This window comes from Silene latifolia, chromosome 9, assembly GCF_048544455.1.
Source record: "Silene latifolia isolate original U9 population chromosome 9, ASM4854445v1, whole genome shotgun sequence".
In the NCBI taxonomy this organism is placed as follows: Eukaryota; Viridiplantae; Streptophyta; class Magnoliopsida; order Caryophyllales; family Caryophyllaceae; genus Silene; species Silene latifolia.
This window is the reverse complement of record NC_133534.1, coordinates 6247366-6388559: the sequence shown is the minus strand read 5'-3', so window position 1 is coordinate 6388559 and position 141194 is coordinate 6247366. Positions and strand designations below refer to the sequence as shown.

The window sequence follows — 141194 nt, the reverse complement described above, 5'->3', positions numbered from 1 at the left end:
CAGTTAACTCCTGGAAAGAGGTAGGACGCGTGATTGAAAAAAAGGAGAAAAAGAAACCGGTCCGGTTTACCTCCGAACGGTGAAAATTGAAGTGTATATTACACGGTTTTTCGGGATTCGGGGATCCCGGAAAAAAATTTTCCGAAATCGCATAGAAAGTTCCCTGGGTCGATAAAGCGGCCGCAAAAAATTTGAGCACCAACGGAAGACATTTGTGGGTGCTTGGTGTGCTTGAACCAAAGATTCGCCGAAACTCGGATTATCGTGAAAAATGCGTTAAAGCTCGTTATTTGAGGCTGAAATCGAACAGGTTAACTCCTGGAAAGAGGTAGGACGCGTGATTGAAAAACAGGGAGAAAAAGAAACCGGGTCCGGTACGACCTCCGGAACGGCTGAAATTGAAGTGTATATTACACGGTTTATCAGGATTCCGAAGTCCCGGAAAAAAATTCTCCGGAAATCGCATAGAAAGTTTCTGGGGTCAGATAAAGCGGCCACGCAAAATTAGAGCACCAACGGAAGACATTTTGGGGTGCCGGTGTGCCAGAAACCAGCATTCGCCGAAACTCGGATTATCGTGAAAAATGCGTTAAAGCTCGTTATTTGAGGCTGAAATCGAACAGGTTAACTCCTGGAAAGAGGTAGGACGCGTGATTGAAAAACAGGGAGAAAAAGAAACCGGTCGGTACGACCTCGAACGGCCGAAATTGAAGTGTATATTCCACGGTTTTTCGGGATTCAGGATCCCGGAAAAAATTTTCCTAAATCGCATAGAAAGTTCCTGGGTCGATAAAGCGGCGCGCAAAATTTGAGCACCAACGGAAGACATTTGGGGGTGCCGGTGTGCCATAAACCAGCATTCGCCGAAACTCGGATTATCGTGAAAAATGCGTTAAAGCTCGTTATTTGAGGCTGAAATCGAACAGGTTAACTCCTGGAAAGAGGTAGGACGCGTGATTGAAAAACAGGGAGAAAAAGAAACCGGGTCCGGTTCGACCTCCGGAACGGCTGAAATTGAAGTGTATATTACACGGTTTTTCAGGATTCCGAAGTCCCGGAAAAAAATTCTCCGGAAATCGCATAGAAAGTTCCTGGGGTCATATAAAGCGGCCACGCAAAATTTGAGCACCAACGGAAGACATTTGGGGGTGCCGGTGTGCCAGAAACCAACATTCGCCGAAACTCGGATTATCGTGAAAAATGCGTTAAAACTCGTTATTTGAGGTTTGAAATCGAACAGTTAACTCCTGGAATGAGGTAGGAAGCGTGATTGAAAAACAGGGAGAAAAAGAAACCGGGTCCGGTTTACCTCCGAACGAATGAAATTGAAGTGTATATTACACGGTTTTTCGATTCGGGATCCGGAAAAAATTCTCCGAAATCGCATAGAAAATTCCTGGAGTCGATAAAGCGACAGCGCAAAAATTTGAGCACCAACGGAAGACATTTGGGGTGCCGGTGTGCGAAAACCAAAGATTCGCCAAACTCGGATTATCGTGAAAAATGCGTTAAAGCTCGTTATTTGAGGCTGCAATCGAACAGGTTAACTCCTGGAAAGAGGTAGGACGCGTGATTGAAAGACAGGGAGAAAAAGAAACCGGGTCCGGTACGACCTCCGGAACGGCTGAAATTGAAGTGTATATTACACGGTTTTTCGGGATTCAGGGATCCCTGAAAAAAATTTTCCGGAAATCGCATAGAAAGTTCCTTGGGTCAGATAAAGCGGCTGCGCAAAATTTAAGCACCAACGGAAGACATTTGGGGGTGCCGGTGTGCCAGAAACCAGCATTCGCCGAAACTCGGATTATCGTGAATAATGGATTAAAACTCGTTATTTGAGGCTGAAATCGAACAGGTTAACTCCTGGAAAGAGGTAGGACGCGTGATTGAAAAACAGGGAGAAAAAGAAACCGGGTCCGGTTCGACCTCCGGAACGGCTGAAATTGAAGTGTATATTACACGGTTTTTCGGGATTCAGGGATCCCGGAAAAAAATTTTCCGGAAATCGCATAGAAAGTTCCTGGGGTCAAATAAAGCGGCCGCGCAAAATTTGAGCACCAACGGAAGACATTTGGGGGTGCCGGTGTGCCAGAAACCAGCATTCGCCGAAACTCGTATTATCGTGAAAAATGCGTTAAAGCTCGTTATTTGAGGCTGAAATCGAACAGGTTAACTCCTGGAATGAGGTAGGAAGCGTGATTGAAAAACAGGGAGAAAAAGAAACCGGGTCCGGTACGACCTCCGAACTAGAGGTGATCATGGGCCGGGCCATTGTGGGCTTGGGCCGGGCCTTTCTATCCAAAACGGTCCATTTGTGTGGGCTGGGCTGGGCCGGGCCAGATGCGTGGGCTTATTTGACAAGCCCAAACCCGGCCCTTATGGGCTAATTTGGGCTTTTGGGCCTAAATGGGCTTTTCGGGCCCTAAAATTTATGACTTACATTAGAAAATAATTAGCATAATACCTTCAATTACTACTTTGAAAACATACGTAATTTATAAAATTGTACAAAATATGATGAAATGCTTATGAATTGCTCTCCAAAATAAAATAAAGACAAACACCCCCACTTTAGAATGTTTAATCATTCATTCGTGATATGATTTATGTTATATACACATTGTTTTATAAATCTAAAAAAATATACTTGAGTTTTTAAAAAGGTGTTTATAACTTAAATACTATTTTAATAGGTTTTATAAAAAAAAAAATTCATTTATTAATAAATATGGGCCGGGCCGGGCCAAAATTTGGGCCGAATGCTTGGCCCAAACCCGGCCCAAAAATATGTTGGGCCTTTTTGGGCCAAATTCATACGGGCTTTTTTGGGCCAAAACAAAAGGCCCAAGCCCTTCTAAAAAGCGGGTCGGGCCGGGTAGGGCCAATGGGCTTGGGCCATTTGATCAGCTCTACTCCGAACGAATGAAATTGAAGTGTATATTACACGGTTTTTCGGGATTCAGGGATCCCGGAAAAAAATTCTCCGGAAATCGCATAGAAAATTCCTGGAGTCAGATAAAGCGGCCGCGCAAAATTTGAGCACCAACGGAAGACATTTGGGGGTGCCGGTGTGCCAGAAACCAGCATTCGCCGAAACTCGGATTATCGTGAAAAATGCGTTAAAACTCGTTATTTGAGGCTGAAATCGAACAGGTTAACTCCTGGAATGAGGTAGGAAGCGTGATTGAAAAACAGGGAGAAAAAGAAACCGGTCCGTACGACCTCCGAACGAATGAAATTGAAGTGTATATTACAAGGTTTTTCGGGATTCGGGATCCCGGAAAAAATTCTCCGAAATCGCATAGAAAATTCCTGGAGTTAGATAAAGCGGCCGCGCAAAATTTGAGCACCAACGGAAGACATTTGGGGGTGCCGGTGAAACTCGGATTATCGTGAAAAATGCGTTAAAGCTCGTTATTTGAGGCTGAAATCGAACAGGTTAACTCCTGGAAAGAGGTAGGACGCGTGATTGAAAAACAGGGAGAAAAAGAAACCGGGTCCGGTACGACCTCCGAACGAATGAAATTGAAGTGTATATTACACGGTTTTTCGGGATTCAGGGATCCCGGAAAAAAATTCTCCGGAAATCGCATAGAAAATTCCTGGAGTCAGATAAAGCGGCCGCGCAAAATTTGAGCACCAACGGAAGACATTTGGGGGTGCCGGTGTGCGAAAACCAAAGATTCGCCGAAACTAGGATTATCGTGAAAAATGCGTTAAACCTCGTTATTTGAGGTCAAATCGAAATCAAAGTTAACTCCTGGAATGAGGTAGGACGCGTGATTGAAAAATAGGAGAAAAAACCGGTCCGGTACGACTTCTCGAACGGCTGAAATTGAAGTGTATAATACACGGTTTTTTCGGGTTCAAGGTCCCGAACAAAATTTTTCGGAAAACGATAGAAATTTCCTGGGTCGATAAAGCGGCCACGCAAAGTTAGAGCACCAACGGAAGACATTTGGGGTGCCGGTGTGCGAAAACCAAAGATTCGCCGAAACTCTCGGATTATCGTGAAAAATGCGTTAAAGCTCGTTATTTGAGGTCAAATCGAACAAAGTTAACTCCTTGAATGAGATAGGAAGCGTGATTGAAAAACAAGGAGAAAAAGAAACCAGTCCCAGACGACCTCCCGAACTACTAAATCAAAGTGTATAATACACGGTTTTGGGATTCCGGTCCCGAACAAAATTCTCCGGAAATCGCATAGAAAGTTCCCGAGTCCGATAAAGCGGCCACGCAAAATTTGAGCACCAACGGAAGACATTTGGGGGTGCGGTGTGCGAAAACCAAGATTCGCGAAACTCGGATTATCGTGAAAAATACGTTAAAGCTCGTTATTTGAGGCTGAAATCGAACAGGTTAACTCCTGGAATGAGGTAGGAAGCGTGATTGAAAAACATTTAGAAAAAGAAATCGGGTCCGATCCGACCTCCCGAACGGCTGAAATTGAAGTGTATAATACACGGTGTTTGGATTCCGGTCCTGGAACAAAATTCTCCTGAAATCGCGGTCCCGAACAAAATTCTCCGAAATCGCATAGAAAGTTTCTGGGTCGATAAAGCGCCACGCAAAATTAGAGCACCAACGGAAGACATTTGGGGGTGCTTAGGTGTGCCGAAAACCAAAGATTCGCCGAAACTCGGATTATCGTGAAAAATGCGTTAAAGCTCGTTATTTGAGGCTGAAATCGAACAGGTTAACTCCTGGAAAGAGGTAGGACGCGTGATTGAAAAACAGGGAGAAAAAGAAACCGGGTCCGTTACGACCTCCGGAACGGCTGAAATTGAAGTGTATATTACACGGTTTTTCGGGATTCAGGGATCCCGGAAAAAATTTTTCCGGAAATCGCATAGAAAGTTCCTGGGGTCAGATAAAGCGGCCGCGCAAAATTTGAGCACCAACGGAAGACATTTGGGGGTGCCGGTGTGCCAGAAAGCAGCATTCGACGAAACTCGGATTATCGTGAAAAATGCGTTAAAGCTCGTTATTTGAGGTTGAAATCGAACAGGTTAACTCCTGGAAAGAGGTAGGACGCGTGATTGAAAAAACAGGAGAAAAAGAAACCGGTCCTAGTCGACCTCGGAACGGGCTGAAATTGAAGTGTATATTACACGGTTTTTCAGATTCAAGTCCCGAAAAAATTCTCCGGAAATCGCATAGAAAGTTTCTGGGGTCAGATAAAGCGCCACGCAAAATTTGAGCACCAACGGAAGACATTTGGGGTGCTTGGTGTGCGAAACCAAGATTCGCCGAAACTCGGATTATCGTGAAAAGTGCGTTAAAACTCGTTATTTGAGGCTGAAATCGAACAGGTTAACTCCTGGAATGAGGTAGGAAGCGTGATTGAAAAACATTTAGAAAAAGAAACCGGGTCCGCTACGACCTCCCGAACGGCTGAAATTGAATTGTATAATACACGGTGTTTCGGGATTCCGGGGTCCCGATACAAAATTCTCCGGAAATCGCATAGAAAGTTCCTGGGGTCAGATAAAGCGGCCACGCAAAATTTGAGCACCAACGGAAGACATTTGGGGTGCCGGTGTGCCAGAAACCAGTATTCGCCGAAACTCGGATTATCGTGAAAAATGCGTTAAAGCTCGTTATTTGAGGTCAAATCGAACAGGTTAACTCCTGAAATGAGGTAGGACGCGTGATTGAAAAACAGGGAGAAAAAGAAACCGGGTCCGTTACGACCTCCGGAACGGCTGAAATTGAAGTGTATAATACACGGATTTTCGGGATTCCGGGGTCCCGGAACAAAATTTTCCGGAAATCGCATAGAAAGTTCCTGGGGTTAGATAAAGCGGCCACGCAAAATTAGAGCACCAACGGAAGACATTTGGGGGTGCCGGTGTGCCAGAAACCAGCATTCGCCGAAACTCGGATTATCGTGAAAAATGCGTTAAAGCTCGTTATTTGAGGCTGAAATCGAACAGGTTAACTCCTGGAAAGAGGTAGGACGCGTGATTGAAAAACAGGGAGAAAAAGAAACCGGGTCCGGTACGACCTCCGGAACGGCTGAAATTGAAGTGATATTACACGGATTTTCGGGATTCCGGGGTCCCGGAAAAAAATTCTCCGGAAATCGCATAGAAAGTTCCTAAGGTCAGATAAAGCGGCCACGCAAAATTAGTGCACCAACGGAAGACATTTGGGGGTGCCGGTGTGCCGTAAACCAAAGATTCGCCGAAACTCGGATTATCGTGAAAAATGCGTTAAAGCTCGTTATTTGAGGTCAAATCGAACAGTTAACTCCTGGAATGAGGTAGGAAGCGTGATTGAAAAACAGGAGAGAAAAACCGGGTCCGCAGACGACCTCCGAACGAATGAAATTGAAGTGTATATTACACGGTTTTTTCGGGATTCGGGATCCCTAAAAAATTCTCCGGAAATCGCATAGAAAATTCCTGGAGTCAGATAAAGCGGCCGCGCAAAATTTGAGCACCAACGGAAGACATTTGGGGGTGCCGGTGTGCGAAAAACCAAAGATTCGCCGAAACTCGGATTATCGTGAAAAATGCGTTAAAGCTCGTTATTTGAGGTCAAATCGAACAGGTTAACTCCTGGAATGAGGTAGGAAGCGTGATTGAAAAACGGGGACAAAAAGAAACCGGGTCCTCGACCTCCTAACAGGCCAAATTGAAGTGTATAATACACGGTTTTTGGGATTCCGGTCCCGAACAAAATTCTCCGAAATCGCATAGAAAGTTCCTGAGTCGGATAAAGCGGCCACGCAAAATTTGAGCACCAACGGAAGACATTTGGGGGTGCCGGTGTGCGAAACCAAAGATTCGCCGAAACTCGGATTATCGTGAAAAATACGTTAAAGCTCGTTATTTGAGGCTGAAATCGAACAGGTTAACTCCTGGAATGAGGTAGGAAGCGTGATTGAAAAACATTTAGAAAAAGAAATCGGGTCCGATCCGACCTCCCGAACGGCTGAAATTGAAGTGTATAATACACGGTGTTTCGGGATTCCGGGGTCCCGGAACAAAATTCTCCGGACATCGCCGGGGTCCCGGAACAAAATTCTCCGGAAATCGCATAGAAAGTTTCTGGGGTCAGATAAAGCGGCCACGGCAAATTAGAGCACCAACGGAAGACATTTGGGGGTGCCGGTGTGCGTAAAACCAAAGATTCGCAAAACTCGGATTATCGTGAAAAATGCGTTAAAGCTCGTTATTTGAGGCTGAAATCGAACAGGTTAACTCCTGGAAAGAGGTAGGACGCGTGATTGAAAAACAGGGAGAAAAAGAAACCGGGTCCGTTACGACCTCCGGAACGGCTGAAATTGAAGTGTATATTACACGGTTTTTCGGGATTCAGGGATCCCGGAAAAAAATTTTCCGGAAATCGCATAGAAAGTTCCTGGGGTCAGATAAAGCGGCCACGCAAAATTTGAGCACCAACGGAAGACATTTGGGGGTGCCGGTGTGCCAGAAACCAGCATTCGCCGAAACTCGGATTATCGTGAAAAATGCGTTAAAGCTCGTTATTTGAGGTTGAAATCGAACAGGTTAACTCCTGGAAAGAGGTAGGACGCGTGATTGAAAAATAGGGAGAAAAAGAAACCGGTTCCGGTACGACCTCCCGAACGAATGAAATTGAAGTGTATATTACACGGTTTTTCGGGATTCAGGGATCCCGGAAAAAAATTCTCCGGAAATCTCATAGTAAGTTCCTGGGGTCAGATAAAGCGGCCGCGCAAAATTTGAGCACCAACGGAAGACATTTGGGGGTGTCGGTGTGCCAGAAACCAGCATTCGCCGAAACTCGGATTGTCGTGAAAAATGCGTTAAAGCTCGTTATTTGAGGTTGAAATCGAACAGGTTAACTCCTGGAAAGAGGTAGGACGCGTGATTGAAAAACAGGAGAAAAAGAAACCGGTCCTGGTCACGACCTCGAACTACCAAATTGAAGTGTATATTACACGGTTTTTCGGATTCCGAAGTCCCGAAAAAAATTCTCCGGAAATCGCATAGAAAGTTTCGGGGTCGATAAAGCGGCCACGCAAAATTTGAGCACCAACGGAAGACATTTGGGGGTGCTTGTGTGTGTGAAAACCGAAGATTCGCGAAACTCCTGGATTATCGTGAAAAGTGCGTTAAAACTCGTTATTTGAGGCTGAAATCGAACAGGTTAACTCCTGGAATGAGGTAGGAAGCGTGAATGAAAAACAGGGAGAAAAAGAAACCGGGTCCGGTACGACCTCCGAACGAATGAAATTGAAGTGTATATTACACGGTTTTTCGGATTCGTGGATCCCTTAAAAAAAATTCTCCGGAAATCGCATAGAAAATTCCCCGAGTCGATAAAGCGGCCACGCAAAATTTGAGCACCAACGGAAGACATTTGGGGTGCCGGTGTGCAGAAAACCAAAGATTCGCCGAAACTCGGATTATCGTGAAAATGCGTTAAAGCTCGTTATTTGAGGTCAAATCGAACAAAGTTAACTCCTGGAAAGAGGTAGGACGCGTGATTGAAAAACAGGGAGAAAAAGAAACCGGTCCGTTACGACCTCCGAACGGCTGAAATTGAAGTGTATATTACACGATTTTTCGGGATTCAGGGATCCCGGAAAAAAATTTTCCGGAAATCGCATAGAAAGTTCCTGGGGTCAGATAAAGCGGCCACACAAAATTTGAGCACCAACGGAAGACATTTGGGGGTGCCGGTGTGCAGCGAAAGCGATTCGACGAAACTCGGATTATCGTGAAAAATGCGTTAAAGCTCGTTATTTGAGGTTGAAATCGAACAGGTTAACTCCTGGAAAGAGGTAGGACGCGTGATTGAAAAACAGGGAGAAAAAGATACCGGTCCTGTTTACGACCTCCTGAACGGACCGAAATTGAAGTGTATATTACACGGTTTTTCAGATTCAAGTCCCGAACAAAATTCTCCGGAAATCGCATAAAAAGTTCCTGGGTCGATAAAGCGGCCACGCAAAATTTGAGCACCAACGGAAGACATTTGGGGGTGCTGTGCCGAAACCACCATTCGCCAAACTCCTGATTATCGTGAAAATGCGTTAAAACTCGTTATTTGAGGCTGAAATCGAACAGGTTAACTCCTGGAATGAGGTAGGAAGCGTGATTGAAAAACAGGAGAAAAAGAAACCGGTCCGTGACGACCTCCGAACGAATGAAATTGAAGTGTATATTACACGGTTTTTCGGATTCGTGATCCCTAATAAAATTCTCCGAAATCGCATAGAAAATTCCTGGAGTCGATAAAGCGGCCACGCAAAATTTGAGCACCAACGGAAGACATTTGGGGTGCCGGTGTGCTGGAACCAAAGATTCGCCGAAACTCGGATTATCGTGAAAAATGCGTTAAAGCTCGTTATTTGAGGCTGAAATCGAATAGGTTAACTCCTGGAATGAGGTAGGAAGCGTGATTGAAAAACAGGGACAAAAAGAAACCGGTCCGTACGACTTCCGAACAGGCTAAATTGAAGTGTATAATACACGGTTTTGGGATTCCGGTCCCGAACAAAATTCTCCGAAATCGCATAGAAAGTTCCCGAGTCGATAAAGCGGCCACGCAAAATTTGAGCACCAACGGAAGACATTTGGGGTGCCGGTGTGCCAGAAACCAGCATTCGCCGAAACTCGGATTATCGTGAAAAATACGTTAAAGCTCGTTATTTGAGGCTGAAATCGAACAGGTTAACTCCTGGAATGAGGTAGGAAGCGTGATTGAAAAACATTTAGAAAAAGAAATCGGGTCCGATCCGACCTCCCGAACTAGCTGAAATTGAAGTGTATAATACACGGTGTTTCGGGATTCCGGTCCCGAACAAAATTCTCCGGACATCGCCGGGGTCCCGAACAAAATTCTCCGAAATCGCATAGAAAGTTTCTGGGGTCGGAAAGCGGCCACGCCAAATTAGAGCACCAACGGAAGACATTTGGGGGTGCTTGGTGTGCCGTAAACCAAAGATTCGCCGAACTCCTGGATTATCGTGAAAAATGCGTTAAAGCTCGTTATTTGAGGCTGAAATCGAACAGGTTAACTCTTGGAAAGAGGTAGGACGCGTGATTGAAAAAAGGAGAGAAAAGAAACCGGTCCGTTACGACCTCCTGAACGGCCGAAATTGAAGTGTATATTACACGATTTTTCGGATTCGGGGATCCGGAAAAAATTTTCCGGAAATCGCATAGAAAGTTCCTGGGGTCGATAAAGCGGCCACGCAAAATTTGAGCACCAACGGAAGACATTTGGGGGTGCCGGTGTGCAGCGAAAGATTCGACGAAACTCGGATTATCGTGAAAAATGCGTTAAAGCTCGTTATTTGAGGTTGAAATCGAACAGGTTAACTCCTGGAAAGAGGTAGGACGCGTGATTGAAAAACAGGGAGAAAAAGATACCGGTCCGATACCTCGAACACCCGAAATTGAAGTGTATATTACACGGTTTTTCAGATTCAAGTCCCGAACAAAATTCTCCGGAAATCGCATAGAAAGTTCCTGGGGTCGATAAAGCGGCCACGCAAAATTTGAGCACCAACGGAAGACATTTGGGGGTGCTGTGCCGCTGAAACCACCATTCGCCAAAACTCGGATTATCGTGAAAAATGCGTTAAAACTCGTTATTTGAGGCTGAAATCGAACAGGTTAACTCCTGGAATGAGGTAGGAAGCGTGATTGAAAAACATTTAGAAAAAGAAATCGGGTCCGATCCGACCTCCCGAACGGCTGAAATTGAAGTGTATAATACACGGTGTTTCGGGATTCCGGGGTCCCGGAACAAAATTCTCCGGACATCGTCGGGGTCCCGGAACAAAATTCTCCGGAAATCGCATAGAAAGTTTCTGGGGTCAGATAAAGCGGCCACGCCAAATTAGAGCACCAACGGAAGACATTTGGGGGTGCCGGTGTGCCAGAAACCAGCATTCGCCGAAACTCGGATTATCGTGAAAATGCGTTAAAGCTCGTTATTTGAGGTCAAATCGAACAGGTTAACTCCTGGAAAGAGGTAGGACGCGTGATTGAAAAACAGGAGAAAAAGAAACCGGTCCGTTACGACCTCGGAACTACGGGCCGAAATTGAAGTGTATATTACACGTTTTTTCGGGATTCAGGATCCCGGAAAAAAATTCTCCGGAAATCGCATAGAAAGTTCCTGGGGTCGATAAAGCGGCCACGCAAAATTTGAGCACCAACGGAAGACATTTGGGGTGCCGGTGTGCGAAAACAAAGCATTCGCCGAAACTCCTGATTATCGTGAAAAATGCGTTAAAGCTCGTTATTTGAGGTTGAAATCGAACAGGTTAACTCCTGGAAAGAGGTAGGACGCGTGATTGAAAAATAGGGAGAAAAAGAAACCGGTCCTGATGACGACCTCCGAACGGCCGAAATTGAAGTGTATATTACACGGTTTTCGATTCGTGGATCCCTAAAAAAAATTCTCCGGAAATCTCATAGTAAGTTCCTGGGGTCAGATAAAGCGGCCGCTCAAAATTTGAGCACCAACGGAAGACATTTGGGGGTGTCGGTGTGCCAGAAACCAGCATTCGCCGAAACTCGGATTGTCGTGAAAAATGCGTTAAAGCTCGTTATTTGAGGCTGAAATCAAACAGGTTAACTCCTGGAATGAGGTAGGAAGCGTGATTGAAAAACATTTAGAAAAAGAAACCGGGTCCGATACGACCTCAAGAACGGCTGAAATTGAAGTGTATAATACACGGTGTTTCGGGATTCCGGGGTCCCGGAACAAAATTCTCCAGAAATCGCATAGAAAGTTCCTGGGGCCAGATAAAGCGGCCACGCAAAATTTGAGCACCAACGGAAGACATTTGGGAGTGCCGGTGTGCCAGAAACGAGTATTCGTTGAAACTCGGATTATCGTGAAAAATGCGTTAAAGCTCGTTATTTGAGGCTGAAATCGAACAGGTTAACTCCTGGAATGAGGTAGGACGCGTGATTGAAAAACAGGGAGAAAAAGAAACCGGGTCCGGTACGACCTCCGGAACGGCTGAAATTGAAGTGTATAATACACGGTTTTTCGGGATTCCGGGGCCCCGGAACAAAATTTTCCAGAAAACGCATAGAAAGTTCCTGGGGTCAGATAAAGCGGTCACGCAAAATTAGAGCACCAACGGAAGACATTTGGGGGTGCCGGTGTGCCAGAAACCAGCATTCGCCGAAACTCGGATTATCGTGAAAAATGCGTTAAAGCTCGTTATTTGAGGCTGAAATCGAACAGGTTAACTCCTGGAAAGAGGTAGGACGCGTGATTGAAAAACAGGGAGAAAAAAAAACCGGGTCCGGTACGACCTCTGGAACGGCTGAAATTGAAGTGTATATTACACGGTTTTTCGGGATTCCGGGGTTCCGGAAAAAAATTCTTCGGAAATCGCATAGAAAGTTCCTGAGGTCAGATAAAGCGGCCATGCAAAATTTGAGCACCAACGGAAGACATTTGGGGGTGCCGGTGTGCCAGAAACCAGCATTCGTCGAAACTCGGATTATCGTGAAAAATGCGTTAAAGCTCGTTATTTGAGGCTGAAATCGAACAGGTTAACTCCTGGAATGAGGTAGGACGCGTGATTGAAAAACAGGAGAAAAAAGAAACCGGTCCGATGCGACCTCCGAACTACCAAATTGAAGTGTATAATACACGGTTTTTCGGGATTCCGGGTCCCTAAATAAAATTCTCCTAAATCGCATAGAAAGTTCCCTGGGTCAGATAAAGCGGCCACGCAAAGTTTGAGCACCAAGGGAAGACATTTGGGGTGCCGGTGTGCGAAACCAAAGATTCGCCGAAACTCGGATTATCGTGAAAATGCGTTAAAGATCGTTATTTGAGGCGTAAATCGAACAGTTAACTCCTGGAAAGAGGTAAGATGCGTGATTGAAAAACAGGAGAAAAAGAAACCGGTCCGTCGACCTCCCGAACGACTGAAATTGAAGTGTATATTACACGGTTTTTCGGGATTCGGGATCCCGGAAAAAAATTCTCCTGGAAATCTCATAGTAAGTTCCTGGGGTCGATAAAGCGGCCACGCAAAATTTGAGCACCAACGGAAGACATTTGGGGTGCCGGTGTGCCGTAAACCAAAGATTCGCGAAACTCGGATTATCGTGAAAAGTGCGTTAAAACTCGTTATTTGAGGCTGAAATCGAATAGGTTAACTCCTGGAATGAGGTAGGAAGCGTGAATGAAAAAACAGGAGAAAAAGAAACCGGTCCTGACGACCTCCCGAACGAATGAAATTGAAGTGTATAATACACGGTGTTTGGGATTCGAACAAAATTCTCCGTAAATCGCATAGAAAGTTCCTGGGGTCGATAAAGCGGCCACGCAAAATTTGAGCACCAACGGAAGACATTTGGGGGTGCGGTGTGCGAAACGAGTATTCGCCAAACTCGGATTATCGTGAAAAATGCGTTAAAGCTCGTTATTTGAGGCTGAAATCGAACAAGTTAACTCCCGGAATGAGGTAGGACGCGTGATTGAAAAACAGGGAGAAAAAGAAACCGGGTCCTCGACCTCCGAACTAGTAAATTGAAGTGTATAATACACGGTTTTTCGGATTCCGGCCCCTAACAAAATTTTCCGAAAACGCATAGAAAGTTCCTGGGTCGATAAAGCGGCCACGCAAAATTAGAGCACCAACGGAAGACATTTGGGGGTGCCGTGTGCGAAAACCAAAGATTCGCCGAAACTCCTGATTATCGTGAAAATGCGTTAAAGCTCGTTATTTGAGGTCAAATCGAACAAAGTTAACTCCTGGAAAGAGGTAGGACGCGTGATTGAAAAACAGGAGAAAAAGAAACCGGTCCTAGACGACCTGAACGGGCCGAAATTGAAGTGTATATTACACTTGTTTTTCGGGATTCCGGTTCCTTAAAAATTCTTCGAAATCGCATAGAAAGTTCCCGAGGTCGATAAAGCGGTCACGCAAAATTTGAGCACCAACGGAAGACATTTGGGGTGCCGGTGTGCCGTAAAACCAAAGATTCGCCAAACTCCTGATTATCGTGAAAATGCGTTAAAGCTCGTTATTTGAGGCGAGAAATCAACAGTTAACTCCTGGAATGAGGTAGGACGCGTGATTGAAAAACAGGGAGAAAAAGAAACCGGTCCTGGACGACCTCCGGGCAACGGCCGAAATTGAAGTGTATAATACACGGTTTTTCGGGATTCCGGTCCCGAACAAAATTCTCCGAAATCACATAGAAAGTTCCTGGGGTCGATAAAGCGGCCACGCAAAATTTGAGCACCAACGGAAGACATTTGGGAGTGCTTGGTGTGACAAAACCAAAGATTCGACTAAACTCGGATTATCGTGAAAAATGCGTTAAAGCTCGTTATTTGAGGTCAAAATCGAACAAAGTTAAGTCCTGGAATGAGGTAAGAAGCGTGATTGAAAAACAGGGAGAAAAAGAAACCGGATCTAGTACGACCTCCAAAACGACCAAATTGAAGTGTATAATACACGGTTTTTCGGATTCCGGTCCCTGAACGAAATTCTCCGAAATCGCAAAGAAAGTTCCTGGGTCGATAAAGCGCCACGCAAAATTTGAGCACCAAGGGAAGACATTTGGGGGTGCCGGTGTAAAAACCAAAGATTCGCCGAAACTCAGATTATCGTGAAAATGCGTTAAAGCTCGTTATTTGAGGTCAAATCGAACAGTTAACTCCTGGAATGAGGTTGGACGCGTGATTGAAAAAATCTGGGAGAAAGAAACCGGTCCTGTACGACGAAACGGGCCGAAATTGAAGTGTATAAATACGCGGTTTTTCGGGATTCCGGGGTCTCGGAACAAAATTCTCCGGAAATCGCATAGAAAGTTCCTGTGGTCAGATAAAGCGGCCACGCAAAATTTGAGAACCAACGGAAGACATTTGGGGGTGCCGGTGTGCCGAAAACCAAGATTCGCCGAAACTCGGATTATCGTGAAAAATGCGTTAAAGCTCGTTATTTGAGGGTGAAATCGAACAGTTAACTCCCTAATGAGGTAGGACGCGTGATTGAAAAACAAAAAAGAGAAAAAGAAACCGAGTCCTGACCTCCCGAACGGCCGAAATTGAAGTGTATACACGGTTTTTGATTCCGGTCCCGAACAAAATTCTCCGGAAATCGCATAGAAAGTTCCCGTGGTCAGATAAAGCGGCCACGCAAAATTTGAGCACCAACGGAAGACATTTGGGGTGCCGGTGTCACGAAAACCAAGATTCCCGAAACTCCTGATTATCGTGAAAATGCGTTAAAGCTCGTTATTTGAGGTTGAAATCGAACAGGTTAACTCCTGGAAAGAGGTAGGACGCGTGATTGAAAAACAAGGAGAAAAAGAAACCGAGTCCTAGATTTACCTCCCGAACGGCCGAAATTGAAGTGTATACACGGTTTTTCGGGATTCCGGTCCCGAACAAAATTCTCCTGAAATCGCATAGAAAGTTCCCGTGGTCGAGATATAGCGCCACGCAAAATTTGAGCACCAACGGAAGACATTTGGGGGTGCCGGTGTAGAAAACCAAAGATTCCCAAACTCGGATTATCGTGAAAATGCGTTAAAGCTCGTTATTTGAGGTCAAATCGAACAGTTAACTCCTGGAAAGAGGTAGGACGCGTGATTGAAAAACAGGAGAAAAAGAAACCGGTCCTAGATTTACCTCCTGAACTACTGAAATTGAAGTGTATAATACACGGTTTTTCGATTCCGGTCCCTAACAAAATTTTCCGGAAATCGCATAGAAAGTTCCTGGGGTCGATAAAGCGGCCACGCAAAATTTGAGCACCAACGGAAGACATTTGGGGTACCGGTGTGCGAAACCAAAGATTCGCCGAAACTCGGATTATCGTGAAAAATGCGTTAAAGCTCGTTATTTGAGGCTCAAATCGAACAGGTTAACTCCTGGAATGAGGTAGGACGCGTGATTGAAAAACAGGAGAAAAAGAAACCGGTCCTGTACGACCTCCCGAACTACTAAATTGAAGTGTATAATACACGATTTTTCCGATTCCGGTCCCGAACAAAATTCTCCGTAAATCGCATAGAAAGTTCCTGGGGTCGATAAAGCGGCCACGCAAAATTTGAGCACCAAGGGAAGACATTTGGGGTGCCGGTGTGCTTAAACCAAAGATTCGCCGAAACTGGATTATCGTGAAAAATGCGTTAAAGCTCGTTATTTGAGGTCGAAATCGAACAGTTAACTCCTGGAATGAGGTAGGACGATGATTGAAAAACAGGAGAAAAAGAAACCGGGTCCTGACGACCTCCCGAACGGCCGAAATTTAAGTGTATAATAATACACGGTTTTTCTGGATTCCGGTCCCGAACAAAATTCTCCTGAAATCGCATAGAAAGTTCCCGTGGTCGATAAAGCGCCACGCAAAATTTGAGCACCAACGGAAGACATTTGGGGTGCCGGTGTGCGAGAAACCAAAGATTCACGAAACTCCGGATTATCGTGAAAATGCGTTAAAGCTCGTTATTTGAGGTCGAAATCGAACAAAAGTTAACTCCTGGAAAGAGGTAGGACGCGTGATTGAAAAACAGGAGAAAAAGAAACCGGTCCTGTTTACCTCCGAATGGTCGAAATTGAAGTGTATAATACACGATTTTTCGGGATTCCGGTTCCTAACAAAATTCTCCGGAAATCGCATAGGAAGTTCCTGGGTAAGATAAAGCGGCCACGCAAAATTTGAGCACCAACGGAAGACATTTGGGGTTGCTTGGTGTGCGAAACCAAAGATTCGCCGAAACTCGGATTATCGTGAAAAATGCGTTAAAACTCGTTATTTGAGGCTGAAATCGAACAGGTTAACTCCTGGAATGAGGTAGGAAGCGTGATTGAAAAACAGGGAGAAAAAGAAACCGGGTTCGGTACGACCTCCGAACGAATGAAATTGAAGTGTATATTACACGGTTTTTCGGGATTCAGGGATCCCGGAAAAAAATTCTCCGGAAATCGCATAGAAAATTACTGGGGTCAGATAAAGCGGCCACGCAAAATTTGAGCACCAACGGAAGACATTTGGGGGTGCCGGTGTGCGAGAAACCAGCATTCGCCGAAACTCGGATTATCGTGAAAAATGCGTTAAATCTCGTTATTTGAGGCCTAAATCGAACACGTTAACTCTTGGAAAGAGGTAGGAAGCGTGTTTGAAAAACATTTAGAAAAAGAAACCGGGTCCGATACGACCTCCCGAACGGCAGTGAAATTGAAGTGTATAATACACGGTGTTTGATTCTGAGTCCCGGAAAAAATTTTCCTAAATCGCATAGAAAGTTTCTGGGGTCATATAAAGCGGCCACGCAAAATTTGAGCACCAACGGAAGACATTTGGGGTGCTTGGTGTGCCGAAACCGATTCGCCGAAACTCGATTATCGTGAAAAATGCGTTAAAGCTCGTTATTTGAGGCTGAAATCGAAAAGGTTAACTCCTGGAATGAGGTAGGAAGCGTGATTGAAAAACAGGGAGAAAAAGAAACCGGTCCGACGACCTCCCGAACTACTAAATTGAAGTGTATAATACACGGTTTTTCGGGATTCCGGGGTCCCGGAACAAAATTCTCCGGAAATTGCATAGAAAGTTCATGGGGTGAGATAAAGTGGCCACGCAAAATTTGAGCACCAACGGAAGACATTTGGGGTGCCGGTGTGCGAAAACCAAAGATTCGCCGAAACTCGGATTATCGTGAAAAATGCGTTAAAGCTCGTTATTTGAGGGTGAAATCGAACAGGTTAACTCCTGAATGAGGTAGGACGCGTGATTGAAAAACAGGAGAAAAAGAAACCGAGTCCTGATTTACCTCCCGAACGGCTGAAATTGAAGTGTATAATACACGGTTTTCGGGATTCCGGAACAAAATTCTCCGGAAATCGCATAGAAAGTTCCTGTGGTCAGATAAAGCGGCCACGCAAAATTTGAGCACCAACGGAAGACATTTGGGGGTGCCGGTGTGCGAGAAACCAGCATTCCCCGAAACTCGGATTATCGTGAAAAATGCGTTAAAGCTCGTTATTTGAGGCTGAAATCGAACAGGTTAACTCCTGGAAAGAGGTAGGACGCGTGATTGAAAAACAGGAGAAAAAGAAACCGGTCCTGCATTTACCTCCTAACGGCCAAATTGAAGTGTATAATACACGGTTTTTCGGATTCGGGTCCCTGAACAAAATTTTCCGGAAATCGCATAGAAAGTTCCTGGGTCAGATAAAGCGGCCACGCAAAATTTGAGCACCAACGGAAGACATTTGGTGGTGCCGGTGTGCGAAACCAAAGATTCGCCGAAACTCCTGATTATCGTGAAAATGCGTTAAAGCTCGTTATTTGAGGTCAAATCAAACAAAGTTAACTCCTGGAATGAGGTAGGAAGCGTGATTGAAAAACATTTAGAAAAAGAAACCGGTCCGATACGACCTCAAGAACTACCGAAATTGAAGTGTATAATACACGGTGTTTCGGGATTCCGGAACAAAATTCTCCGTAAATCGCATAGAAAGTTCCTGGGGTCAGATAAAGCGGCCACGCAAAATTTGAGCACCAACGGAAGACATTTGGGGTGCCGGTGTGCGAAAACGAGTATTCGTTGAAACTCGGATTATCGTGAAAAATGCGTTAAAGCTCGTTATTTGAGGCTGAAATCAAAGTTAACTCCTGGAATGAGGTAGGACGCGTGATTGAAAAACAGGAGAAAAAGAAACCGGTCCGTACGACCTCGGGCCGAAATTGAAGTGTATAATACACGGTTTTCGGGATTCCGGGGCCCCGAACAAAATTTTCCGTAAAACGCATAGAAAGTTCCCGGGTCGAGATAAAGCGGTCACGCAAAGTTAGAGCACCAACGGAAGACATTTGGGGTGCCGGTGTGCGAAAACCAAAGATTCGCCGAAACTCGGATTATCGTGAAAATGCGTTAAAGCTCGTTATTTGAGGTCAAATCGAACAGGTTAACTCCTGGAAAGAGGTAGGACGCGTGATTGAAAAACAGGAGAAAAAGAAACCGGTCCTGTCGACCTGAACGGTAAAATTGAAGTGTATATTACACTTGTTTTTCGGATTCTGGTTCCTAAAAAAATTCTTCTAAATCGCATAGAAAGTTCCCGAGGTCGATAAAGCGGCCACGCAAAATTTGAGCACCAACGGAAGACATTTGGGGTGCCGGTGTGCGAAAACCAAAGATTCGTCGAAACTCGGATTATCGTGAAAAATGCGTTAAAGCTCGTTATTTGAGGCTGAAATCGAACAGGTTAACTCCTGGAATGAGGTAGGACGCGTGATTGAAAAACAGGGAGAAAAAGAAACCGGGTCCGGTACGACCTCCGGAACGGCTGAAATTGAAGTGTATAATACACGGTTTTTCGGGATTCCAGGGTCCCGGAATAAAATTCTCCGGAAATCGCATAGAAAGTTCCTGGGGTCAGATAAAGCGGCCACGCAAAATTTGAGCACCAAGGGAAGACATTTGGGGGTGCCGGTGTGCCAGAAACCAGGATTCGCCGAAACTCGGATTATCGTGAAAAATGCGTTAAAGATCGTTATTTGAGGCAGAAATCGAACAGGTTAACTCCTGGAAAGAGGTAAGATGCGTGATTGAAAAACAGGGAGAAAAAGAAACCGGGTCCGGTACGACCTCCCGAACGAATGAAATTGAAGTGTATATTACACGGTTTTTCGATTCGGGATCCCTAAAAATTCTCCTGAAATCTCATAGTAAGTTCCTGGGTCGATAAAGCGGCGCGCAAAATTTGAGCACCAACGGAAGACATTTGGGGTGCCGGTGTGCGAAACCAAAGATTCGCCAAACTCCTGATTATCGTGAAAAGTGCGTTAAAACTCGTTATTTGAGGCTGAAATCGAATAGGTTAACTCCTGGAATGAGGTAGGAAGCGTGAATGAAAAACAGGGAGAAAAAGAAACCGGGTCCGGTACGACCTCCCGAACGAATGAAATTGAAGTGTATAATACACGGTGTTTCGGGATTCCGGAACAAAATTCTCCAGAAATCGCATAGAAAGTTCCTGGGGTCAGATAAAGCGGCCACGCAAAATTTGAGCACCAACGGAAGACATTTGGGGGTGCCGGTGTGCCAGAAACGAGTATTCGCCGAAACTCGGATTATCGTGAAAAATGCGTTAAAGCTCGTTAATTGAGGCTGAAATCGAACAGGTTAACTCCTGGAATGAGGTAGGACGCGTGATTGAAAAACAGGGAGAAAAAGAAACCGGTCCTGATGACGACCTCCGGAACGGCCGAAATTGAAGTGTATAATACACGGTTTTTCGGGATTCCGGGCCCGAACAAAATTTTCCGAAAACGATAGAAAGTTCCTGGGGTCAGATAAAGCGGCCACGCAAAATTAGAGCACCAACGGAAGACATTTGGGGGTGCCGGTGTGCGAAAAACAAAGATTCGCCGAAACTCGGATTATCGTGAAAATGCGTTAAAGCTCGTTATTTGAGGTTGAAATCGAACAGGTTAACTCCTGGAAAGAGGTAGGACGCGTGATTGAAAAACAGGAGAAAAAGAAACCGGGTCCGTGCGACCTGAACGGGCCGAAATTGAAGTGTATATTACACGGTTTTTCGGGATTCCGGTTCGGAAAAAATTCTTCGAAATCGCATAGAAAGTTCCCGAGGTCGATATAAAGCGGTCACGCAAAATTTGAGCACCAACGGAAGACATTTGGGGTGCCGGTGTGCGTAAACCAAAGATTCGCCAAAACTTCGGATTATCGTGAAAATGCGTTAAAGCTCGTTATTTGAGGCAAATCGAACAGTTAACTCCTGGAATGAGGTAGGACGCGTGATTGAAAAACAGGGAGAAAAAGAAACCGGGTCCGGTACGACCTCCGGAACGGCTGAAATTGAAGTGTATAATACACGGTTTTTCGGGATTCCGGGGTCCCGGAACAAAATTCTCCGGAAATCACATAGAAAGTTCCTGGGGTCAGATAAAGCGGCCACGCAAAATTTGAGCACCAACGGAAGACATTTGGGAGTGCCGGTGTGACAGAAACCAGCATTCGACGAAACTCGGATTATCGTGAAAAATGCGTTAAAGCTCGTTATTTGAGGCTGAAATCGAACAGGTTAAGTCCTGGAATGAGGTAAGAAGCGTGATTGAAAAACAGGGAGAAAAAGAAACCGGATCTAGTACGACCTCCAAAACGACTGAAATTGAAGTGTATAATACACGGTTTTTCGGGATTCCGGGGTCCCGGAACGAAATTCTCCGGAAATCGCAAAGAAAGTTCCTGGGGTCAGATAAAGCGGCCACGCAAAATTTGAGCACCAAGGGAAGACATTTGGGGGTGCCGGTGTACCAGAAACCAGCATTCGCCGAAACTCGGATTATCGTGAAAAATGCGTTAAAGCTCGTTATTTGAGGCTGAAATCGAACAGGTTAACTCCTGGAATGAGGTTGGACGCGTGATTGAAAAACTGGGAGAAAAAGAAACCGGGTCCGGTACGACCTCCGGAACGGCTGAAATTGAAGTGTATAAATACGCGGTTTTTCGGGATTCCGGGGTCTCGGAACAAAATTCTCCGGAAATCGCATAGAAAGTTCCTGGGGTCAGATAAAGCGGCCACGCAAAATTTGAGAACCAACGGAAGACATTTGGGGGTGCAGTGTGCGAAACCAAGATTCGCCAAAACTCGGATTATCGTGAAAATGCGTTAAAGCTCGTTATTTGAGGGTGAAATCGAACAGTTAACTCCCGGAATGAGGTAGGACGCGTGATTGAAAAACAGGAGAAAAAGAAACCGAGTCCTAGACGACCTCCCGAACTACCAAATTGAAGTGTATACACGGTTTTCGGATTCCGGTCCCTGAACAAAATTCTCCGGAAATCGCATAGAAAGTTCCTGGGGTCGATAAAGCGGCCACGCAAAATTTGAGCACCAACGGAAGACATTTGGGGGTGCTGTGTGTCGAAAAACCAAAGATTCCCCGAAACTGGATTATCGTGAAAAATGCGTTAAAGCTCGTTATTTGAGGCTGAAATCGAACAGGTTAACTCCTGGAAAGAGGTAGGACGCGTGATTGAAAAACAAGGAGAAAAAGAAACCGAGTCCGGTACGACCTCCCGAACGGCTGAAATTGAAGTGTATAATACACGGTTTTCGGGATTCCGGAACAAAATTCTCCGGAAATCGCATAGAAAGTTCCTGTGGTCAGATATAGCGGCCACGCAAAATTTGAGCACCAACGGAAGACATTTGGGGTGCCGGTGTGCGAGAAACCATTCCCGAAACTCGGATTATCGTGAAAATGCGTTAAAGCTCGTTATTTGAGGTTGAAATCGAACAGGTTAACTCCTGGAAAGAGGTAGGACGCGTGATTGAAAAACAGGAGAAAAAAGAAACCGGGTCCTAGACGACCTCCGAACGGCTGAAATTGAAGTGTATAATACACGGTTTTCGGGATTCGGTCCCGAACAAAATTTTCCGGAAATCGCATAGAAAGTTCCTGGGTCAGATAAAGCGGCCACGCAAAATTTGAGCACCAACGGAAGACATTTGGGGTACCGGTGTGCCGAAACCAAAGATTCGCCGAAACTCGGATTATCGTGAAAAATGCGTTAAAGCTCGTTATTTGAGGCTGAAATCGAACAAGTTAACTCCTGGAATGAGGTAGGACGCGTGATTGAAAAACAGGGAGAAAAAGAAACCGGTCCTGCGACCTCCCGAACTACCGAAATTGAAGTGTATAATACACGATTTTTCTGGGATTCCGGTCCCGGAACAAAATTCTCCGGAAATCGCATAGAAAGTTCCTGGGGTCAAATAAAGCGGCCACGCAAAATTTGAGCACCAAGGGAAGACATTTGGGGGTGCCGGTGTGCGAAAACCAAGATTCGCCAAACTCGGATTATCGTGAAAAATGCGTTAAAGCTCGTTATTTGAGGCTGAAATCGAACAGGTTAACTCCTGGAATGAGGTAGGACGCATGATTGAAAAACAGGGAGAAAAAGAAACCGGGTCCGGTACGACCTCCCGAACGGCTGAAATTTAAGTGTATAATAATACACGGTTTTTCGGGATTCCGGGGTCCCGGAACAAAATTCTCCGGAAATCGCATAGAAAGTTCCTGTGGTCAGATAAAGCGGCCACGCAAAATTTGAGCACCAACGGAAGACATTTGGGGGTGCCGGTGTGCGAGAAACCAGCATTCGCCGAAACTCGGATTATCGTGAAAAATGCGTTAAAGCTCGTTATTTGAGGCTGAAATCGAACAGGTTAACTCCTGGAAAGAGGTAGGACGCGTGATTGAAAAACAGGGAGAAAAAGAAACCGGGTCCGGTACGACCTCCGGAATGGCTGAAATTGAAGTGTATAATACACGATTTTTCGGGATTCCGGGGTTCCGGAACAAAATTCTCCGGAAATCGCATAGGAAGTTCCTGGGGTAAGATAAAGCGGCCACGCAAAATTTGAGCACCAACGGAAGACATTTGGGGTTGCCGGTGTGCCAGAAACCAGCATTCGCCGAAACTCGGATTATCGTGAAAAATGCGTTAAAACTCGTTATTTGAGGCTGAAATCGAACAGGTTAACTCCTGGAATGAGGTAGGAAGCGTGATTGAAAAACAGGGAGAAAAAGAAACCGGGTTCGGTACGACCTCCGAACGAATGGAATTGAAGTGTATATTACACGGTTTTTCGGGATTCAGGGATCCCGGAAAAAAATTCTCCGGAAATCGCATAGAAAATTACTGGGGTCAGATAAAGCGGCCACGCAAAATTTGAGCACCAACGGAAGACATTTGGGGGTGCCGGTGTGCGAGAAACCAGCATTCGCCGAAACTCGGATTATCGTGAAAAATGCGTTAAATCTCGTTATTTGAGGCCTAAATCGAACACGTTAACTCTTGGAAAGAGGTAGGAAGCGTGATTGAAAAACATTTAGAAAAAGAAACCGGGTCCGATACGACCTCCCGAACGGCTGAAATTGAAGTGTATAATACACGGTGTTTCAGGATTCCGGAGTCCCGGAAAAAAATTTTCCGGAAATCGCATAGAAAGTTTCTGGGGTCATATAAAGCGGCCACGCAAAATTTGAGCACCAACGGAAGACATTTGGGGGTGCCAAAGCGAAAACCAAAGATTCGCCGAAACTCGGATTATCGTGAAAAATGCGTTAAAGCTCGTTATTTGAGGCTGAAATCGAACAGGTTAACTCCTGGAATGAGGTAGGAAGCGTGATTGAAAAACAGGGAGAAAAAGAAACCGGGTCCGGTACGACCTCCCGAACGGCTGAAATTGAAGTGTATAATACACGGTTTTTCGGGATTCCGGGGTCCCGGAACAAAATTCTCCGGAAATTGCATAGAAAGTTCATGGGGTGAGATAAAGCGGCCACGCAAAATTTGAGCACCAACGGAAGACATTTGGGGGTGCCGGTGTGCCAGAAACCAGCATTCGCCGAAACTCGGATTATCGTGAAAAATGCGTTAAAGCTCGTTATTTGAGGGTGAAATCGAACAGGTTAACTCCCGGAATGAGGTAGGACGCGTGATTGAAAAACAGGGAGAAAAAGAAACCGAGTCCGGTACGACCTCCCGAACGGCTGAAATTGAAGTGTATACACGGTTTTTCGGGATTCCGGGGTCCCGGAACAAAATTCTCCGGAAATCGCATAGAAAGTTCCTGTGGTCAGATAAAGCGGCCACGCAAAATTTGAGCACCAACGGAAGACATTTGGGGGTGCCGGTGTGCGAGAAACCAAAGATTCCCAAAACTCGGATTATCGTGAAAAATGCGTTAAAGCTCGTTATTTGAGGTCGAATCGAACAGGTTAACTCCTGGAAAGAGGTAGGACGCGTGATTGAAAAACAGGAGAAAAAGAAACCGGTCCGGTTTACCTCGAACTACTAAAATTGAAGTGTATAATACACGGTTTTTCGGGATTCCGGGGTCCCGGAACAAAATTTTCCGGAATTCGCATAGAAAGTTCCTGGGGTCAGATAAAGCGGCCACGCAAAATTTGAGCACCAACGGAAGACATTTGGTGGTGCCGGTGTGCCAGAAACCAGCATTCGCCAAAACTCGGATTATCGTGAAAAATGCGTTAAAGCTCGTTATTTGAGGCTGAAATCGAACAGGTTAACTCCTGGAATGAGGTAGGACGCGTGATTGAAAAACAAGGAGAAAAAGAAACCGGTTCCGGTACGACCTCCCGAACGGCTGAAATTGAAGTGTATAATACACGGTTTTCTGGGATTCCGGGGTTCCGGAACAAAATTCTCCGGAAATCGCATAGAAAGTTCCTGGGGTCAGATAAAGCGGCCACGCAAAATTTGAGCACCAACGGAAGACATTTGGGGGTGCCGGTGTGGCAGAAACCAACATTCGCCGAAACTCGGATTATCGTGAAAAATGCGTTAAAGCTTGTTATTTGAGGCTGAAATCGAACAGGTTAACTCCTGAAATGAGGTAGGACGCGTGATTGAAAAACAGGGAGGAATCAAACCGGGTCCGGTACGACCTCCCGAACGGCTGAAATTTGTAATGTATACACGATTTTTCGGGATTCCGGAAAAATATTCTCCGGAAATCGCATAGAAAGTTCCTGGGGTCAAATAAAGCGGCCACGCTAAATTTGAGCACCAACGGAAGACATTTGGGGGTGCCGGTGTGCCAGAAACCTGCATTCGCCGAAACTTAGATTATCGTGAAAAATGCGTTAAAGCTCGTTATTTGGGGCTGAAATCGAACAGGTTAACTCTTGGAATGAGGTAGGACGCGTGATTGAAAAACAGGGAGAAAAAGAAACCGGGTCCGGTACGACCTCCGGAACGGCTGAAATTGAAGTGTATAATACACGGTTTTTCGGGATTCCGGGGTCCCGTAACAAAATTCTCCGGAAATCGCATAGAAATTTCCTGGGGTCAGATAAAGCGGCCACGCAAAATTTGAGCACCAACGGAAGACATTTGGGGGTGCCGGTGTGCCAGAAACCAGCATTCGCCGAAACTCGGATTATCGTGAAAAATGCGTTAAAGCTCGTTATTAGAAGCTGAAATCGAACAGGTCAACTCCTGGAATGAGGTAGGACGTGTGATTGAAAAACAGGGAGAAAAAGAAACCGGGTACGGTACAACCTACCGAACGGCTGAAATTGAAGTGTATAATACACGGTTTTTCATTATTCCGGGGTCCCGAAAAAAAATTCTCCGGAAATCGCATAGAAAGTTTCTGGGGTCAGATAAAGCGGCCACGCAAAATTTGAGCACCAACGGAAGATATTTTGGGGTGCCGGTGTGCAGCGAAACCAAAGATTCGCTAAACTCGGATTATCGTGAAAAATGCGTTAAAGCTCGTTATTTGGGGCAAATCGAACAGTTAACTCCTGGAATGAGGTAGGACGCGTGATTGAAAAACAGGAGAAAAAGAAACCGGTCCGCACGACCTCCGAACAGGCCAAATTGTAGTGTTATAATACACGGTTTTTCGGGATTTCGGGGTCCCGGAACAAAATTTTCCGGAATTCGCATAGAAAGTTTTTGGGGTAAGATAAAGCGGCCACGCAAAATTTGAGCACCAACGGAAGACATTTGGGGGTGTCGGTGTGCCAGAAACCAGCATTCGCCGAAACTCGGATTTTCGTGAAAAATGCGTTAAAGCTCGTTATTTGAGGTCGAAATCGAACGGGTTAACTCCTGGAATGAGGTAGGAAGCGTGATTGAAAAACAGGAGAAAAAAGAAACCGGGTCCTGACGACCTCCCGAACGGTACCGAAATTGAAGTGTATAATACACGGTTTTGGATTCGGGGTCCCTAACAAAATTCTCCTGGAAATCGCATAGAAAGTTCCTTGGGTCAGATAAAGCGGCCACGCAAAATTGGAGCACCAACGGAAGACATTTGGGGGTGTCGGTGTGCCGAGAAACCAAAGATTCGCCGAAACTCGATTATCGTGAAAAATGCGTTAAAGCTCGTTATTTGAGGCTGAAATCGAACAAGTTAACTCCTGGAATGAGGTAGGACGCGTGATTGAAAAACAGGGAGGAAAAGAAACCGGTCCTGTTTACCTCCCGAACGTCCCGAAATTTGTAATGTATACACGGTTTTTGATTCCTAAAAAATTCTCCGGAAATCGCATAAAAGTTTAAGGGTCAAATAAAGCGGCCACGCTAAATTTGAGCACCAACGGAAGACATTTGGGGGTGCTGGTGTGCGAAACCAAAGATTCGCCAAACTCGATTATCGTGAAAAATGCGTTAAAGCTCGTTATTTGGGGCTGAAATCGAACAGGTTAACTCCTGGAAAGAGGTAGGACGCGTGATTGAAAAACAGGGAGAAAAAGAATCCGGTCCGTGCGACCTCGGAACGGCCGAAATTGAAGTGTATAATACACGGTTTTCGGGATTCCAGGGTCCCGGAACAAAATTCTCCGGAAATCGCATAGAAATTTCCTGGGGTCTGATAAAGCGGCCACGCAAAATTTGAGCACCAACGGAAGACATTTGGGGTGCCGGTGTGCGAAACCAAACCGGATTCGCCGAAACTCGGATTATCGTGAAAATGCGTTAAAGCTCGTTATTAGAAGTCGAAATCGAACAAAGTTAACTCCTGAAATGAGGTAAGACGCGTGATTGAAAAACAGAGAGAAAAGAAACCGGGTCCCAGACGACCTCCCGAACGGTTTGAAATGGAAGTATATAATAATACACGGTTTTTCGGTATTCCGGTCCCGAAAAAAATTCTCCTAAGTCGCATAGAAAGTTCCTGGGTCAGATAAAGCGGCCACGCAAAATTTGAGCACCAACGGAAGATATTTTGGGGTGCCGGTGTGCCGGAAACCAAAGATTCGCGAAACTCGGATTATCGTGAAAATGCGTTAAAGCTCGTTATTTGAGGCTGAAATCGAACAGGTTAACTCCTGGAATGAGGTAGGATGCGTGATTGAAAAACGGGAGAAAAAAGAAACCGGTCCTCGATCGACCTCGAACAATTTGAAATTGAAGTGTATATATAATACACGCTTTTCGAATTCGGTCCCGGAAAAAATTCTCCGAAATCGCATAGAAAGTTCCTGGGTCAGATAAAGCGGCCACGCAAAATTTGAGCACCAACGGAAGTCATTTGGGGTGCCGGTGTGCCAAAGATTCGTCGAAACTCGGATTATCGTAAAAAATGCGTTAAAGCTCGTTATTTGAGGATGAAATCGAACAGGTTAACTCCTGGAATGAGGTAAGACTCGTGATTGAAAAACAGGAAAAAAGAAACCAGGTTCGTGCGACCTCCCGAACGCAATAAATTGAAGTGTATAATACACGGTTTTTAGGATTCCTGTCCCGAACAAAATTCTCCGGAAATCGCATAGAAAGTTCATGGGGTCAGATAAAGCGGCCACGCAAAATTTGAGCACCAACGGAAGACATTTGGGGTGCCGGTGTGCGAAACCAAGATTCGCCGAAACTCGGATTCTCGTGAAAAATGCGTTAAAGCTCGTTATTAGAAGTCAAATCGAACAGTTAACTCCTAGAATGAGGTAGGACGCGTGATTGAAAAACAGGAGAAAAAGAAACCGGGTCCTGTTTACCTCCCGAACGGGTGAAATTGAAGTGTATAATACACGGTTTTGGGATTCCGGTCCCTGAACAAAATTCTCCGGAAATTGCATAGAAAGTTCATGGGGTCAGATAAAGCGGCCACGCAAAATTTGAGCACCAACGGAAGACATTTGGGGGTGCCGGTGTGCCAGAAACCAGCATTCGCCGAAACTCGGATTATCGTGAAAAATGCGTTAAAGTTCGTTATTAGAAGGTGAAATCGAACAGGTTAACTCCTGGAATGAGGTAGGACGCGTGATTGAAAAACAGAGAGAAAAAGAAACCGGGTCTAGTACGACCTCCCGAACGGCTGAAATTGAAGTGTATAATACACGGTTTTTCGGTATTCAGGGGTCCCGAAAAAAAATTCTCCGGAAATCGCATAGAAAGTTCCTGGGGTCAGATAAAGCGGCCACGCAAAATTTGAGCACCAACGGAAGATATTTTGGGGTGTGCCAGAAACCAGCATTCGCCGAAACTCGGATTATCGTGAAAAATGCGTTAAAGCTCGTTATTAGAAGGTGAAATCGAACAGGTTAACTCCTGGAATGAGGTAGGACGCGTGATTGAAAAACAGAGAGAAAAAGAAACCGGTCCTAAAATTTACCTCCCGAACTACCAAATTGAAGTGTATAATACACGGTTTTTCGGGATTCCGGGGTCCCGAACAAAATTCTCCGGAAATCGCATAGAAAGTTCCTGGGGTCGATAAAGCGGCCACGCAAAATTTGAGCACCAACGGAAGATATTTTGGGGTGCCTGTGCGAAAACCGATTCGCCGAAACTCGGATTATCGTGAAAAATGCGTTAAAGCTCGTTATTTGAGGTTGAAATCGAACAGGTTAACTCCTGGAATGAGGTACGACGCGTGATTGAAAAACGGGAGAAAAAGAAATCGGTGCGTACGACCTCCGGAACAGCTTAAATTGAAGTGTATAATACACGGTTTTTCGGGATTCCGGGGTCCCGGAACAAAATTCTCCGGAAATCGCATAGAAAGTTCCTGGGGTCAGATAAAACGGCCACGCAAAATTTGAGCACCAACGGAAGACATTTGGGGTGCGGTGTGCGAAAACCAAAGATTCGCCGAAACTCGGATTATCGTGAAAAATGCGTTAAAGCTCGTTATTAGAAGGTGAAATCGAACAGGTTAACTCCTGGAATGAGGTAGGACGCGTGATTGAAAAACAGAGAGAAAAAGAAACCGGGTCCTGATGACGACCTCCCGAACGGTACGAAATTGAAGTGTATAATACACGGTTTTTCGGTATTCCGGTCCCGAAAAAAAATTCTCCGGAAATCGCATAGAAAGTTCCTGGGGTCAGATAAAGCGGCCACGCAAAATTTGAGCACCAACGGAAGATATTTTGGGGTGCCGGGGTGTGCGAAACCAAGATTCGCCGAAACTCGGATTATCGTGAAAAATGCGTTAAAGCTCGTTATTTGAGGCTCAAATCGAACAGGTTAACTCCTGGAATGAGGTAGGACGCGTGATTGAAAAACTGGGCGAAAAAGAAACCGGTCCGATCGACCTCGGAACACTTGAAATTGAAGTGTATAATACACGGTTTTTCGGGATTCCGGGGTCCCGGAACAAAATTCTCCGGAAATCGCATAGAAAGTTCCTGGGGTCAGATAAAACGGTCACGCAAAATTTGAGCACCAACGGAAGACATTTGGGGGTGCCGGTGTGCCGAAACCAAACGTTCGCGAAACTCGGATTATCGTGAAAATGCGTTAAAACTCGTTATTTGAGGTGAAATCGAACAGTTAACTCCTGGAATGAGGTAGGACGATGATTGAAAAACAGGGAGAAAAAGAAACCGGTCCGTCATTTACGACCTCCCGAACAATTGAAATTGAAGTGTATAATAATACACTGCGTTTTCGATTTTGGGTCCCGAACAAAATTTTCCGGAAATCGCATAGAAAGTTCCTATGGTCAGATAAAGCGGCCACGCAAAATTTGAGCACCAACGGAAGACATTTGGGGGTGCCGGTGTGCCGAAACCAGCATTCGCCGAAACTTAGATTATTGTGAAAAATGCGTTAAAGCTCGTTATTTGAGGCTGAAATCGAACAAGTTAACTCCTGGAATGAGGTAGGACGCGTGATTGAAAAACAGGGAGGAAAAGAAACCGGGTCCGGTACGACCTCCCGAACGTCTGAAATTTGTAATGTATACACGGTTTTTCGGGATTCCGGAAAAAAATTCTCCGGAAATCGCATAAAAAGTTCCTGGGGTCAAATAAAGCGGCCACGCTAAATTTGAGCACCAACGGAAGACATTTGGGGGTGCCGGTGTGCCAGAAACCAGCATTCGCCGAAACTCAGATTATCGTGAAAAATGCGTTAAAGCTCGTTATTTGGGGCTGAAATCGAACAGGTTAACTCCTGGAAAGAGGTAGGACGCGTAATTGAAAAACAGGGAGAAAAAGAAACCGGTCCTAGTGCGACCTCGAACTACAGTGAAATTGAAGTGTATAATACACGGTTTTTCGGGATTCCGGAACAAAATTCTCCGGAAATCGCATAGAAATTTCCTTGGGTCAGATAAAGCGGCCACGCAAAATTTGAGCACCAACAGAAGACATTTGGGGGTGCCGGTGTCCCAGAAACCAGCATTCGCCGAAACTCGGATTATCGTGAAAAATGCGTTAAATCTCGTTATTAGAAGGTGAAATCGAACAGGTTAACTCCTGGAATGAGGTAGGACGCGTGATTGAAAAACAGAGAGAAAAAGAAACCGGTCCTGTCACGACCTCCCGAACTAATTTGAAATTGAAGTGTATAATACACGGTTTTTCGGTATTCCGGGGTCCCGGAACAAAATTCTCCGGAAATCGCATAGAAAGTTCCTGGGGTCAGATAAAGCGGCCACGCAAAATTTGAGCACCAACGGAAGATATTTTGGGGTGCCGGTGTGCCAGAAACCAGCATTCGCCGAAACTCGGATTATCGTGAAAAATGCGTTAAAGCTCGTTATTTGAGGCTGAAATCGAACAGGTTAACTCCTGGAATGAGGTACGACGCGTGATTGAAAAACTGGGAGAAAAAAGAAATCGGGTCTGGTACGACCTCCGGAACAGCTTAAATTGAAGTGTATAATACACGGTTTTTCGGGATTCCGGGGTCCCGGAACAAAATTCTCCGGAAATCGCATAGAAAGTTCCTGGGGTCAGATAAAACGGCCACGCAAAATTTGAGCACCAACGGAAGACATTTGGGGGTGCCGGTGTGCCGAAACCAGCATTCGCCGAAACTCGGATTATCGTGAAAAATGCGTTAAAGCTCGTTATTAGAAGGTGAAATCGAACAGGTTAACTCCTGGAATGAGGTAGGACGCGTGATTGAAAAACAGAGAGAAAAAGAAACCGGGTCCGGTACGACCTCCCGAACGGCTGAAATTGAAGTGTATAATACACGGTTTTTCGATTAAAGTCCCAAAAAAAATTCTCCGGAAATCGCATAGAAAGTTCCTGGGGTCAGATAAAGCGGCCACGCAAAATTTGAGCACCAACGGAAGATATTTTGGGGTGCCGGTGTGCGAAAAACCGGATTCGCGAAACTCGGATTATCGTGAAAAATGTGTTAAAGCTCGTTATTTGAGGTGAAATCGAACAGGTTAACTCCTGGAATGAGGTAGGACGCGTGATTGAAAAAGCTGGCGAAAAAGAAACCGGTCCGATCGACTCCGAACAGGCTGAAATTGAAGTGTATAATACACGGTTTTTCGGGATTCCGGGGTCCCGGAACAAAATTCTCCGGAAATCGCATAGAAAGTTCCTGGGTCGATAAAACGGTCACGCAAAATTTGAGCACCAACGGAAGACATTTGGGGTGCGGTGTGCGAAAACCATTCATTCGCCGAAACTCGGATTATCGTGAAAAATGCGTTAAAACTCGTTATTTGAGGCTGAAATCGAACAGGTTAACTCCTGGAATGAGGTAGGACGCATGATTGAAAAACAGGGAGAAAAAGAAACCGGGTCCGGTACGACCTCCCGAACGGCTGAAATTGAAGTGTATAATAATACACTGTTTTTCGGGATTTCGGGGTCCCGGAACAAAATTTTCCGGAAATCGCATAGAAAGTTCCTATGGTCAGATAAAGCGGCCACGCAAAATTTGAGCACCAACGGAAGACATTTGGGGGTGCTTGGTGTGTCAAACCAAAGATTCGCGAAACTTAGATTATTGTGAAAAATGCGTTAAAGCTCGTTATTTGAGGCTGAAATCGAACAAGTTAACTCCTGGAATGAGGTAGGACGCGTGATTGAAAAACAGGGAGGAAAAGAAACCGGGTCCGGTACGACCTCCCGAACGTCTGAAATTTGTAATGTATACACGGTTTTTCGGGATTCCGGAAAAAAATTCTCCGGAAATCGCATAAAAAGTTCCTGGGGTCAAATAAAGCGGCCACGCTAAATTTGAGCACCAACGGAAGACATTTGGGGTGCTTGGTGTGCGAAACCAAAGATTCGCCGAAACTCAGATTATCGTGAAAAATGCGTTAAAGCTCGTTATTTGGGGCTGAAATCGAACAGGTTAACTCCTGGAAAGAGGTAGGACGCGTAATTGAAAAACAGGGAGAAAAAGAAACCGGGTCCGGTACGACCTCCGGAACGGCTGAAATTGAAGTGTATAATACACGGTTTTTCGGGATTCCGGAACAAAATTCTCCGGAAATCGCATAGAAATTTCCTTGGGTCAGATAAAGCGGCCACGCAAAATTTGAGCACCAACAGAAGACATTTGGGGGTGCTTGTCCCGAAACCAAAGATTCGCCAAACTCGGATTATCGTGAAAAATGCGTTAAATCTCGTTATTAGAAGCTGAAATCGAACAGGTTAACTCCTGGAATGAGGTAGGACGCGTGATTGAAAAACAGAGAGAAAAAGAAACCGGGTCCGGTACGACCTCCCGAACGGCTGAAATTGAAGTGTATAATAATACACGGTTTTTCGCTATTCCGGGGTCCAGAAAAAAAATTCTCCGGAAGTCGCATAGAAAGTTCATGGGGTCAGATAAAGCGGCCACGCAAAATTTGAGCACCAACGGAAGATATTTTGGGGTGCTTTGTGTGCGAAACCAAAGATTCGCGAAACTTCGGATTATCGTGAAAAATGCGTTAAAGCTCGTTATTTGAGGTTGAAATCGAACAGGTTAACTCCTGGAATGAGGTAGGATGCGTGATTGAAAAACTGGGAAAAAAGAAACCGGTGCAGTACGACCTCGAACAGGCCGAAATTGAAGTGTATATAATACACGATTTTTCGGATTCCGGTCCCGGAAAAAATTCTCCGGAAATCGCATAGAAAGTTCCTGGGGTCGATAAAGCGGCCACACAAAATTTGAGCACCAACGGAAGACATTTGGGGGTGCTTGCAGTGTGCTGAAACCAGCATTCGTCGAAACTCGGATTATCGTGAAAAATGCGTTAAAGCTCGTTATTTGAGGCTGAAATCGAACTGGTTAACTCCTGGAATGAGGTAGGACGCGTGATTGAAAAACAGGGAGAAAAAGAAACCGGGTCCTAGTTTACCTCCCCGAACAGTTTGAAAATTGTAGTGTATAATAAACGGTTTTTCGGGATTCCGGGTTCACGGAACAAAGATCTCCGGAAATCGCATAGAAAGTTCATGGGGTCAGATAAAGCGGCCACGCAAAATTTGAGCACTAACGGAAGACATTTGGGGGTGCCGGTGTGCCAGAAACCAGCATTCGCCGAAACTCGAATTATCGTGAAAAATGCGTTAAAGCTCGTTATTAGAAGCTGAAATCGAACAGGTTAACTCCTGGAATGAGGTAGGACGCGTGATTGAAAAACAGGGAGAAAAAGAAACCGGGTCCGGTACGACCTCCCGAACGGCTGAAATTGAAGTGTATAATACACGGTTTTTCGGGATTCCGGGGTCCCGTAACAAAATTCTCCGGAAATCGCATAGAAAGTTCATGGGGTCAGATAAAGCGGCCACGCAAAATTTGAGCACCAACGGAAGACATTTGGGGGTGCGGTGTGCGAGCGTAAACCAAAGATTCGCGAAACTCGGAATATCGTGAAAAATGCGTTAAAGCTCGTTATTAGAAGGTAAAATCGAACAGGTTAACTCCTGGAATGAGGTAGGACGCGTGATTGAAAAACAGAGAGAAAAAGAAACCGGGTCCGGTACGACCTCCCGAACGGCTGAAATTGAAGTGTATAATACACGGTTTTTCGGTATTCCGGGGTCCCGAAAAAAAATTCTCCGGAAATCGCATAGAAAGTTCCTGGGGTCAGATAAAGCGGCCACGCAAAATTTGAGCACCAACGGAAGATATTTTGGGGTGCCGGTGTGCCAGAAACCAGCATTCGCCGAAACTCGGATTATCGTGAAAAATGCGTTAAAGCTCGTTATTTGAGGCTGAAATCGAACAGGTTAACTCTTGGAATGAGGTAGGACGCGTGATTGAAAAACTGGGAGAAAAAAGAAACCGGTCCGCACGACCTCCGAACGGCAAATTGGTTGAAGTGATACACGGTTTTTCGAATCCGTGGTCCCTTTAAAAAAATTCTCCGGAAATAGCATAGAAAGTTCCCTGGGGTCGATAAAGCGGCCACACAAAATTTGAGCACCAACGGAAGACATTTGGGGGTGCCGGTGTGCGAAAAACCGAAGATTCGTCGAAACTCGGATTATCGTGAAAAATGCGTTAAAGCTCGTTATTTGAGGCTGAAATCGAACAGGTTAACTCCTGGAATGAGGTGGGACGCGTGATTGAAAAACAGGAGAAAAAGAAACCGGTCCTCAGTCGACCTCCCGAACAGTGAAATTGAAGTGTATATATAATACACGGTTTTTCTGATTCCGGGGTCCCTAACAAAATTCTCCTAAATCGCATAGAAAGTTCCTGGGGTCAGATAAAACGGTCACGCAAAATTTGAGCACCAACGGAAGACATTTGGGGTGCGGTGTGCCGAAACCAAAGATTCGCCGAAACTCGGATTATCGTGAAAAATGCGTTAAAGCTCGTTATTTGAGTCTGAAATCGAACAGGTTAACTCCTGGAATGAGGTAGGAAGCGTGATTGAAAAACAGGAGAAAAAGAAACCGGTCCCAGACGACCTCCCGAACGGCTGAAATTGAAGTGTATAATACACGGTTTTTCGGGATTCCGGTCCCGGAACAAAATTCTCCGGACATCGCACGAAAGTTCCCGGGGTCCAATAAAGCGGCCACGCAAAATTTGAGCACCAACGGAAGACATTTGGGGTGCCAATGTGCCAAAACCAAAGATTCGCCGAAACTCGGATTATCGTGAAAAATGTGTTAAAGCTCGTTATTTGAGGTGAAATCGAACAGGTTAACTCCTGGAATGAGGTAGGACGCATGATTGAAAAACAGGAGAAAAAGAAACCGGTCCTGACGACCTCCCGAACGGTCAAATTGAAGTGTATAATAATACACTGCTTTTTTTTGATTTCGGGTCCCGAACAAAATTTTCCTAAATCGCATAAAAAGTTCTTGTGGTCGATAAAGCGGCCACGCAAAATTTGAGCACCAACGGAAGACATTTGGGGGTGCCGGTGTGCGAAACCAAAGATTCGCCGAAACTCGGATTATCGTGAAAAATGTTTTAAAGCTCGTTATTTGAGGTCAAATCGAACAGGTTAACTCCTGGAAAGAGGTAGGACGCGTGATTGAAAAACAGGAGAAAAAGAAACCGGGTCCGTGCGACCTCGGAGCAATTGAAATTGTAGTGTATAATACACGGTTTTTCGGGATTCCGGAACAAAATTCTCCGGAAATCGCATAGAAATTTCCTTGGGTCGAGATAAAGCGGCCACGCAAAATTTGAGCACCAACGGAAGACATTTGGGGGTGCCGGTGTGCGAAACCAAGATTCGCGAAACTCGGATTATCGTGAAAAATGCGTTAAAGCTCGTTATTTGAGGCTGAAATCGAACAGGTTAACTCCTGGAATGAGGTAGGAAGCGTGATTGAAAAACAGGGAAAAAGAAACCGGGTCCGCATCGACCTCCCGAACGGTGAAATTGAAGTGTATATAATACACGGTTTTTCGGGATTCCGGGGTCCCGGAAAAAAATTCTCCGGAAATCGCATAGAAAGTTCCTGGGGTCAGATAAAGCGGTCACGCAAAATTAGAGCACCAACGGAAGACATTTGGGGTTGCGGTGTGCGAAAAACCGGATTCGCCGAAACCCAGGATTATCGTGAAAAATGCGGTAAAGCTCGTTATTTGGGGCTGAAATCGAGCAGGTTAACTCCTGGAATGAGGTAGGACGCGTGATTGAAAAACAGGAGAAAAAGAAACCGGTCGATTTACGACCTCGGGGAACGGCCGAAATTGAAGTGTATAATACACGGTTTCCGGGATTCGGTCCCTAAAAAAATTCTCCGAAATCGCATAGAAAGTTCCTGGGGTCAGATAAATCGGCCACGCAAAATTTGAGCACCAACGGAAGACATTTGGGGGTGCGGTGTGCGAAAAGATTCGTCGAAACTCGGATTATCGTGAAAAATGCGTTAAAGCTCGTTATTTGATTGAGGCTGAAATCGAACAGGTTAACTCCTGGAATGAGGTAGGACACGTGATTGAAAAACAGGGAGAAAAAGAAACCGGGTCCGGTACGACCTCCCGAACGGCTGAAATTGAAGTGTATACACTTCAAGTTGAGCCGTTCGGGAGGTCGTACCAGACCCAGTTTCTTTTTCTCCCTGTATTTCAATCACGCGTCCGTGGTCATTTCAGGAGTTAACCTATTCGATTCAGCCTCAAATAACGAGCATTAAAAGAGCATTAATACATTTTTCACGATTATCCGAGGTTCGACGAATGCTGGTTTATGGCATACCGACATCCCAAAATGCCTTCTGTTGCTACTCGAATTTTGCGTGGCCGCTTTATCTGGCCCAAGGAACTTTCTATGTGATTTCCGGAGAATTTTGTTCCGGGACTCTGGAATCCCGAAAAACCGTGTATTATACCCTTTAATTTGAGCCGTTCGGGAGGTAGTACCGGACCCAGTTTTTTTTTCTCCCTGTTTTTCAATCACACGTTCGAGGCCATTTCATGAGTTAACCTATTCGATTCAGCCTCAAATAACGAGCATTAATACATTTTTCACGATTATCCGAGGTTCGACGAATGCTGGTTTATGGCATACCGGTACCCCCAAATGTCTTCCGTTGCTACTCAAATTTTGCGCGGCCGCTTTATCTGACCCGAGGAACTTTCTACGTGATTTCCGGAGAATTTTGTTCCGGGACCCTGGAATCCCGAAAAACGGTGTATATACTCTAGCTTGACTCCAACTTCACAAATTTCTACACGGTTACATATCGCCGGAAAACAATCAGCAGATTAGTGTCTCTGGCTCTCTGCCCTTCATCTTATTTTGTGGAACTTATATTGTACCTTGCATATAGAAGTCTAGCTGCAAGATAGTTAAGGATTAAGAATCAAGCTCCTTGTATCACGTTAAGAAGTTTTACAACTCCTATAAAACCGTTTCACACTTATAGCATCAGCTAGACCCAGCATGATTTGGGGTCGCCTAACTTGAATCAATCATTTGAATTTGTTAGAACGAGAAACTAGATTTTCTAAGGTACACTTCTAAATTTTGAAACTTACTACTCCGTTGTTGGAATGGTTTTATAATACAGTATCATCATCATCATACGACAGTTTACAAAAAACAAAATCATGAGTCGGGACTAAGTGAGCTCTAGTTAGCTTCTAAATTACGCTCACACAGTTACACAGGATAATTTCATGCAGTTACACTGCTAATAACTGGGCAGTATCATACAGAAATGACAGGGCATCAAAAATATATCTGCGGCCCAAGAACACCAGGTAAGTGCTTCTGTATGATTTTAGTACGACGCAAGAACTAGGAGATGCCCTAATGAAAATCAAACCAGTTACTAAGTGGTTAGCGGACAACCGATAAACTGTACAAGAAGTAGTGATGTCGATCATGATTCTTCCTTTGCAAAATAACTTTGTGGCAAGGAGAAGTCCTCTTCACGATGAGGGAATTCTGCATCTTCATCGTCCCCTTTCTGAAATATAGGATTAAACACAGAAATTTTACAAAAAAAAATTCTAACACTTAAAAGATACAAGTTCTGAAAAGAAATGTTGCCACCAGTCATTTTTTGTGACATCGCCTCATTTACTTATTAATGTATGTAATCCAACCCTTGTTAGTCGTACAACAACGACAATATTACCCCAGTAATGTGTTTGCAAAAGCTCCCGCATCACCTCGCATAGAGGGGGAGGGGGTTTGATACACACAATCTTACCTATATTATGATCATATTATTAGTCATAATGACAGTTGCGTCTGATATTCCATCATAATCCGGAATCCAAAAATATTCAATCTTGAAATTGTGGCAAAAATCTCTTTCTACTCGTAATTATTTAAGGAAGTCAATCTCATAAGATGCTAACTCAAGAAAAAGGCAAAATGAACCATCTTCTTTCCAACTTAGGTCCTAACTAATAGTAACCATAGATGCAAAAAAAAAAACATTGTCTAAAGTAGGTTGCTTACCAGCATCTCCAAATTATAAAAACGGTCTAACAAGCGCAACACCTCTTCAGAAGAGAACTGCCTGTCAAGGCTGTCATAAGAAAGATACGAGAGCAAATAGATCAACTCATCAACATCTGAAGTTAGTTCAACAACTTATAGTGAATTCATAGCATCATAACAAAGAGACAATGTGTACCTTCTTCGCAGAAATTCCATCACACCAAAAAGGACAAAGTGGCGATGTATGCCTGTAACACAAATACTATAATTAGTAGAAGTTTAATGTGACACAGATAGAGCATATACAATAGGTAACAAATTTGACTGATGAGCAAACTCATTTGTTATTGCTATCATTTACGTTTGAGTAAGCCATGCATCCACATGGGGTAAAAAGGGTCAAACATACCCCACCCACAAGGCCACAACTTTCCTATGTCCTTCGTAATAGCAAGTACGACCAAGTTTTTTCGAATTGAAACTTCAAGGAAATCAAGTGATTCCCTATGGGAAGGGAACAAAAGGAGGGCAGAAGAGCTGTACCCCGGTACACATCCATGTTGTGGGATTGTGACAGGGAATTTGACCACTAAATGACGCATATGCAATTGTAAGCATCACTACGACATTGTGGCCTCATTGTTTAGTTAATAATATACGGAGCATGCAAGTATGCAACTTTAGAAGTCATTTATGTTTTAATTTCAAGTGACAACCATGTATCTCATAAGAGAGACGGACATAAAGCGAAATAAGTAACCAAATTATACACACTTCTTATATTGTGACCTATAAATTTCTCCACGTAATTCCCCCCAAAATACACACGCTGTGTTTTCAGCACAAAGGAAGAAAATTACAAACTCCCTAAACTTCACTGTCGGCGAAAACCATTGCACAATGGGATAGTGTATTTCTTGTAATAAATCTGGCAAGAGTTTTGCTCGTGTGAGCAATCTGAGATAACACGATACATCAAACTTGTTTATGACCTCCACTTATGCTATACAGAGTAGTTTAGTAACCCAATTAACTCCGGGGAGCTGTTACTCATAACCCAACAACAACAATATTACCCCCACTGCCTCTATGAGTGAATGGTTCCTGCAATTGTGAGGCAAGGGGTAAGGCCGGGGGTTCGGACGTATGAAGCTTTACCCTTGTGTTAGAAACACAAAGAGGCTGCTTTTGAATGACCCAAGACGAAACTTGCGCCGAGAACTGCATCAACTACTGCTACTTCACAATAGAAAGAAGTGCCACCATTTCGGTGAGTCATTTTACTTTATTCCATCATAATTCATGCCATCAAAATGATTCTTAGTTTGTAAGAATCTTCAGCGTTATGACCTAAGATTAACTTGAGGCAGCAATATGATCATTCAGTTCAGCGTCACTTTTTTCCATTCAACTCCTATGGCAATTGTATAATAGCAATACTTTTTGTTGGGTGACTGATTGATGACTAGTAAAGAATGCTCAGTTGCTTGTGAAACGCACGATGAACAAATGAACAAGGTGATTGACAGTGCAAACTCCAACAACAGAGCATTATACCGATGTAAAAGCAGCAAACCAGGTAGCTTTTAAACTACGTCAAGGGCAAACTTTCAAATAACTGAAATCGAATTTGATAAGCATAGCAGAATTTCAGAAAAAAGTATGCCCTAATGAGGTTAAACTGTTAAATTAATAACCTTTCTTACACAAACAAATTATCATGACACAAACCCTGTGTTACCTCGACTCTTCGACACGGTGTTGTGCCTGACATGTGTAAGAGTGTCGGATAAGGCTAATTTGCGCGAATTTTCAATTTTTAGGTCTAAAGTGAAGTGCTGAAGTCGGATTAATAAAGCTGACAAACCAGCATCACAAATACTACCTGATCACTTAAACTTACTACATTCAGACAATCACAACAAAATCATAAAAATAACTTGTCCATAAGAACAACTACTACTCCTTCCGTCTCATTCATTTGTTTACACTTGTTATTGTCAACCACGAGTATTTTAATCAAACATAAACAAATGATCGACCCAACAATGGAAGCAATAAAGAACCAAACTTTATACATAAATCAAGATGAAAAATGAAAAACATGCCTTTTAATTTACCAGGAGGGTAAGTTTCAAGTGCCTCTAAAAATCTAAGCTCCAACTCTGCTTGTGATTGTTCCTAATCACACAAAATCCCATTCAAAAATCACATGTTGTTATTATTATCATAATAAAACAAAACCCATAATCAAACACACATTCTTGTTTACAACGGGTCAAATAAGATAGATAAGATAAAAGCGGAAATGCCTAGTGACTAGTGAGGTGTTATCTGACCCGTTTTAATCCTAAGACGGATATATAAGAGACCAACTAATAAAAAATGTCTGAAAATGCAAATCAACAGAATAAAAAGATGGGAATAGACCTTAGAAAGAGAAGAAGAAGATGAAGGAGGAGCTTTGCAAGGAGAATGGACTGACATTACATCTTGTTCTTCTTCTTTACCATCACCTCCACCCATTTTTTTTTTGGTTTAATTTTAATAAGATAAAATGCAGGAATTACTAATTTGAATTAATTTGAATTGGGTTTGTAGTTTGATTTTGATTTGATCATGTTCTAATTTTGTAGGGTTTATGGTTTTGATCCAAATTGGGTATGAAAAAATAGTAGGCAGGTGTTCGTAGAATTGGGCTTTTGATTATTTAGACTTTTCCACATGGGAGTTTCAAACCATCTTGAACGGTCGGATACGTTAGACAGGATAAAATTGACCTGGTTCGAATGACTCGATATGAATAATTCGAGTTGTACTTGATCCGACACTTAAATTGAGGATCAGAGGCTCAGAGCCTGAAGTGTATCGTGAATTGATCCGAAACAATACGATCAGAATCAAAAGTTTATTGTTGTAAATTGACCATTATCCCTAGACCTAACAAACGGGTCAATTGGGTTGGGGTTGGGCTAGGTCAATTTTTGGTCGGATCATTTCGGGTTTTTAAACTTCAGGTCAGGTCATTTCAGGTTCAGATCATTTTCGGTCAGCTACTATCAAGTTGTTTGTGGATAATAATCAGTTTACAACAATAAACATTCGGATCGGGTTATTTTGGGTTCGGGTCAACGGGTTCAGGTCAAGTTCAGATGTTGGGTCGGATTATTTGGGCCGGTCAATTTTGTTTGGTCTAATTTTCCCTGAAGAACTTGGTAGTAATGGAGCGGAAATGATGTGAATCCGACCAGTAAGTCTTGCTTAAAACGAGTATATCCGTTTTAAGAATATATTAAATAACACCCTACTTGCGTAGATCCCACAAAATATTAATCTATTTAAGATTAAGACGGATATACCCGTCTTTAAATTTGTAGAATCCGAAATTATGCGAATCAGTTGCATGTCAATTCAGTTTAACGATCAACGATATATTTTGGTGACATGCATCCTGTTGCATGCGTATTGTATCATGCCGTCTCATTTCCAATTAATCTTTATAATAATCCAACAAAGGTGTAATGACTCAAAAATGACGAGGTTATATAACGACTTGTCACTTACTTTTAAAGGAATTAGATTATGCAGACCGTCTTGCCTCAGGATTGACATTTTATAAGCTAATTTGAGTTGAATTTGAATGAGAACAACTTAATTTATAAAATTTGGATTAAACTGAAATGAATTTAATTGAGTTGAATTTGAATGAGAAATCTATGACCCAGTTTAGCACGACACATGATTGACACGACCCAGCATGACAAGACATGCCATGGACCGTGCATGAGCTGTTGTTTGAGAAAAAAAGAATGTGCCTAGCCCAGATACGACACGACAGATTGCTTGGGCACGTCTAAGCACGATACGACATTGCATGCCATGGGCCGTGTCTAGGCCGCCATTTCCATTTCACTCGCACGACACGAAGCCCACCTTCCCATGATGGGCCATTCCATTTTCTTCTCCTAGCACGGTGGCCATTATGAGATATGACCCCGTCACGGCCCAATTCTATCTCCAAACTAAATTATAGGAGTTGAACTGACTTAAAAAATAAAAATGAACTAACCTATATTAAGGAGTCTAGATAAACACCATGTTCTTTTGAACCGAAGCTTTTTGAAGCGGATTTATAAAATACGGAGTATAAACTAAAGTGAATTAGACTGAACTGAATTAAATTTAAGTAAACACCAAATATCTTCAATTAGAAAATTTTGTTAAACATAATGAAGTGTGACAATCAACATTAACAAAAACAATAAGTCTCCTGAAACACCGTCTCTCACTAACATTAATGAAAGACCGTCTTTCTTAAAAATTTGTGTAACACAAATGTTTCCATGGTATTCCAAAATTATTAGAAGAACTTAAGGGGCGGGGCCTTTTTTTTTTTTAGGTAAGAAAACTACTATTTTACAGTACCCCTTAAATATTTGTATTAGTCATATGGATAACATCACAAAAATATTCAATTAAAAAATCATAAAGGTCAAACTCAGACATACACTATACATAATAAATCGGGGAAATGACAAATAAACCCCAAACGTTTGCCACTATGTGCAAATTTGCCCCATAACATTTTATACGTGCAAATTAACCCCATTAGTTATATATGGTGCAATTCGCCCCAATTAGAGATTTCCGAATAAATTTCTCGCCGGAAAATATCGACGCGTTACCGGAAAGATGACTAGGATAGATTAAATTAAATAATAAATTTTTTTAAAAAAAACATGATTTTAAATATTAACAGATTTCAATTTATTGCTTCCTATCTTCTTCATCGCCATTGTTAATTTTTAGTTCTTATTTATTGCTTCTTATCTTCTTTCGCCTTTAGATTATAAATTAATCCTATTATTTTTATTTCTTACGTCTGTCTATTGCTTCCTATCTTCTTCATCGTCATTGTTAATTTTCGAGCTCAAACCGTGTAAAAATGGCGGTATATAAGTGTACTGTGCATAAACTCAATTTTCCCCAAATTTCAATTTTTTTTTTCAATTTTTGTGATAGTTGCTAAACTTTAATTACAAAAATGATGGATGATATATGAGAGGCTACAACAAAAACAAAATTGTGATGAAAAAAATAAAAAAAAAATGGATCGGATGGAAGGAGCTTAAAATATATGAGTGGGAGAGAAGAGAGAGGAAGTAACGAGTGATAAAAGTGACGGTGATAATTCTTTTTTTTTTTTTTTTTTTTTTTAATTTATTAATATTTATTTATTCTATCCTAGACGTCTTTCCGGTGTCATGTCAATATTTTTCGGCGAGAAATTTACTCGGATATCTCTAATTGGGGCAAATTGCACATCGGGTATAACTAATGGGGTTAATTTACACGTATAAAATGTTACGGGGCTAATTTACACGTAGTGGCAAATGTTTGGGGCTTATTTGCCACTTTCCCGCATAATAAATTACTCCCTCCATTCAACTCCACTTTACAAGTTTCTCTTTTGCGCACTATTCACAAACGGACATTCAACTTTAATTTTCTCTCGATTCATAAGTGAAAATATATTCATGTGGGATCTTATTTGATTCGTATTTAAGAGTACATTAAAAATATCTAACTTTTATAATTTTTGCAAACACGCAGCTAACGATATTTATCGTGTAAAAGCTGCGTTGGCAAACGTGATAAATGAAACTTGTAAAGTGGAGTTGAATGGAGGGAGTAAATAAAATCTTCCTACAAAAACTAATAAATACTCCTAAATAAAATCCCCCCTATTATTCCACTAAATTATTGAGATTCTACCATTCAACTATTCTAGTGCTCATCATATGCTAATAATTCATAAAATTGTGTACTTAACATAATTAATACTTTCCCAAAAAATTCCAATTTTTGCTTTTCTTGTATAACTCACAAAACTAGCTTCTTTTTAGCATTTCATCACTTTATTACGTCATAAATTCCTTTTAAGACGACAATATTCGTCTTAAACTTAAAGAGTCATATGATAGTAGCTTATATAGTTATATGATCACAAATTCATTGAAAGTATAGTACATCTTTGAAGAATAATGGCAGCATCAGTAGCTAAAACAGTTAGGCTTTCAACAGAATGTACATATGGAATATCAACTATGTGCTTAGCAAAACCCAATAATTCCCATAATTTGATCAACCTAAAACAAAGATTACGGTTTTCGCCTTTACGAGACGATTTTCCTGCTCAATTTAACCCAATATTGAAGAGAAAGCAACAAAGCATTTACCCTGTTGAATTTCCTGTTCCATTGACTGGTTTAGCTGCATATACTGATGATCATCAGTCTGAAATTAATGATGGGTTGGAAAATTTTGACTAATTCTTTGTGCATTAATTAATAGCTCAAGTTTAAAATAATGGGTTGTACTAAAAATCTTATTTTTGTTGCAGATATGTTGTTCCATCTAAGAGCTTTTCGGAGAGGTTTCCGGCTTTGGTCACCGGGTTCTTCTTCTTCATGTGGTTGGTAACTTGATGTTCTTGGTTATGTTTTTATGTTTTGCGTTAATTTAAGAAATTACATTTATTTATTCCCTAAAAATGCTCTTTAATCATCCTGTCATGCCTGTCAATTGTGTTTATGACCCGTCAAATCTTTGATCATCCGCGAAGATTATGCTATCAGTGAGACGATCATATGTGAGACCTGATAGATGAACCAACCGTGTGCTGAAATTCCACTTCGTGAGTTATTGAGGCTGCCAGGATTCGAACCTGTGACCTTTGTTCACGCTAGCTCTGATACTATGATAGATGAATCAACTCAACCAAAACCTAAGGGTGATGGTTGAGGCCCAACTATTGTAATTATACCTATTAAGACCGTCTCATATGAATATTTGTGTTATGCTATGATCAAATTTACTGTCTTGACCTCATGAACTTTTTACTTTTATATGATGTTCTTTCAAACAGGTATTTTCTGAATGTCATCTTCAATATACTGAATAAGAAGGTTTACAATTACTTCCCATATCCATAGTAAGTTCTTACCGTTTTCAAAAACATTTCTTCGAAAAAATCCTGTATATCAAGAAAATGCTTCAAAAATTTCCTCATGGCATGTTGTTCTGTGTAGCTTTGTCTCAGTTATACATCTTCTTGTTGGGGTTGTGTACTGTCTTGGAAGTTGGGCTTTCGGTCTGCCCAAACGCGCAGTAAGTATCTCAAATACTGTGTGATTCTTCTCTTTGTCTTTGATTCGAGGGATTTAGCAAAATGACTTACTAGACACATGCTGCCGGCCTTTTGCGCTGCTTATTGTGAAGCATCTGTCAGTTTCTGCAATTTTCATTATCTGAATCACCTTGAAACAAACCCTCAAAATCACAGGCGCAAGACTGCGTAAGTCTGACCTCACTACCCGTTTTTTCTTGAAACCAGCCGATTAATAAAGAGATGTTGCTGCTGCTTAGTCCAGTCGCTTTCTGCCATGCTCTAGGCCATGTCATGTCGAATGTCTCTTTTGCAGCAGTTGCTGTATCTTTTACTCACACCATTAAAGGTAAAATTTATAATCCAAAGTTATGATCAATGTCTTAAAATCACTCATTCTCAGTTTGTATGACTAATTTGCGAAATTGTGATCGATTTTTCAAACAGCCTTGGAGCCATTCTTCAGTGCTGCTGCCTCGCAGTTTGTTCTCGGCCACAACATTCCCTTACCACTATGGCTGTCATTAGCCCCTGTTGTTATCGGTAATAACTTTACTGTCTCGTCTTTTCATTGCTTATATTCTGATGTTTTCTAAAGCCGCAGTACTTTAAAAAAATGATTGAATTGCATAGGTGTATCAATGGCTTCTCTGACGGAACTGTCATTCAACTGGCTTGGTTTTACAAGTGCAATGATTTCAAATATTGCATTTACTTACAGAAGCATCTATTCAAAGAAGGCTATGGTATGCTGTAACACAGTAAATTTCGTTATAGTTAAAAGCTTGTTGTTAAACCTTCCTGGTTTATCCGGCTAAATGTTAAAAACAGACATTTAATACAACTTTATATGTTAAATGACAGACAGGAATGGATAGCACAAATGTATACGCTTACATATCGATTATTGCCCTGCTAGTTTGCCTCCCTCCTGCAATACTGGTAAGTCTGCAGACCTTAATCCGACAGTCTCAAATTACCGAGTATGATTTCATGCACCTCATGGAGTTTTAAGTTGAGTATTTAAACTTTTCAGATTGAAGGACCTCAGTTAATGCAACATGGGTTTAAGGATGCAATTGCTCAAGTTGGTTTACAGAAATTTTTATCTGATCTTTTCTGGATCGGCATGTTTTACCACTTGTACAATCAGGTAATATTCGAAGTTTCAGTAATTCAACATTAACACCCTTCTCCAACCCGATATTGAAGAAAAAATAGGCTATGAAAATGGTGGAGCTAATCTGTGCCCATTGCAGGTGGCTACAAATACTCTGGAGCGAGTTGCACCCCTTACGCATGCTGTCGGAAATGTGCTGAAGCGAGTATTTGTTATTGGGTTTTCCATAGTCGTATTTGGTAATTATTTTTTCACTCACGACTAAAATAATGCCAAGTTTATTAACTGCACATAACTGCGTATGTATTTGAGTTGGTCTCGCACATGAGATTGGAGGACTGAAGTTGAAGTTTACCTGCAGGCAACAAAATATCGACTCAAACAGGAATTGGCACAGCAATTGCTATTACAGGAGTTGCAATGTATTCATTAATAAAAGCAAAGATTGAGGAGAAGAAACAGGTACAGTTTTCGGAATGATTTGCAACTGTGCAAGTATCGTACCTCTTTTTTTTCTTTACATCGGTGTAACTAATTTAGCTTGACAGTTGACACGATCATTCTGATGTTACAACTTGATCTGATTTTATACATCCTTGTATCTGCAGAAGGCCAATGCTTCAGTAACTACATCATAGAAACTGCAGAAAATGACTATCTAACTGTGTAACCGAAACTGCAATTGTGGTTCTTTAGCATTTCCCGGAATCTGCCAGTCGCCATATGCTGTTGCTGTTACATACAGCATTAATAAAGCAGCATTGTTGTTCAGAGCATCGACACAAAATAAATATTGATGTAGATATTGCACGAACAATTATTTCAGTTCAGTTCAGCTTAACTTAAACTTTATAACCATGAATAATCGCAAAGTAAATGTAATTAGAAAGGAGTTGTGCTCTAATTTTGTCGAGTCATTCAAATGACTTCATCCGAAATTTGTGATTTGAAGTTGACTCGAGTTCATAAGCAGCATATGACACGGTTTTTGATATTGATACGGATTTCCATATACACAGATACGATTTAGATAAACCGTATAGGGCCGCCCCGGCAGGCAAAATCAAATATGCCAATAACAAGTCACTAATCACTAATACGGAGTACTTGCAGAAGACGAGTTTAAAGAAAAACAATTTTATAAGAGACTTACTATCAAACTATCAATATATACTCCATACTCATTAGTCATTACTCGGTATGTCTCAGTAAAATGTTTACATATATGCTTTAGACACAAAGACAGAAAAGTAAACTATTGACCGAACGCCCAAAAAGGGAAGCGTAAACTATTGACCAGCAAAGAGATAAGTATATATATAAACCTCAATTACACTACAGTGAGTCAGTGACTGCACATTATTCCGTACATCGTCTCCTCCGATCCTTTGCAACAAAAAAGACCCAATTCCTCAAATTAACCCTAATTTCCAAACAACAAGATTCAATTCGTGTTTCTATCAAGGTAATTATCGTCTTTCTCATTCGTATTCTTCGTTTTCTTTTTTAATTTTCGTTCTCTGTTTTGTTAGTTACTTTAATTTTCAATTAAAGTTGTAAAATTGTAATTATTTATTTTAATGCTTCAATTAAACTAACAAAGCTTTCCTGTTAATTAAACTAACAAAGCTTGCCAAACTTGTTTGATTAAAATCATTCAAATATCAATTTTAAATTGTGATATTATAATGTTACTAGTATGAATTTTTAATTTAGAATATAATTTGTAATGATAGTGATAATATAAACCATAAACAATGGTACCGTCTTAAGCTTAAGACGGATAGTACCGTCTTAAATAATGGTAAACCAATGAAGTATCATCAATGGGAGTTTTTGTGAAGTTAGGTCAGGATTAATTTGATTGTTGATTTGCGCTGTAGGGAGTGACGATGATCTACACGGTAATTGACAACTTTTACCTAACTAAAGAGCAGCTTGAAAATTCTCCTTCAAGGAAAGACGGTATTGATGAAGAAACAGAAACCATGTTACGGATTTACGGGTGTGATCTTATTCAAGAGAGTGGGATTCTTTTGAGATTGTATCCTTCCTATTTACCCCGTCTTTTTCTTACTTCTCTTTAAGTTTTTTGTTTTTTGTTTTGCACTTTTGCGTATCCAATTTGTTACCTCTTAACTTAAGTTGATAGACCTCAAGCGGTAATGGCGACCGGACAAGTTTTGTTTCACAGGTTCTATTGTAAAAAGTCATTTGCCTGCTTTGATGTGAAGGTATGTTTACTTAGTTTTGTTGTATCATCAGTTTATCACAAAGTAATTGTAGTATTGTGCAGTGTTGTTAGCGTATTAATGTATCTGGTTGTTTGATTTCCAGACGGTAGCTGCTAGTTGTATTTGGCTTGCGTCTAAACTCGAGGAGAGTCCAAGGAGAGCAGAACAAGAACAAGTTATCATTGTCTTTCACCGAATGGAATGTAGAAGAGAGAACTTGTCTATTGAGCCCTTGGATGTTTCTTCTAAGGTAAAAAACCATGCCTTTTCGGGTTCTTGATAAGTGTTTTGGCTTCTGAGCTACGCCTTTCTAGTGACTGTAGTATCTGGCTTGTTAAGTTTATAACGATTTTTTTTTTTTGGCAACAGAAGTATGCAGATTTAAAGGTTGAATTAGTAAGGACAGAACGGCATCTTCTAAAAGAAATGGGGTTTATTTGCCACGTGGAGCATCCGCATAAGTTTATTTCTAACTATTTAGCCACACTTGGGACACCATCAGAGTTGAGACAGGATGCATGGAATCTAGCAAACGATAGGTTTGTACATTATTCCTTGTACTCTTGTTCATGCCTTCATGGTATTAGCTCATGTTATACTGGATCTGAAAACTGAAAGGGTCCCAAGTTCTTTGATTTAGATGATTTATAACCTGTTATATTAGGGATATTTTCAATTGAGGTTAGCCAGTGATTAGGTTTCTTAAGTCATTTCTGAGTTATCTTTTATGTGGGAGCTACGCTATTCATTTTGGTCTGTTACACACTTACACACACCTGCTACATCTTTTCATCATTCTTGCTTGGAATTTAATCTGTAACACAATGGGCAATTGTGCAACTACAGAATCTGTTTTTGTGTTTCTACTCGTTTTTGATGCTATGCTACTCGTTTCAGTAATATAATTTTTCACTTCGTGTGTGCAGTTTGCGCACTACTCTCTGTGTACGATTCAAGAGTGAGGTGGTTGCATGTGGAGTTGTCTATGCTGCTGCAAGAAGGTTTGGAGTGCCTCTCCCTGAGAATCCACCGTGGTGGAAAGTTTTTGATGCTGATAAATCCAGTATAGATGAAGTGTGCAGAGTTTTGGCTCATCTTTACAGTCGTCCCAAGGCCAAGTATCTACCTGTATGTAAACAGCACGTTTCGTCCACAGCTTCCAGTAAGACATGGGATTCACAGACTCAATCTCTACCCAAAGTAAGTATGCCCTATATCACCGTAGATTCGAATAGGTTACTTATGTTTTTCAAGATATATATGTAGAAGAAATATATAAATATATTCCAGCATGTCCCAACCATCAGTTTACATTTTCTTTCTGTACATGTTCTGTGTGGTAGGGTATGAATGTGGGACTTCCTAGAAAACTGTTTCAAAAGCGACTATAAGTTATACCATGGACAAAAGTAGTTTACATTTTCAACTGCTGTAACACTATGCTTACTATTAATGCCTTGAATCTTGAGCAAGTTGAGCTGGTACATGAAATCTTGATACATTTGTGTAATGTTTACAGGAAGGTTCGTTAAGTACACCGGCTACCAAATCTGACAGCAATGGTATAAAGATAGGTTCCGTTACAGAATCTGGTGGATCCAAGGACCTCCCTGTAAAGCAGGCGCCTGACAGGCTGAAAGGGTCTAAGAAAAGTGATGATATGTCAAAGGATACCAGAAGAGGCACAAGTGGAGAGAGGAGTAAAGACAGGGAGAAGGAGAGGGAAAAGGAAAGGGAAAGGGACAGCAACAAGGAACAAGAGAAAGGAGACCTGAGGGAGCTATTGAAGTCTCAAAATCGTGATAGAGGGAGAGAATCTGACAGGGAGCGAGAGCAAGATGATGCTGATAGTGACCGAGATAAAGTTAAGGAGAAAAGTCATCGTTCCAGGGATAGAGCCAAGGATTCAGGTAAGTTGTACAGTACTATTTACATTAGCTGAGAGATTATTTGATTAATATTGTTGCAAGTCATCTGTAATTCTCTGTGGTTCTGATTGCATATATCTATTTATGCAGGATGGCCTTTGGACAAACCCAAGCATCATTCTTCCCGAGGTATGCGCTGGATTTCTTTTTCTATTTTTCGTTCTTACCTTTCACTTGAACGAATTAAGTGATTGTGTTTTTTCCCTCTCTGATGGTGGTTCCTAATTGCAGATCGAGACCGTGGTCGAGATTACTACTATTCCTCTCGAGATAAGGATCGATACAGGCATCACTAGTGCTTGTTGTACAGAAGCTTCTTTTCTTGATCGATCTCGTACTTTGTCCATTTGGGATGTATACCATTCTGGGTAGATACAAAAGCAAGACTCAGGTCACTTTTTTTTTTTCCGTACTTTTTTTTTTTCATTTTTTCTTATAGTCAGGTCTGGCAATACCCGTACCAGTATAGTCTTGAGAATCAGTTTAATACTTTTATATATTGCATCATTGCATCCAGTTGTTACTTGTTACCTTAAATTCAGATTTAGAGCTGAAGACTACCCTTGTAAATACAAACACACACAGACAAAAAAAAAACACTTGATAGGCCATATGAGTGTAACTTGGCTTCAGGTTTTTTGGGTCAATGTGGCTTTCTAGTCTCGACTATGCTTAAGCTAGGTCCAAGCCGACTGATCTTTAGTCAAGCCATGATCGATTACTAATTTAGGAGTAGGAAATGGTTCAAGCAGCTAATTCTCCTCCTACTTGCTTACACGGTTACACCCATGAAAGGGAATAGTCAACCATGTCCATCTACACTCCACTCACTCTCTCCCTATCAGTAATGCCACCAACCCACCACCCATTCCAAGTCGGCTGTCCGCACCTGCGACTTCACCCTTCGTAGCCAATACCCAACTTGACCACAACTCGTTGAGGCACACCACGCTCCTCAATTTGAAATCTTAACCCCCACCTCCTACTGAAGACGTGTCGCTGATGCCGATGGCTGACTAGGGGGCCAATGATCACCCCTGAGCTTGTATGGTCGGTGCTCAGAATGGAACAGGTGTGATGCGATACACATTATGATACAAAAGCGGAAGCTTTAACGAACTTTCAACGAACTTAGAATCGTCACGTAGTAAGCGCGACGAGTTAACAGAATTTAACAAACTTGTTACGGATATTTAGCTTGTGATTCGGCCTTGAATACAAGCTAATGGTGCCCAACGAACAAACTACCTCGTTTGTTTGTTAGACGAAGATTTGAATTACAATCTCAAATCGGGTTTGTGATCAAAACTTGATCGGATTTTCTGGAATTTTATTAAATCGTTGAATGCCTCGAAGAGCATACAATCTAGCCTTTAAATAATAGTAATGTCTCCTTAAACACCGAGACTCCTAAACAAACTTGACGACGATTATTAAATCTAAATTTAATCCATCACACCCAACAATTAAATCTTAACAGCTAGCATTCTAACTAAAAGCTAAGATACTAATCCAGGGATTAGTTTTATTAATTTTGACTAAGCTTCCTAATTGACTTGGCCTTCCTCGAACCCGACTCAGTTCGAAACTGGGCCCCCATTAAGCAACAAACCAACTCCACTCCAACCCATATGCAACGCTGCTCCAAGATACAAGTTCATCTCAATAGGTCCCGAGTTCGAGCCCTGCTCCTGTGACGAGCCAATAACCACATCATCTATTATACTTGTATCATCCCCTCCGGCTTGCGAAGGAATTGTCCTCAATTCCGCTAACCCGTCATCATCCAAGTAAGGTGAAAGGTCGCCAACATTAAAGGTAGCGTGTACCCCGTAGCCTCCGGGCAGCTCGAGTTTATAAGCATTATCATTAATTTTCTCGATGATCTTGAATGGACCTTCGGCACGGGGCATGAGCTTGTTCTTCCGCTTCCCAGGGAATCGTTCCTTTCGTAGGTGGAGCCAAACCAAATCACCGGGACTAAACACTCGCGGCTTTCGATGCTTATTCGATCGCTCCTTATAAGCTGCATTCACCTTTTCAATTCGTTGCTTAACTTGTTCATGCAATTTCAACATAGCTTTCAACTTGGCTTCAGCATCTTTGTGAACTAACTCGTCCCTTGGCACCGGCAACAAGTCGATTGGCATAAACGGATTAACACCATACACGACCTCAAATGGGGAGTGTTTAGTAGCATAGGTTGGAGACCGATTATAAGCAAATTCTGCGTGGGCCAACTTTATATCCCAATCACGCTGAGTTTTGTTCACCAATCCTCGCAGCAGCGTTCCCAACGTACGGTTAGTCACCTCCGTCTGCCCATCTGTTTGCGGGTGATGAGAGGTACTAAATAACAGTTTCGTACCAACCTTTCTCCACAAAGTCTTCCAGAAATAGCTCAAAAATTTAACGTCTCGATCTGACACAATGGACCGTGGCACTCCATGTAAACGAACCACTTCCCGAAAGTAAAGATCCGCTACATTAGCCGCATCATCTGTTTTGTGACTGGCGATAAAATGCGCCATCTTTGAAAACCGGTCCACTACTACCATAATAGCATCCATACCTCGTTGAGTGCGAGGCAAGGCTATCACGAAATCCATCGAAACGTCCTCCCAAGGCCGGTTCGGCACGGGTAGAGGTAAATATTCGCCGGCCTTGAAACGACTCTTCGCCAGCTGGCAATTAACACATTTTCCAACCAGCTCTTGAATATTTCCAAACATTTTAGGCCAATAAAAATACTCTTGGAGTATTTCCAAGGTCTTTTGTGGACCAAAATGGCCAGCAATGCCACCGCTATGTGCCTCACGCACCAACAATTCCCGAATCGGATGTCTCGGAATGCAAAGTTTGTTACCCTTGAATAAAAATCCATCCTGCAACTGAAAGTCCCTGCAAGAACCAGTCCCACACTCCGCATAAATCTCCCCAAAATCTCCATCAGTGGCATAATATTCCTTGATTAATTCGAAACCGAGTAATTTCACTTCAAGGGTAGCTAAAACTGAGTGTCTACGTGACAAAGCATCAGCCACTATATTTTCTTTCCCTTCCTTGTACTTGGACGAGAATTGGAAGGACTGTAAAAATTCAACCCACTTGGCGTGCCGTGGGTTCAGTTTCTGCGGCCCATTAATATATTTCAAAGACTCGTGATCGGAATGTAGAACAAAATGATTAGGACGAAGATAATGGCTCCAATGGTTCAAAGCCCGAACTATTGCATAAAATTCTTTGTCGTAAGTAGAGTAATTACAACGTGCCCCACTTAACTTCTCGGAAAAATAAGCTATGGGACGCCTATTTTGAACAAGAACTGCACCAATCCCAACCCCGCTAGCGTCACACTCCACCTCGAAAGGCTGTGTAAAATCTGGTAAGGCTAGTACAGGGGCCTCACAAAGCTTCTCCTTTATCAGTTCAAAGGCCTTTTGAGCAGCCTCGTTCCATGAGAACGAACCCTTTTTCAAACATTCTGTTATCGGGCTTGTAATCGTACTGAAGTCTCGTATAAAACGACGATAAAATGAAGCTAGGCCATGAAAAGACCGGACTTCAGTAACAGTAGAAGGGACAGGCCAAGTTCGGATGGCTTCGACCTTACTCTTGTCGACAGAAACTCCGTCCTTGGATACCACGTACCCCAAAAAAATCACTTCATTAACTAAAAAGGAGCATTTCTCAGCCTTTCCATACAATTTTTGGATGCGTAATACCTCGAACACTCTCCGTAGGTGCTCCAAGTGATCAGTCAAATTTTTACTGTAAATTAATATATCGTCCAAGTAAACTACAACAAATTTACCAATAAAAGCTTTAAGTACCTCGTTCATCAGACGCATAAAGGTGCTCGGAGCGTTGGTTAAACCGAAAGGCATGACCATCCATTCGTAGAGTCCATGCTTTGTTTTGAATGCCGTCTTCCACTCGTCTCCTTCTTTCATTCTAATTTGATGGTACCCACTTCTCAAGTCTATTTTGGAAAATAACTGAGAACCATGTAACTCATCCAACATGTCGTCGAGTCTCGGAATAGGAAACCTATATTTGATAGTAATATTATTTATAGCGCGGCTATCAATACACATACGCCATGAGCCATCCTTCTTAGGTACCAACAAAACCGGAACCGCACAAGGGCTGAGACTTTCTCGCACATAACCACGCTCGAGCAATTCCTCAATTTGACGTTGAAGCTCTTTTGTCTCTTCTGGGTTACATCGATACGCAGCTTTATTGGGTAAGGGTGCCCCTGGAACAAGGTCTATTTGGTGTTCAATACCCCGTATAGGGGGTAATCCTTGAGGCAGATCCTCGGGAAACACATCCCGGAATTCTTCCAATAAACGGTCCAGCTCCAATTTACCCGATTCAGCATGTAATACCAGACACGACTCCCGCTGTTCTTTAGCTATGAGTGCGTAGATGCGCCCTCCTTCTTGAATAATCTGCTCAACTTCTTTCCCACTGATTTCTCTTCCACTGACGAGTAAAGATGGGTTAGATTTCCTATTTCGCCCGGAATAAATAGAACGCACATTGTCAGGTGACATAGGTTTAAGCACAATCCTTTTCCCGTTCTTTATTAAGGTCAGTATATTGCTCCTCCCTTGATGTAGTACGTTTCGATCAAACTGCCAAGGACGTCCCAACAATAGATGACAAGCGTCCATCGGCACTACGTCACAAAGAACCTCGTCCTCATACGGACCCATAGTGAAATTCACCCTTGCTTGCTTAGTGACCCTTACTTTATTTCCGTCGTCGAGCCAATGCAACGCGTAAGGTCTTGGGTGCGGTAGGGTGGCTAATGAAAGTTTGTCAATCAATTCGGTCGACGCAACATTCGTGCAACTACCCCCATCCACTATAACACTACACCAGCGGTTTTTAATCTGACATTTGGTATGAAACAATTGATTTCGCTGCTCCTCATCCTTTGCTTCTTCTGTCGAATGTAGCATACGTCGCAATACCAAGGTAGTATCATAAATAGGGGCATCGAAAATCAGGTCTTCACCCGACTCTTCCTCGCCCTGTGTTACGAACAGACCCTCCTCTTCGATCATCACGTCATATAATTCATCTCGGACACTAATAGCTTCCCTTAATGTCACGTTTCTCTTGTTAGGGCAGTCACTCTGAAAGTGACCGAAACCCTGACACTTGAAACAACGAATTTTAGACAAGTCCCGCTCCTTCCCCTTAGTCTCAATACGGTCTGGTATAGATGATACTGATTTGGTGTTCACGCTGGTACTAGGATCAGCTCCCCCTAGTTTCAGACCTTCTCCCTTGTTCCATACGCTCGGCCTCGGAGTAGTCGTAGAATTAGCTCGTGAATTTTTCAGTTGGGCCTCAACTTTAAGACAAAGAGTACACAACATATCGAAGGAGGCATATTGTTGTAGTTCGACTTTATCGACTATGTTACGATTTAATCCCCTGCTAAATCTTGCCATCTTTTGCTCTTCGATTTCCTCAATTTCTCCCATGAGAGTGAGTTTTTCAAATTCCGCAATATAATTGGTAACGGATAAACTACCCTGAGTTAAATCTGCTATTTTTTTATATAAGTCGATCTTATAGCTTTTGGGTACATACCTTTTACGCAACTTTCGTTTGAGGTCTTCCCAGGAATTGATTTTATTCTTGCCCTCTCTTGCACGTCGTTCCTTCAAATTTTCAAACCACAAGGATGCGTTTCTCACCAGTTTTAATATGGCGTATTTGCAGCTCTTTTCGTCAGACAATTCTTTAAACTCGAACATACGCTGTATTTTCCGTTCCCACTCCAAATAATCCTCGGGGTCCGTGCTCCCTTCAAATTCTGGAAGTTCAGTAAGCTTGAACTCGTCTACTTTCCGAATTGGTTCCCCTCGCTGTGCTTGAAATCGAGATGCCCCCGGAGGAAGGTTCCTCAAAGCCTCACGAAGGCTATTAAGGAAGTTTGGGTCGTCAAAGTTTTCCATTACTGGTTAGGATCAAGAGCCAAGCTCGATGCTGGATGATACAAAAGCGGAAGCTTTAACGAACTTTCAACGAACTTAGAATCGTCACGTAGTAAGCGCGACGAGTTAACAGAATTTAACAAACTTGTTACGGATATTTAGCTTGTGATTCGGCCTTGAATACAAGCTAATGGTGCCCAACGAACAAACTACCTCGTTTGTTTGTTAGACGAAGATTTGAATTACAATCTCAAATCGGGTTTGTGATCAAAACTTGATCGGATTTTCTGGAATTTTATTAAATCGTTGAATGCCTCGAAGAGCATACAATCTAGCCTTTAAATAATAGTAATGTCTCCTTAAACACCGAGACTCCTAAACAAACTTGACGACGATTATTAAATCTAAATTTAATCCATCACACCCAACAATTAAATCTTAACAGCTAGCATTCTAACTAAAAGCTAAGATACTAATCCAGGGATTAGTTTTATTAATTTTGACTAAGCTTCCTAATTGACTTGGCCTTCCTCGAACCCGACTCAGTTCGAAACTGGGCCCCCATTAAGCAACAAACCAACTCCACTCCAACCCATATGCAACGCTGCTCCAAGATACAAGTTCATCTCAATAGGTCCCGAGTTCGAGCCCTGCTCCTGTGACGAGCCAATAACCACATCATCTATTATACTTGTATCACATTATCTACATTTTCTCAAATTGGTGTAGGTGCAATAGGAAGGATACTGTTTTTAAGCCTTCCCCTAGTTGACACTATCACATGAATGACATCGAGCTGACTCTGAGCTAAGTAATAATTGAAGGCAATAAACAAGAAAAATTCATATGGATAAAGATGTATCCTGACCATGGGACACTAAAATTGTATCATGGCTTGTGAGCCAAGTCATAACCCGACCCCACAAACCAACAGCCAACTAACTGGCAGATCTGGTGAAACCTTAAGCCACCAAATCTTCGGCTTTTCCCTAGCTCAAGATTGCTTACATGTCACTCGGCGTGTGAGTGACGCCTGAGCAAACCGCTTTGATATATAGGCAACTGTCCTTTGCTTGAATTATATGAGCTTCTGTGGGTGGTTTGATTTCTTTTCTTTCTGGTAAGTGTATGGCCGGCTGTTATCATCGTCCAGGTAGTCTTCCACCAAAAAAGCTCTTTAGGGAACACCTGATGATAGACCTGATGAATGTGATGATAGACTACAATGGGTGTAACTGAATGGTGTGAAAAGTTTTAGAGAATTGTTGTTAGCAAAAGCGACCGCCTTACAACACTTTGTAGCTAAATAGTGTAGCTTATTTCTCAGTAAGTTTGCACCAAAATTCTAGCTAACTTCCAAATGCCCCATGCAGGTAGCTACAAATACTCTGGAGCGAGTTGCACCCCTTACACATGCTGTTGTAAATGTGCTGAAGCGAGCATTTGTCATTGGGTTCTCCATCGTCGTATTTGGTAATAATTTTTCACTTTTGACTAAGATGATGCTAACTGCTAAGTTTCTTAACTGTACACGATTTAGTCTAAAAGTGTTTCAAACTAATGAATAACTAGTGAATTAGTGTAACCACCGTTACTTAGTGGATATTAGTTTACATTGGAGTCTATCTCCCCTAAAGTTAAATACGATGATGCTTATTTATGTCACAAAACTTTTATGAAACGGTCTTACATGGAGACCAATCTCATTAGGAACACGTGTATTTGAGCTGGCCTCGCATATGAGTCTGTCTGATGCAAGACATACCGAGGTTAGTTATATGTGGTCGGATGGCGTAACTAATTCAGCTTGACATGCTCATTCTGTTGTTACATCTTGATCTGATTTCATACATCCTTGTATCTAAGTCAGAAATTACAGAAAATGATTATCTAACTGTGTAATTGAAACTGCAATTGTGGTTCTTTAGCATTTCCTGGAAACTGCCAGTCGCGATATGCTGTTACATGTGGCACTAATAAAACAGCATTGTTGTTCAGAGCATTGGCACAAAATAAATACTGATGTAAATATTGCACGGCAATAATATCAGTTCGGTTTAGCTCATCTTAAACTTTACGGAACCCTTTAATTTTGTCAGATTTCTCATGGTACCCTGTTTTTAAGAATCTGCCTATGGTATACTTGAGGTTCTATTTTTGTGCTCATGGTGCCCCCTAATGTAAGTTTTGATGATTTGACAATAAAATAGTAATTAAAAATTACGGAATTTTTCATGGTACCCCTTAATTTTGTCCGATTTTCCATGGTACCCTACTTTCCATTTTTATTTCATATTTATTAATAATTTTTAATTACTAATTCATTGACTCATCATCAAAACTTAACGTTCACTTAACGGCCGTTACATTAGGGGTATCATGGGCACAAAAATGGAATCCCAAGGGTATCATAGGCAGATTCTTAAAAGTAAGGGTACCATGGGAAATATGACAAAATTAAAGGGTACCATGAGAAATTTCCGTAAACAATACAACCATGAATAATCGCAAAGTAAATGTAATTAGAAAGGAGTTGTGTGATTAAAGTTTGTCGACTGTCGAGCCATTTAAATGATCTCATCCGATAAGCTTAATTCTATATTCGTTGGCTCGAGCTCGTAATCACTGTAGGAGCTGGGACTCTAAATATTTCGATCTGGCCCAAACTTGATTGGCATTTCATTAGGCCCTGTATTGATTTGACCGGAAACAATGTGACCAAAACCATTGACCTAGAAATTGGTTATTTGTGTATTTGGAATGACCCAAAATAACCTGAAATGATAATCTAAAGTTACACTATTAAACTCATTTTAAAATATAAGGCTATTAAATTTCACTATTAAACTCATTTTAACCCTTGATTCGAAAATAAACTGAGCCAAAAGTGACTTCCTCACTTGTAATCGAAAATGGTCAAAGAACAACACACACGACGTAGTAGACTCGAAACTCAATATTAACCCAATGTAATCCAGCCCAAATAAAAATAGTTATGTGTCTTTCTGCCTTAATTTCAGATCATTTTAATTTAGTTTTTATTTAGTTTAGTTATTCTCTTCACAGATTAAGACCACGAACTCAACTCATTTTTCACAAACTAAGCCATGTTCTTTTGGACCTAATTTTAGAGCATTTCAGTTCAGTTTAGCTCTTTTCAGCAGAAGGTCAACTCTTATTTCAATTCAGTTTCTTTCTACCGAAAAGAACAATTTATAACTCTTACTTCAGTTTATTTTAGTTCAATACAACTCATTTCAACAGAAAAGAACCGCCTAGTAATTCAACTTAAATTGATCCGACCAAGTCTGACCCAAATTACACATTTACTTGGGCTATTTGTATTGGGTTAAAAGGTAACTCATGAATCATGATCTTCTTTAGTCTTGAGTTAGTGACTCTTGACCACATTTGAAGTAGATTTATGACCGTTAAAAGGGCCGTTGACGCAAAGACAACATAGGTCAGTCGCCAGTCCAAACTCTGTTTCCCATAAACTGTGTTTTTAAAAGGTGTTATTATTGGAGTATTAGTGTAAATATACTCCGTACTACTGAACTCTATGGTGTACTGAATGTTAAGCATACGTTGAGATAATTAAGAGCAAGTCCTTTTTAAGACGGATATATCTCAAATAACATTTTATTTGTATAAATGGGAAAAACCTACTGCTATTATCGATTCATCCTGTTTTTATCTTACGTGTGATACTCGAAAGGTTTAAAATGGATAGGTCCGCCTTAATGAAAATTTTTGATAAGCCTTTGGCAAAGTTGTCTTATGTCTAGCACAAATTCTCTTCCTCTCACAAAATGTCCATGATAGGTGAGTGGGGAAGCACATGGGTGCCCCACCTTGTCCCCTCTTCCTTTTTTCTGAGAGGTCACAAGCTTGTGACGGAATTAGCCCGTCACAAGCAAGACTTGCTGTATGTCTAAAGCCATTAGACATTGGCAAGAAGCACACTTTTTCAAAACCATGTTAATTCATGCTCTAATCTCACCACAACTTTATTTAATTGTCCCTTAGAAAACAACAACAAATTTTGAAGCACTATCACAAATTATAGATTCTGAAACTGACCTCTACCATAGAAAACAACAAACATATACTTCCGAGTTTTCGTATTTCTTTGCGCTTTCCTTTTTCGGGTATCTCAGTCACTCATTTTTTTAAGTTTCCGTTTTATATATCGAAAAGTTATTTCACTTCCTCATGTACGCGTTATATTTCTTTCTCATACAAATACTCGTGTATTTTTTAAGTACATACTCTGTATATCTTTTTTTTTTTTTTTTTTTTTTTAATTTTTGTGCCAAAAATAAACGTAAAGAAATGACCGGGATAGAGGTGACGGAATTCGTACTAGTATAAAAAGGACAACATTGGGACAAATTCCCCATCATTTTAGTCTAGAAAAATTACACACCCATCACCTCATTCAACTCCATTTCTCTTTTATAGTCCCACACCAACTTTTCTTCTCTCTCAATATTATTGCCCTTCATTTCTCTCTTACCTCTCAACTTGCACTTCCTTTTCTTCATTCACTATCAACTCAAATAACCTTCACTTTAATTAATTTACAGTGTTTATTAATCTACATAATCTCATATTTCACATATTTAATCATGGCTGTTTTAGTGTTCTTAGCTCTTTTCTTGAGCTTCACTAGCTACTCAAGTAAGTATCTTAATGCCTTATATTTATTGGTAGTTATTCTTATAATGTGAGACTGGTTTTTTAATTAAAAGAACGCTTTTGAGCTAGTTGTTTACTTATTTATTAGAAAGATTTTATGTTGATAAAGACTTGTGCAGTTATGGCCTTATGGGTAATTAATAGTATTATTTTTTTCCCTATTTTTTTGTTTTTATTTTGCTTATCAAATTTTAATTAGTGGGTCTAGTTAAAAATGTGACATTTACCCAAATTTACAGAATTATTTTCAAATATTTGCACACTATTATTCTGGATTTTTACTAGTAAATGAATATAATCAGTGTCCGTCTTAAATTTAAAACGGGGCAAATCTATCTAAATGGGTACTATTTCACATGTTTTAAGCTTAAGAATGATATTGTTCGTCTTAAGAGTAATGGGTTAACTTAAAAATTTGATCTTTATTCAAATTTCTAGCGAAAGCTGAAATTTTGCTGATTGTTGAACTTGATAATGTAAATTTGGGTACAGGTGCTCAGTACTGTCTGTGTAAACCGGGTTCGCAGGCTCCGGATCCGTATAAGAAAGTGATAGATTATGCATGTGGTAATGGAGCAAATTGTGGTCCAATACAATCAAATGGACCATGTTATCAAGCTAATGATGTTCAAGCTCTATGTAGTTATGCTGCTAATAGTTATTATCAGAACAAAAAATCACAGGGTGCTACTTGTGATTTTGGTGGCGTTGCTGCTCCTGGTGGTTCCCTCCCTACTGGTAATGACACGACATTTCGACACTTCATTTTAGTCCGAAAAACTGAAAACATAATTTATTGTGAGGTTGATTAATAATTAATTTGTGTTGGGTTTGTTTGGTTTTGTAGGTTTGCCTTCTGGATGTTCATATCCAACTAGTGCAGGGTATGACATTTTCTTCTTTTTAATGATTTGATGATTAAATTTCTTATGTTGTTAGATTATTATGTACAAATGTCACAAGGGTAAGGTTGCGCATATCCGACTCCCCCTACCTCGCAATTTGCTGTTGTTGTTGAGATTGTTTGTTAGATTGCTATGTTTCCTTGGTTGGTGATGAAAAATTGGGATTTTTTCCCAGATAGTAAATCTTTGATTATGTTTTATGACTATGAAAATATGCATGATCTAATATACAGGCTTTATGTTATATTCTGTTGGATTTTCTGTCCTTCCAACAGTAAAATTCACTGTATTTTTTACTGCACTGGTTTTTATTGCATTTTTACTAGGAACAAAGTTTTTGACAGTCATATTGCCAACTGTCAAAGGGTACATACTACATTGTACTTCATCCGTCACGGTCATTTGTTTACGTTTAACTAAAATTCCCGTCACAAAGATTAATATGGTCTCATGGAGTAATAGGTGGAATTGACTTGGCGGAGGTAGTAGTAGTCTTCAAGCGATTTAGTGGTTGTATGAGTAATATACCATTACATAATGTGCACTGAACACCGGCGAAATAAACATGTGAAAATATAGTTCTGATGATTCCGTATATACTAATAAATCCCTTGAAAAAGTATTATTATTCCCACTGAACAGTGATCAAATTGGTCATCCAATGGTCCACATGTGGGAATGAATAAAATCGAATGGTCCTAAATTTACTTTATGAAATCGTCTTCTTTCCTCCGTTTTTTCCCTTTACTTTTTATTAAAAGTTATACTTAATCCAATATTAAGCTAAAGATTAGGGTGACCCAAGGGTTGAAAAGGTGAGAAGAGGTCAATTGATGACCTTCACTTGCTCAAATTGACCCATGAATTGACCTTCCATGTGGCAAATTGTAATTGGTTACAACATTAAAAACATAATTAAAAAAAAGAAAACTAAATACACAATATGCAAATAATATTTCATGTTTTTTCAAATCATGTTTGCTTTTTTTTTCTTTTTAATTATGTATGCGTTTATTTTTTTTAATTATGTATGCGGTTTTTTTAATTATGTTTGCGGTTTTTTTTTTGTCAATGAAATCGTCTTTTCAATTTTTAAATTTTAACATTGTTATTTAATAATTTTTTCCAGTAGTGTACCCCATTAAATTAATATTTAACATATTGGACTACTTTTATTTTATGAAAAATACAAAGTAAGAGAGAGGTTTTAGTGGGTTAGAGAATGTGAGAAATGATTGGAAATGATGAAAGTGAAAAATAATTGGATTAATTGACCGAGGTCGTGACCTTCTGCTTGGAAGGGTGATAATGAGTCAAGTTAATAAGGGGTGATTAGGAGTAAAAATTCTGATTGACCCGATTAGGTCGACCTTTTGCTTGGGGATGGTCTTAGATTACTTCAATTAGGCAATTAGCATATTTTGAAAAATGAAACTATTTCTTCAAATTCTCACATTCTTTTTATTTGAAGAATGTCTTTTTACAAAAGCCTTTACAAAAGCATAGGTTTGGTGAGGAATGAACCTCCCACCCTCCCCGTCAATTGTTATCAAGCAATGAGAACTATTGACTAGGATGGAGGGAGTACCTTTACCTTCTACCTGGCCTAACAATACCTAAACCCGTATAAGAAAAATATCTTTTTGCTTATATGCTATGTTGCTCGGACTTGTTTAGAAGTATCGTGCGTATCCAAGTGTCAGATTTGGCCATTAAATATTCATATTTTGGCTTAAAATAAGGTGTGAAATTGCCATACCCCTGTCCGAGTGTCGAATGTACCCGTGGGGGAATCAGAAGAGTCGGAGTAACATAACTTATGGATGCGGCCATGTGGGATGCAAAGGAGAAGGTGGATAACATTCTTAGGAAGTTAATGCATGCTTGCTTGTTTTCTAATGATGTTTTCAACAACAATCATAAATTCACTTTTACTTTTTGTTATATTTGGTCTCAAGGATTTACATGAGTTGTGTCTATCAAACATTTGGATTTTTGTGGTTAATTATATTTACTCCACAGTAAAAAAATAAAATTTAACTTAGTAAAATTACCTGACAAAATCTATTTCAAGCATCTTTCAGAAATGAATATATACTAATAGTACCAACATATTTGCAGAAGTATTTGTAAACTAGTGCTTGTTTCATTGATTGATTTTGGTTTTGTTAGTTGGCATTTGCTTGGTGAGCTGTCAAGATGCTGATGTCTCATTATTTTAAACTTTTTGTGCATTTTGCTCTGCAAAGTAACTTAGTGAGTCACCAACTAGTTTGTTGTCTGTTTCTTCAGTAGTGAGTTATTCCATCGGTTTCATTCTTGATCCCGGAAAATCGGTCGTCACAGTTTAATCTTGCTCATTTCATAATGTGGTTGGATTAACATGCCTTTACATAACAGCCGTGACTTTGTTTTTTTTATCCGTTCAGAGTAGTGAGTTTTCCATTGCGGTAGACATCGGTTTCATTCTTGATCCGGGGAAATCGGTCGTCACAGTTTAATCTTGGTCGTTTCATAATGTGGTTGGATTAACATGCAAAACCTTCACATAACAGTCGTCACTTGTTTTTTTTATCTGTTGGTTCAGCAGTGAGTTTTTCCATTGTGGTAAACATCGGTTTCATTCTTGATTCGGGAAATCGGTCGTCACAGTTTAATCTCGGCCGTTTCATACTGTGGTTGGATTAACACGCAAAACCTTTATATAACAGTCGTGACTTCGTTAATTTATCTTTTTGTTCAGTAGTGAGTTTTTCCATTGTGGTAAACATTGGTTTTATTCCTGATCCGAGGAAATCGGTTTTCACAGTTTATTTAATCTTGGTCGTTTCATAATGTGGTTGGATTAGCATCCAAAACAGTCGTAGTTTAGTTTGTTTACCTGTGTTTTTTCTTTGACGAAAGTGTTATGGCCGTATATTTGGTAATGTACGAACTACGAAGTAGTTGCTTGTGTCTTTTCTGTATTATTGTTTGGTGCATATTTTGGTGTCATGTGTCTATCTCTATCCCTTGCTGTGTAATCTTTGCTATTTATACACACTTCATCAAATGCTTCTACCAGAAAGTTGGGTGTTTAGGTGGCCATGTTTATGAACGAACTGCTACGATTTTCTTAAAACATGTTTTCGCTAACCTCGACTTTTGTGTGAACATTTTTAGCAAAAGCTTGTTACTTTGGCTGCTTGTCATAGATATTGCACTGTATTTAGGTTTGTTCTAAAGTCGGTGGCATTGGACTTGTTATTAGATTTCGACTTTAGAATTGATCCGTGACCTATTGTCGACGTGTCAATTACTGGCTATATTTTTTTATCTACAGCCCAGTGTCTACCGGACCCGGCATCTCAACTTCTTCTGGCGGTGGCGGTGGCGGTGGCGGTGTGAATGGTGTGAACACGGGTACCTACACCGGCATGGGACCAACAAGCAGCTTCACTGATCCAAATGATGCCACTTCTCTTCTACAAATATCAAGCTGCATTGTGTCGCTTTCTCTAACCTTCGTGACCATGTTATTGATCCTGCGGGCTTAGTAAAGTTGTCGTTCGTTGCAAAATAGACGAGATCAAATCAAGGATGAGATTTTGCCGGAAATTAGAATGTGATGTCGTTAGGCATATTTTAAGTGTTCGCGAGTATGGCTCCTAACTTCACTTGGGTGTTCTTTCAAGATGATGCTTCACCTTTTCCACTCGAATCCTTTTTCATTTAATGTTTAATGTATGTATATCTAAGCTTAGCTGCCTAGCCTGGAGTTTGAGGTCGCAGACTCGCAGTAGACTAGTAGTAGTACTACCGTGATGTGATGAGAAAAACACCCTTTTTATGTCGCCTTCAAATGCAATTATGGCAACTTTAGAACCTCGGCAAAATATTGTTTCTGTAATGTATCATTCCACGTGATTGGTTTGGGGTTCGAGTTCAGGTCAATTTAGGTCTGGTGGAAACTGGTCATTTCGAATTGTGATTATCAAGTCTTTGTTCCGAAATTAGTCATTTTGAATCGAGTTGCTCCTCGTGCTACTGAAAACAAGATAGTCAGAAATTTAGGGCAATTTGATCAGGTAAAAAGAATGATGTTTTTTTACAGAAATACTCCCTCCGACTCATCATGATCTTTACATTTGGTTTTGGATTGCATTTTTATGCAAGTGTTCACAATGACGGTACATAGACGAAGTGCACTCATACAGTCATACTATTGACAATGGAGCGTTTTTCTGTTGAGCAAATTTGATAATCAAGTCAGCTGCTGAACTAGGCTTCTCTACGTGAGGCAGATGCCCACAATCGGGTATTTGGCGTAATTTAGCATCTTGCAACTCCCCATGCAATTTCTGCAGCATCATTACAGTTAAGAATCAGGAAAGTAAGACAAGTCCAGCATTAATCCAAAATAGGGATGCACAGAGGTCGGATCTAGACTGAATCCCGTTTGTGATCTAAATTATAATCCGTGATCTTAACCCTAAATTGAGCCCGCTTATAGATTCAAACCATTAAGGATTTGCAGGGTCCAACGGACTCTATCCATGAAATTTTATTGTTAATCAATAGAATTATATATTTACCACTGCAAGCTTGTACTCGATAATCTGATCATCCTCGCCCCATATTATAAGCGTCTGCTGCTTCACCTGTTAAAAACACAGATCTTTGAGCAACACTGTTTGATATCCCATTAAAAACACAAGGCCCAACATAGAATGGTTTGACATGATTTCATAAGATGCACAAAGAATCACGGATCTCATCGTGGCAATGCAACTCGAAATGTCTAAGGTTTACTTTGAGGCAGTTTATATGCTTCTACAGAACATCAACAAACAAAACCCATACTAACGTGCAGAGGGATTATCGAGTGTGGCTCTATTAATGGATTAACTGAGTAATGCATGGACTTAAAGGCGAGAAAGGGCATACTGTACATACCTGTTTTATAAGGGAAACAACATTATAACCTCCGCTTGTCATGAAATTAACAGTTGCATCCTCCCACCAAGGGTACAAGCAATGCAAACGACCGATCTGTTAGACCATGTAAAAAGAGCATACTGTTTATCCAAAATAATCAACTCGGCTAGAAAAAGTGTGTGAATTGTAAAATCAGGTTACCTTCATCCAGTCTAGGCTCGTTTCAAAGGATACATTATTGAAGGCTACACGATTCACGTAGAATCGTAGGGGCACACTCTTCAACAAAGAAACCTGATCAAATACGGCAAATGACAGCAGCAAACTAACTACATTAAAGAAGAACAAATGGTAGCACAGGGTGTTTAGGACAGAAAAGAATACACTTTATGAAGACAAAGAGGAACAATTTCATACTAAAATGGAATTAGAAAAAGCGGCGTATATAGCAACGAGCACTCACACCAGCATAAGAAAAAACACGAGGCAACGTTGCCAGGTTACCAGTGCCCTCGGAATATACACTTGCATCAACCAGTATCAGTTTGCTGACCTGACAGATTTGGAGGAGGTCAAATGTATGCTCAGGGTTTTGAATGCACATATCTGTACGCTGATAAAGTCTAATTTCGAGAAGCTACTTACTGCTTCTGGATGATTAACTGCAAGGTCAATTGCAACAGCTGCACCGAGACTTGGCCCGACAAGTATCATTGGCCTTTTAATGTAGGATTTCCAGAACTATGACAGGTAAGACATATCGGCATCAAATTGTAGTATTGATAAATCTGGGATAAAGGTAGTACTTTGGCGTGTCGCAATTAACAAAGGACTAACATTTTAAGGCAAGGAAGATTGCAGTACCTGATACAAATGGTCACGCTTGGACGCTACATCACAGGCTGGACGTCTTTCTAATATGAAAGTATATCCAAAGTAGTGCAGAGACGGAAAACCATTAATTACGTAAATGGGAAGTATAGTTGAAAAATACTACTGAAGAATACAGGAGCGAGTTACATACCTAAATCAGAAAAGCCCCAACCAAGAATGTCAAAAGCCCAGCTCTCCAAGCCAGCCTCCTCAAGCAGAGGATAAGTGTATCTCCATTCTAAACAAGAACTGAAGAATAAATGCAATGAACTAAGGCGACACTAGAGGATTTGCTTTTGAAGAACCTGCAAGTTTTGTGAAAACACTGACCTATCAAATCCGTGTAGAAGAACAACTGGATCAGTGTTTCCTTGGATCAACGGCCTCACACAACTACTCATTATGGAAGTCTGTGAGAATGCGGGCTATGCAAGCATCAATGTCACATTAGTTAGTATATGAAAAACATTAAACAGACATGCATTGTGCACAAAAAGCATCCACATCTATCGATAATTGAGTCCCATCAATGATTGTCTTATTATTTGATGTTATAGAAATTTATAAATACTGCAACATGAGTATTAGTAAGCTCACACCAACAATGAACCAAATGCATGGTTTTTTAGCTATTACTACTGGTAGTACTCAGTCCATATTTCCAATGGAGCCAAAGATTCATTACTCTTTGGTTCTGGATTATGATGGAATAAAGCAAAATGGCTCACTAAAGTGGTTGCGCTTCTTTCTCTTGTGAAGTAGTGGTCCTTCGATGCAGTTCTCGACGCAATTTTCATCTTGGGTCATTCGGAAACAGCCTCTTTGTGTTGCTAACACAAGGGTAAGGCTGCGTACATCCGACCCCCCCTTACCCCGCAATTTGCGGGAGCCATTGAGGCGCTGGGGTAATGTTGTTGTTGTACTACTGGTAGTACTCATGCAATAACACCATGAATCTAGAGCACAAAGCAGTATTTAGTTATTACTACTGGTTTTCTGTAATCTAAACTACTGCAATATAAAACATCAACTGATAAACCATTAAGGCCACTTCAACCGACACTGCTAGATTTACATGATCCTCAATTCACATATGGATGCTGAAAACTATGGAACATAACTGTTTTGTTATGTAATTCACACTAGCTGTATTCACATTATAAGCATGGTGAGGTTTATATGTAAGAAAATCACCACATACAGATTAATAATGGTACATAGGGATGAATCTCATAAATCACTGCTCAGGATTTAACATCTTTAGTTGAAAGTATTCAAACGGAACCAACATACATTGAAAACTTGGTAATTAGTCAAGCATAGGACTGGTAGGAGTGAAAAACTAGCCATCATGACTGTAATTCAAACTTTTCACTTGGTAAGCACTTATCATGTTTCCACCATTCTTAATTTGTGCCCTCACTTCCATTCCATCAGTACTTTTGCAGTATTCAATGAGCTTTTTAAAACACAATAAGTTTCCCTTAGTGACGGTCACAAGCTTGTGACGTCTCACAGCCTCTTTCCCACTTGCTTTCCCACTTACTCTCCCACTTGCATCATGTGAAATGTCACAAGCTTGTGACGAAAAGTTTCCGTCACAAATGAGAATTTGTGTGCTAAAATTAAAACTCAATACGCAAATGTGCAATTTATTTGACACTTCCTCCCTCCATTGAGGCAATGGTCATCATTCCTCTCATGCATAGCAGATCCTCTGTCCCATTTTATGTTCCATCTTGTGTCCCATCACCTCTCCTATTGACACATTAGCACTTTGATATATAATATTACCATTTTTATTATTTCAAGTGTGATGTGTCAAGATCTTAAGGGAATGGGACACAAGATGAGACATAAAAGTGGGACAGATGATCTCTACTGCAATGAAATGCACTTCATCAAAGGTAAACAAATGATTGAGACAAACAAAGTATGCTTAGACAACTGTATTTTAAGCCTTTTCTATAACTTTGCTTCTACATGCAATTTTAAGCCAACCATCCAGCCTATAATCTGCTACAATTCCTCCATCACAAGCCAAGGTCACACTTCAACAACAACATCACACAATGCCTCAAAAGCTCCCACCTTTGCGAAAGTAAGCGAGTCGGATGGACACATCTTTGCCTTATCCTAGAAAAATGTAGAGAAATTGAACTCCTATCCGAATAACCCATGAAGAAAATTACGTCGAGAATTGCATCAATTGACTACTACTCATAATATAAGAACCAAAATTCACACATATTCATTACATCTAGCTTAATACCAAAATTCCCAACAATTCAATGAACAAACTGAACCCATCTTCTTACAACTACACTAATTTTACCACTTAAATCACAAAATTACTATCACAAACACAAAGAAAACATAACGTTCATTACTGCAATTGCAAAGGGGTAGGGGGTCGGATGTACGCAACCTTACAATTATGCTAGCAACACAAATAGACTATTTCCGAATGACCCAATACGAAAATTGCGTCGAATAAGATTAAACTAACCTGAACAGGCAACCTTTCAATTCTTTTAGCCAAATTTAGAGCAAAAGGGTCTTTAATATTATCAATTTCCTTAGGGAGAAATGATGGGAACCCATTTGCATAAACCCTAATATTAAATTTCCTGAATTGGGTTTTGTTAGAGGAGTTGAAGGATGAGGAAGGTGGAAGGAAGAAGGGTGATATAGCTGACATTGGTAGTAAGAATCAAGGTCAGCTGTTGTGGGATGCAACAGTTCAGTGGATAACAGAGTAACACATGTACTGATGTACATTTACCAAAGTTGCTTGGGAGGGTGGGGCATCTGAGCATCTCTTGAACAAGTTGTTTGGGGTAGATGTGATAAATGGGTCAATTCGATCGGGTTTGAGTTTTTTGGGCCTGTAAGAATTCGGGTTAGGTTATTTTGGATGGATTGCTACTAAGTTATTTGAGGATAAATTGATGTATGCAACAATAAATATTCACTTGATTGAATAGGATCGGAACAATTTGGGTTCGTGTCAGATTAGGGTCCTCAATTCAGGTGCGGTCGCGTTCGGGTCGAGTTAATTTTGTCGGGTTTACTTGGTAAGGATACTCCTTGAGAAAAAAAGAAGATAATAAAGCTCATTTCTTTTAGAATAATTTCAAGGAGCTTTTACAAGTTTTATAAAAGTATTATTTAGGCCTTTATAAGTATTTTATATTCTTATTTGGTTATTAAAAATGTTTAATTTAGTTACATTCAAAGGGCGAGGAAGTGAAAATAAAATAATGACAAAATGAGTTCCATTCAAACTCGAACTGAGCTCGAGCTTGAATTTTTTAAGCTCGACGAGCTTAGAGTCGAACCCGAGTTTGTGCTCAAAACTTCGAGCCGAGTCTGAGCTCACATTGGCTCGTTTACGGCTCTAGTCCGAGTATGTTATAATAATCAAGTAAATTAAGGATAATGGTAACTGTGTAACAATAAAAATTCGGATTTGGTCATACCGAGTCGAGTTAATTTAAGTTAGGGGCCATGACTCATGGTATTGCTTTTATCTTGAGAAGTCTACTTGTAACACTAAATAAATATAAACCTATTCTCAATTTATCATCAAAAGGGCATTTGGTCTAGTGGTATGATTCTCGCTTAGGGTGCGAGAGGTCCCGAGTTCAATTCTCGGAATGCCCCTTCTCTTTTTTTTCCCACACTTCTCACAAGATTCTGGGAATTATGCCACTGCCCGTTGATCTAACTAAATGATTAACACACCTAATTAATCTAACTAAATAATTAACACACCTAATTAAATCTCCTTAATTTATTTAGTTTTTTCTTTGAGAAATTAATTAATTTTGTTTTAATTTTACATGCGTTTGCAAATTGAATAGACTATGTTAATCATTCTTTACAATTGCTTGATGAATAAATCAGTTTTATTTTTTAAGGAATCCCACTTCCCCATAATATATTTCCACTAATTTCGTATATACTTAATTTTTCTATTTTATTTCTTAATCATACATTCATTCAATCTTCTGCATGGTAAACTGGTAAGTAAATATTCTCACTTTTTGTTTTCTAATTTCTTTTTTTTTTTTTTTGTTCTAAACCATCCGGTAATCCGAACCACATTGGGCCGACTAATCCGGATTTCGGGGCGTGTCCAAGGATTACGGTATTTCTAGTGTGGTGTATATCAATATACAATGACAAGTCGACAACATTACCCCCGTGCCTCAATGACTTACGTTGCGAGGTAAGGAAGGATTAGATGTTATGGGAAACTGTGTATTTTCTGATATGATATTGCAAATGAAATAGAGTAAACTTTCTGGGTTGTTTCCCAAATGGGCGACTTTCTATAGTTTAGATTAAGGGTTTTTTTTATTTATCTGATTCCTTACGTTTTTAATTAAAAAAATCTGTTGAGACAGAAGCGGTAGTGGATACGTATTATAGGTACATTACCTCTTTATGTTTCGCCTTTGTTTATGTTAGTTTCTAGTGCGCAAGACCGTCTTTTGGGAGACTAACTAGTCATGTTACAGCTGCATTATGAGGTGAATTTTGGAAGGTACAAGTGAAATTAAGATGTATTTGTTAGAGAGCAAAGAAGGAGCTATAGGATGCATGCTGGTTTCCTTATTCTTCTTGGGAACATGGCCTGCTTTTATTACCTACTTAGAAATGTGTGGCCGGCTTCCGCAACATACTTACCTCGATTACACTATCACTAATTTCTTGACTGCTGTTTTAATTGCTCTTACATTCGGCCAGATTGGCCGTGCCAAACCTGACATGCCCAATTTCGTCACCCAACTATCTCAGGTACCCGAAACTCATCATAGAACTTGTCCCTTGATAGTTGTCCTTTTGGATGTTTAATGCATTTTGGGTCGGGTCATTTCATTTCAGGTTCAGGTTCAGGTTTAGGTTCAGGTCTGATAAGGGTGTATTATTATTGGGTAATGTCATATACATGATGGGTCGGATTATTTTGCCCCCAGTAGTTAAGGATCGGGTCATTACAGGTCATGTTTTTATTCTTGTCATTTCATTTCATTTTTCTAATCTGTCATGTCTGGGTTGGAGTAATTTCGGATCAATTTTGGGTGTCACCGTGTCAGGTTGGTTTTTTGGTGCCTAATTCGGAATGACAATGTATTAACATATTCAAGGTTATTGGCACAGGACAATTGGCCCTCCGTCTTGTTTGCAATGGCAGGTGGAATTGTATTGAGTGTAGTGAATCTATCCACACAGTATGCTTGGGCTTTAGTAGGGCTATCAGTAGTTCAAGTTGTGTGCGCTAGTATTGCCGTTGTGATAGGTGAGTTTTGCTTGCACAGAAAACTTCGTCAAGCATGTTGTTTTTTTGAGTCAAAATTGATAATTTGACATATTGGCAGGAACTACATTGAATTATTTTCTGGATGGCAGGATAAATAAAGCTACAATCCTTTTCCCGGGAGTTGGGTGCTTCCTGATAGCAGTGTTCTTAGGCGCGGCTGTTCACAAATCCAATGCTGCTGATGATAAAAAAAAGCTCACTGGTTTATCAACTGATCCTGAAGAACAGACAAATGGCACGGAGGGGGAACCTGGTTTTGGGACTGCGGAATATCTAGTTCAAGTTGAGGATAACAGATCAATAAAGGTCTAGTGGTTCAATTTCATATACGGAATTTGACTTGTGATTTTGCTTATCTAACATCATCAGTTTGTCTTAGTTATTAACGGTCAAAATTAATAATTCCTTTCAGGTGTTAGGCCGGAATATCTGGATTGGGATGCCGATAACTGTTTTTACCGGATTTTGTTCACCATTTGAAGAAAGGAGTCCCTCATTTAGTTATTTATACCGCATTCTTTTACTTCTCAATCTCGGGGTTTGTGGTTGCTTTGATCTTGAATATCATCTTCCTGTATCACCCTGTAATGGGATTGCCAAATTCAACATTCAGAGCCTATCTTAGCGACTGGCATGGACGAGGTTGGGCTCTTTTGGCAGGCATAATCTGCGCATTTGGTAATGGGCTTCAGTTCATAGGAGGCCAGGCTGCTGGATACGCTGCAGCGGATGTCGTTCAGGTCAGTGAAAATTCACTAAAGACCGTGCATTCACAGTGAGACAATCTGGTACCAGAATTTGTGCGTTTCTTGATACGCAATGGTTTTATCCCGTCTTGTATGGGAGTAATTTTCAGGCTCTTCCACTGGTAAGAACATTCTGGAATCCTCGAGAACAACATACATTCTACTTGCAAGCATGTTACTGATGTTCATTGTTGCAGTTGGAATCCTCCTGGCATCATCAGGGCACAGGAAGTGATCATAATCCATTGTAGATAAATGACCACGATTTAAGACCGTGCATTCACAAGTGCTAATTCTTTTAATGATGGGTTAAAATCTGATTTGTCAAGGTAAATTACCAGTGGTGACAGAAGAGATTGAGCTGTCGTCGCATGTAGCGGCTATTGTTTCCACCATTATACAAAGAAAAACTTGCTATCATTTTTACAGGAATACAGATATAGAAAAGCCTCCCACTCTATAAAACAGGTGCAATTATACATCAATAAATGTATAGTAGCATTCATCTTTAAACTCTTGAATTTTTCGGAATTTTACAAGTTTCCTACAGAGTTGAGCTAATTTGATTGCATTATGATTTGCAATGTTATATTTAAAGTTGATATATTAGTTAATTTTGTTCTAGTGGTATGATTCTAGCTTAGGGTGCGAAAAGGTCCCCAGTTCGATTCTCGGAATACCTCTTTGAAATAAATGTTGACTTTGTACTAAGAAACAAGCCACGTCTTGCATGATTCTAGGAATCATGTCAGACTGTCTGTTGTTCTAACAAATAAAGACAGCTAATATTAATCCTTAAACTAGTTCATTTCACATGAGCTTGCAAATTGCAGTATGGAGTATTTAATCATTCACAATTCCCCATTATATATTTCCACTAAATCTTCAATTTCTTGTTTTTTTTTTGCTTAATCAAACATTCATCCAATCTGCTGCAGGGTAAATTGGTAGTGGTAAGTATTCCCACCTTTTTTTTATACTGTATGTATATCAGTATTTTCATTTTTACTGATATGATTTTTATAATCAATTAATCATCTTGGGTCATTCAGAAACGACATTTTTGTGTTGCAAACACAAGGGTAACGCTTCGTACATCCGACCCCCCTTATCACACAATTTGCATGAGGCATTGGGGTAATGTTGTATTATTGTTACTGCATCTGGGATTTGAGTAAATATTTCTGGGGTGGTTGGTATTACATATTTAGGGTAGTAAACTTCTATGTTAATTGTAAATTAGGAGAGTAATCAAAGCTTCAAAGGAGGTTGACCTTGTGGTTTTTTGTTGGAAAGATATGCCATTTACCCAAATTATCGAATGAGACGGTCTCATGATAACAATATTATGATTCTGACTCCTGTTATCGAGTCATTAATTCTCATGTGAGACGATCTGTCGATCTCTTATCATGAAAAGTCTTATATAATGGAGTAATGTGTAGTTTTTTATTCACTTTTTTTTTTCGGTTTCTAGTATACTACAGTATATATATACTAGTATTGATTTCAGTCAGCAGTGGGTTATTGCTATTGCATACATTATACGGAATTACGTACTCCCTCCATACCACACCAATGGTAACATTGAGAATCTTGGCACTATTCAGAGTCGTAGAGAATCTTCGATATTATTCTTAATCTATAAGACAAAATATAGTCATGTGAGATCTTATTTGATTTATCGTCATGAATGCTATAAGAATATCAAATTTTTATAATTTTTAATAATGTGTAACTAAAGATATTCATGTTGCAAAATGTATCTCGACAAGTGTGAAAAAGTCAATGTTACCATTGGTGTGGTATGGAGGGAGTATTATTTTGGGACCGTCCCTCAGAGGCTCAGGACATTGACTGGTTCTAATGACCCATTATCAGGTGAATTTCGGAAGGTACGGGAACTTAGGATGTATTTGGTAGAGAGCAAAGGAGAGGCCATCATATGCATGCTGCTTTCACTATTCTTCTTGGGAACATGGCCTGCTGTTCTTGCTTCCTTAGAAAGGCGTGGCCGGCTTCCTCAACATAGTTACCTTGATTACACTATCACTAATCTCTTGGCTGCTGTTTTAATTGCTCTTACATTCGGCCAGATTGGGGACCCGAAACCTGGCACGCCCAACTTCATCACCCAACTGTGTCAGGTACCGGAAACTCATTTATTTCCTAACTAAATTGCAAGGTTTAAATGCATATTATTTTAGTATCTTTTCTGGGTTTTGGAATTAATCAATATGGTTCGCTTAACTGGCTGCACAGGACAATTTGCCCTCCGTTTTGTTTGCAATGGCGGGTGGCATTGTTTTGAGTGTAGGGAATCTATCCACACAGTATGCTTGGGCTTTAGTAGGGCTATCAGTAGTTGAAGTTGTGACTGCTAGTATTACCGTTGTGATAGGTGAGTTTTGCTTGCATGCAAAACTTTGTCAAGGATGTCGTTTTTTTTGAGTCGACATTGATACTTTGACATATTGGCAGGAACCACACTGAACTATTTTCTGGATGACAGAATAAATAAAGCTGAAATCCTTTTCTCTGGAGTCGGATGCTTTCTGATAGCAGTGTTCTTAGGCGCGGCTGTTCACAAATCTAATGCAGCTGATAATAAAGCAAAGCTCATTAGTTTATCAACTGATGTTGAAGAAGTGACAGGGTATACGCTCTTTGCTCTAACTAAGTTTCTATCTAATGATCACTTCGGTTAGAGATTAGGCGAAATTTGAATTCGGAGGCAGAATAATACTCCGTAAAAGTTATGGTTTCTCCGAAATCTTTCCAGTGAAGTTAATAATCTTGATTTTCAATTTCGACTAATAAAGAACAGTATTCTGTTAGAAAGGACTTGAAAGCTTTAAGATAGTGTGCTTGCTCTTTTTTCGTCATATTATACTGAGTACCATTAGATTACATGCAGACTGATGATGCCTCGACAATCAAACTTTTACAGGAACAATGACATCTCAGACTCTGATGGAATTTCTGCTAAGAAAGGTGTTTCTGATACCTTCAGACTTCAGTTAGTTACGATAAAGTCATATGCGGAGGACTTTTGTTCCCATTTCCAATGGAACCTAAGATTGCAGTGGAATAAAGCAAAATTACTCACTAAAGAGATTAAGCTTCTTTTTATTGTGAATGATTTCATGTAAATTTCAATGCAGTTTTCACTTTTCAGTACATGTTTTGCGGAAATAGCCTGTTTATGTTACTAACCTAGGGAAAGAGTGCGTACATAATACGTATGACCCTTCTTACCCTGCCATTTACGGTAGACCTTGAGGCACTGGGGTAATTTGTTGTTCTAGCAGAGGGATTCCTCAACTTGACTCAGTTTCTCTTTCTGCATGTCTCATTTTACAGTAGGATCAATGGACATTGAAAACGCAAAAGACACGGAGGGGGAATCAGGTTTCGGGACTGCAAAATTTCTAGTTCAACTTGAGGACAGAAGATCAATAAAGGTCTAGAAGTCCAAATTCATAATTGGAATTTGACTTGTGATTTTCTCACTTAACTTCATCAGTTTGTTTTAGACAATTTTTAGTTACTGACCGGCAAAAACTACAATTCCATTCAGGTCTTTGGACGGAATATCTGGATTGGAATGGCGATAACTGTATTTGCCGGATTATGTTTCTCCTTCTTCTCTCCTCTGTTCAATGTGGCTACAAATGACCAGTTTCACCATTTGAAGAAAGGAATCCCTCATTTGGTTGTTTATACTGCATTCTTTTACTTCTCAATCTCGGCATTTGTGGTTGCTTTGATCTTAAATATCAACTTCCTATATCACCCCATAATGGGCTTGCCAAAGTCATCATTCAGAGCTTATCTTGGGGACTGGAATGGACGAGGTTGGGCTCTTTTTGCAGGCTTACTCTGTGGATTTGGTAATGGGCTTCAGTTCATGGGTGGTCAGGCTGCTGGATACGCTGCAGCCGATGCTGTCCAGGTCAGTGAAAAATCACTTCTGCAGTTCTGCATTACTAACTTACTATAGGCTTATCTTTTTCACTGTGAGATGATCTACTATCAGAATTTGTGTAGTTCTTGATAGCTGGTACGCTATGGGTGGTTTTCAGGCACTTCCACTGGTAAGCACATTCTGGGGAGTGGTGATGTTCGGAGAGTACAGGAAGTCCTCAAGAAAAACATACATACTACTTGCAAACATGTTACTGATGTTCATTGCTGCAGTCGGAATCCTTATGGCATCAGCAGGGCAAAGAAAGTCATAATCCATTGTAGATAATGTGTTCAATGATACGATTGTGCATTCACAAGTCGACAACAGTTTTACAACTAGTGCTAATTGTTACTGCTGACAGTGCTGAGTTAGAATCAGATTTGTCAAAGGGAATTGTCCTTGACAGCAGAAGAGGTTCAGTAATCGTCAATGTAGCAGCTGCAGATTCCACTCTTATACAAAGAAAAAGTTGCTAGATTTTGTACAGGAAATACTTGCCATGTTATATTTAAAGTTGATATTATTTACAGAGTACTTTTGTCCTAGTGGTATGATTCTCGCTTAGGGTGCAGCGGAAAGGTCCCGAGTTCAATTCTCTGAATGCTGCTTTTTCATAAAACACCACCTTTTTCCATGAAATAAATGTTGACTTTGTATTAAGAAACAAACCAAGTCTTGCATGATTCTAGTAATCATGTTAGATTGTCAAGTTGATCTAACAAACTTATACAGACAGCTAAGATTAATTCTTAAACTAGTTTATTTTCACATGATCCCTGCAAATTGCATGATGGAGTATTTAATCATTCACAATTCCTCATTATATATCTTGACTTTTCAATTATTTTTTTTCCTTAAATCAAACATTTATTCTGCTGCAGGGTAAACAGGTAAGTAAATATTCTCACTTTTTATGGAATAATTGGAATTACGGAGTATTAATTTGAGACCGCCTCTCAGAGGCTCAGGAGACTGACTGGTTCTAATGAAGCTCGTTATCAGGTGAATTTTGGAAGGTACGTGAACTTAGGATGTATTTGGCAGAGAGCAAAGGAGATGCCGTAAAATGCATGGTGATTTCACTATACTTCTTGGGATTATGGCCTGTTGTTCTTGCCTCCTTAGAAAGGCGTGGTCGGCTTCCTCAACATAGTTACCTTGACTACACTATCGCTAATTTATTGACTTCTGTTTTATTTGCTCTCACATTCGGGCAGATTGGGGATCCGAAACCTGGCACCCCCAACTTCATCACCCAACTGTCTCAGGTACTCGAAACTCATTTTATTTCCGAACTGAATTGCAAGACATTGATGTTTAAATGCATATTTTTTTAGTATCTTTTCTGGGTTTTGGAATTAATCAATATGGTTCACTTAACTGGCTGCGCAGGACAATTGGCCCTCCGTCTTGTTTGCAATGGCGGGTGGCATTGTTTTGAGTGTAGGGAATCTATCCAAACAGTATGCTTGGGCTTTAGTAGGGATATCAGTGGTTGAAGTTGTGAGCGCTAGTATTACCGTTGTGATAGGTGAGTTCGGCTTGCACAAAAACTTTGTCAAGCGCGCATGTTGTTTTTTGAGTCGAAATTGATATTTTATTATTTGACATATTGGCAGGAGCTACATTGAACTATTTTCTGGATGGCAGAATAAATAAAGCTGAAATCCTTTTCTCTGGAGTTGGGTGCTTCCTGATAGCTTCGTTCTTAGGCGCAGCCGTTCACAAATCTAATGCTTCTGATAATAAAGCAAAGCTTATTAGTTTATCAACTGATCTTGAAGAATTGGCAGGGTATACATACGCTCTTTGCTCTAACTACGTTTCTACCTAAATATCACTTCGTCTTATTTAGGTTAGATGCAGACCGATGATGATGCCGCGATAATCAAACTTTTACAGGAACAATTCTGATGGAACTTTTGCTATCAATAACATTTCAGAATCAGATTCAGGGCCTGCGCTATTTCTAGTTCAACTCGAGGAAATCAGATCAATAAAGGTCTAGCAATTCAAATTCATAATTCGACTTTGACTTGTGATGTTGCTTATCTAACTTCAGTTTATTTTAGTTATTAACTGACAAAAAAAAACAATTCCTTCTGTTCAGGTCTTTGGACGGAATATCTGGATTGGAATGGCGATAACTGTTTTTGCCGGGTTATGTTTCTCCTTGTTCTCTCCTCTGTTCAATGTGGCAACAAATGACCAGTTTCACTATTTGAAGAAAGGAATCCCTCATTTGGCTGATTATACTGCATTCTTTTACTACTCAATCTCGGCGTTTCTGGTTGCTTTCATCTTAAATATCATCTTCCTGTATCACCCCATAATGGGCTTGCCAAAGTCATCATTCAGAGCTTATCTTAGGGACCGGAATGAACGAGGTTCGGCTCTTTTTGCAGGCTTCCTTTGTGGATTTGGAAATGGGGTTCAGTTCATGGCAGGGTACGCTTCAGCCGGTCCCCTTCAGGTTTGCAAAATTCATTTATCATTCTTTTTGAGAGGGCTGTTCTTCCTGTCAAGGATTTTATTATTTTATTATTTGTATTCGTACGACAATAACAATAAACAAAGCGCAGCGCACCAAAAAAAAAAAAAATAAACAAAGCGCACTGTTAAATGCATCATCTATGAATACAGATGATTAATAAGAGCGTTTCACAGTGAAACGGTCTACTACCAGAATTTTGCGTCTTTCCTGACAGCTGATACGATATGGGTGGTTTTCAGGTACTTCCACTGGTAAGCACATTCTGGGGCGTGGTGATATTTAGAGAGTACACGAAGTCCTCAAGAAGAACCTACGTACTACTTGCAAACACGTTACTGGTGTTCATTGCTGCAGTCGGAATCCTCATGGCATCAGCAGTGCAAAAAAAGTCATAATCTGTTGTAGATAATGTTTTCAATGACTGCAGTTTAAGACCTTGCATTCGCAAGTCGACAACAGTTTTACAGCTAGTGCTAATTTTTACTGCTGACAGTCCTGAGTTAGAATCAGATTTGTCGAAGGGAGTTGTCAGTGACAACAGAAGAAGTTCAGTAGTCGTCGATGCAGAACCTGCAGATTCCACTCTTATACCAAGAAAATATAATGTAATATTAATGTAACAGTAAGTCAGTAAGCATGTTTTTACCAAATAATAAAAAACTATATTAAGATCCTACGATACGATTCTACCGATTCAGTTTTGACAACAATGATACCAATTATAGCCCACAAGAGCCATCCTTCCTGTAGATTGAATGGATCCCTTATATCGCAATTGTAAAGGTTCGGAGAAGTGGCTGATAAAATATCATGAAAGTAGATAGAATTACTAATACAGATGCCTAATCTATTATTAGCCAGAATCGGACTAGCTTGCGCTCTTCTTTTGTAAGATCTCGAATAAAGAAGGGCCATATTTTATCAAAATCTTCCTGGTACTTCATCACTACAAAGAAACATGGGATTTGTGACGGCTGAATTCGTCACAAATTTGCTTTTCCCGTCACAATAACCCGTCAGAATTTTCTGTCACTGTGAAGTGTGATGTTAGCAGTTCTAGGGTAAACCGTAAACTACTGCTGTTACAATATAAAGTATATATATTTTAATACCCTTCCGTTTAACATCAATAGGGCATTTGGTCTAGTGGTATGATTCTCGCTTAGGGTGCGAGAGGTCCCGAGTTCAATTCTCGGAATGCCCCTTTTTCTTTTCTTTTGTTTTTTGTTCCTTTTATGCTTGATGAAATAGGCGGTGAAGTTTTCGAGGATTATAATAAATTAATTTCACTTTTTAAATATAAAAATTTGATTTGATGCATCCTATAAATTCGGTTAAGATTAGTTATAACAAACCAAACTAGGTAGTAGTAATAACTTAGTTTGGAATTTTTTTAAAAAAAAATTTCCATCTTGTCAAATTATTCATATGTTTTAATGTATAATACCATAATTTCCGTATCACTCGACTTAGCCCTTCAATTCGAAATATAAGGAAATAACTTATCTTATACTCTTAAGTTTTATCACAAAGGAACAAAATAGTACGGTATATATTCGTCTTAAATAAAAAAACATGTCAAATAGATAGATGAGACAAAAAGTAGAATCGCATATTGAATGGCAACTCTTGTCTCATTCACCTATATGAGATAATATGTTTTACACTTTAAACCGATATACTCATCTTCAAACTTAAGGAAGGCCAATTAAAAGGGTAGCTATAAATACACGGGCTATATGTACTTGGACACGGAAGATTACAAAGTTGCCCTTAAATGCGCCCTTATCAGCTTTAAGCTGCACAGCAGTGGGCCCAACTTGCTTTGTCCATATGCATGAACATCCGTGTCCCAGTATATTTCCACCGTGAATTTATGGGCACCCCAATTAAAAATATAGAGAATGATTACGAATTTTATTATCGTTATAAAACAATACCGAATTTTCCAACAATCCATTAAAAAAGATTCATTCCATATCGATGTCATTACATTACATAGATATATAGAATCTCATTAATACTTCCGACATTTTAATCCAAAAAAAATGAAATTTAGATTCAGGGAATAAATTACAGAATTAAAGAGAATCCAATCTATTTAAAATATTCCAAAATCGAATCTTTTCCACAATTTCTACTTACATAAACAATTTAAGCATGCTATTATCTACAGTCTACGGTATGAAGTCAACGAAACTCCCTAACTTTAGGAACATTAATTAACCAATCATTTCAGACTCCTCCACTTATCTCTTTTCTGTCCCATGCTCCCATAGACCCATACCAACTTCAGTTCATCATCATACACATACATCTTCGATTGTTTACGTTTGATTAAAATATTTGTTACAAATGAATAAAAACGTAAAGAACCTGACACGAGTATAATTTGTTAACAAACTGTCACATCACATCATTTGTTAATTGTTATCAGCTGATTCAGTTGAATGTTTCTTTTGTCATTCATTCAACTTATTACATCACTTTTTGGTAAGCATTTTCAATAATTTCATTGATGTTTATTTAATGTTTTTTTTGTTGTTGTTGTGACTTACAAGCTTTATAATTCATCATACAAAATCTTGTTTAAGACTGCAATATCTGTTTTAATGGTAAAACGGATCTAAATAGTTATCATATATGATGAGGGTAGTTATCTAAGCAATAGCAAAAACTTCGTCTTATTATGATCAGGTGGTAGTATTTGAATCCGTTTTACTATTGAAGCGGATATTATCGTCTTCAGCAAGATCAGCTTAATTCATTATTTTAGTGGAATTTTAACTGTTTGGTTTTGCTTTTTTTTGGTGGTGTTGTGTATTGCTCAAGATGGTGAGTTAGATTAAACTTGATTAATTGATTTTTAATACAATTTTAATTATTTTTGTAGATTTTCATTACCCTTTTTGTTTAATTAAAATTTGATGCATCATATTATGTTTAATTTTCATTCCTCACAAAAAAAATGAATTCTTTGTATCAAAATGATTGATAGATCTTAATTAATACTCCATCCGTCCCAATCATTTGTTTACGTCTGTTACGAGTATTTTAATCAAAAGTAAACAAATGATTATGTAATTTCTAATTTGATGATGATTGTGTAATAATCAGGAGTTTGAAGAACCAAGTACAACATCATTTATTGTTAATTCAATATTGAGTGGTGAATTAGACATGTATTTGGTGGAGAGTAAAGGAGGAGCAATAGCATGTATGCTGTTATCCTTGATGTTCTTAGGGACATGGCCAGCTGTTATGGCTTATCTCGAAAGACGGGGCCGTCTTCCTCAACATACTTATCTTGATTACTCAATTACCAATTTACTTGCTGCTGTGATTATAGCCTTCACACTTGGTCAGATTGGAGATGGTACTCCTGATATGCCGAATTTCGTCACTCAGCTTTATCAGGTCCATGATCCTTTCTGTCTTGTTCATATTGCTGTCTAGTCTGTCATAGGTCAGACCATTTTACGCGTTAGGGTAATTTATGCAGCATTTCTGTTGTCATAATGCAGGATAATTGGCCATCTGTGTTATTTGCATTGGCAGGTGGAGTTTTCCTTAGTATCGGAAATCTATCCACGCAGTATGCGTGGGCTTTAGTCGGTTTATCAGTTGTCGAGGTGGTTTCTTGTAGCATTACTGTTGTAATAGGTAACCTTGCTGTGTACTGAACTCTTACTTTCTTGTATAGCATTTAAATGTGAGGATTTTGAATACGACTTGCTTCTGTTGATATTATAGGCACGACATTAAACTATTTTCTGGATGACAAAATCAACAAGGCTTCAGTCCTTTTTCCGGGTGTTGGTTGTTTTCTGATAGCAGTCATTCTAGGCTCTGCTGTTCATTCATCTAATGCTTCCGATGACAGAAAAAAGCTCAGACATCTCTCAAACGGGCTTGAAGACAACGCAGTAGAGTATTCACCTTGCTTCAACTACATTGAATAATTCATTCTTTTGTTCTTCTGTAGCGAACTAACTAACATAATCTTAATGACAGGATTAAGGATGTCTCAAACATCGCTCAAACGTCCTTTAAAAAAGGTTAGTACTAAAACTCTATATATGCTCTCTCCTTTCTGAAAAGATTACATGTTTACTCAACAGTTCAGAACTGCATGTTTTCTAAACTGTAACCGTCTTTAATCCAAAGATCCAGAAAAGGGTAAAGAAATCAATGCAGAAGCAGGGTTCGGGACTGCAGAATTCCTTATAGAACTCGAGAATACGAGGTCCATCAAGGTAAATAAATTTTTATTTCAATTCCTTTATTTTGCTGCTTGAGTATGTTACTTCAATACTTACACTTTCCGAGCATATGAATTAAGACTGTTAACATAGCCTGTAAGTTCTCATAAGAATTCCGATTCTGATGCTGTAGGTTTTTGGCAAGAGCATTTGGCTAGGGCTAGCCATAACATTCTTTTCAGGTGTATGTTTCTCCTTATTCTCTCCGGCATTCAACCTAGCTACGAACGACCAATTCCACCTACTGAAAAAAGGGGTTCCTCATTTAGTTGTCTACACAGCATTTTTTTACTTCTCAGTCTGCTGTTTTGTGGTTGCCATCATTCTGAACATAGTTTTTCTGTACCGCCCTATCCTGAACTTGCCCAAGTCATCATTTACGGCTTACTTGAAGGATTCTAATGGAAGAGGGTGGGCTTTTCTGGCTGGATTTCTATGTGGTTTCGGAAATGGACTTCAGTTCATGGGAGGACAGGCTGCTGGTTATGCTGCAGCTGATGCTGTTCAGGTTTGTCTGGTTTTTCACTATGCTTATATTTTACCCTTCTATTTTTTTATTTATTTTTTGGTGTAACGGAGCCACAAGGGTGGATATGCTGATGACGGGGTTTGAACCCAGGTCATGAGTACCACTTCTCATGACTTAACCAACTAAGCCATCAGGCATCTGCATATATTTTACCCTTTTAGGGCGGTTTTGGGTTAAAACTGAATCATTGTCGGGTCAATGGTTATATACGTGTTTTTGCTCTTTGTTGTGGTTATAACCATCATAGAGTAAAATACTAAAATGTCGAAATTGGGATGGTTTGATTAGGCACTTCCACTGGTGAGCACATTTTGGGCAGTAGTAATATTTGGAGAGTACAGAAAATCGTCGCGAAGAACATACATTTTATTAATCAGTATGCTGTTGATGTTCATGGTTGCTGTTGGAGTCCTTATGGCCTCTTCAGGTCACAGGAAATAATGTATATTTGCTCTTTATAGTTTACATACCTATTCATCAATTTGTTCTGATATGGAAATTATGTAAATAGTTTTAAGCATTTATTGATTATAGGATGCAAAATACTCAAATTTCAACAGTGACGGAGGTAGGATTCTCCGTTAGGCCAACGGGGGCAAAATGGTAATGTCATAAAGTCCTTTTGTGTAAAATAAATGAGTTTTTTTTATATAAACAAACTGTCTTACTGACCCGTTAAATAAATAACTATACACTAGCTTAGTGACTGTAGGCGGTATGACTAGTACGAAAATAATGAATAGTAAATCTCACGGAATATAGGAGAGATTATGTCGTGGCGTGATGAGCATCACTGCCCTAAAGTTGAATTTGCCCCGCTCGATACGCGACGTCCGAGTCTAAGGTGTGCGACAAAGACTCTGAATGAGGACTACTTGCAAAACGTTGCCAAATATCAAAAAATATTTTGAGAGAATATAAGAGAGAATGGATGTTCTGTGTAGAAAAAGGCATAAACATGGAGTATTTATAGGAACACAAAATCTCATTGAAGACGGGCACTATCCGTCACAAGCTGAAGACGGATAGTGCCCCTCTCACAAGATGCAAGTGGCAACAAGTGGCAATATGCACGGGTGCTCCATTTTCCCTCCCACTTGCCAACCCACTTACTTTATTGTGAGAGGTCTTCAGCTTGTGACGGATATTATCCGTCACAAGCAAGACGCTTTGTTATAGGAATAGAAGGAAGGATCTAGAGGCGTATTAAATATGTCTTGTAATTTGTTCCATAGAAGACTACACAATTAGCATGGAGAAGCCAATAATCAGTTTAGAAGACTGAGTAATCCGTGTGGAAAAACCGCGACAATCAGTATAGAAGACTGAACTATCAAACTTGGAAATTATGCAAAAACCGCATAGAATTCCAACACTTCTAACAATCCCACCAATTATACCAATGTGAGATAATAAGAGCTTCTTTTGAAGCAATACTTCCAATAGTGACTCCACTAACTACTCCAATAATAACTCCACTAGGCCCCAACCAATAATTAAGACATTACTTAACACTTAAGAATAACTATACTCTTTATAAATAGACCCTTGTTTCATGTCTTCATAATTCATTCAATCCCTCAAACATTTCTCAAAAAACACTAAATAATAAATAATCAAGAGTTAGAGGAGCTGAGTGTAAGAGATGGAGGACAAGACGGAGGACAAGAGAAGTACATGGGCCAAGTATGGGATACCTACACTTGTAGGAGTGGGTGTAGCTTTGGGTGCAGCTGTGACTGTTTTGTCTATGTTGTCGGGTTCGGAAAATGAGGAGGGGGAGGAGGATAAGATGATGAGGGCTCCGGGTCAACCCGGTGTCAATATTTCTAGGAACAACTTTGAGAAGGATCCTTCTTCTTACTTCCGTGACCTCCGCAAGAAGTAGACTACTGTGTTACTTCCTGTGTCCAGTCATTTGTTTACCTTGATTAAAATACTTCTTAAAAATAAATATAAAAGGTAAACAAATAATTGAGACTGAAATGATATTGAGGTTGAGTTGGTTTGTTTGTAGTTGTCTTAAGTTGTGTGATTTTGTTCATGTAATGTCACCTTGTTGTTGTTGTTCATCTAAATCAATGAATTCTATGTTCCTAGTTATGGTCAGTCATGTTTGGAATTTTTTTCAAAAATAGGTGATTTTTTCTAATTAATTATCAAAATGGGTCGAGTCTTAAATTAATTGTCAAAAATGAGTCCTCGTAGACTTGGTATTGACGAAGCTAGTGTGAGGGGTCAGGTCGCCATGGCGGGTGGCGACTTGTGTCGAAGTCATATTTGCACAAAGAAGGAAGTTTCCAGGAAGAAGGACCATCAGACCAAAACGCCATGGGGGGTGGCGACTTTAGGCTTGATTGCTGACCGAGATGGCGACTTAGATACGAACCTAGATTCGGGTATGACGTGGACCCATTTTGGATAATTAATTTGAGATTCGATCCATTTCGTTAAATAATTCGTGAAAATCGCCTATTTTAGTCCATGTTTGTGCCGGATATTTTGTTGTCGTTTATCTATGCTTAGATATTACGAGTAAATTCTAGGAGATATTAGCTAACTTAATTAGTAAAATCATGAGATCGACTAAAACTTGTATGTTATCAAGATTCGACTCAAGTTGTGAGAACCAGTATCATAATTTTACACCACTTGAACTAATTGATGTTTTATACTCGCTCCGCACAACTGTGTTTACCCCATTTCAATAAAATACATATATTAGAGAAATATGGTGAAAGCAGTTATGCCGAGAGAGTACTATACTTATCTTCATCTAACACTGATGAAGCATGAAAATGCTTTAAAATGCTTGCTAATAATAAAATGATGTTAGCCAAAAGGGAATTCACAAATTTGCATTTGCTTTTGCTTTTGCTTTTGCTTTTACTTTTACTTTAGTGAGTAGTGACAAACTACTTTTGCTTTGTTCCGTACGATAGTCACTAACGTTTTTGAAATAATGCTCAAAAATAAAAGAATTGTCGTTTTGGGTCGGTTTTGAAAACAATTGTCGAAATGGTGTCCACGTAGGCTCGTTTTTGACGAGCCTGTAGGAGGCTTAAACACGCCATACGTATTGGCGTGTTTACTTCAATGAACACGCCATTACATATGGCGTGTTTAGGCAGTCCAAAATTCTAACCAAAGTCAGTAGCTGAACAACATAAGCAAAGGAAACACGCCATACATAATGGCGTGTCTTAAGACTAAAACACGCCATACGTAATGGCGGGTTTAAGCGACTTTATTTTCTAGCCCAAGTCCAAAGGGGTCGGGTTTTTGGAAAGAAAGAGAACCCGCCATTACGTATGGCGTGTCTTCTCAAAGAAACCCGCCAATACGTATGGCGTGTTTAAAGAGAATCTTTTTTTTTTTTAACAACTTTGTTTTTCCCGTCACTTTCTACCACAAAACACATACCATTCACCATCTCCGCTACTCAAACTCCCCAAACGCGATACAAAAAACCTCACTCCCCTTCTTATTTCTTCACCTCACACTCATCTCCGGCGAATCTCCTGGCGTATTCTAAAGATTATATTGGGTTTTTGCTATTCAAATTATACATTCTACCTAATTAGCAAGGTAATTTAATTCTTTTAACTTATTTATTTTCATCTTTTGAATGTAGATTTTGCTTATTTTGTCTTCATTGTTAGTAATTATGTTGTTTTGTACCTATATCTACAACTTATATGTGTTAATTTAAGGTAGTTTAAAAAAAGCCCCAAATTTTCGAAACCCTAATTAAATTAGGTAGGATGAACGATTTCTGATTTTTAATTGTTGTTTAGGTATGTATTTTAGGAAAATTAGGTTATTGGTAGTTGATTTATACTAAATTTGTTCAAAATTTTTTTATAGAATGGAAATTTGTGATTTTCCTCTTATTTGTTATTGGGATGGAGAAGTGTTGGAGCAAAATGGATGTGTAACCTATAGAGGAGGGAATCAATGTTTTATTCTAGCTAGTACAAAGATGACATATCTTGAATTAGTTGAAGAGATTTATAAGGGAATCGGTGTTCAAAGTTTGGGTACTCAATTGAAGGTAATGATGAAATTTCCGAGTGCCGGGTGTTTCAAAATTGTTCCTCTTAATAATGAGGGAGCCTTTAAAGCGTTATGGGCAAGTATTCGTCATTCACATGCTCCTTCAATGGACATATTTGTAGAAGTTTCTACTAGTCAAATTGTCATTCCTACACCAAGTATTAGGCTAGATGATGTTGCTCAATTTGTTTCACTTGAAACTAATTACGTAAATGAAGGGGAATTTTATGGTAACTTACAAGGTGATGAGATTGATGAGGAATTGGCAATACTTGATGAGAATTTGTTGGCAAATGAAGAAGATGGTGATGATGATCTTGTCTTTGCTAGTGCTCCCATCGTTGAGTTTAATAAGATTGATCAATTAGATGAGGATGAATTGAATAGGCGAAAAACTTGGGAAAATATGGTAAGATATGAACATGGGAAAGAGTTTGCGGTTGGACAAGTGTTCCCAAACAAAGCTTCACTTAGCGATGAGGTGACATCATATTGTGTTAAAGCAAATCAATTTTTCAAAGTTGCCGAATCCAAGCCTAATACTATTACCTTCAAATGTGGCCGGATTCCTACACCATGTAATTGGCGGTTAAGGGCTACACAAAAAGACTTTCATTCTGAAGTTTTTACCATTGTGACATACAAAGGTCCTCATGATGAGTCTTGTGTTTGTGACATGGTACCTCAAGACCACATGAATTTGAAACGAGCATTCATAAGTCATGAGATTCGTAACCTTGTTGAGGGAGATTGGGGATATAAAGTAAACTCTGTTGTTACTTATATTTTAGATAAGTATGGTTACACAATTTCATACACCAAAGCTTGGAATGCAAAACAAAGAGCAATTGAGGAAATATTTGGAGATTGGGATAAATCATATGAGTTGCTACCTCGTTTCATGCAAGGCTTAAAAGAATCTAATCCTGGCACTATTGTTCAATTTTATACAACACCAACAACTAACCCAAATGTGCAAAAATTTCAGCGTGTTTTTTGGGCATTTAAACCATGTATTGATGGCTTTGAACATTGTCGGCCAGTTTTAAGCATTGATGGAACCCACTTATATGGAAAGTTCAAGGGAACAATTTTGACAGCTATGTCAATTGATGCTAATAATCAAATTTTCCCGGTTGCTTTTGCTATTGTTGAAGCCGAAAATACCGATAGTTGGCCTTGGTTTATGTCATGCATAAGAGTATTTGTTACCAAAAGAAGTGGGTTGTGTGTCATTTCCGATAGACACAAAGGGATTATGAAAGCAATGAGTGAAGTTGGTAGTGGGTGGGAGGAGCCGTATGCCTATCATAGGGTTTGCATTCGTCATTTGGCTTCAAATGTTAATACAAGATTTAGAAATACTGCAGTTAAAGAAATGTTTGGGTCAACGGCAATGCAATTACAAAACAAGAAGTTTGACATAGGATTTCGTCGCCTAGGTGAGTTGAATAGAGAGGCACAACAATATGTTGTTGAAATTAGAATAGAGAAGTGGTCAATTTGCCATGATGGTGGACATAGATATGGAATATTGACTACTAATTTGGCGGAGGCATTTAATAATGTTCTTAAAGGAGCACGTTTTCTACCCGTAACGGCACTCATAAAGTGTATATTTTTTAGAGTCAATGCATACTTTGTTGAGCGACGTGAGTTTGCAAGGAAACGGTTGATGAAGGGGCTTCATTATAGTCCGAAGATTACAACCTTGTTGGAGGAAAATTGCCAAAAAGGAGCATACCATAAGGTTGTGGCTTTTGACCATGTCGGATGGGTGTACCAAGTCACAACACGTAGAGGTTCTCGACCCATGTCACATGGTAACCATTTGCACACCGTTGATTTATCCAAGAGGACATGTACTTGTAACAAGTTCCAAACATACAAGTATCCATGTTCACATGTGTATGCCGTTTGTAAGAAGAAGGGTTTAAATGCTACTCAATTTGTGGACATCGCCTATTCTACCGGAGAACACTTAGCTTCATATGCTTCTAAATTTCACCCTTTGAAAGATGAGGCTTATTGGGGTCCTTACAATGGGCCTAAAATAGTATGCGATGAGCAAAATAAACGGGGAAAAGGAAGACGGAAGAATAAAAGATTTCTTAATGAAATGGATGAGAAGAGTAAGAACAAGGTCACATGTAGTTTGTGTCGTGGTTTAGGCCACAATAAAAAAACATGTACTTTGAGAGTTAACAATTCACAAGGGTATTCTACTACTTACACTTGTCTTTAATTTTTTTTATTACCATAATTTTTTTAATTATTTGAACATTTATTTTCATGCTAATCTAATAATCTTTTTTTAAATGTGTAGGAATAATGGAACAACATCAACAACAAGGCCCGGTGAACCCGGAACTTCTCACACAACAAGAGGTACACCGGAGCAAGGCAATATTGGAAGGGCGGGACGTTGGTTCCCTTCGATGTAGGTCACACTTAGTTTCGCACAAGGGGTTTTTGGTAAGTGATCAAGTAGTTGATTTCATTAGGGACACTCGGTTTTTTTTCATAGGTTAGTGGGTTTGAAGTTTAATGTGGAATTAATAAGTGCTTTGGTTGAGCGATGGAGGCCGGAAACCCATTCATTTCACTTGACTATTGGCGAGGCTACTGTGACCTTGCAAGATGTTCAAGTGTTGTTAGGGCTACGGATTAGAGGGGATATTATTAGTGGACCAACCGCTTATAATTGGCCCTTGTTAATAACTGAACTCTTAGGCAAAACACCGGGTAGTGCAGACCTTAAGGGGGCTTCTTTGAGGATTGGTTGGTTGTTAGAACAATTTAATGGTCTTCCGGAAGATGCAAATGAAGATGTTCTACATCAATATGTGAGGGCATATTTGCTTATCTTAATGGCAACTATCATGTTTCCGGATAAGAGTGGTAATGACATACAAGTTATTTATTTGCCTTTGTTGAGGGATTTGAGTAACTTAGATAACTACTCTTGGGGAAGTGCCGTACTTGCTACTTTGTATCGCAATTTATGTAGAGCAAGCAACGTAAAGTCCAAAGACATTGGAGGTCCCCTTGTTCTATTGCAATTGTGGGCATGGGAGAGGATTAGTATTGGTCGACCTACACTCACGAGACCCGTTAATGCTACCCATCATGGACCAAACCCATTAGGTTCACAACATCAAATCAGGATTGACTCATTGGGTCGTAGGTGGGCAAGTGTGATTCGTAAGAGGCCTAGGAAGGGTGACCACACTAATTGGGTATAGGGATGCTTTTGATTCAATGCGACATGATCGGTTTACATGGCAACCTTACACCCGACAGTTTTGTCTTTTTTGCCCCCGTTTTGTTATGATGACTCAGACGATTGGACATTGGTGATGGCCCCTATGATTTGTTTCGACATTGTTGAGTGGCATTTTCCAAATAGGGTAGCTCGTCAATTTGGGTGGAAACAAATTATCCCGTTAAACTCTGATACCGAACCAAAATTGCACAAAGTAGACAAAAGGGGTGCCTCTTCACGGAATTGGATTGAAAAACATCAACCCTACATAGCAAATTGGGTTAGGAGGGGTGATTTTCGGTTTCGTGGTGAAGAGGATGATATTGAAATGAACTACTTCGACCCCTACATGGTTTGGTACCGGGATCGCACTATTCCTCGCTTGAACCCTTTTCCCCCACAAGCTACTTATCAAGCACCCTTTGGAGCCACAGAATATCTTGTAAGTACACTTTAATATACTTGTCTTAAAATTCTTAACCAATATATCATAAAATGTCATTAGCTTATACTACTTATTTTGTTTTAGGCGCAAGGTTTCGTCAATGTCCATAATACATGTGATACGGAGCTTCGACAAATGCCTCTTGAGGTGCCTCCACATTTCCGGACAATGGTTTCACACCTACGGGACTACTCCACTCAATCGCTTGAACATGTAGGCTATTCCCATCTCCTTCAACCAACCGTAGAACCAAGGCAAGAAAGTTCAACAATGGTTCAAGAGTCCCTCAACTCAATGAATGTGGATGATGATGCACCATTGGTTCAATACACAAGGAGGGGTAGACGCTCTAAGTCATCCATGCCGGCTAGACACTCTATGTCTTCCATGCCTTCCATGTCTTCAATGCCGGCCATGTCTTCAATGCCTTCAATGTCTTCAATGTCACCCGTCAATGAAGAAGCCGTCAATGAAGAAGGTACCCCGGAGCCTAAGAAAGGGTTTTGGAATCGCCTTCGACGAAAAAGCAAGAAGAAGACTTGAGGACATGATGTAATAGTTAGAAGATTAATGGTTTGTTTGACATTTTAGATGGTTTATTTCTTTGACATTTTAGTTGTAAAACTTAGATTTTAATCCCCTTGTGCGAAACATATGTGTTGTGTAAACTCGGTTTTTATTTATAATAGGCAATGGTTTGTGTTGTCCTTTGCATTGTTGAGCATTGTTGAGTTTGGTTTTCTGTTTTGGCAAAGGAAAGATACGGACGAAGGGAATTTGTGCAGCAATGAAAAAAAAAAAATAGAACTGGCTAAACACGCCAATACGTATGGCGTGTTTGGCTCTTAAGACACGCCATTACGTATGGCGTGTTCTATTTTCTTCTATTTTGCAGCTACTGGACTCAGGTAAGAAATTTGGGCTGCTGAAACCCGCCTTTACGTATGGCGTGTTTTAGTCTTAAGACACGCCATTATGTATGGCGTGTTTCCTTTGCTTATGTTGTTCAGCTACTGACTTTGGTTAGAATTTTGGACTGCCTAAACACGCCATATGTAATGGCGTGTTCATTGAAGTAAACACGCCAATACGTATGGCGTGTTTAAGCCTCCTACAGGCTCGTCAAAAACGAGCCTACGTGGACACCATTTCGACAATTGTTTTCAAAACCGACCCAAAACGACAATTCTTTTATTTTTGAGCATTATTTCAAAAACGGACTCCACGTATATTTCCATATCCGAGTTTCTGTTATGGGTTTGAATATCGTATCAGTGTCTCAGATATTTGTAATCCGCTAATTTTTCATATACAAAGTAATACCCATCGTTTAATCAGAAACCACTACAAATACGCATTTTGCCACATTGTCGATAGTCTTTTCTGCTTTGACAGCACTCTAACAGATGTATAGATATCTCAATATACGTGTATCATCCATCACAAAACAAGGTATGCATGCTTAATTTCTCTGTATTGTCCCATGCAAATTCAGTATTCACTTGCTAGAGAAATGTGCTACTAGCATTGGAAGTTGGAACCATGCAAATTCACCACAATTTACAAATCAAAAAACCAAGCATCACAATTTTACTATTCCCAACTGTAAATTGACTGAATCAATGCACAATTACTGGTTAACAGATCCTCCATAGGCCAAAACTCTGTATAAATACCCTTTTTTTTTTTGTTTACAGTATCTTCATAATTCACTGCATTCCCTTATAACTTTTCTCAAAAAACAGTAATTAATTAATCAAGAGTTTATTTAATTGAGGTTAAGCGATGGCGGATAACAACAACAATAATAACAGTACAGTGGCCAAATATGTGGCTGCTGCAGTTGCAGTAGCCGGTGTAGCAGTGAATGTATGGTCGTTGTTTTCGGGTACAGGAACTGGGGCTGGGGATAAGATGATGAAGGCTCCGGGTCAACCTGGTGTTGAAATTCCTAGGAATGCTTTCGAGAAGGATCCTTCTGCCTACTTTCGCAACCTCCGCAAAAACTAGATTGTTTTTAGGAAAAATGGCAAAATACTACCTATTATAGTCAAGATTTTTCAAAATATTACATATTATACTTATTTGTTCAAATTACTACCTACAAAGTTACTAATCTTCCTAAATTGCTACCCTATACCTAAATTAGATCTTAATTGAGGTCAAATGACCAAAAACTCATATTTTAATATGTTAATACCCATTTTGCTCCTTTTAAAACACTCCCTTAACACATTCTCACCATTTCTAGCACCACAAGAATCCACCACCGCCACCGCGTCACCACAACCTAACCACGATTCTTGTAGGTGCGACAACGAGTTAAGGAGCTAGGTTGTAGCGGAAGGCAGATGGGAATTATAGTTGTGGTTAGGGGTTACGGTGGTGAACGATTTTTCTGTGCCAATCGTAGAAGTGAGATTGTAGGATTGGATTGGAGGCGGCTAGAATGGTGGTATGTAGTGTAAGAGTGGTGACATTGAGTGAGATAAATAGTGGTGAGTGTGAAGGTGGTGTAAGTATTAACTTATTTCTTAATCATGTATATTCTAATTACTAAATGAATATACGAACAAATAAATTGCGGAAGCGATAAATAAAGATCGAGAATTAAAACCTCCAGCCATTGCTTATCGGTATTCCTGAACAGCTTTAAACCCGAATAAAGAAATAAACCCGTTTCCGATATAAACCTTTGTTCTTTGTAAAAACCCGTCTTTAGTGTGCCTTTCGATTTCGGTTCCGAACCCTCCTTCTCACTGATTTAGATGGTGTATATTTACTTAAGGGAGAGTAGGTTTGGTGACCTTATGAATCAGAATTGGTGCTCCATTTATACTAATCTTGCCATCAAAGATCAGTTAAAATATAGGGTGAGTGGGTGGTTGGCTGAAGAAGTGGGGAGACAAAGTAGGGCAGTTTGAGTCCATCTTTTGACTCCATTAAGCTAAAGTAAATGGGCCACAACTTGAGTATTTTTGAGTGCTTAGTGACTCAAAATTCCAACATTCTCCCACTTGGTCCATTTACGCAAGAGAAACTTCATATACGAATCATAGCGACGAATTCTCTAGAGCGAGAATTAATCTTCCATGTATTACGATACACTTAGTCTCTCACCACTCACACTTAACTTAATGAATAAACCATATGTTTACTCTAGGTCAAAACATAATGATATTTCTCAATAAAATAAATAACCAAAGTATGTACGTACATAATCTGAAATGAGAAAATATCCAACCAAATGAAAAGTTTCAATACAATAAATGAATGTATCACATTATAGGACCAAGTCCCATATTTACTACATGACCATTGAAACCTTTAGGTGGCATGCCTTTAGTCAATGGATCAAAAATCATTAATTCAAATGCTAATGTGTTCTATGATCACTTTCTTTTCCTGAACACGTTCTTTTATGGCCAAATACTTAATGTCGATGTGTTTACTTCGACTTCCACTTTTATTATTCTTAGCCATAAATACCGCAGCTGAATTATCACAATACATTCGAATTGGCCGATTAATAGAGTCAACGACTCTTAGCCCAGATATGAAACCTTTCAGCCATACACCATGTGAGGTAGCCTCAAAACAAGAAACGAACTCGGCCTCCATAGTAGAAGTGGTCAATGTCCGCTTAGTACTCCTCCAGGATACAAAAATCCGTTAGCTAGCATAAACACATATCCCGATGTGGATTTTCGTGAATCAATGCAGACAAGAAAGTCCGAGTCGGAGTACCCCACCACTTCAAGACTATCATCCGTCTATACATAAGCATGTAATCTTTGGTACCCAAGGTACCTCAACACTTTCTTTGCGACCTTCCGTGATCGATGCCTGGTTACTCGATATCCGCCTAATACTCCAACAAAGATATGCAATGTCGTCCGTACAGACTTGAGCATACATAATGCTACCAACAAATGTGAAGCATATGGAACATTTTTCATTTGTTCCCTTTCTAAATCATTCCTGGGACACTGGTCTAAACCGAATCGGTCACCTTTCACAATAGGTGCTACACTTGGTGAACAATCTTTCATTCTGAACCTTTCAAGCACTTTGTTGATATAGGCCTCCTGAGACAAGCCTAAAATGCCTCGGGATCTATCTCTATGGATCTTAATGCCAATGACATAAGATGCCTCGCCCATATCTTTCATATCAAAGTTATTTGAAAGAAATTGTTTCACCTCATATAGTAACCCCTTATCATTGGTTGCTAGCAAAATGTCATCCACGTATAACACAAGGAAACAAATCTTACTCCCACTGACCTTAAGGTATATGCATTGGTCCATGATATTTTCTTCAAAACCGAACGAAGAAATAATTTCATGGAACTTCTTATACCATTGACGGGAGGCTTGTTTCAAACCGTATATGGATTTATTTAGCTTGCAAACCAAATGCTCACCATCTTTAGAGGAGAATCCTTCAGGTTGTTTCATGTAAACCTCTTCCTCTAAATTGCCATTGAGAAATGCCGTTTTCACATCCATTTGATGTAGCTCGAAATCAAAATGAGCTACTAATGCCATGACAACTCGAAGAGAATCTTTCTTTGATACAAGAGAAAATGTCTCCTTGTAGTCGATCCCTTCTCTTTGAGTGAACCCTTTAGCAACGAGTCTTGCCTTATGTCTCTCGATGTTGCCAAATGAGTCTATTTTAGTCTTAAAGACCCACTTACATCCGATGGTTTTTACACCATCGGGCAACTCGACGAGATCCCAAACTCGATTAGCCGCCATAGAATTCATCTCATCTTTCATAGCATCCATCCATAAGTTTGAATCAGAGAACTTATGGCTTGTGAAAATGACATAGATCATTATCACTCCAACATTGCAATCCAATTCTTGTAGATATACTTCATAGTCTTCAGGAATAGCCGATCTCCTTTCTCGAATAGATCTTCTTAATGGAATTTGTTCAACCTCACGGTGAACTTCTTCCTCATTATGATCCACCCTATTTTGATCGACATTTTGTGGAATTTCTGTATTTGGTTGTTGAACTTGCGGTCGATCTTCAGGACCGTGAACAATAACCAACCTGTCACTTAAAACAGAGGGTGAAGCTTCATGTTGATCCTTTTCGGGTTCAACTTCTATAGTACTCCCACTGATTAAGTCATTCTCTAGAAATTTCGCATTTCTAGATTCCACAATTCTGGTACTATGAGAAGGACAATAGAACCTATAACCTTTGGACTTTTCGGCATATCCAATGAAATGCCCACTAATAGTCCTTGGGTCTAGTTTCTTTTCTTGTGGGTTGTAAATTCTCACCTCAGACGGACATCCCCAAACGCGTATATGTTGCAAACTCGGTTTCCAACCTTTGAATAACTCAAAAGGCGTCTTTGAGACGGCCTTGGAAGGAACTCGATTTAATATATACGCAGCCGTCTTTAGTGCATCAACCCATAAAAATGAAGGAAGTTTAATATTACTTCTCATACTACGCACCATTTCAATTAATGTCCGATTCCTTCTTTCTCGCTACACCATTCGATCCGGAGAACCGGGCATAGTGTATTGGGCAACAATCCCATGCTCTTGAAGGAATTTAGCAAAAGGACCAGGTGCTTGTCCATCCTCGCATATCTACCATAGTACTCACCACCTCTATCTGATCTCACAATTTTAATGTGCTTACCACATTGTTTCTCTACTTCAGCCTTAAACAATTTAAAGGCATTAAAAGCCTCGTCTTTGGAACGAAGTAAGTAGATGTACATATATCGTGAATAATCGTCAATAAAGGTAATAAAGTATTTCGGATCATTAGCGTTCATGTCCGGACAACAAATATCCGTGTGTATGATTTCTAATAGGTCAGAACTCCTCTTAGCACCTTTCTTAGATTTGTTAGTTTGCTTTCCCTTAATGCAACTAACACAAGTATCAAAATCGGTAAAGTCTAAAGTACCAAGTACCCCTTCCTTTACCAATCTCTTAACCCTCTGAATGGAGATGTGTCCCAATCTCCGGTGCCATAACATAGAGGACTCCTCATTCATAATACTTCTTTTTAAACCAGTATTAACATGCATAGTGTTTTGAGTGGTATCATTTTGTAAATAAAGACGATATAAATTATCGGACAAAATACCATAACCAATAACTTTAGAATTTCGCAAATACGAAAGCGAGAATTCGAAAAATTAAAGGTAAATCCAAACGGTACAAGCCTTGAAATCAAATTAAATTCGAGCAAAATTCGGAACATAAAATGTCTTTTCCAAAACCAAAACAAAACCACTACTCAAAATTAAACTGCATGTCCCTACGGCCTCCACGTTCGAGCCTATCTGGTTTCCTGAATAGATAGAGCTTTCACTTGCCACTGGTTTCCGCAGGTTTGTCATACCTTGTAAGGTATTCGAAACATGGATTGAAGTACCAGAGTCAATCCACCAAGTATTATGAATAATATTAACCATATTAGATTCATAACAAACAAACGCATGAAAATTACCTTTCTTTTTAAGCCAAGCCTTGAACTTTATGCAGTCTTTCTTCATATGTCCCTTCCTTTTATAGAAGAAACCTGAAGACTCCTTAATGTTCGGCTCAACAGACATCTTACCCTTTCTCTTATCCTTATGGTGACCCTTTCTAGTACTAGATGATTCTTTATTAGTACTAGTAGTTAGGTTCACCTTTTCGCCCTCCTCCAACAACAACCTCCCCTCCTCTTGAACACACATGGTCATTAATTCATTAAGAGACCATTTATCCTTATGTGTATTATAAGAGATCTTAAAGGGAGCATATTGTCTTTGTGAGAGAAACAAAAATGAAATGTACCAGAAAGAGTCGGACATAGTAACTTCCAATACCTTAAGTCACGTCAATATCCCTCATGCGCATGATGAAATCACGCACTCCTTTAGTGGCATTAATCTTCAAAGAAGTAAATTTCATAATTAAGGTGCTTGCAAAGCCTTATCGAAGTTTTAAATTGTTCATCTATTGCTTTAAGAAGGTCTCGAACTTTAGTATGTCGCCGATCGAACCTCGGATACTAGCACACGCTTTTTTGTCTTTATGAACATCGTGCAAATATAGTTTGATTTCTCCCACTTTTCACGATGATCTACTTCATCCGTGTGCTAGTTTCCTTTATCTTAGCCGGTTCATCATGTTGTATAGCATAATCGAAACGCGTGAATCCTAAATGCAATAGAACTCTTTCCTTCCACACCTTAAAATTATCACCATTAATTCAGAACGTCTATTTTGATATCAAAGGAATTTCCAGTAAACTTGTCGCAAATTTTAAATATACATGCTTAGTAACAAAAATTTGAGACTTAACTTTATCACAATTTACCAATGTAAATTATGCTTATATGAATCTAGTGACATAAACTTGCCTGTGGGCTAAAGTCTACTCAAATTAGATGCATAAAAAACTTAAAACTTTATGATGAAACTATCAAATTATATTCATTTCTCAATTCCTGTGGGTATATTAAGAAACATAATTCAATATAACATCCTAATTAATTATACAAATATAATAAGATTCCTGTGGGAAAGTCTCATCACATTACGTATAATTAATTACAATAAAATGTCTAGTTTCCACATGTGATTTCGATCAAAATTTAATAAATTAGAGATGCTGTGGCTACTCCCTAACTAATAAATTTAAAATCACTTGACATTTAAAACTTTAATCTATATACTGAACTTAATGTACATAGCGTTAGCGAAGTAAATACCAACGATACTCCGAAAGCCAAAAATAACGCCATCAGTCCAAGCAAATCAAGTAGAATCAATTTCCAATACTCAGCATACTTAATTAGCCAAAGTAAAGGACAAAAATAAAAATAAAATAAATGTATGAAGTCACATGCTTGTCCATTATCATCAGACTAATCTCGGTGGTGCTAACTGCAAACACCACTCCATAATTTCATATACTCCAATAAACAAATAAAATAACAAAACCATAAAGGTACTCCCTACTATAGCATGTGTCAGCCAAGGACTTCAAAAATGTAGAAAGTGGACAATTTATGAAACATGCGGCAACTTTGATGACTTGATGTACACAAAAGTACTACTTTTAAGAAAAAGATAGTTAGTGGTGTACATTAAAATCAAGGAATAATCACAAATAAAGCTACTTTAATAAAGCTCCAGCTACCAAATGTTCTTCTTCAACCTCTCGTTACTTTCAAAACCAAAACCCAGAAAACATTTCACCATAAAATTTTCCAGATTTAAAAGTAAAAAACGAAACAGATTTTAATCAACCCAGACAACCGAGTATCAAAAATAAATCCCAGAATCCGACAGAAAAACGAGATTATCAGATTCATATATCAAAGACGGAAACTGAAGACGGAAATACAACAAGCAAGACAGAGGCGATATACTCGCTCTGATACCAAATGTAAGTATTAACTTATTTCTTAATCATGTATATTCTAATTACTAAATGAATATACGAACAAATAAATTGCGGAAGCGATAAATAAAGATCGAGAATTAAAACCTCCAGCCATTGCTTATCGGTATTCCCCGAATGACTTTAAAACCCGAATAAAGAAATAAACCCGTTTCCGATATAAACCTTTGTTTCTTTGTAAAAACCCGTCTCGCTTAGTGTGCCTTTCTCGATTTCGGTTCCCGAACCCTCCTTCTCACTGATTTAGATGGTGTATATTTACTTAAGGGAGAGTAGGTTTGGTGACCTTATGAATCAGAATTGGTGCTCCATTTATACTAATCTTGCCATCAAAGATCAGTTAAAATATAGGGTGAGTGGGTGGTTGGCTGAAGAAGTGGGGAGACAAAGTAGGGCAGTTTGAGTCCATCTTTTGACTCCATTAAGCTAAAGTAAATGGGCCACAACTTGAGTATTTTTGAGTGCTTAGTGACTCAAAATTCCAACAGGTGGTGACTACTAATAGTGATGATTGTTGAGGGTGGTGGATGTTGATGGTGGTGGTAGTGGTGGTGGTGGGTGGATGAAAAGTATGAAAAAGAAAGAATCAATAATAAGGGCATTATGAGTAGATTATGTAGAATTCAATTAAAAAATGGGGTAAACTATGAAAGTTACCTAATAATGGTTAATTATGGTTAATTAAGTCCTAAATTCAGGTATTAGGTAGCAACTTAGAAAAAGTTGTAGCTTTAAAGGTAGTAATTTGAAAAAATAAGTATAATATGTAGTATTTTAAAAATTTTGGATTATAATAGGTAGTATTTTGTAATTGAGGTTAAGTTGGTTTGTTGTTGTTGAAATTGTGTCTTTGATTATGTTATGTTTGTGTGTTAATTATCCAAATGAATGAAATCGTGTTTGGGCCGGAATATATATGGTGTTTTATCTACGTTTTGTTGTTTAGACAGTAGATTTCGTAAACGTATGCTCACCGAGACAAAAAAAAAACATAGCTTCATTCATCGATATTACAGCGGAAAATATTAAAAAGATAACACAGACATGCACTTGTGTAAGACCGATTTTGTTTGAAGTAGGGTTCCAACTTCCAACTTCCAACTTCCAATTCACGTCTTTAAATTATCACTAGTGACTTTAACTCTAGAACTATTTAACAACTCTAGAACTATTTAACAACTACATATCAAGAGAGCATGTATAGGTTAACATGGAATCAAAAAAACGCTAGAAGGAGGGCTTGAACCTCCGACCTTGTGGTTAACAGCCACACGCTCTAACCAACTGAGCTATTCCAGCTTCTTGTTATACATAACTGTTCATATATATTTATTGCTTAAGCATAAAAGTATGATTCATATAGACTAATTAAGCATACAAAGCTACAACAATGGCGGAAACTTTCATTTTTCAGATGCGACCGGCAAATTATAATCTAAGGGTGTGTTTGGATAGCAAAAGTGGAGGGAAACGAAAGGGAGGGGGAAGGAGGGAAGGGAAAGGGAGGGAAGGGAAGGGGAGAGGAAAAGGAGTGTGGGTGTTTGGATACAATTTCCCTCCAAATCTTGCCTATTGTAGAGAGATTTTGATTAGGCTTGGAAGAGGGAAATTGAATCCCTCCAAATCTCTCCCCCTTCATTTCCCTCCACCCTCCTATCCAAACAAAGGATTTTAATTCCCCAACTCTCCCTCCCTTTCTTTTCTCTCCAAATCTTTCAATCCAAACACACCCTAAAGGTCGGAAAATTCGAAACGGAACCTATTGTCTATAATACCTCCGTCATAACCACTAGGCTAAAACAAAACCCGTCAAATTAACGACGGAGTATGCGGCGGATCGTAAACCGCATCACTCTCCTCCGGCAACCACCAATCGCCGCCAGAAAACCCTTTACTTCCTCAACAAGCAACCCCCCTCCACCACCACAAAATCCATCTCTATACTCATTCCTTGAACCCTCACTTTTCTCTCTAAACAAACCCTCTTTACAACAATCTCCACCATCAAAATCCCCAAATTCCCAAATTACCCTTTTATCTCAAAATGACAAAAATGCCCTTGTTACATCCCTTGAGCTTGCTTTATCATCATCCAACACTGATGAAGCATGGAAATGCTTCAAAACCCTAGTTAATTGTAATGATGTTAATTGTTTACCTAGTAAAAATTTGAGTAATTTGGTGATTAAGCATTTGGTTAGTATTAATGATGTTCATAATCTTAAAAGGGCATTTGCGTCAATTGTGTATTTGATTGAAAAAGATTCAAACTTTGTTGAATTTGGTACTGTTAGGAAGGTTTTAGAAGGTATGTGTCATGTTGGTAGTGTTGCTCCTGCTTTTGCTTTAATGAAATGTTTGTTTAAGAATCGGGTTTTCGTCGGTTTTGATGTTTGGGGTGATGTGATTGTGGAGGTTAGTAAGAAAGGTGGGTGCTTTTTGGGGTATTTGGGTCTTTTTCATGAGAGTTGTAGGGTTGCAATTGATGAGAAATTAGAGTTTATGAAGCCGGATTTGAATGCATGTAATGCTGCTTTGGAAGGGTGTTGTTTTGAGCTTGAGTCGGTTAAGGAAGCGGAGAGGGTGATTGAGTTGATGAGTGGTTTTGGGGTTAGGCCGGATAAGGCGAGTTTTGGGTTTCTTGGGTATTTGTATGCATTGAAGGGTTTGGAAGGGAAGGTGGTTGAGTTGGAGGGTTTGATGGGTGGGTTAGGGTTAGGGTTAGAGGATAAATCGGGTTTCTTAAGTAATTTGATTCGCGGTTATGTTAAGGCCGGGAGTCTTGAGTCCGTTTCTAAGATTATTTTGCGTAGTTTGAGAGATGGCGATGGAGAAGGGGTGAAGTTTAGTTCAGAAACTTACTGTGAAGTTGTAAATGGATTTCTGAAACATGAAACTGTCAGGGATTTATCAGCATTGGTTGTGGAAGCGCAGTTGTTGGAGTCCGAATCTGTTGTGGTGGAAGAGTCTGTCGGTTTTGGTGTTGTCAATGCTTGTGTTGAACTTAGGATGTTGGATAAGGCACACAGTATAATGGATGAGATGACTGCTCGCGGTGCTGTTATCGGCCTTGGTGTTTATCTGTCAATTTTGAGAGCCTACTGCAAAGAGCAGCGAACAGCTGAAGCTGCGCAATTAGTTGCACAGATTAAGAACTCTGGGTTTGAACTAGACACTAATTGCTATGATTCATTAATCGAAGCATCTATGTCGAGTCAAGATTTCCAGTCTGCTTTTTCTATGTTTAGGGACATGAGAGACGCGAGAATTTCAGAGCTTAAAGGAAGTTATATTACTATAATGACAGGTTTGACTGAAAACAACCGTCCTGAACTGATGGCAGCGTTTTTGGATGAGGTGGTTGAGGATCCTCGTATTGAAGTGGGAACGCATGACTGGAATTCCATTATACACGCCTTTTGTAAGGCTGGTCGGATGGACGATGCTCAGAGGACTTTTAGGAGAATGGTATTTCTGCATTACGAACCTAATGAACAGACGTATTTGTCCTTGATTAATGGTTATGTATCCGCTGTCAAGTACTTCAACGTATTGTTGTTGTGGAATGATGTTAAAAAGCACATGGCAGCGAGTTACTCGAAAGGTTTTAAGCTGAATCATAGCTTGACTGATGCTATTCTTTATGCTCTGGTTAAAGGAGGTTTTTTCGACGCTGTCATGGAAGTAGTGGATATTTCTCAGGGAATGAAGATTTTTGTGGATAAGTGGAGGTACAAGCAAGCATTTATGGAGACCCATAAGAAGCTTAAAATAGCGAAGCTGAGGAGGAAAAATGTCCGAAAAATGGAAGCTTTAATTGCTTTCAAGAATTGGGCCGGCTTGAATGTTTGAATCGCTGAATCAGGAACCAGAAGGCAGCGTTTAAGCTCTGAGAATTTGAATGCTGTCATGTTGGTGGCGGGAAGTGGAGGGCAGGACAAGAAGACGGCTATTGGTCCTTAACAGTAATATATTCCCGCCTGCGACTGAACTAGTGGCTTACAGGACACAGATCAATCAGGTGGACTTTCTCTATTCCTTCACACCATTCCTTCAATATTTTGAACTGTCCTCCCTACTAGGGGATATAGTACTATTTTGCTTGGTTGCCTTCTACCTCTAAGCACATTCAACAAATGGGGAGTTTATTTAACTTTAATGTCGGCTCTGAGAACATGGTGAAAGCACAATGTTAAAACTCGAAAAGGGAGTTTTACCACCCTTGTGGCCGTACTCAGCTTGAATCTGTACCAAACCGGGATGACAGATTATTTACAGACCAAAAAAATATCATATTTCTGAATATTTATCATGATTTAAACAACTCGGAAGTTTTACCGGCAGTAGATATATCATCTCAATGCACAGATTATCGCAGTGTAGCAATATCGACATTTAGATTATCGACAAGACTGGTTTAGTTGTTTTCCATTCTTTCGTGTGTCAACAGTTTGTCATTTGGCTATACTAAACCTCAGGTTGTTGATAATGTATTATTGTGGGATTGCAGGTTGAACTCCCGCATTCTTCTGTCTTCTACGATACTCTGATTCTGGTGACAAATGCCTGGGCTGAGTGTACTTCACCTATGAAAGTTCGAGGACGTTTTTTTTTCTGGCATCAACTTCCAGTTTCTCCTGGCGAATCTTGGCATTAGAACTTAAAAGAACTGGGTTTGCTGTATTCAGTACTTTATTGATGTTTAAATGCTGCATAAATGTTCATTTTATTTACCAGTAGTATTTACAGCAAGAAACAAGAATCCCTGAGACGGAAATACAATAGCGAATGGGTTCATTCTTATTTGTATCATGAATCTCGGTTTGGATTAAAGCTTACGATATTTTTGTTACAAATTAATCTCGCTGAATATTACCAATATCGCCTCAAAATGTGATAGAATGCACTCGCACTGAACCCTAAATTTTTGGTAAGATGATAGCTCGGACAGATCGGAGGGTCAGATTGAGATTTGTGCTAAAAATGAAAGGTGGTTTTTGTTTATGATCCTGAATGTGTAACAGTATAATTCACAGTAGGTTTACAGGACATAAAAATACATTGATTACACAGGAAATATTTTCTTCCTTTTGAAATAGATGAGAAAACAGAAGTATATGATCACGCATGATACGCCACTAATGAGCAGAACCCAATTGAACGTAAATGGATTATCAAATACGGTAGTCTGGAAATTCATCCCGAAAACACCAGCCACGACCGCAAATATGGTAGCCACAAACGTTGCTGCTGTAAGAAGCACCTCGAACTGTATCAGTTGGTTCTGAACATTAGCCTGTTACAATAAGCTGGATTTGTCAACACCTATGCTAGATTCATCATCTTTCAGAAATATAGATATATGTGCGAGAAAAGAAAAGGAGAGATTGAAGGTGTAAGATCGTCTTTAAGGACAAATGAAGTTACGAGAATGTAATAGCTTACCAGTTTGATGTTGATCAAATCTTCCGTGTCATCAATGTACTCTTTAAGCTGCATCATAAACATGTCAATGTCAGTATAGCGATAAAAGAAACCCGGAGGCCGGAGCACTTGATTGAAGAGTTGATCAACTAATAAGGGGTGTTCTTAAGTTCAACCCTTGTGAGAAGGGAATGCATCAGCATAATGACAGAAGAGTAGATATATGTCGCTCTTGCGGTCCTAATCGGCTCAACTTGGGATTAAACAGGATGGTTCAAACAAAATAAAAAACTGATAGCAAAACAAAATCTGATAGTACGAAGAGTAACAATTCATCGAAGAATCATTAGAGAGATTGTCTTACTGATGACAACTTGCTGAGAGTATGGTCTATAAATACGAAATAAGCTTCAAGTAACATTTCAAGTTGAACAATGTCTTCTCTCTGACTAGATGAAGTTGTAAAGCTGCCGTGCTTGCTTGATCTGGTAACACTGCTGTAAGCTCTCTGCAGTTTGGGAGGTTCGTTTGTTGGGGCCACAGGAGAAACAGGCGCTACAGGTGAAACTGGTGCTGACTTGGATAACCATTTCTCAGAAGGTAAAACCCATTTTGCAGGAGGTAAAACCACGTCGTCTTTTTCTATGTCTGAATCCTGGGAAATGTCATCTTCCATCCTCTCCTTCTTTTCTGTCAAGTACATCTCTGCCATATCACCGTCATCATCCATGAGATGTTCTAATTCATCACGCACCTGAAATTCAATCAATGTTATTCAAAGAGTGAGACTTTCGATTTAGACCACTTAATCTATCCTCTTTTTTGTAGTATGTGCAGGTATAGAAACATCTTGTTCTTAAAACCCTAAATAGGATAATTGACAGGCATTACCTTTTGAACTCGCTGAGTCAAACCAAGAAGATTTCCTTTGAATCTCCGTACACGTTCCAGGTTCAATGTACTAATAGATGATGCCAATTCATCAAGCACAGGGCGAATCTCTGAAGTCAATTCTTTGACCTAGAGAATTTCAGAGAGCTTAAGTTCAGTTTATGATAAGAGACTTAAAGAGTATCTGCAAGTGAGCCGAAAAACGATTTTGTCATCACTTCTATTTCTTAAGAAAAAAATTTCGTCAATGTCAATCTCTTCCAACAAGGTAGAGAAGAGTCCACGGTCTCTGTCCTTGAGGCAATTATATCATTCTTTCTTTCATCCGTTCAGTTTTAATATGTTAAATGACATGGTACATCAAATATACCATCTTCCACTCTCTTTTTAGCATCAGATAACAAATATCGAAACTGTGCAGCTTAGACCATACCTGAGAATCCAAGGACGTGCACGTTAACTCCAGGGTCAGTTCAAGTGCCTTGAATTCAAAAGGCAGTATTTCTGCATGCATGCACACATGAAATCAACAGTTGAATTTATAAAGCCAACAGAAAAAGGCTTGTTCTTTTGCGAAGTCAGGAGTTAGGCAAAAACAAGTTATTTCAACGCCGAAAAAAATACACACTATAAACAGTGATTAGAGAACATTTTATCCGAGTCCAATAAGAATGCAGTGAATGAGTCAAAATATACAAAAAGAGACAGGTCAAGTGCTCCTTAAGTCCTAAGAGGATCACAGAAGAACCAGGCAAAGAGCTCACAATTGATGTCAATACTTGAAGAAATAACACAAATCAACTAAGCGTACGTAGCCACAATGCTACAAATCGGAGGACTTCACTACGCATGAGATACACATAGAGAAAGAGTAAATGATTATCGGACAACCAGGTTATTTCTATAACCAATTCAGGCTCACATATATAACTTGCATCGCAAAAGACACACAGCATTGTTGTATTCCTTAAAATCATCTGTGTGTAATATTTTCCAAATTTCTCAGTAATCATCACTCTTTTTTTTCCTGAAGTTAGGCTAAATAGGTAAACATAATGACCACATAGGTCAAAAAAAAAAAAAAAAAAAAAAAAAAAAAAAAAAAAAAGGAAGAATACCCTCTTGAACATCAAATGCCAAAATCAGTTTTCTTATCCTTCTGAATTGATGATATCCAAGAGTAATGGAAGATCATAGAACCGACAACATTTTAACATAGTCGTGTAGCTAGGAATTTCAGGCATAAAGTATAAGCAATACCAGAAAAAATTATATAAATGAGTTACAACTATTACCAGCTTGGTCTTTGCTCATTTGAAGTCGATTGCACAACTCCATTCTGTACTGCATAACAGAGCCATCCAAGGAGTTCATCACAAAAACCTCATCAGAAGTGATGATGCATCTAATCTGTTCCAAGTTGACCACAATAGCCTTTTCCCTTCCTAATATGGTAGAAGGATAGATAAACAAAGGATCTAAAAGCCGTAGATCCCTAGAGGGCAAGGAACAATCTCTCATAATTGTGGCCTTATCAAGCTCCAGAACTTTAGCATTTCCATGCTGATCAATTTTTATCCATGAACGACTCCCATGGCCTCTCTTCTTGACGCCTGAGAAGCCGATAACATTTCCAAAGGGACCTGTTCTTGCATTATTGGTAGTAAATGTTGGCTCAGTACTAGCAGAATTCTCTGGTTTCTCCATTAGTTTTCCCGCTTACTCTCCTTTGTGTGGAACAAATAAACTTTGACATAGCAAGATGTTTACATCAGTAAACATTCAGTCAGTGTTTATTTATTTTACTCTTACCTCTCCAAAATGATTATATACTTCATCTCCGAAAATGTTCTTCGAAATCAGCACAAACACGAACTCATATAACACGACTCTTGCAGTTTAGAAAAAAAATTAATCTCCACACCTCCTGTCACAAAGTATTTCATCATGAGTCCATGAAATATTGTATTTTGGAAAAATATTATACGGAGTACATGAAACTGATCGTCCCTGAAAGGTAATTCATGAGCATTCTAGAAGCCATTTATTGAACATTTCAGCCAACAAAATTGGTTACATTAACTGCATTAAACAACTTTAACCAGACAATATATGTAAATTGTTCATGTTTCTGTTGTGCTTTTTTTTTTTTTTCTAAGGAGCTTCTATTATGGTTATTTACTTGATTCACTCTTATAAATAGACAGTTAGCATTGAGAAATTCATCGCCTTGGGGGATGTTTGTTCCCTAAAAGTAACTATACTGCCGATGAAGAGGCGTGCGTTGCATGAACTCTTAAGGTCTACAAACAGTACAGCAGAGGTCATACTGTAACTCTGTCACTCCAGCTACATAATTATATGTACCAAAATGGTCCAACAGATTTGTATCGGTTATCAAATTGTTTCCAGAGTTAACTAGCATAAGATGCAAATGGTGTGCCTTAACATTATACATAGAGCTCAGCAATACAAGAAGATATGCTGTAAGGGGAAGGAAAAAGGGTTCCTATATTAAAAGAAATGAACCCGTACAAGAAAAGGGTCTCAACCTCAATGTAGGACGACTGCAATTAGAGCACAAAGATCAACTTCCCCGTAAAGGGAAGACCAATGGGCTGTAGGCACCTCTTTCATCAATACATCAGTAAAAATCAATTGTGATTCACATTTCCGATGAAGCTAAGACTCATTTAATTGTCTGTACTTTATTATTGAGGATCGGAGTCAGTTAATGCAATTCTTGACCCAATTTTCATAATGGAACATCAGAAACCAACACATAGGTAAAGTTGTAAATACCAATCTCCCTTATGGCAACCTGGCAAGAGCCTTTGAGGCACTCGGGGCTCGGGCAACATTATTGGTCACGATGGTGGTAGCGAATATCAACCATGAGGTCTACGAGATTACGACTAATTTGATGAACAAAGTTAATTAATCTATGAAGTAATATCAATTCTCTTAAACATGAATAAGCACAAGATTACTTTAACACACACAGAATTCACTCTAAAAATACTTAAACTCGTCCCTCTAAATTCATTCGACGACAACAACAACAACAATAAAATGTAACATTACATTCGGAAATGATTTGGTTTCGGCTAACACGAAGATCATATACATAAACCCCAACAAAATTAGCAAATTCTATATGATACCAATCTCAAACAACATCTATCTAGGTTAAATTACCCAAAATTCAGTGAACTACAAACAACCAAGAAATTTTTTCACATACCCAGTTGACAAATTGAATAAAAAAGCTGAAAAATTGATTGACAGAGAAAGATGAAGATCAAAATTAGGGAAAATTATTGAGATACCTGAGTGTGAGTGATAATCAACTAAAGTTCACAAGTTTGGTGAAGATTAGTGAGAGAGTAAAGAACAATTCCACCAAAGAAGGATCAAATTTAAGTGAGAGGAAAACAGGGTGATCAAGATAATTGATTTAATCTTGTTTCCTCTCACAATGTTCAGTTCTTCCCCAATCCTAGCCTCAAGTCTTGTAGTTGTAACTTGTAACTTTAGTAAATATATAGACCTCACAAACGGGTCATTTTATAATGTACCAAAAAAAAAAAACAAACGGGTCATTTTATTTGGTTCATATTGTGTTATATCGGCTCGGTTACAATTAGGTTAATTATTTCGAGTCTCATCTTTGATATTTCTGATACATTTGGTTCTTCTGATATATATTAGTTTAAAGTTTATAACGAGTCAAATAACATTCTATTTGCATAATTGAGATAGACATTTTATTTTTTAATATATTTAACTCGTTTTAAATTTAAAATAGATATTTTTAACTTAAATCAAACTTTGTGTTTCACATCAATTCCCCAAAATTGAGATTATTTTACTAGGACCACTTAATAATGATTATTATCACTTGCTAATTTGGTATGGAATATCATTAATTAGTATTAGCAAGTTGGTAGTAATCTAAAGCTAACCTTGTTATCATTCTCATCTCCTCGCTAAATTAGAAAAGTTAGGCCGGAATATTTACATTATTGGCTAGATAAAAGAAGGTCGCTCGAGTTTGTTAGAAGTTGGATTATAATGATTATTATCACTTGCTAATTTGGTATGGAATATCAATAATTAGTATTAGCAAGTTGGTAGTAATCTGAAGCTAACCTTATTGTCATTTTCATCTCCTCGTTAAATTAGAAAAGTTAGGCCGGAAGATTTACATTATTGGCTAGATAAAAGAAGGTCGCTCGAGTTTGTTAGAAGTTGGATTATAATGATTATTATCACTTGCTAATTTGGTATGGAATATCATTAATTAGTATTAGCAAGTTGGTAGTAATCTGAAGCTAACCTTGTTGTCATTTTCATCTCCTCGTTAAATTAGAAAAGTTAGGCTGGAAGATTTACATTATTGGCTAGATAAAATAAGGTCGCTCGAGTTTGTTAGAAGTTGGATTATAATGAGTTTGAGGTCTAATAACATTTCATTAACTTTTTATTTACCATTTTTTAGTAAAACGTTATTTATCCATAAGCATTGATAAATAATGGAAATAGTCTAAATTATGACCAAATAACTTGAAAATATTGGTTGAAAAACTAATAATATAACTTAGAATTTATTGAGTAATTAAAATTTTAATATTATTTTAACGAATACGAGGTATACGGTAGAATTGTAAATAAACTACCGATCGACAACAATCACAGCGAAATGTTGTGATTAGGTAACATAGGTCATAGTTCGAAGTCGCGAACTCAGTGATATAGATATTTCGAAAAGGAGAAATTACATACCATTTTTTAGTAAAACATTTATCAATACTTATTGATAAACAATCGAAATAGTCTAAATTATAACCAAATAACTTGAAAATATTGGTCGATAAACTAATAATCTAACTTGGAATTTATGGAATAATTAAAATTTTAATGAATGCGAGGTACACGGTAGAATTGTAAATAAACTATACCGAGGACAACAATCACCGAGAAATGTCGCAATTATGTAACATAGGTGATAGTTCGAAGTCGCGAACTTAGTAGATATTTTGAAAAGGAGAAATAACATACTAGAAATGAATAATTGAAAGATACACATACGCCACGCCCACAAAAAAAAACAGAATTTTAAAAATTGAATAATTGAAAGATAACACATACGCCACGCCCAAAAAAACAATTTTAAAAATTGAATAAAGCCCCCAGCGAGGATCGAACTCGCGACCTTTCGCTTACGAAGCGAACGCAATACCACTATGCTATGGAGGCTTGTTGTTGTCAGAATTAAACATCCTTTAATTATTACTTGTATGGAAGTCGTATATGTGGAATTGCGTTATTCCTTGACTTCACATTTATGACTTTTCTTATTCTTCAAATTTCTAGATTTTTACAACTTTACCCAATTAACATTTTTATGATGTTAGCGATTACTTTATCATTGTTACTAATCCTTAAGAGTTCTAAATCACTTTATATTATCAATAATACAGTAATATTTCGTATAAGGCGGTTTTACACAAATATTATCAAAGCAACTACTTAAATAAGTTATTTCTTTGTTTTATACGTAAAACGGTTTTACACGAGACTCTCTCATAATAAAACCACTTTGCCGGTTATCATGTGCATTTCGTCAAGGTTCATGAAGATTTTCCTCGAACTTTAGTAGAAACAACAATCCATAAACATGGTATAGGATCTATATTATTAAGCTTGGTTTTAAAAAGTAGTTTTATATTGTTTTTTCAACCGTGCTATTTATTTTTTTACACAAAACACACCACAAAAGCCTTAAACTCGCCATGTAGGTAATGTGTTTGTGACAAAATGTTTGGGTATCATTCATAACTTAAAACTATTGACTCGTATTTATCATGTTTTCTTAGCAAAGGTATGTTTACCATGAGCCCATATGATAATCTATTTCCTAAGAATTAGCATTATCAATTCGATTTTTTATGTCTTGATATGCAGTTTAAGGCTATTGACTCGTGATTAAACGACATTTTGTAGACGAGGCGATTCATGTAAAGGTCAACGATACTTTCTTCACAATAAGTAATGTATCTTAACTTTTGTTATCATATTACTACGGAGTATAATAGTAACATAATAAGTTTGTAATACGGAGTATATATTTGATTGCCAATAATCCAAAAGGCAAAAAGTGTGAAATATCAATTGTACATCAATCAATTTGATTCACTCTTTAATCTTTATGCTCAATACTGATTGAAATAATATCTCGCAAAAAGAGACTTTATTATCACCTAGTGCAAGTAGCTTTGTTCAATATCATACAATGCATTACTTGATCACCATGAAGGTATATGACAATTTAGGAAAAGAGAATTTAAAACTGAGACCTATTATCCACAATATATATCTCGGTGTTAATTAATGAGTTAATAAAATTTTTATATTTACCTAATTACTTAAAAAAAAGTAATTTGATGAAAGTTAAACGCAAAGTCGAACTCCAGCCGTCACAGTGATCAAGGTATCTTTAAACAAAATCTTGACAAATTAGAACAAACATATCAAAATCTAATTTTTTCCCAAATTAATCATCAATCTCTATTTTGCTTTTATTAACATGTTGACACAATTGACAGCCTATCATTTTGACGTGACAACTAATTCCTATTACCACAATCACTCAGACTCACCACAGTTAGTCAGTTACTACTATCACGTTGTTACTGCTCTACCACTACCCGTCTACACTCTACAACCACCGCCACCGCCACGCCACCGCAATCTTCATAGTAGAAGTGGTAAAACTGGCCCGATCGGAATAGCCTGATCCGTACCCAATTTGATACCCGAATATAAGAACTCGAAATAATCTGGTCCAAATTTTTATTATTACAAATTGATTATTATTCATGAATAACTTCATAATAATTGACTTAAACTCCGAATGATCTGGCCCGACTTGACCCGACCGTAACTTTGCAAACCCAAAATAGACTCGAACTAACCTGACCAGGTTGACCCGTTTACCAGGTTTACTTCGGAGTTCAGACTGTCTTTCCACCTCTAGTTTAATCAGTTGCATAAGTTGTCAACCGTCGGTTTTAAACAAAAATCGGTGCTAATTTAATCACTTTATAAATATCCAATAATACAACTAAGAAATTTTCCTCAAAAAAATCTCATTTGTGACGGCATGTATCCGTCACTTTGGAGTGACGGATACCATTTCCTCTCACAAATGACCCAAATAGAGGAGAGAGGGAAGCACATGGAGGTGCCCCCACGGCCCCATCTTGTCCCCTATATTCGTTTTGTGAGTGGCATTACCGTCACTTGCTCCGATCCGTCTTTAGCAAGACTAATTGAAAAAATAATACAACTAAGAAATCATCTCTCAAGTTGCAAAAAAGTAAAGGCAAATTCTTTTCATAGTGCTATAAAATAAACGCAAATATCCCATTTTCATAACTTTACTTCAAATTCTTGTTTCTTTGTCTTGTTTGCTTTCTTTTACCTCATTTTCCCCATTTTCTTAGATCTACCCAGGTACCCTTTTTAAATCCCATTTAATTAGTCACTTTGATTGTGTATATAGTTTCAAATCTTGTAGCTTTTGCTCTGATTGTTGTTGGTATGATCCCAATTTTATATCTTTGATTCAAATTTTGTGTCTTTTTGCTCTAATTGTTGTTGGTATGATCCCAATTTATATGTTTGCTTCAATTTTTGCATTTTTTTTTGCCCTAATTTTGAATCTTTTTGCTCTAATTTTGTATCTTGTTGCTCTAATCGTAGTTGGTGTGATCCCAAATTTATATATTTGATTCAAATTTTGTATCTTTTTGCTCTAATTCGAGTTGGGTATGATCTCATTTCATATCTTTGATTCAAATTTTGTATCTTTTTGCTCTAATTCGAGTTGGGTATGATCTCATTTCATATCTTTGCTTCAAAATTTGTATTTTTTGCTCTAATTTTGTATTTTTTTTATGTAATTGTAGTTGGGTATGATCCCATTTCATATATTTGTTTCAAATTTTGTATTTTTTGCTCAAATTTTGTATCTTTTTGGCTGTAATTGTAGTTGATGTGATCCCATTTCAATCTTTGCTTCAATTTTGTATCTTTTTGCTCAAATTTGTTAATTTTGATTGGTATAAACTGTTGGAGACGAAAGCGAGAATACTTTGGTAATTGTGGTGAAATTTGTTGTTATGGTCTGTTGGGTTTTTAAGAGGGAAATAGTTAGATCCCTCATTTTTGCAGAATTTCTGTTTGCTGAATTTGTGTTTTGAAGTTTTTGGAGGAATTTCGATAATTAAGCTTGCAAGAATTTTGGTTATTGATGTGATCGAAAAGGGATCGATTCTATGAACTTCTAGGTGATTGGATTCCTATAATAGTTCTACTTTAGCACCAATCTTTTAAGTACAATTTTGAACTGTCATTAGGTCTAGTTTGTTGGCCATGTCTTCTTTTCGCAATCTCCTTCGCTTAGAGGGTTAATAAGGGTTATTTCTTTTATGATCTTATATTCTAAAGAATTTGGTGACGAGTCCGATCACTAACACTCAAGTTTTTTTTGTGGAAATTAGATGATTAGATCATGGTTTTGTACTGATCATATGAGTAGCGGTTCTTAAGATTGAAATAGCAGATATCCATCTAAACCATTAAGCTAGGAGCTGTGGGGGTGGGGGTGGGGGTCCAAGTGCACATACTAGTTAGTACGGAGTAGTTACTAAAGTATTCCGTATATGTACATGATCTTAATATTCAGCAGGAACGGATCCCTCCCCACCCAAAGGAAGATCCTCCCTGTATCATATTTTGGGAGAGAGGGTAACGCGTACAATGAGTGTCGTAGGAGTTAGTCAAAATTCTATGATAGACAATGAACGTGATGGTTAAGTTATTTATGTACTGGGAAGCATTCAATGGTCAATGTGTCTTATCGTATATGAATGTCTTACGAATATCTGAGCTTTAGGCATGCTTCAGGTTTAGAGGACAAGATATAAGTTTCCTTTTTGTAAAGTAACCTGAGTTTCTGGCTGGTTTTTGTCAGTCCACCTACTTGTTTTTCCTAACGGTGATCTTAAGCTTAGCTGTCGGTTTTGTTATCTTTGCGCTCTTATCCTGTGACACATGCTTTTGAAGAATTTTGTGTAAGCGTACTCTATTCGAAGGTTGGGTGATAGTTTGGGTCTTTGGGTTCATCAAGAAGCCTCGAAGATAGAAAAGAGTTTTGCTTGTGTCACAGGCTGTGTATTTTCGTCTTTGTAGAAGTCCACCACGAATACTTGTTCTTTTCTTGTATTTTGGTATTTTACTTTGATTTATGGATCTTTTGTCTTATTTTGCTTGCGTTTTCTCTCTACTATATTGTTAGTTGTGAGCAAGCTTAGCTTCTTGGCTTTTGCTTCCAGCTTACCTTTACCTTCTTTGCCAATTATTAAAACCTTTTAAAAAACTTGCTTGTGAAATCATATACTTTCCAATTCGGAGATTGATATACAGATGGCCTTTTGTTAGGGTTCATTACACATGGGGCGTGGTGTGAGCAGTGGAGGTGGCAAGAGTTCTTTAGACTACCTGTTTGGAAGTGGTGAAGCTCCAAAGGCCGCCGCTTCAAAGCCTGCTGCTAACAATGCTCCTGTAACTGCTGTGAGAGATGTGCCTTCCGTCTCAACCGAAAAGCCTGCCAGCCAATCAGTTGAAGCCAGGCAGACTCCTGCTATTCCTGCCGGGGTTAATAGACCCACAAACAACTATCATCGTGCTGATGGTCAGAACACTGGCAATTTCATCACGGTATGACTGCGTCTGAAATAATTGCCGTTTCTTCTTACTTTTTAATTACTATAGTAGTACATATAGTTTTGACTGCTTAACATGCTGAAAGGTTACGCATTAGCATGTGTAGTTGACAGGTTTGACCTAATCAAACACAGGTTACTAAAACTTATACACCCTCCCATCCAAACGATCCTATCTATATATCAAAATACGTAAGGGGATTAAATTACAGGCAGAGTCGTTTGGATTGGAGGTAGTATGAGATGATCTTACATGTAAGACCGCCTTCTTATTAACCAAACGATTAAATCAGAAAAAAAATGCTCTCACATTTTTTTGTACATCTCATTTACGGCTCAATCAATAGAGAATTATTTAACCCCTAAATCCATATTTGTTAAACTTTAAATTGTTCTAGTGAAAAATGGCTGCTTGATGGTTCTATTTCATTTTTAAATATCACGAACTTATTATCTCACCTGTCATATTTAAATTTCACCATTGCGCCTTGTATTCCGGGCGCAATGGAGGAGCTTTTTCATCTTGGACGTCACGGTTTGCTTTCCGTGCAGTTATAGTCTCCTTCGATTCACAACCCCTGGAATAGTTTGTTTTTTTTGTTTTTTTTTTTCCCGCTGATTCCTTTCACCTGCACTGCTGCACCTAAAGTCCGTAATCCTTGACCTAGAGGTAGATTTGACCTAGCCTGTAGACAGTAGATTGTCGGTTCAAATCCCCCTCTCCTTGTAACTGTAATGTTCCAGCAGCTCCCTCCACGCAAAATAACCCTCGGGGCTATATATACTTGTTTACACAGAAATCATGATCATGTAATCGACTGATTTGTGTACTGATGCAGGACCGACCCTCAACCAAGGTTGCTGCTGCCCCTGGTGGCGGATCCTCTTTGGATTATCTCTTTGGCGGTGGAAGTAAATAAATTCCTCCTCTTTCGAGTATAAGCATCCTACTTTGTGCCCTCGAAGAATGTTTCTATTTGCTTCTGGTATTGATGTAAGAGTTACATGTGGAATATTCAATGCAAGCTGTAGATTTTACTAATTTTCCGAGGATTTTCCTTGAGAAACTCGTCCGTATGTTTTAAGCTGAGCGAAAAAAAAAGGTTCACCTGTCTGACTGTCTCGGTTGCCTTTTAATGATGCTTTGTGCACCAACAATCAGCATTTACCTGTGTCATGTTGCTATGGAAAGATTATTTGGATGTTTCACAAATTTATAGATTGGATCAGGTCATATACTCATTTACCGCGGACATAACTCTAGATTTGCAGCTAGTTTAAAGTTGCAATCGTCTCGAGTCGTGTCCAATTTAAGGTCATGACCCGCCCTGTAAAAGAAAATAACTTCGTTGTTTTTCATCCTTATTCCTTCATGACCCGACTTGAATTATTCTTAATAGAAAGATACAAACATAAAAAAGTGTCAAAAGAAAATAACTTCATGTGGCTTTTAATCTTTGAATGTTCGAGCATCTCCATCCTTATTTTTGTACTTTGCTCAGTTAATAGTTTACGTTTGTTTTTATTTTATGACTTCATTTTTAGTAAAATGTAAACCGAGATTGAAGGAATACTTCAAAGAATTCCTAGTTTTTTTAAGATTTAATAAGTAGATGTGTATGAAATTTACCCTTGAATTCGTGTGCAAAATTGTTATAAGAAACCCACACGAAAGCACTAGTTTTGGGGTTTTCAGAGCCAATAATTTATTGGCTATTATTACAAGTCAATTCCCCTTCCGTTACCATCATTTCTTTATCTTTTAGATTTTTTCGAGAGTTATTTTAATGGAAGGTATACAACTAAATGGGACGAAGGTAGTACATCCTTATACTCTTATAGGTTGAGTAAAATAAATAAATGTTCTAAAAAAATGACAATTGAATTATAATGTTGCTTTTCGATACACTAATTACAATTGTTATTTTGTGTGGACAGAGTTATATACTTGTATGATCGTATCTTGCGCCTGTTTGGTTGTTCTTTCTAAATCACGAGTAAAAAATCCCACGAATTAAAAATCGCAACTTGTTTGGTTGCTCATTTTTTGCCATGATGTGGGAATTTTATTTTCCAAGGAGTTTCCAACTCCTCCATAATGGAGGAGTTGGATTACCTAAATTTCCTGCAGTAATTGCAAACTCCCGTGGAATCAACTCCTACATCAAAGAACCAAATGGATTTAGCTAATTCACGTGAATTTGATGTGGGAACTTAAATCCCATGAATTCGATATTCCGGTGGAATTGTATTCCAACGGGCAACCAAACGAGGCCTTACTTCCTCTGTTCCAATGAATAATTTACGTTTGAATAGTTTACGTTTGCTTTATTTTAAGGGAAAATAAAACAAATGTAAACTATTGACCACGACGAAGGGAGTGAAAAACAAATATTGTTAATTCTCAAATTGTATTTCTTCTCATACAGTAATCATATACTCTATGTTTATATTCCCTATATATCATACTTTTTGAGACCGCCTCACACAAGAATTACTGGTTTATTTAATAGGTTTGTCTTAATTCAATCATTCATTTTTGTTAACGCCATCGATATCCCAGTCAGTGATGACTCAAATCCCTATGCTAATATCCCAAATTCTACAATTCGAGTAAGACAAAACAGCTACAGTATTATACGAGTTAACATTAGCTATTGTTACAATACTAGGTAAGTCAATCGATAGTGATAGACTTAAAGTTTAGAAGACACAGTCTCATGATATAAACACTTGACAAGATTGTTTGGGTATCTCAGTCAACTGTTTTTCGTTCTATTTTATGGAGTAAATGTCTTTGACGAGTAATTGGAGTATCCACACTCAATTTGGCCCACTTATCATCTAATAATGAGTCGCTCCTCCTTCCTTGGTCTTTGTACCAAAATCAAAGATAAACAAATGACCGGGACGAAAGATGTATGTTGCTTTCTGCTGAGATTTTCATCCGTGCTTAGAAACTAATTATAACTTGAATTTAATATTTCTTCCGTCATATTTGTTTGTTTATCTTTATACACTTTACAAAAACTAAAAAAAAAAAAAAACTAAAATATGCATGCGAGAAAAGGAGTACTCTCAAAGTGTAAGTTTAAAGTACCGAAGTGGTTTTAACTCACCAGTTAAAACGAAAATATCGTGATAATAGGTCACCAGTTCAAATCCCTGCTGTACTAATCATACACTTTACATTGATTTGTGAATTATATTGCATGAGAATTTGTAACTAGAGATATTTTATTTCATAAGAAATGTAAAACGATAAAATAATTTTTTTCTAAAACAACTTATAAAACAAAACGGAGATTATAATATGTTACTCTAACCATTTATACACGACAAATTTAATTTTCAACTAAAACATTTTTTCCTCCAAAAATGGGAGGTTCACCTGTCAACCAAAAACCATAAAAATGGCAAGTTTTCAACTTCACCTACCACCCAATTTTTTGCCTAGTTATAATTAAATCTTATGAATTTAAAAGTAAATAACAATTTCAAAAGGTAAACGACAAAAAAAAAATTCATGCATATACAATAAATTAAACCAACAAAATTCACCTCATGTTATTTATTATTTTAGTACTATTGATCTTCATCCCTATCTCTTTTTATCCAATGAAATGATAACATCATACTTGTGAATTGTGATGCTTTTTATGCACGTTAATCTTTGATCATTTAATTAGTACTTCCTCAATTCAATTCCACTCTACCACTTTGCTTTTTCACGTTCGCCAACGCGGATTTTACGCGCTAAATATCGTTAGCTACGTATTTGAAAAAATTATAAAAGTTAGATATTTTTAATGTACTCATAAAGACGAAACAAACACGATCCCACATGAAAATATTTTCACTTATGTATTGAGAGAAAATCGAGATTGAATGTGCACTTGTGAATAGTGTAGAAAATGGAAATAGGTAGAGTGGAGTTGAATGGAGGAAGTAGTAGTAGCAGCAGTGTCCGGATTTACGGTTAAGAGACAAAAATATTTTGTAAGAGTAAAGCGAATCTCAAAAAAAGATTTAAAATCAATTAAAATTTTTGAAGTTTTCATTTTTCAACGTGGACAAGCTTTTGTGAAAAAAAAAGTCCTTAATGTCCATATTACTTTTTTACGTTTGCTTTCGGAAAAAAGAAGGAAAATACTCGATATCATTTGTTTACCTTTGATTTTGGTACAAAGATCAAGAAAAGAGGAAGGGACCAATTATTGGATGACAAATGTATTTAATTGATTGTGGATGATAGAATTGCTCATTAAAAACATTCGCAAAATAAAAAGGCAAACGATTGACAGAGACACTCCAAAATGGATAAGGTAAACGAATGACCGGGTATAGAGGGAGTATACTTTTAAACACAAAAGTGAAAAACTAATTTTTTAATGTAAAAAGAGTTACTCCCTCTGTCCCGGTCATTTATTGTCCTTTTCCATTTTGGGGTGTCTCAATCATTTGTTGTCCTTTCTATTTTAAGAATGAACTTGATGAGTAATTTGATCATTCTCATTCAATTTGTTCCACTTGTCATTTAGTTATTGGCCTATTCTTTTTTCCTTGGTCTTTGTGCCAAAACGAAAGGACAACAATTGACCGGGACGGAGGGAGTATAAAACAATTTTAATGCTGACGAGATTTGACCCAACTCACCCAAGTCACGAACACCGCCTCTCATGAAAAAACAATTTGTACATATGAGGAATAACAACTTGTATTTTTCACACTAAAAACGGAAACGTAAAGAAATAATTGGATCAAGAGAGGAATAAAGAAAAGATAAAATTTTGAAACTCAATTATAAATAGTTGAACTTGTGATCATACCCAATTACTCAACACTACTTCTATCTCCTTTATATTTTCATCATTGAACTCTTCTTTTCACTGTAAGCCCATCTTTCTTTCTTTCTTAATTTTTCTGACAATTTATCATAGTTTTAGCATATACTTGTAAATTATAAATGTTAATTTATGGGTTTTATTTTGAATTTACTTTTATGTTATTATGGCATGCTGATTAATTATATTAGAGGGTTCTGACTTAATTTGTTGATTAAAGTTTTCTGGGTTTTGTGTCATTTGTTATTATTAATCAAATTGTGTGACAAAATTCATGATTTTATATGCAATTAGGTTGTATTTTCTTGATCATTTGCTTAAGATTATTATTTTCTTACATTGATTGAAATGCTGATTTTTGACTTTCAGTTTTCACCAGTTTTTGTTGCATGAATGTCTTTTGTTTTCTTGATTAAGTCGGGGTAACACTGAGTAAATCTGACCCTCCTTAGACCCGCCAACTGCGGAAATTATACTTGTGTCAGCTGTATTTCTGCTGTCATCCCTTTGATGTTCTGGTTTAATGTCGGGGTAAGGCTGCGTATATCTGAAGTTACTGTTTGAAGAACAGCATGACCTATGTTGTACTCTCTACGTCTCATTCATTTGTTTACCTTTGATTAGAATACCGTCACAAGGAAGGAGTACTAGTTAATTCTACTGCATTTTTAAGGCAACACATCTTGTATATTATTGATCATTAAAAGTTAAAACCTGTCATTGTTTATATATATAATCTCAGATTCTCAAGTTCACAGTTTTAACCTCATCCCGTCTCCCTCAGCCCGTTTTTTTAACGTCTACCTCTGATTCCTGACAATCAGAATCATAGTTTTATGTATAAAAGAAAAATTGCTGACATATAAGTTGTGTGTTAACAGAATATTGTTCGATTAAGTTTTGTGGAGTTGGAGCATGTCGTTTCCTAGAGTTAAGACGAGTAGAGGGGAGTTAAGGATTCATGACAGTTTGGATGATCTTAACACTGACTTGGTCGAATATATATCCGAGATTTCAGATGCATCCGTTAAAGAACGTGGAGTGTTCACCATTGCCTTATCCGGTGGTTCTCTGATTGGCTTTTTGGGGTATTGGAAACAAATAGTATTTAATATCATTAGTGCTCTTTAATCTTTCTTTATTGATGATCTTTTTGAGTTTCGGGTCTTAATCATTTTTTATTATTGGGTTATGTCACAGAAAACTCTGCGATGCGCCTTATAGTAAGACAATTGATTGGGCCAAGTGGTATATATTTTGGGTTGATGAACGCGTGGTAGCTAAGAGCCATCCCGATAGCAACTATAAACTCGCTAAGGATCGACTTTTGACCAAGGTGTGTCTTCGAGTCTTCGTTGTCTGAAATGAACTTCCCATAAGCTGTGAAATAGCATATTGACATTTATGTGATGCTCTTTTTTTTTTCGCAATCTGAAATGAACTTCCCATAAGCTGTGGATCTTGGATCTATTAAACTACACCGACAGGTGCCGGTTTGTCAATCCCTATTTCCTTTCATTATAAGCATCCTCTGCATCAATAGGATAATAATAGGTTACTTTATCGTTGTTAACTTGTATTAGAGTATTAATCCCTATGAGATTCCCTAGTTAGGAGGTCTAGCTTATGTCTCTTATTATATATATTCATTCATTGGTTCCTGGTGGTTGGCCAAATGATCCTAGAGTAATTATGTATATTCAGTCCGTTGTGACGGATGACGCTATATTGTTTATTCACCTATATTGTACTATGATCGCATCAGTGACGTGTTTGGCTTAGGCACTTTATTCCATTTGCTAAGACCATCCCCAAGCAGAAGGTCGAGATAATCGGGTCACCAATATTTTTCCTCTTAATCATACCTTAATTATCTCGACCCACTTTTATCCTCCCAAGCAGAAGGTCACGACCTAGATCAGCAACCCAATTATTTTCCACTTTCCAGCCAATGAGAGACTGTCACTTATCGGGTCACCATACTCAACCAAAGGTCACCTTCCCTTGATTTTGACGGTTGTACTTTTTTTTGTTTCCAGCCAATGGGAGAGTGTCACCTACCGGGTCACCAACAAGGTTACCAACTCAACTCAAGGTCACCAATTGACCCTGAGTTATTCAAGGTCACCAAATTATCACCTTAATACTCCTTAATTACCGTCATTAGCATGACCCAACAAGATCACGACCCAGTTGGTGACCTTGCTTGGGCATGGTCTAAGGTCAATATGTTAAGTGATTGATATAAACCTCATGGAAGTGAAATGTAATACACAAAGGTTGTTATGTTGACGGGATGACGGGTTTTGAACTTTGGTCATGACTCACGAGTGATCAACACTTTTATGAGTAGTAAAGATTTTTGTCCTTTTTTTTTTCGTGTTTTTGCTTTTTGTTTTGTTTTATTGAAGACCCATTATGAAGATTGAAGACCTGGTGAAACTGATAAACATAATCTTATGATGGGTTATCTTGAACAATTTGCAGGTGCCTGTCATTCCGAGTCATGTACACTCCATCAATGATTCCTTATCAGCAGAGGAGGCTGCAAGTGAATATGAATTCGGGATACGACAACTAGTCAAAACCCGTTTAATCAGTGTGTCAGACGTTAATGACTGCCCCAAATTCGACCTCATCCTTCTCGGAATGGGCCCTGATGGACACGTGGCGTCCCTCTTTCCTGGTCACCCGGCATTAAACGTAAAAGATGAATGGATCACGTTCATCACTGATTCCCCCAAGCCGCCACCTGAGAGGATCACCTTCACCATGCCTGTCATCAACTCAGCATCCAACGTGGCCGTCATTGCGACAGGTGGCAGCAAAGCCGAGGCCATGCGCCTGGCCGTAGATGCCAGTGATGTGAGACCCGATTCTTTGGCATTACCAGCTAGGATGGTCCAACCCACTAAAGGGAAATTGGTATGGTTTGTGGATAGGCAAGCTGCTTTGAAACTTGCCGGAGTCCAGTAGGTTTCGGAAATAGTCTGACTATCCCTTTTTTTGTCGAGAAGAGCGCTATATCCGGGAACTCTAAAGTCGGTTCTTATTGGTTACGAGTTCTTTTGGCTTCTCTATCATAGGATGGTCAGTAATCAGTATCCTGTTAAAATGTTTTGCTGTGAATAGGAGGAATCTAATCTCACCATGTTGTAGCATTGTAGCAAAGACCCTTCATTCTCATGAGTTATGATAAAACTCTGTTGTCAACAACTCAACATTGGTGTATATTTTGGTGCGGAAATGAAACATGTATGAAACCGTTTTACTTGTTAAACCAATCAATCGAACTTGTAAGCAAATGAGAATGTATACAGGTTTGGATTGGTCTCGTATATCGGTATATGGGGCGGTCTTTTTTTTTTTTTTTTTGGGGAAAGTAAGTGTATATATTAATAAAATCCCATCATACAAGAGCTAACTAGAGATTATCAACCTCTCTAGTTAAATACAATTTGGACACACACTTGTTAACCACTCTCTAGTTACATTAGTTCCTATAACAAGATTTCTACCTCTCAAATTCATTAACAAGCACTCCTTCACCTGTTTTATCAAAACAACAGGGAAAGGAAGCCCATACAGTAACCTGCATCTATTCCTTACATACCAAATGAGATACATAAGATGTGCTACAAAGAAAGGCCACCACTTGTTTCTTCAAAAGTGAACGTTCCCGGAGCCTAATCCACCATCAATAATTCCGTTCAAAGGAATGCCGACTTGCACCATTCCTCCAACAACCTCGAGACACCTCGACTATAAGAGCACCGAAAGAATAAGTGTTCAATATTCTCTTCCTCTCGTGTCACATAACAAACACATGTTTCTTGCAAGAATCATCATCTTCATTAACCTATCTTGGGTGAGTATTCTCTTATGAGCTACCACCATATAAAGAATGCATGTTTAGGCACAATCAACTGTTCCTAGTCCAAATGTGCCACGGACATCAACACCATCATCAACAAGCCAATTATATCCCATCTTGACAAAGATAATCACAAAGTGAGACTGTCTCCATTGCTCCTCAAACATCCATGGCTTGAGTTGATTTTTAACAAAGACAAATCTGCGCCAAGACCAACTTGTAGAGATAAAAGGTTCATAATCAATCCAAGCTGAATGTTTAATATAAATAGAGTGCACCCATTTAACCCATAGATGGTCGGTCTCTTCTTTCTCAATCCACCACACGTATTTACCCATCAGGGCAATATTCCATAAATGCAAATTCTTAAGACCCAACCCACCTTTCCTCCCGGGTTTACAAACCCGTCTCCAGGACACAAGTGCAGGAGTCTCTTTGTTTTCCTGACCATGCCATAGAAAAGCTCGACAAATAGCATCAATTTGATTAAGCACAACTTTAGGGAGAATAAAGATCTGTGCCCGAATTGTGCGGTTACTAAGACAGATTTAATCAAAGTGATTCTTCCAAAGATAAGAGAGGTGCTTAGTACCCAAGCTAGTGATCCTAGTCAGAACCTTGTCCACCAGGCTCGATATCCGAATCCCGACCTTTTGCGGGCAATTTTAACCCCTAAATACCTAAATGGGATCCCTCCTCTTTTCATACCGATGCGATTCAATGCTACTCAAAATAGCTTCACTAATCCCATTTGTATAGAAGTTAGACTTACCATTGTTCATCTTCATCCCGAGGAAATAGAGAAAGTCTCAAATGCCCGCAACATAAGAGTAACAGATTGAATGTCACCTCTGCTAAACATGAGCAGATCATCAGCAAAACACAAATGTGTCAACTTCATTTTTGAGCAGAGTGGATGATACTTGAAACCTTTATACCTATCAAGGACCCCAAAGAGCCTACTGAGGTATTCAAGGCAAATTGTAAAAAGCAGGGGGGAGAGGGGATCCCCCTGTCTTAAGCCCCTTTGACCCTTAAAAAACCCAAAGACTTCACCATTGAGAGCTAATGAGAAGGAGGGGGAAGACACACAACTCATGATAAGCTCAATGCTAAGAGGAGGGAAATTCAAGGCACACAACATATCCTTGAGAAAGCTCCATTCAATGGAGTCATAAGCTTTCTGCAAGTCAACTTTCATCATAATCCTTGGTGAGCAGACCTTCCTCTTGTAAAGCCTAATGAGATCCTGGCAGATAAGAATGTTACCCACAATATCTCTATTTTGAATAAAGGCCCCCTGTGAAGGACTGATGATATCAGGTAGAATAGAGCTAAGTCTAGAACACAACACTTTTGTGAGACATTTGTAGACTGTATTACAGCAGGCAACATATGGGACGGTCTTATACAAGACTATAACTAATAATTTCAGTCAACTGCCTTCACGAATAATTTAGGAGTTTCTCTCTCTAAAATCCATCTACAACTTAGGAGTGGTTAGGTGTTTATTTTTGCCTTGTTTAAAATGGTTATCATATCAATTTAGGATGGTCATCACCAAGAATTTGCGCAAAAATAATTAAACCGAACTCAAATTAAGCTCAATCCTATAACCAAAAGTCCAAAATTATTTCAGACTTCAACTTTAAAAGCCAAGCAAGTTTCAAGACTAGCCTAAACTTGAGCTCAAATTTCCAAACCGATCTGAAACTCATCCGAAAACTCAACCTCAAATATATAGATTTGCAAAAGAAAGGTAGCAAACAGTTAGTTACATAGCAATTGCACCGAGAACATGTATAACTTCGTCAACAACAATGACCACCGAAAAACACTCTCCCCACCGAAAAAACACTCTCCCCATACAATAGGAGGAATCTAATCTCACCATGTTGTAGCAAAGACCCTTCATTCTCATGAGTTATGATAAAACTTTGTTGTCAACATTGGTGTATACTTCCTCCATTTAATTCTACTCTACCAATATCATTTTTGTATACTGTTTATAAGAGTGTATTCAATTATATCCTCATAACAATTTCCCAATACCACACATGCAAAAAGGGATATTACAAAGACAAGGAAGACTTCCAAAAAATTTAACTATAGACGAAAATTTGGTAAGAGAATGTGTTACTCACTTAGTGGAACATGAGTTTCAATCGAAATACAAACAAGTGGTGAATTAGTTGAGTTACAACTTAGAGGTTTGAAACTTTGAGGAACATGGTTTCAATCTAGTATGGTTTAATTTTCATTTACATAACAGCAACCCTGCAACAACTTTTAGGAAAGAGAGATCATTTGTTTGGTCATGTTTATGTGGTAAACATAGTCACTCCTTTTTGTAATATTTACATCCTAAACATGTAATTAATGTAATGTGTTGTAAAACCCACCCTCTACCTTTCATTTTGAAATAGCATATAAGCTATCATTATTAAAGAACCATACAGTTAATACTTAATACCAATAAAGGATACTTGTTTCTAATAAAAGGGTAGTTAAACATCGAGGACGAAGTTTGCTTTTAAGGAGGGTTGATTGTAATACCCGTAAATTCCGTCAATAAAATAAGATTTAGATTACATCTTGTTAGTGATTAAAGATTTAAAAAGACTAGATGGATTAAGATTAGATGAAATATAGGTGGCGATAAAATTGTCGCTTGGTCTTGCATTGGAGACGATTTATAAATAAATAAATAAATATTATAATATATTTTGTTATAACAGAAGCAAGAAAGAACTGATAAAAACAATAAAGAGACAAACGCACAGATTTACGTGGTTCACTAATGGTGTGTTAGCCCTACGTCCACAGGCGGCGAAGGAGAGAGTTTTATTGATATGTGAGGAGTTTTCGATTCTGATTGAGACGGTATGATAAGCATAACTGATAGGTAGAGGCTTAGAGAGTTTATATAATACTCTCTAAGACCTAATACAGAATGACCTAATAAAAGGCCCAAGACAGACCTAGCCCAATAACAGATACGAGACCCCCGCATAGTTATTCGAAGCGGCGGGTTAACAGAATCAAGGCACAAACCCAACATATTTCTTGTATTAATTTCTACATTTAATTATGGAATAAAATAATAATAACTTAGCGATGGTAATTGGTAAAACCGTCTAGCAAAATGATGCAAAATAATTCGTCACGCAATGAGATTTTTCCGTCGCCTAAAACCGTTACATTGAGTCCATAAATCTGAAAAATTAGAGAAAAGATAAGCATGCCTAAGAACCTAATGATGACCTACTAAAGCATGTAAAAATGAGGACCAATGCATGAAGTTCTACACTTCTCCTTTGTCTCCCTTGGTGCCACCATCCCCTTCCCCATGCACTTTCCTTTTGTTTTCTCAACACACTTTAATTAAAACACCAACCCTAAACACAAATATTCAGATTTCAAATATCATTTACACAAAACTTAGAGAGAGGATAGAGTAAGGAGGAGAGAAGAAGGAAGAGGAGAAGAAAATGGTTGCAAGGAGGATCTTGCCATTTCTTGAAATTCTACATTAAGTAAGACCACATAAACCCTTCAAATATGATTGTGTCACCTTTTTAGCATATATTTACATGTCATCTATGATCTAAACTTAAACATATGAGTCTTCATCCATGCATGCAAATGATTAAAATTAGTAAAAACCATTAAATTGGTAAAACAGTCTAGCAAAATGATGCATAATAGTTCGTCACGCAATGAGATTTTTTAGTCGCCTAAAACTGTTACATTGAGTCCTTAAATCTGAAAAATTAGAGACAAGATAAGCATGCCTAAGACCCTAATGATGACCTACTAAAGCATGCAAAAATGAGGACCAATGCATGAAGTTCTACACTTCTCCTTTGTCCCCCTTGGTGTCACCATCCCTTTCACTACTACAGATACAGGCTATAACAACGGTCAAAAACCGTTGTTATATAAAAAAGCGGACGTTGTTAAAGCGTCCGTTGTAAAAGGTTTTAACAACGGTTGATTTTCTTAAGGAAACCGTTGTTAAAAATATTAACAACGGTTTTAAGTATAAAAACCCGTTGTGGAAAGTGTGACTCAATTTTGGGGAGAAAGTTATAACAACGGGTTTTAATATACAAAACCGTTGTTATAACTAAAGGCAACGGGTTGTTTGTAAATAACCGTTGTTGTTTGTTCTTAAAAAATAAAAAAAAAAAATTAAATTAAATATTACTAGATGCATGCATAATTACGGCCCGTTAGAATTCCGATGCATGCATTATTACTGACATCACTGTACATATGAACGGATAATATGGAATGAGAAGGGTTAGTAATAAGATTTGAAGCAGCATTATTGAGAGATATGATGATGATTATGGCACAACTTCCTAACATATATATTAATTAAAAAGCAACTCAACCCACACATTGCTTAGTACAAATACATTGCATTATCTCAACTAACATTTCCATTATTTCAATATATTCATCTCCAAACCCTAACTGCTAAAACAAACTCTACTTAATCTTTCAAAATAAACTCCAAAAACTCCAACAAAATGAATGATTTCATCCTTAAGACTCTTACCATGATCGAGAACAACAACAACTTCATCCGGCTGGCTCCTCCATATTGAGGAAAGTTTCAGGAGCTACCTTGCGGATGCTCGATCCGCACTGAAGCACGCCAAAGAAGATGGCTTGACGGAGCGACGAGATTGCGGCTATATGATGATATAGCAATGGCACGAACGGAACCTCCAAATAGCCAAGGAGGAGAGGACGGATACGATAGAGACGAATAAGATCCTCTATGAAAATATAAGAATTGCATTTTTATATATGTAATTTTTTTTTAATTTATGTATTTATAAATATATATATATATATATATATATATATATAAATATATATATATATATATATATATATATATATATATTAATTATGTTTATCTTGCTTCTTCATCTTGCTTCTTCATTGTTTTACTAACTAATTATGCGAACAATACTTAAACAAATAACATAATGGTCGATAAAAACACATACATGCAAAAGAAATAAATAGAAAAAGAAAATAATGACGATGAAACTAACAGTGACGACGAGATTTACCTGATAAATACAGAACGTAATAGACGATGAAATCAACAGTGACGGCGAGAAGATAAAGCGACGATGAGAAAGTGAGAAAGAGAGAAAGAGAGTGTGTGTTTTGTGTTTGTTTGTCTGCTGTGTTTGTGTTTGTGTATTAAGGGTTGTGTTTTGTGGCTCAGCAGGACTTTTTTTGTGTGGTTTATAGTATGGAAGGTATTGACAACGGTTATTAAACAACAACCGTTGTGAAATATGTTTTAACAACGGTTGTAAAAAACACCGTTGTGATTACTTTTCACTAACTTTGCGCCAATTTTGCGCCAAATTATTAACAACGGTTGTGCATGTGTGACCCGTTGTTAAAACTAATAACAACGGTTTTTATAACCATACCCGTTGTAATTGATTTTAGTAAAATTCGCGCCATACATTCTACAACGTCTATTGTGATTTTCGTAAATAATCGTTGTTAAAGGGGCGTTGTAGTTGCCTGAATTTGTAGTAGTGTTTCCCCATGCACTTTCCTTTTGTTTTCTCAACACTCTTTAATTAAAACACCAACCCTAAACACAAATATTCAGATTTCAAACATCATTTACACAATACTTAGAGAGAGGATAGAGTAAGGAGGAGAGAAGAAGAAAGAGGAGAAGAGAATGGTTGCAAGGAAGGAGGATCTTGCCATTTCTTGAAATTCTTTATTAAGTAAGACCACATAAACCCTTTAAATCTGATTGTGTCACCTTGTTAGCATATATTTACATGTCATCTACTCCCTCCATTCAACTCCACACTACCATTATCTATTTTGTACACTATTCATAGTTAAACATTCAATTTCAATTTTCTCCCAATACATAAGTGAAAATATATTCATGTGGGATCTTGTTTTATTCGTCGTTACGAGTACATTAAGAATATCTAACTTTTATATTTTTTGCAAATACGTAGCTAACGATATTTAGCGCGTAAAAGACGTGTTGGCAAACGTGAAAAAAGAAAGTGGTAGTGTGGAGTTGAATGGAGGGAGTATGATCTAAACTTGAACATATGAGTCTTCATCCATGCATGCAAAGGATTAAAACTAGTAATAACCATTAAATTGGTAAAACCGTCTGATAATTTTGTTATCAGAGCTCAACATCTTTGTAACATCTGGGTAATAAATTAACCTACGAACCTACGACGGTCTATGTTATCAACATAGAGTATACACTAGTCTAAACGAACCTACGACGGTCTTTACTCCAATTGCAAAAAGTCTTCAAGGTTCGTCATCAAAATATTCTCGTGAACTAAAAAACGGATAAAAATAAGCACAACTGAACAATACCTAGATAATAACTTGCAAATAATTAGTGAAAATTATTAATAACCACCTAGTATTTACAGTATTTTACAAACTATCACCATGTATTTTATTTATTACAAAATACTACCTACATTAGAGTGTATATATCCCAACTCACACCGTATTTCACTTCCGAACATGTTTTTACTTATTTTCCGACTCGGTTACTAACTAAACTAACAATTATCTTAATTAACCCACCAAATAACACCCAAAACAAAACAATTATAACTCTTAGAAAACAAAATCGCCCAGTATAAGTTATACCTCAATCAACTTATCCTGATTAAAAATCAAAACAACAAATTATGAACACCCTTAATAGGAATATTTATAATAGTTGAGTCTCAACCATAACCTTAAGGTTATGGTTGAGGCCCAACTATTATAAATATTCCTATTAACCCTTCATCACTACCCTCCATTATCTTTGCTACATCAACAGTAAAAACCAAACACCAAAAAAGGGTGGTGTTCTCTGCTACATCAACAGTAAAAACATAAACCTCATTGTCTCAAGTGCTCTTTGAATTGGTAGGGCGGAGGGTTGGATATACGTATCTCTACCCTTATATTAACATCCAGAGCTTGTTTCTTGATATCCGTCCCTGATGATATTCTGCTTAAGAGTTGCATTTACTATAAATCGAAGATAGTAATTATGGTTTTTATTAACCCAGAATTAAGAAAGGTCAAAGCTGAAAAATTTGGTACCTTCTAGAATGAAAAAAACACACACCTATATGATAGATGATACACTTGATGATGGGCTTGCTTAGTGATGATGTAGCAGCAATTAAGGCTAGAAATTGATGATAATGATGGGGGATGTTCTTCATTTGGGGTTTTGATTTTCACCCGTAAGTTGGGGTGCTGGGTGATTTTGTTTTGATAAGAGAGATAAATTGTTTTGGGGTATTATTTTGAGGGTTAATTAAGATAATTGTTGGTTTAGTTAGTAATCGAGTCGGGAAAATGTAAAAACATGTTCGGAAGTGAAATACGGCGTGAGTTGGGATATATACACTCTAATGTAGGTGGTATTTTGTAATAAATGAAATACAGGGTGATAATTTGTAAAATATCGTAAATATTAGGTGGTTATTGACAATTTTCACTAAACTTTATTATAAAATGGTTTAATAATGGGCAAAGAGAGCGAATACGTGTTTTGAGTTTCATTATTTGTCTTTTGCCATGGGTATTGGGACGATGGCTACAAGCATGAGTTTTGTTTAGTTGGTATATGATGGTGTAGGTGAGCAAAAATTCACCCACCATTCTGTTTCAATGACATCCCTAACAATCAAGCACCTTGATCAAAAGATCGATCAACTAAGCCTTAGTATGGACATAACGAGGTGCAATGCCACCACACAAAAAGTCATCTAATACTTATACCTCATTAAATTAGTTGGTACGTAGCAAAAGAGAAGAAAGAGTAGTAGAGAGCAAAAGAGATGAAATATTATGGTGCGACAGTGTTGCATTAAATTAGTCGGTACGTAGCTTGTGTTACAAAGGCTATGGCTTTGAATCTATAAATTAAATTTTTCTGTGTGTGGGATATATTTAGTCAAATGGTTGCATTATTAACTAGAGTTTTAATTGTGTGAAAATGATGTCTTATTTTTTCCCTCAAAAAAATTGATGTGTAAATTTTATTTCAGACAACTACTTTTTGTCTGAACCTTTAAATGGGGTATATGTAACTATTACCATTGTTAAATGTAACCATAATGATACAATCGGTGTTGCGAGACACGGTAACTTTTTTCAATAGTGGTTCATATTTGGCCGTAAAGTTGTTACAAAATATCGTCTTATTATTTCAGAACAAAATAACCCGTCTGAATAAGACCAACCAATTGGTTTAAAATTTGCTGTAAGTTTGACTTTGTATCATTAGCTTTCTTAGCTACACTTTTCATATCATTAGCCACACTTTGTATCATTTTATTCTTAGCTTTCTTTGCTGTAAGTTTAAAATGATTTCATATCATTTTATTTTTTGAATATATATATTTAATCATTACATGCTCTCCAATGCCATGCTGTCACCTGCCTTGATACCTACACATGCAGCCATGCAGGGCGTTCCAATTCACGTTCCATGCATTCTAATGTGGAATGTTTTGCCCTACTTTGATAAAACTAGTCCAACATATTAATTTCTTTTATCTTTATTTTATTTGTTTTAGTTTTGTCTTTATTCAAGACCTACTTTAGCAAGACCTACCCATAATTCCATAAACATAGAATAAGAGGAAGCAAATTTCATTTCCAGGAAGTATTACATACACCATCGTTCTTCGCAACAAAAATTTATTAATCATTAAATATATAAATTATTCCTTCTCAATGACGAAGTTAGAACGAAAAAATAAGGGGCAATTTAAAAAAAATACGCAGTATGTATTTTAGTTATTAATTACCTTATTTAGTGAATACAATTAAATTATCAATAATTTTCTTATTTATAAAGATACTTTTTGGAGGGAAAATTTTGGAGTTCACCTATTCATTTAGTAAATAGGGGATGAAAGAAATTGGGAAGCGGAAAAGATCGATCCAAACCAAGTTTATATAAAACAATGTCGATGTAAGGGTTTAGATACTCTATAAGCCTATATTGATTTTATTTTCATCATGTGGCATGTTGTGTCCCATGAATGGGACCTCTCTATTTCACACACAAACATTCATGATTAAAAATAAATGTGTAGTATACATGAAGATAATATGTCAGAAGGATGACGCTTAACCAAAAAAAAAAAAATAAAAAAAAATAATAACCACAATGGCTTGGGTCTAGTGGTATCCGGGGGTACCGTAAGGTACTGTTTCCTCAACATTGAGGTCCCGGGTTCGATACCCTAGACGGGAGTGCGGTGGTATTGCACGGTGGCCCTACGGGTCTGTTAAACGAGGTGCCGGCTTTCCGTGCTGTCGCGTATCCTCCGGGTTTGGGCTCTCCGGACTCTCCTTATGATCTCTGGTGTAAAAACACTCGCCATAGTTCTGACTAGGCGGATCCAATAGGGTTTGAAAGGAAGCCATTTTCCTTGCTTGCAAAAAAAAAAAAAAAAAAAAAAAAAAAAAAAAATAAAATCAAAATACGAAAATGAGACAAATGACTACAATATTAGTGCTAGATTTTAGAAGTGATGCATGCATAAAAATTTAGTCCATTACTATGTTTCAATACTATGTGCGTACTAGAGAGTATTTTAGCACAAGTATTCTGTTGATGATTCTCGCCTCATTAAAAGATCCGTCTATTTTCTCTTTTTAAGATAAAGTTTGTGAAATTTGGCTATAAAAATTGAACAAACATATTATAGATTTACATATATCAAGAACACAAAAGAGGTACGAGTATATGATCACAAAAAACAAATTTATACTTTCTTATATTTTCATGAAAAAACTAAGATGTACTCGTAAATAGTAAAAAAAAAAAATGGTCAAAGTGTTTCTGAAAAAACTTTCATAAAATCCAACAAAATAGGTTTCAATTTATCTAAGAAATCAAATGATCATGAACCAAAATTGAATGTAAATCCCTTTAATTTATATATAATCTTGCTTACAAATTCTAACAAAAATGTCGCATGCACTAAAAGACAATAACAAATGCCATCAATACATTACAAAGGATGAATGTTTTATTATGGGGTAGTGCAGGTTTTTATTAAGTTTAGACATCGACCGATAAAATGGACCATACTCGAGATTATTTGGTTTTAACCTAATTCTATGTCCAGTTCTCGGTCTTTACTTCTAAAATGGGATAAGGTTGAAATTTATGGTTTTCATGATTAATCCTTTGCAACTTTGTGAAATAGACGAGTATTTTATCTTCAACATAGTCATTTTTTAAACTAAGCGACAATTCGAATATAACAAGTGGGTTTGATTTAATAAAATTAAGTTTTAGTTAACTACAATATCCTAAATGGACAAAAAGAGACTGAAAAAATACTTTTATATTAGTAAATACTACTAAGAAATTAAATTCATATAATAAGTTATATCTAAAAATTTATAGAAATTCTAAGGCGAACTTGTATGTCAATAATTTACATTATTGCTTTATTTCCGCCTTACAAAACGAAGCAAAAGTAAATAATTGACTAGGACAGAGGAAGTATGTTTTTTTTTGAAAACATACTTTATTTATACCAATACTCTTTAATTTTTATTTGAAGGATCGGATCATGATATTCATATTAATAAAACCGTTGTATACAATGGTTGTATCAGGGGGCTACTTAAGAATAAATGAGACATTTAGGCTAGTTTTTTAATTTTTAATTCGTCTCTTTTAGGGTGAATATATCCGTCTTAAGAGTAAACGGGTTAAATAGCATTTTGCTTTTATCTTATGTATTTGTATGATATTTGAATCATTTTAAATTTAAGACGGCTATAAAGTAGTTTACATTTTATTTTCTCTTAATAAAATAAAGCAAATATAAATTATTGACCAGAATGGTGTGAATGGTGATAAATGATGGAGCAAAAGTCTTTGTTTTTTAATTCCTCTATTCTTTTATGTACAGATTTATTGGTAGTCCCTTTCTTCTAATGGTAGTTTGGATAGGATTGGAGGAATTTTTTGTCAAAATTTTTAATTTTGTTTTTCGAAAATAAGTTAAATTTCAAAATCTTATCTAAAATTAAAACTAATATGTTAAAATTAATTAGGTTAATTTTAGGTAATTGTTGAAAAATTGAGCTAGATGATTTTTTTTGGTACGCAGCTAGATGCCTAGATCATGAATTTATGGAGGTAAAAAAAAAGGCGTGTTTCGTAAATGAAAGCGTGTAGATGTATGGAGGTCGTCTACACTAATAAATGAGCTAGAGAGAACTTCAGTATGAGAAGTTTAGGAGTTTAGGTATAACATTCATTACCTCGTAAAAAAGCGTTTTTCGTAAATCATCTTCTACTCTAGATTTATGGAGGTCTACACTAAAAAAAGCGTGTTTCGTAAATGGAGTATAGATGTATGGAGGTCTACACACGTAAATTTATTACTTTATTACATATATCATCATAACATGTTTATAAGATAATAAGAGTTATCTTAAGTAGCAAAAGCTCTCTTATCCCAATCATAAAATAGGAGGTTCGTGACTTGCGATATAATGCGCTCATTTGGAAAAAAAAAAAAAAACATAATATGCTCGAAAATGTAGTAATCGAGTCGGGAAAATGTAAAAACATGTTCGGAAGTGAAATACGGTGTGAGTTGGGATATATATACACTCTAATGTAGGTGATATTTTGTAATAAATGAAATACAGGGTGGTAGTTTGTAAAATACCGTAAATACTAGGTGGTTATTGACAATTTTCACAAATAATTATGAACTATTATAGATTACCAATATAAATAATTTCAAACGAATACTTAGACAATGGAAAAAAACAATAATAATAACAAAATTCGTGACAAAATACTAATAAACCTAACAATTTTTATGACAAAATTCTAATAAATCGTGGCAAAATTGTAATAATAAATTGTCATATTGCCTTGTAATGCTAGAGCATTGTTCTACAAATTTTAGACTGACTTTTTGTTTACAAGTGCAAAGTAATTGCTAAAGAAATCACAACTTTTTTTTCCCTCAAAAAAACAATTTTTTTTCACAAAAGACAAAAAAAAAAAATGAACCCCAAAAACTTAAAAAAAAAAAAAAAATTGCTAAAGAAATCACAACTTAATGTTGCTTTGCAACACAATGTCGTGAATTTTCTTATTACACTTTATACCACTTAAAATAATGATAAACTGAAAATTATCAATCGGGTAAAAAATGTTACCTTGAGAATTGTGGAGAATAAAACAAATCCTTGGAAAAACACCAAGTTTTCCTGGCTAAAGTTGAATTTTTTTAAGGCAATGTACACCCCGTGAACATTGTAGATGAAACTAATGATGGATCTACATAGATAATTAAATAAATAGTTAGGTATTTGCTATTAACTCAGATATAGACGTTTAACTTTTCCCCATCTTTGGTTTATCAACAAATCTTTCTAAAATTCTACTTCTAATTCTAATTGGATAATGTATTACAGAAAATCTTATCTCAAAATTAGGATAACGTAATAGATAGACACAATAATAACCTTTAATGTTGATAACATAGTAATTTCTGGAGAATTTTAGCGAGGCCGGTTGTCTCAACAACTTGATGTCGGTTAAGTCTTTCATTGAAACCAATTTTTTTGGTGGTTTCTCAAATATCTCATTTGACGCAAAACATCTCATTGGTTTAATGACATCCAATCCTAAGTACGTATGATATTTTCTTTCCTTTGGATATTTATATATGTGTAAATATTAATAGCACCACCGATCACATTTTACGGATGACGTTAACAACTTACAACTCTAGTACAAAAATCAGCTATTTTATTATTTGCCTAATACATTTATTTTTTCATGAATTATATGAAAGATAGATTGTTAATCTACAACCATTACTCGTTGATGAACGAGATGGCAAAAAGATCATTTATTGATGCGTGCTTTAAGGTTCAACAACAATATGATAATTCTCAACTAGTAAAGAGATGAGGATAAGAAAAAGAAGATCAGGAAGAATAACAAGAAAGGGCAAATCTAAAGACTAGAGTTGGGGTCATCACTCATCAGTCTTGAACGCTGGAACATTGTATTTTATTGTATTTTGTGATACTATTTTTCATTTTCCATTTTAGAAAGGATCGAACAAGCATGATTGAAAGTTGAAAGTAATAAAAATTATATAATAAGATTTTATAAGAAGTCATTAATGAAAGAGATGGAAAATGAAGAAGATAAAGAGAGGTGAAAAGGGTAGATTTATGTGGAGGTGAGGTATTATTATTTTTATTTTACTTTTTTTTTGGGAAAACTTGAGTTAACGGGTGAAAGTAATAAAAATTACGGATTAGTTTGATAAAAGACATCAGAGTATATGGATAGGAGTTGCACTCTTACTTGTAGCTATATGTAGTTAATTACCTAGTGGGACTCATGCATGTTTTGATAAACACAAAGACATCAAATTATATTTGATGGGGCATATTCTGCACCCGCTGACCAAGTCAATATATTGAGCAAAGTCAAAGATATCCACAGCAAGTCAACGGCTTAGATAGCCTAACCGACGAGGCCTGTCGGCCTGTCTCTTGGGTCTCGGCCACGGCAACTAGCCAGCCGGGGCACATATCTGTGAACTCATATCCAAGACCCCTCGGCGGCGAGTCAACTGGGCCCGTCGGCCTGCCATGGCCCCTCGGCCGAGGGTAGCTCACCTTTCCACTGCGCTAGCCACTTGGCCACTACGTGACAAAAGGTGAAAGTCTATAAATACTCCTCAACTATCATTGAGGAAAGGATCCACAATTGAACCTAAGAATCACTATTCATCTGGTAATATCTTCCTTATCTCTCTACAATACATACTTCGCCAAGTAACCACAACTTACCTCTCCAAGTTACTGACTTGAGCGTCGGAGTGAGTTCGCT

The 141194-nt window shown here is 38.8% G+C and overlaps 12 protein-coding genes, 4 non-coding genes and 1 pseudogene across 18 annotated transcripts; 12 read left to right on the top strand and 5 right to left on the bottom strand.

The window, feature by feature from the left end:
- Positions 1-38130: 38130 nt before the first annotated feature.
- LOC141598888 (uncharacterized) lies at positions 38131-41747 on the bottom strand. The gene is made up of 5 exons (XM_074418702.1): positions 41500-41747; positions 41178-41250; positions 39266-39317; positions 39088-39157; positions 38131-38587 (listed from the first exon to the last, which is right to left on the bottom strand). Exons 1-5 carry the CDS (start codon positions 41593-41595, stop codon positions 38501-38503), a joined length of 378 nt encoding a protein of 125 aa, XP_074274803.1. The 5' UTR covers positions 41596-41747; the 3' UTR covers positions 38131-38500.
- A 3326-nt stretch (positions 41748-45073) lies between these two features.
- On the top strand, positions 45074-48256 carry LOC141602375 (triose phosphate/phosphate translocator, chloroplastic-like). Its single transcript, XM_074422672.1, has 12 exons — positions 45074-45382; positions 45473-45544; positions 45998-46063; positions 46161-46239; positions 46466-46586; positions 46685-46780; positions 46871-46983; positions 47102-47179; positions 47274-47390; positions 47497-47596; positions 47719-47819; positions 47966-48256. Exons 1-12 carry the CDS (start codon positions 45114-45116, stop codon positions 47993-47995), a joined length of 1242 nt encoding a protein of 413 aa, XP_074278773.1. The 5' UTR covers positions 45074-45113; the 3' UTR covers positions 47996-48256.
- Positions 48257-48700: 444 nt separating this feature from the next.
- Positions 48701-59089, top strand: LOC141598887 (cyclin-L1-1). Of its 2 annotated transcripts, XR_012523655.1 has the most exons (10): positions 48701-48822; positions 49241-49401; positions 49510-49591; positions 49695-49841; positions 49961-50130; positions 50518-50791; positions 51111-51501; positions 51610-51648; positions 51751-51910; positions 58853-59089. XR_012523655.1 is itself a non-coding variant. In XM_074418701.1 (9 exons), exons 2-9 carry the CDS (start codon positions 49250-49252, stop codon positions 51813-51815), a joined length of 1320 nt encoding a protein of 439 aa, XP_074274802.1. In that variant the 5' UTR covers positions 48704-48822; positions 49241-49249; the 3' UTR covers positions 51816-52048. The 2 variants fall into 2 exon arrangements, 1 of the variants encoding a protein (XP_074274802.1); XM_074418701.1 differs by lacking the exon at positions 58853-59089 and having other exon boundaries at positions 48704-48822; positions 51751-52048.
- Positions 59090-61876: 2787 nt separating this feature from the next.
- LOC141598886 (PLASMODESMATA CALLOSE-BINDING PROTEIN 4-like) lies at positions 61877-67049 on the top strand. Its single transcript, XM_074418700.1, has 4 exons — positions 61877-62162; positions 62673-62918; positions 63028-63064; positions 66408-67049. The coding sequence occupies exons 1-4, from the start codon at positions 62111-62113 to the stop codon at positions 66619-66621; spliced, it is 549 nt and encodes a 182-aa protein (XP_074274801.1). The 5' UTR covers positions 61877-62110; the 3' UTR covers positions 66622-67049.
- Positions 67050-67129: 80 nt separating this feature from the next.
- On the bottom strand, positions 67130-71650 carry LOC141598885 (alpha/beta hydrolase domain-containing protein VTE7-like). The gene is made up of 10 exons (XM_074418699.1): positions 71385-71650; positions 69206-69300; positions 69027-69124; positions 68867-68916; positions 68648-68743; positions 68466-68555; positions 68204-68296; positions 68021-68116; positions 67660-67725; positions 67130-67425 (listed from the first exon to the last, which is right to left on the bottom strand). Exons 1-10 carry the CDS (start codon positions 71574-71576, stop codon positions 67282-67284), a joined length of 1020 nt encoding a protein of 339 aa, XP_074274800.1. The 5' UTR covers positions 71577-71650; the 3' UTR covers positions 67130-67281.
- Positions 71651-72469: 819 nt separating this feature from the next.
- TRNAP-AGG (transfer RNA proline (anticodon AGG)) lies at positions 72470-72541 on the top strand. The gene has a single exon. It is a non-coding gene; the product is annotated as a tRNA-Pro (tRNA).
- An 877-nt stretch (positions 72542-73418) lies between these two features.
- Positions 73419-75195, top strand: LOC141602374 (ureide permease 2-like; annotated as a pseudogene).
- A 629-nt stretch (positions 75196-75824) lies between these two features.
- On the top strand, positions 75825-79581 carry LOC141598883 (ureide permease 2-like). The gene is made up of 8 exons (XM_074418696.1): positions 75825-75903; positions 76832-77097; positions 77213-77351; positions 77432-77606; positions 77901-77944; positions 78314-78414; positions 78531-78905; positions 79036-79581. The coding sequence occupies exons 2-8, from the start codon at positions 76861-76863 to the stop codon at positions 79189-79191; spliced, it is 1227 nt and encodes a 408-aa protein (XP_074274797.1). The 5' UTR covers positions 75825-75903; positions 76832-76860; the 3' UTR covers positions 79192-79581.
- Positions 79582-79849: 268 nt separating this feature from the next.
- On the top strand, positions 79850-81904 carry LOC141598884 (ureide permease 2-like). Of its 2 annotated transcripts, XM_074418698.1 has the most exons (7): positions 79850-79993; positions 80138-80188; positions 80313-80451; positions 80540-80714; positions 80823-80922; positions 81031-81393; positions 81654-81904. In XM_074418698.1, exons 1-7 carry the CDS (start codon positions 79952-79954, stop codon positions 81807-81809), a joined length of 1026 nt encoding a protein of 341 aa, XP_074274799.1. In that variant the 5' UTR covers positions 79850-79951; the 3' UTR covers positions 81810-81904. The 2 variants fall into 2 exon arrangements, with proteins under 2 accessions (XP_074274799.1, XP_074274798.1); XM_074418697.1 differs by having other exon boundaries at positions 79850-80188.
- Positions 81905-82546: 642 nt separating this feature from the next.
- On the top strand, positions 82547-82618 carry TRNAP-AGG (transfer RNA proline (anticodon AGG)). Its single transcript has one exon. It is a non-coding gene; the product is annotated as a tRNA-Pro (tRNA).
- Positions 82619-83665: 1047 nt separating this feature from the next.
- LOC141598882 (ureide permease 2-like) lies at positions 83666-86765 on the top strand. Its single transcript, XM_074418695.1, has 8 exons — positions 83666-83907; positions 84532-84831; positions 84939-85077; positions 85168-85345; positions 85429-85472; positions 85582-85670; positions 85810-86184; positions 86494-86765. Exons 2-8 carry the CDS (start codon positions 84595-84597, stop codon positions 86644-86646), a joined length of 1215 nt encoding a protein of 404 aa, XP_074274796.1. The 5' UTR covers positions 83666-83907; positions 84532-84594; the 3' UTR covers positions 86647-86765.
- A 16873-nt stretch (positions 86766-103638) lies between these two features.
- TRNAN-GUU (transfer RNA asparagine (anticodon GUU)) lies at positions 103639-103712 on the bottom strand. Its single transcript has one exon. It is a non-coding gene; the product is annotated as a tRNA-Asn (tRNA).
- A 438-nt stretch (positions 103713-104150) lies between these two features.
- On the top strand, positions 104151-107146 carry LOC141598881 (pentatricopeptide repeat-containing protein At1g69290). The gene has a single exon (XM_074418694.1). It carries the CDS (start codon positions 104241-104243, stop codon positions 106263-106265), a length of 2025 nt encoding a protein of 674 aa, XP_074274795.1. The 5' UTR covers positions 104151-104240; the 3' UTR covers positions 106266-107146.
- A 238-nt stretch (positions 107147-107384) lies between these two features.
- LOC141598880 (magnesium transporter MRS2-5-like) lies at positions 107385-112283 on the bottom strand. Its single transcript, XM_074418693.1, has 7 exons — positions 112058-112283; positions 110024-110655; positions 109162-109232; positions 108729-108857; positions 108202-108591; positions 107859-107906; positions 107385-107709 (listed from the first exon to the last, which is right to left on the bottom strand). The coding sequence occupies exons 2-7, from the start codon at positions 110433-110435 to the stop codon at positions 107479-107481; spliced, it is 1281 nt and encodes a 426-aa protein (XP_074274794.1). The 5' UTR covers positions 110436-110655; positions 112058-112283; the 3' UTR covers positions 107385-107478.
- A 1632-nt stretch (positions 112284-113915) lies between these two features.
- Positions 113916-113987, bottom strand: TRNAT-CGU (transfer RNA threonine (anticodon CGU)). Its single transcript has one exon. It is a non-coding gene; the product is annotated as a tRNA-Thr (tRNA).
- Positions 113988-116081: 2094 nt separating this feature from the next.
- Positions 116082-119633, top strand: LOC141598879 (protein SPIRAL1-like 1). Its single transcript, XM_074418691.1, has 3 exons — positions 116082-116246; positions 118236-118514; positions 119359-119633. The coding sequence occupies exons 2-3, from the start codon at positions 118248-118250 to the stop codon at positions 119437-119439; spliced, it is 348 nt and encodes a 115-aa protein (XP_074274792.1). The 5' UTR covers positions 116082-116246; positions 118236-118247; the 3' UTR covers positions 119440-119633.
- A 3580-nt stretch (positions 119634-123213) lies between these two features.
- LOC141598878 (putative 6-phosphogluconolactonase 1) lies at positions 123214-126668 on the top strand. The gene is made up of 4 exons (XM_074418690.1): positions 123214-123410; positions 124245-124451; positions 124564-124699; positions 125851-126668. The coding sequence occupies exons 2-4, from the start codon at positions 124279-124281 to the stop codon at positions 126337-126339; spliced, it is 798 nt and encodes a 265-aa protein (XP_074274791.1). The 5' UTR covers positions 123214-123410; positions 124245-124278; the 3' UTR covers positions 126340-126668.
- The last annotated feature ends 14526 nt before the right edge of the window (positions 126669-141194 follow it).

Excerpts from the sequence above, each read along its gene's own strand:
- LOC141598881 (XM_074418694.1), top strand. The coding sequence starts at position 104,241 with ATGCGGCGGATCGTAAACCGCATCACTCTCCTCCGGCAACCACCAATC.
- LOC141598883 (XM_074418696.1), top strand. The coding sequence starts at position 76,861 with ATGTATTTGGTAGAGAGCAAAGGAGAGGCCATCATATGCATGCTGCTT. Across the intron at positions 77,945-78,313 it reads TGGAATTTCTGCTAAGAAAG|TAGGATCAATGGACATTGAA; the intron begins GTGTTTCTGATA and ends CTCATTTTACAG. Across the intron at positions 78,906-79,035 it reads CTGCAGCCGATGCTGTCCAG|GCACTTCCACTGGTAAGCAC; the intron begins GTCAGTGAAAAA and ends GGTGGTTTTCAG.
- LOC141598884 (XM_074418697.1), top strand. The coding sequence starts at position 79,952 with ATGTATTTGGCAGAGAGCAAAGGAGATGCCGTAAAATGCATGGTGATT. Across the intron at positions 80,715-80,822 it reads GATCTTGAAGAATTGGCAGG|GAACAATTCTGATGGAACTT; the intron begins GTATACATACGC and ends AAACTTTTACAG. Across the intron at positions 80,923-81,030 it reads AGGAAATCAGATCAATAAAG|GTCTTTGGACGGAATATCTG; the intron begins GTCTAGCAATTC and ends CCTTCTGTTCAG.
- LOC141598878 (XM_074418690.1), top strand. The coding sequence starts at position 124,279 with ATGTCGTTTCCTAGAGTTAAGACGAGTAGAGGGGAGTTAAGGATTCAT. Across the intron at positions 124,452-124,563 it reads TCTCTGATTGGCTTTTTGGG|AAAACTCTGCGATGCGCCTT; the intron begins GTATTGGAAACA and ends GTTATGTCACAG. Across the intron at positions 124,700-125,850 it reads AGGATCGACTTTTGACCAAG|GTGCCTGTCATTCCGAGTCA; the intron begins GTGTGTCTTCGA and ends AACAATTTGCAG.
- LOC141598887 (XM_074418701.1), top strand. The coding sequence starts at position 49,250 with ATGATCTACACGGTAATTGACAACTTTTACCTAACTAAAGAGCAGCTT. Across the intron at positions 49,842-49,960 it reads CCTTGGATGTTTCTTCTAAG|AAGTATGCAGATTTAAAGGT; the intron begins GTAAAAAACCAT and ends TTTTGGCAACAG. Across the intron at positions 50,792-51,110 it reads AGACTCAATCTCTACCCAAA|GAAGGTTCGTTAAGTACACC; the intron begins GTAAGTATGCCC and ends TAATGTTTACAG.
- LOC141598882 (XM_074418695.1), top strand. The coding sequence starts at position 84,595 with ATGTATTTGGTGGAGAGTAAAGGAGGAGCAATAGCATGTATGCTGTTA. Across the intron at positions 84,832-84,938 it reads TCGTCACTCAGCTTTATCAG|GATAATTGGCCATCTGTGTT; the intron begins GTCCATGATCCT and ends GTCATAATGCAG. Across the intron at positions 85,473-85,581 it reads TCAAACGTCCTTTAAAAAAG|ATCCAGAAAAGGGTAAAGAA; the intron begins GTTAGTACTAAA and ends TTTAATCCAAAG.
- LOC141598888 (XM_074418702.1), bottom strand. The coding sequence starts at position 41,595 with ATGGGTGGAGGTGATGGTAAAGAAGAAGAACAAGATGTAATGTCAGTC. Across the intron at positions 41,251-41,499 it reads CTTCTTCTTCTCTTTCTAAG|GAACAATCACAAGCAGAGTT; the intron begins GTCTATTCCCAT and ends TTGTGTGATTAG. Across the intron at positions 39,318-41,177 it reads CCCTCCTGGTAAATTAAAAG|GCATACATCGCCACTTTGTC; the intron begins GCATGTTTTTCA and ends TTTGTGTTACAG.
- LOC141598886 (XM_074418700.1), top strand. The coding sequence starts at position 62,111 with ATGGCTGTTTTAGTGTTCTTAGCTCTTTTCTTGAGCTTCACTAGCTAC. Across the intron at positions 62,919-63,027 it reads TGGTGGTTCCCTCCCTACTG|GTTTGCCTTCTGGATGTTCA; the intron begins GTAATGACACGA and ends TTGGTTTTGTAG. Across the intron at positions 63,065-66,407 it reads TCATATCCAACTAGTGCAGG|CCCAGTGTCTACCGGACCCG; the intron begins GTATGACATTTT and ends TTTTATCTACAG.
- LOC141598885 (XM_074418699.1), bottom strand. The coding sequence starts at position 71,576 with ATGTCAGCTATATCACCCTTCTTCCTTCCACCTTCCTCATCCTTCAAC. Across the intron at positions 69,301-71,384 it reads TTGAAAGGTTGCCTGTTCAG|CCCGCATTCTCACAGACTTC; the intron begins GTTAGTTTAATC and ends ATGCTTGCATAG. Across the intron at positions 68,297-68,465 it reads GTGTTTTTTCTTATGCTGGT|GTTTCTTTGTTGAAGAGTGT; the intron begins GTGAGTGCTCGT and ends GTATTTGATCAG.
- LOC141602375 (XM_074422672.1), top strand. The coding sequence starts at position 45,114 with ATGGCAGCATCAGTAGCTAAAACAGTTAGGCTTTCAACAGAATGTACA. Across the intron at positions 45,545-45,997 it reads GGGTTCTTCTTCTTCATGTG|GTATTTTCTGAATGTCATCT; the intron begins GTTGGTAACTTG and ends TCTTTCAAACAG. Across the intron at positions 46,781-46,870 it reads ATTAGCCCCTGTTGTTATCG|GTGTATCAATGGCTTCTCTG; the intron begins GTAATAACTTTA and ends TGAATTGCATAG.
- LOC141598879 (XM_074418691.1), top strand. The coding sequence starts at position 118,248 with ATGGGGCGTGGTGTGAGCAGTGGAGGTGGCAAGAGTTCTTTAGACTAC. Across the intron at positions 118,515-119,358 it reads ACACTGGCAATTTCATCACG|GACCGACCCTCAACCAAGGT; the intron begins GTATGACTGCGT and ends GTACTGATGCAG.
- LOC141598880 (XM_074418693.1), bottom strand. The coding sequence starts at position 110,435 with ATGGAGAAACCAGAGAATTCTGCTAGTACTGAGCCAACATTTACTACC. Across the intron at positions 108,858-109,161 it reads GCACGTCCTTGGATTCTCAG|GTCAAAGAATTGACTTCAGA; the intron begins GTATGGTCTAAG and ends GAAATTCTCTAG. Across the intron at positions 107,907-108,201 it reads CTCTCAGCAAGTTGTCATCA|CTTAAAGAGTACATTGATGA; the intron begins GTAAGACAATCT and ends TTTATGATGCAG.